General features: G+C 41.9%; 3 protein-coding genes across 4 annotated transcripts; 2 read left to right on the top strand and 1 right to left on the bottom strand.

The window, feature by feature from the left end:
- Nucleotides 1-24,437: 24,437 nt before the first annotated feature.
- Nucleotides 24,438-36,366, bottom strand: ca8 (carbonic anhydrase VIII). Its single transcript, XM_044044398.1, has 8 exons — nucleotides 35,986-36,366; nucleotides 29,300-29,491; nucleotides 28,995-29,119; nucleotides 28,283-28,378; nucleotides 25,769-25,831; nucleotides 25,629-25,677; nucleotides 25,430-25,542; nucleotides 24,438-24,563 (listed from the first exon to the last, which is right to left on the bottom strand). Exons 1-8 carry the CDS (start codon nucleotides 36,056-36,058, stop codon nucleotides 24,438-24,440), a joined length of 837 nt encoding a protein of 278 aa, XP_043900333.1. The 5' UTR covers nucleotides 36,059-36,366.
- Nucleotides 36,367-40,930: 4,564 nt separating this feature from the next.
- rab2a (RAB2A, member RAS oncogene family) lies at nucleotides 40,931-64,048 on the top strand. The gene is made up of 8 exons (XM_044033809.1): nucleotides 40,931-41,146; nucleotides 48,013-48,084; nucleotides 48,719-48,786; nucleotides 51,800-51,882; nucleotides 54,402-54,494; nucleotides 55,125-55,236; nucleotides 59,234-59,302; nucleotides 62,919-64,048. Exons 1-8 carry the CDS (start codon nucleotides 41,101-41,103, stop codon nucleotides 63,012-63,014), a joined length of 639 nt encoding a protein of 212 aa, XP_043889744.1. The 5' UTR covers nucleotides 40,931-41,100; the 3' UTR covers nucleotides 63,015-64,048.
- Nucleotides 64,049-71,187: 7,139 nt separating this feature from the next.
- chd7 (chromodomain helicase DNA binding protein 7) lies at nucleotides 71,188-141,265 on the top strand. 2 transcript variants are annotated; one of them, XM_044044358.1, is made up of 41 exons: nucleotides 71,188-71,541; nucleotides 90,688-92,280; nucleotides 92,999-93,330; nucleotides 99,474-99,943; nucleotides 107,503-107,650; nucleotides 107,858-107,980; nucleotides 109,677-109,742; nucleotides 111,367-111,422; nucleotides 112,166-112,280; nucleotides 112,652-112,735; nucleotides 112,839-112,976; nucleotides 114,255-114,376; nucleotides 114,934-115,177; nucleotides 116,633-116,809; nucleotides 117,030-117,173; nucleotides 117,265-117,363; nucleotides 117,499-117,682; nucleotides 117,767-117,983; nucleotides 118,537-118,732; nucleotides 118,920-119,087; nucleotides 119,176-119,355; nucleotides 119,445-119,555; nucleotides 121,098-121,315; nucleotides 123,411-123,610; nucleotides 124,258-124,417; nucleotides 126,789-126,878; nucleotides 129,290-129,393; nucleotides 132,612-132,741; nucleotides 133,165-133,280; nucleotides 133,419-133,842; nucleotides 133,952-134,160; nucleotides 134,295-135,290; nucleotides 135,556-135,722; nucleotides 136,316-136,570; nucleotides 136,661-136,831; nucleotides 136,923-137,156; nucleotides 137,692-137,907; nucleotides 138,007-138,147; nucleotides 138,697-138,801; nucleotides 138,888-139,068; nucleotides 139,789-141,265. In XM_044044358.1, exons 2-41 carry the CDS (start codon nucleotides 90,807-90,809, stop codon nucleotides 140,793-140,795), a joined length of 9,972 nt encoding a protein of 3,323 aa, XP_043900293.1. In that variant the 5' UTR covers nucleotides 71,188-71,541; nucleotides 90,688-90,806; the 3' UTR covers nucleotides 140,796-141,265. The 2 variants fall into 2 exon arrangements, with proteins under 2 accessions (XP_043900293.1, XP_043900302.1); XM_044044367.1 differs by lacking the exon at nucleotides 71,188-71,541 and adding an exon at nucleotides 71,908-72,172.
- The last annotated feature ends 2,914 nt before the right edge of the window (nucleotides 141,266-144,179 follow it).

The following is a 144,179-nucleotide window of genomic DNA, read 5'->3' as shown; positions in this document are numbered from 1 at the left end:
AGGAGGGTGAGGTACGTGTGTGTGTGTGTGAGAGAGAGATAAAACCTTTTAGAAAATATGACCCTCTGATACAGAATATTCTGCTCAGGTGTGTGATGTGAGGACAAACTGCTTTATAAAATATACATATAAAGTGTAAACACTTGTGTGGCTTAATTGTTTGGATGCACAGGGAGGCCAATCAGTGGTTTGGATCAATAAAACAGTTAATGACACACAGAATGGTGTGTGTGTGTGTGTTAGTGAGAGAGAGAGGGAACGATTCTGGTCTCAGAGGGCTTTGCCACTGCGGCATGTCAGTGTTATGGATAGCCTCTCTCTCTCTGTCTCACTCTCTCTCTCTCTCTCTCTCTCCCTCTCTCTCTCTCTGTAATCTCTTTAGGAACTTTTCTGGCAAAACACTAACCTTGTCAGGGCCCGTAGTTCTCATGGAGACCAAAACCTGGTCCATAATGAGTGTGTATTTGTCCTAGATATAAGGTAATTTACCATCCAGGTAATTCAAGTCTCTCTGCCTCAAAACATAATGCACAAAGGCACACACACACACACACACACACACACACTGTGTGCGGTGGTCCAGTGCTCAGCGCTGTGTGGTTTGTGTTCACTGCAGTTGTTAAAATCATCACACTGCTGCATCACAAATTGTTGCATTACAACGTTAAACCCATTCTTGGGCTTTGTCTCTAACTCCACCTTCTCATCCAAACATGCTCTCCTCCGGTTTCTCAACACCAGGATGGCGATGAACAAATGGCACAACTGGAGGCTTTGATACGACACTTCACAAGGGAGTGAGTGACAGGATTTCATAGGGCACTGATAATGGATTCATGCTCCCGTTGTTTTACTCCTCAGATGAATTCATCTACAGCAAGGATGAGAGGAGTACATCCATCTTTCCTCTCCAACGTTCCCGTGGCAGCGCCCACATTAAATCCAGTGGACGCTCAGCTGCGACTGATCTCTACGAGACAGCACAGAATAGCTTTTCTTCACTGTGGAGAGTAAATGCGGCAAAATCGTCACTTCCAGGGAAGCTCAGCGTCTCTGGGAGCCACCAGCGCAGTGAGCGGGTGCGGACGCTGGGCTGATGCACGATGATTGGAGGCACTGTGTGAAAGGCGGGACCACTTTTTGATTGACAAGACAGCAAAGCCTTTTCTGTCTCAGTCCCAGACTGAGATATATGAGATATAGGCCATTTGTGTTTGTACATACCCTGGAAATAATAAACAACTATTATAGTATTTCCTTGTTGCAGTTGTTGTTTATTCATTAATATCAAAGTCATTGGGAGCATTTTCTACAAAAGGAACTGGGCCTAAAATGAGCTTCCCCTATTTCAAAGACCAGCAACCGCCACTGACGCCAGTGGTGGACCAACAGACAACTGGACATCCTGCGCAGTAAAATTCCAAACCTCCGAGTCTTTATAAATCACTTTGGATCGATTGAGCTGCTGAAAGTATCGTCTTTTCTCACCATTCTCCTCCTTATGTCTTTATTTAATCTGTCAGCTCATGGCTGGTATCAGGTCCATCAGAGTGTCAGGCAGCAAACATCAGAGCCATGAAACATCTTACTCTACTGTGTAAAAGTGTGAATCACTGGATTTTACAGAAATCTTTCTTGTAGGATTATGTTCCTCGCAGCATTAACCTGATTTCAACTCTCTTAACGTACTATTGATCCGATTAGGTGCAGGTCGTGGATATGAAAATGATCCACCGCTGTCAGTGCTGCTCTCAGGCGATGGTCTAAGAGAGATGAAGAGGTGAGAACATCCCTTTTCTCTGAGCTATTGTTTTTCACTTGTTTGCTCCGTTTAAGTGTGTTTTCACATTATCTCCCAAACCCATTTCCTGGCAGAACAAAAAAAAAAAGCACTTTTAAAAGCATACACTGCACTTGTGAAGGTCTGTCTCCATGCTCCACACATCCAAGCAACACAAAGTGCATGTCAGAGGTTTTCAAATCTGGGACGCCAAAGCCATTTCAGCATCTTGTTGTTTCAGGGAATATAAGTTTCCCTGTGTGTGTGTGTGTGTGGGCCTGTGTTGTTGTGCTATTAGTAAAACAAAATCTGCTGCAGCCTGAGATGTTTGATGAACTCTACTGAGGCAAAAATAATAACAGGTGCAAAATAAAACATCCATTATTTTAAATTGTATACAAGGACTTGGAGCTGTGATGTTTCATCATAAAAACAATATCTTCTTTCTTTTGTTGGTGAAAAAGGTTTGAAATATTGCCATGTCTGCAGTGTGAGGCAAGAAAAGCAATATGGAGCCAAACACACAATGTTGAGGTAAACATGTCTTTTAGAAAAGTTGGGAGACCTTGTGAGTTTGGCTGTAAAACTCAAGTGAACTCAAGAGTGCAGCTAAAAACCACAGATAACACGCAATAACAAACTTTTTATATTTTTTCTTATTATCATCTAAGAAAGTGGAGCCCTATTATTTGCCCGTGAAGTGCATGCAAAGAAAGGCATGTATTATAATCCATTTGCTGTTCTTTAAAAAAATCCTTTCACATGTGAAATTTCAGTATGCCACACATTGTTGGGAGGCAAATTACATAGAAATATATTTCTTGGCTATTTTGGTAATCATGGCCATGGAAGACTTAGAAAATTACCCAGAAAAATTGAATAGACAATTATCCAAGTCAAAGTATTAATACCAACCCCCCTGTGGAGCTACACTGAGGCTACATCCATACTATGTTTTAATTTAAAAACACATTAAATATCCGTTTGTGCCTCCCATCCACAACACCCCAGCGCCTTTTAAGCCCCCAAATGAAGAAGTTTAAAGACGCTGCTCTCACCGTTTCCATTTCATCGCAGCTTTATATTATGGACAGGCAAAACGGAGATCTTTGGAAACAATGACGCAACAGTCCCTTTCCGACTGATTCATATCAGCTGCGACTGCACGCTCAACTGTGTACAGAAAGCTCAGTTAACACTTTCAGTTTCACCTTGTACTCATTCTGATTAAAGTATCATTGTTTTTTTTCTGGTTAGTAGAAACTAATCCTTTCTGAAACAAAGCAAATATCTGCAGAGAAGAGAATGTTTTGAATACATTAATGTAAAGACATAGATTTAACATTTAAACGTGTATTGCAGAATATGCAATGTCACCCACGGTACGTCTTTCAGCTCTTCTGCTTCTTCTTTCAACGAGCAGATTGCATTAGTGGAAGATTAACGGGATATTTGCATAAAGCATGATTTTAGCTGGTGTAGCCAAGAAAGGCAATGCAATGGATCCAGAATGCAATTCTGCAACACGTAAAGGGAATACAGAGTTTCAGTTGAAGCCTCTACCTTGTATGTATGTGTAAGTTTATCTCAGATGGATATTGCACCAAAGATTTTCGTCTGTGCCTTTCGTCTGAGTTTATTTCTTGCAACAAGTCATAACCCCAAGTCTGATACGTGCACTGACACAGACTGGCTACCATCTCATTATGTAGGTTTTTCTAATACCACAGTGATCATGTCCAAAAGATTTTAATACAAGAGTCAGCAGAAAGATTCAGCAACTTTTCTGTTAGCCATGCCCCTTTTTCTTTCCTCCTTATTAGGGTGGACTACCACAGCCTGCTCATTTTTGGCAGATAAGATCTGCGATCTGTGTCCTTGTTTGTCCTGAGGTCGAACCTACGGTAATAGTACTCTCATTGGCTCGCTACGCCACTGTACCTTTCATGCAACAAATACATACGACTTATCTTCTTCATCAGACATCATCTAAGAACATCCTGAGCTGTAAATGAGTTCAGCGCAGACATTCAGAATGAAGTATCGGGCCATGGTTAATTATTAAGATTTCACATTTTCCACCAGAGGAAATCTGCACTCGCCAGGTCCGAGTGGGGAATGTGTGCTTTTGGAAAGATAATATAATGGTGAGTCAAACCAAGTTCACAGCATATACAGCAGCCAATGGTTAAACCTTCACTTTACCTTGACTTTACATGTATGTTTCACACTGCTAATGCACCACTGTCATGCTTTTTCCCTTTAAACAATTTCATATGTCAAAACACAAGGATAAAGTGGAAGGAAAAACATCTGAGCTCAGCCAGGAAATGAATGACCTGTTGTGAAAACAACGATAAAGACTCCTAAAGGAGAGAAAGTTGAGTTGATGTATGTTTATGGTGCTGCAGTGCCTCTATGACTGAAGGTCATAGTTTACCCACTTTATATTAACGGCGTCACTTATCAAGACCAATCTCCCAACCTCTCTGAGGCACAGCTGACAAACCGCATCAATCCCATGTGACTCGGTTTCATTGACACCTTCTTTCGCTCGGTTTCACATGTGTGTGATGTTGTGACTGAGCGGAAGCAGGCCTGGAACCTGTATTCTCTTGAATGGCCACTAGGGAGCGACCCCAAGTGGCGACATTCCCATGCTGCACACAGAGTTACGCGTCATATCTGATGGCTGAGCAGGTGAGGTGGAAGAAGCCCATAAGTAAAGCGAGGCAGCTTCATGCAGCTGCACTCTGACTAAAAACACTGAGAAGCCAAAAGTTTCAGAAGTAGATTTTTCTTAAAAAAAATCAAGATTTTTGGCTTCTTGCAAACATGATTGATCTAATTGAAGCGCTCCCTATGTGCCCACAGATTTAATCAGAGCTGCTGCTGTTTCCTTCACTCTGCAGCTCCGATTAAGATTTATGGATGTCTTTTGTCGTTGTTGTCTGTTGTGTTGCGTTCAATGTCGTCGTTCATTGTCGTCAGCACCGGTCGCTGATGTGGCCCAAGTTTGTTCTCAGTCAGAATGTTGAAATGTCCCTAATTCTTACACACTGGACATTTGACGTGACTTAATGTTTTTGCGACATGAGTTTTTCTGTGCGAGTCATGTTATGAAACATGAGATTATTATGGTGGGTGTTGTCACTACTCAAACAGAGGGGACTTGATTAGTGGAGAGGTTCTGTTTGGCTTAGACACACACACATACACAGAGACCAGCATTTTTCTTTTTTGATAAACACTTGAAATCAGGTGAACACAGTTGCAGCTGATATTGTGCATATCCAATTGTTAACTTCAGCATCAGTAGAAATAAAAAAGAGAGACATGTGCCTCTCAGATATTAAATGGGATTAAATGAGTTGTTTTGTGCCACAAAATTACTTTTTGACTTTTTACAGGGAAGTTTCCAACTACACCATTTGTTCCGGGTTATATTTCTGTCCATAATGTGCAACACCAATTTGCACTGCACATTTTAATCAGTTTGCACGTATAATTTAAGTGTAATTTTCTTGTGATTTACCAGGGCAGTGGTTCATTATGTCCTCTGGAGGAACTCTTGAGAGCAAATGAGAGCTTGAGTAATGCAGTTCAGCACAATTACCCACCAAATCTAAATTTAAGCAGAACTTCACTTTGTTATTCACATTTAGAAAAGGTGTCTTTCTTTCAATCTCCTTTTGGCTGCTTTTTCATAATTCCACTCTATGCATTATGTGCATGTGGGTATGTCCACGTAAACACATGTAATATATTTCCCTAAAAATGTAAATGATTGTCTTAAATGGATTTAATTATGTTTTTTCTTTATTATTTTATATTTAATTGGATTTATCCATGGTGGCCTACATAAAAACAAGGTCCTTACCTAATTAAAGTAAATACATTTGTATTAAAGGGTTATTTTGAGGCTACAAAAAACATTTTTATTTTAAAGAGATTATACACTTACACAAACATAATACTGGGTAATTTCTGCCAAAAATGTTTCACCTCTAGACTTTTAGTCAACATGTTTTAGCAAACTAACATGTTAAACTGTGGTGGGTAGCATGGTAAAAGTATATACCAGCATAACATCGACATGAATGATAAACTTACTACATCACAGCTTGATCAGTGCAGAAAAGTGTTATGAAAGAACATAAATGAAAAGCAGCGACTCTCCAGACTGCTTCTCTCAAATTTCATGAAGCTTTCTCAACATGGCTGAATGTGCAATCAACAACATTTATTACCTCCAGTCATTTCCATAATGTTCGCCCTTAAAGTGTAAGTGCCCTGTGTGAGTGTCGTGTACCTGTGCACACACACAAACAGAAAGTGAAAGAAACAAGGTGCAAAACTCTGTCGCTCTTCGTCCTTCAGTCCAACTCAAGCATTTTGTTTTATCTGATTTCCAGATCTGCTCGTCATCTTCATGCAGTTTTGACTATAATAGATTCATGGAAGAGTCAACAAATCAATCCACGCCACATCAGCATTTTCTTTCTGTGTTGTTCTCCATAGAAACACATCGTCAGTGAATGTAAACCTCTGTATTGTATACAGCAGAGATGTCAAACTGATGGTGTTGTGCAGAAAATGAGGACGATGTGAAGGTTCAGCATAGTGAGGCAACAAGCTTTATTTTGGGTTTACAGAGTTACAAAGTTAACAGAATCGATTACATCACAGGCCCACCAACAGTGTAGTTACTTTGGAAGTGTAATCAGATTACTGCACTGATTATTTATTCACAAAAGGAATTACTTACAAGTGTGTATTAAACCATGTAACCAATACAATACTTTTTCTGAAAACTCAAGCGGACTATAATATTGTTGTTGAGACAAACTCAAAATTGTTATTCCCGTGTGTGCGTGGGTTTTCTCCCACAGGCCAAAGACATGCAAATCTGGAGAGTGGATGGTTGTTTGTCTCTATACACTGTGTGGCCCTGTGATGGACTGGTGACCTGTCCAGGCTGTGTATGTTGTCCAAGGGACACATTATACCAGCACACATATCACATTGCTTTAGGAGTCAGTCATGTGACCAACGCCATGTTTATAGTATGACTTCAAAATAGATTTACACAAACTTCCACACTCACAGTATTCATTCTATGATAATCCTCCTTCAATGCCCGGTGAATCAATGATTGAAGCCCAGAGCTCAGCATCACACAGACCTGAACTAAGATGACCTGACTCAGGGCAAAAAAGAATTCCTGTGGCCTCCATCCAACATCCACATCACTGTAAAACACTGTCCACAGAGAACAAACTTGATCTTTTTCCCTCTTGAGCACATTACAGTAATTTATGAACTGGGTTAGGGTAGCAGTTTGAATATCACTCACTTAAGTAAAGCAGATTATTAAATGACTTGAGTTTAGTATTGTATCCTCCGTTGCATTAATTTTACATGACATAAAATACAATACCTTTGAAAAGTCTAAAACTTTAATCTTCAACATGCATCACTAGAAATTATTAAGTGTTTGTGCAGCTCTAAATGTACTGTGATGAAGTTGTAATGGCCTTTAAATAACACTGAGAGCTGCCTACGCTGTGTTGGTAGAACAGTTAAGGAAGGAAATGAAAATTAAAAAAACATGAAGGAAACTCTAAAGCTGTAAACTTAAATAAGGGTTCAAAGCTGAGCAGATAAGAGACAATTATTCATTTGTTCACATTCATCCCAATTAAAGCAGAACCATGCAGCTTTATAATGGCAGAGCTGTAGTTTTGCAGGGGGAAAAAAATACAGTTAAATTAAAGCTGGTTCTTTTTCATGAAGTTGTGTTTACATCAGAATGCGTGCAACACTTTAACAGCAGTCACCCAGTGTGATAGAATTCTGACACTAATACAATAAAACAAGAGGTTTTCAACACTGAAGACATGGCTGCACATTTTTGCCACTTAACGAAAGTCTATGTTCACTCAATGTGTAACTTATGTAAGAGCTTCAGAGTCATTGTGATGGTGAAATGACTTGTTGTGGGGAGATTGTGGGCTGTCTCCACTCCACCTACTGTCTGTTAATGGAAAACCAGCCTTGAAAGATCAGGGCCGGAGTCATCAGGAGTCCTGGAGTCATCACAATCAGGATATCTCGTGAAGTCTCAGGTCTCACGAGGAACACGTACTGCTTTATAGCGCTCCACACACACACACACACACACACACACACACACCCTGGCCAGAAACCGGCAATAAGATAAGGCAGTGTTAGCTTTATTTTAGACAAAAAAGGTGAAACTGTATCTCAATCTCATTTGAAAAGGCCTCTGTAAGCAAGTGGATAGACCTAAAACCAATCAAACCAAAGATCTGGATGACATAGTCACAGCGATAGAAAAGTAAACAAATGTGCTTGATGGAGCAACGGCTATCTAGTAATGTTTGAGCAGTGGAGTTCTGTGTTTAAAATGGAAGCAACAGCAAAATCTAAATACAGCTGCTTTTTGGGATGTATGCAAAAGCTGGTAGTCCTTTCTCTGTCGTCATCACGTTAAGCCTACCTCCAGGCTGCCAGGGTCTGTAGCTGGCTGTCGTTGGCTAAATCGGCATCCTTTCCAGAAGTTTCTGCAAAGCAAAGTCATATCGCTGGCAGAAACAGCTGGGTTCATTCAGATTACTTCCACTGACTCATTTAAGACAGATTTACTTATTCCTCGTGTACCCTTTGAAGAAACTGGGTTTTATCAGGTTGAAAGGATTTTCAAGGACTTTCCAGATCCAATTCCCTTGAATTCAAAGACCGAACATGCTGACACAGCTTAAGATGGGAAGGCAACTTGTAAGAGCCATTTTGTTTGTCCTTGGGATCTTGGGCAAGTCGGTCTTTGTCATTGTCTTTGGTGACACAGAGATCTTCGAGAGACAGTGTACAGTGTCCACAACATGGTTGGTTGTGCGTAGGTCTAGTCTCCATACGTCAGGCAACGCAGGGCAGATGAAACAGCAGGTGGTGTCATGAGGGTACATTGGTGTTAGGAGGAGACTTTTACCTATATATAAAGTTGTTTCTTCCACAAAATTCACCTATACAATCTCGCAGTGGCTGGATCTACAAGATAGTTTTCAGAATTCACTTTATGAAACACTTCTTCACACACGACAGAACACAACACTGGTGATTTGCTGTGGGACTTTTATTTCCGACACCGAACAGGAAAGTTGTGGATTTGCCTAAAATAAACATGTGTTCGACACCTCCACGCGCTTCCTGTTTGGCCACAGACCGACCATGACGCTGTTTGTCTGTGAAAGTTTGCTGTACTGTGAATTCTGATGCATCAGACCACGGCTGCTTCTAACATACAGGGGTAGTAAAGATGAGAGAAAGGGTTGTTAATAACATGGGAACAGTTTTATAGCTATGTAGCCTCCACATGCCTCACACACCTCCACTACTCTGTGACAGACTGTGGAGAGGGACGACGTCGTCCACAAATCAAAGTATTTTAGGATCAATCCTAAAGAAGGGGACACAAACTGGACCAGACTCTGACTGCGGCACAGTGCACGTACACTGCTAACGTCACTATTCTGTCATCGGCACATGTTCATATGAGTTTATGCCATTAGGTCAGAGGGTGTGGTTAGTCGCACATAAACATGGACTATTATTCTCGAGCCTTGAACCACATCGTCTCTCTTTCTCTCTCTTATGCACACACACACACACACACACACAGCAGCAGATTATGGGACAGAGAAGCAGTAATATAGTAGATGGTCATAGCTGTCGATTGGCTGTAGATCTCTTCAGCTGTCAGGGTCACAATCAAGGGCAAGTGTGAGGAGCACATACACATACACAAAACAATAAGGGGATGAGGAAGAGGCAGAATCTTATCCATGATTGGACCTTGAACAAGGGGGAGTCAGATCTGTAAGCAAATCTGAACAGAATCTCATCTGTTCACATTATAATTCATATTGCACGTGTGACCATATTGATATTGTCTAGTCTAGTCTTCAACATGGATTACTATAGTTACAGGCTACACCCCAGAAAAAACAAGCAGTCAACTAAAGTTCACAAAATAAACTAAATAGACGACAATTATCTTCAGACTCTCCGGATCTACAGTACGTCATTGTTGTTGTTGTTGTTGTTGTTTGAGTTGCGCTGCCAGGGACGCAGGACCCACATGCGTGTAAATAGGATATAATGAGATTTTATTCTGAAAAAAATAACATTTGACTTCCTGTACTGCTCATGCAGAATTCTGCTGAATTGGAGTGTTGTGTCTCGCATATTCGGAGCAGGTGGAAGCTGACACATAGTGTAGATCACTTCTGATGCTGCGACAGAGATGCTACGTGACGGATACACATCCAGCGGAAGATGTTCAGATTGAAGTCGATCTGTAAAAATCATTAATAACCCAAACTGCACAAATCCACTGTTGTATTCAAATTGGAACGTCTAAATACAGTGTCAGCATCACACTTTTGACAAGCCTCTGTGCGCCCAAACCTGGGGAAGATTCAAGCGAGTCGAACTATTTGTTTAATTTTTGGATTTTGTTTTAAAGTTTTTCATAGTTTGTTTTTTTGAATTTGTCTCATTTTATATAAACTTATTCATTTCTCATCTACCACAGCTTCATCCTCCACATGAGGGTCGCGGGGTCGCTAGTGCCAATCCCAGCTGACATAGTGTAAGACAGTGAGACCACACCCTGTAGACACTAGACGAAACGTCATCACTGTGTATATTCTGCTCTTTGATTGAATTAATCAACTAGGTGCAAACCTCACCAGTGGGGACAGTCCCACCACTCTGAGGTGTAAACATTGTCTTGTTTGAAGTGCGTCTCAGTGCAGGAAGTAGACAAGTCAAGGTGGCTCAATTGTCATGTGAAAAGACCCCATGGTGAGTAAAAGGTCCCCAGAAGGAAATAGCCTTCCTGAGTAAATCACAATGGAGATGTAAATGTAAAGTGTCTGTATTCTGGTGGGATAGCTTGGATATAAGGGACAGAGCTCCCAGTGACCAGGGAGTTGGACTGCTTAACAGAAGCTCCCACACATCAACTGTGTGTCATACAACTTCCTGGCTGTATTTTTCTACCACTGGACATTTCAATAAACTGGTATGTTAACCTTTCATTTCTAAATATTGTCTGGTTGAGATTTTTGTTCTAAATAGTTAAGAATCTGTTATTGGAGATTCATTTAGTCTAGTTATATGGTGAGATTTAACACTCATACCCTCCACCTCTGAGTTGAATAGAAAAGATTGAGTAACATGTCCTGTAAACTGTTGTGTTACATTTCTGACCTCTGAGTACTTCAACCCAGGTGTCTCGGCTATTCTTCCATGTTCAACAAGGGCTATACCCTTCACCTCTGAGTTGAATAGAAAAGATTGAGTATTATGTCCTGTAAACTGTTGTGTTACATTTCTGACCTCTGAATACTTCAACCTAGGCATTAGGGCTAATCTTCTATGTGGAAAAAGGTCACTGAGTGGTTTTTATAATATAAACCATCCCTGAACTAGACCAGTGTCAGATTTCTTGACAATAGGATTGAATTCTTAAAGGGTTTACATTTTAAATGATTGGTTAACTTTAATTCCCACAATATTTAAAAGTAAAGTTAATTATTGTTTAAATGGAGTCAGATTGAATAATTATTTACTATACTTTACTTTACTTTGGAAAACCTCTTGATAACGCCGGAAAGACGGAATACTTCTCGGGGAGGGATTGTTACTTGTTGGTAGATATTTCCTCCCCTACAGTTTGGTGACCCTGACGTGATCTCGCGATTGCAGCAAGCAAAAGGCGAGCGAAGTCAACTCCGACGGATCAAACAATGAGGTGTGATTTCCTCTGTGTCTTCCTACAGCTTCTGTGGTGAGTACAAACTTACAGTTCTCATAAAGATTAAGGGAAAGTTCAAATTCACATAACATATAGACACATAGTATAGAACGGATCGACATATCCACTGATAGATCGGAGACCGTAGAAATCCGATGGGGGGAAAGGTGTCAACACACAACTCACTAGGACAGGGATGTTCCAGTGTAGAAATAGATGAGCAATTAATGGACAAAGTTGGTTTGCAAGTCTATGAGACGTTAGTTCGTCTGCACAAACGTGGCGTAAGTTTGCAATGGAAAAACAGTGAAATTCTTCACTGGTATTCCACAAAAGGTGTCACATTACAATCTAAAAATAAATTTCACGATCTCCCTGTAGCAATTATGTATTTGCTTAGACGCAATGATTTAAACTCGATAGCTGAGGGAGAACGTACTTTGGAGAACATCCAAAGTTTAGAAAGACTGCGATCAGAAGAGTTAAAAAACCTGAGAGCACAAATTGATGCATTCCAGTATGATAAAGTCAATTGGGCAAGACAAACCAAAACAATGGATGCAGAAATTAAGCGATTGAAACAAAAACTAAATTCAGGAAAGCGCTACACTTCCCAACTGGAAGACTACTGTGGTGAGGCTGGCTTTCCAGTAGCAGCTATTAAAGAGGCTGCCATTAGCTTTAAAAGCCTAGACAACCACAATCAGGAGGACAGTGAAGATGAGAACATAACTCTCATTACCAGGTGCCCTGTAACTCAGGATGACACTAACAATGAGATAAGACCTACAACCTCCACACTCATGGAGGCTGAATATAGCCCCCAGTGCGTCTCTCAATTAAAACACCAAAGCCAAAATCGAATGGACACTCGTCTCAAAACAGGCACAATTCCCAGAAAATCTGTGAAAATATCTGTTGTAAAAACAGTAAGAGACGCAAATAATGATGTCACTACCATTACCCGAGCATTATCATGTGATGAAACGTCAAAACACAGGGAAGTAATCGGCATCATGCCTCGCCGCGGCCCGTTTCAAACTTACTGGGACAAACTAATGCTTCAGGCTTCTGTGTACAATCTGGAGCCCCGAGATGTGTGGCAAATAGTCTTGCTTACTATTCCAGAAGAGCTACACTCTAAAATTCCTCAAGAACTCCGATCTGGAACAATTCTTGAGAGACAGCTCGGAGAATCTAATGACGACATTTACAGTCGCATAAAAGAAGTCTTAATTCAGATGAGAGGACCACCACAGGCCGAGTGGCACAGAATCCTCAAAATTAACCAATCAAATACTGAAACCTTTGAGGCGTTTGCAGAGCGTATGTGGGTAACCTTTAGAGAATACAGTGGGGCAGAGGATTGCAACCGTAATCATGAAATCCTCTTACAAATGCTGCGCAATAATGCTGGACCACACATTCAGAATGCGTTAGCTATGGGCGGAGACCCACCTCATAACACATTCAATGCATTCGTTGAATGGGCCACAAAAATAGAGCAGAGATCAAAAACCCTTAAAATGCACACCGTAGCCGCAACTCAATGGGTAGCTGAGGGAGACAATAATGTCATCATTTGTGACTATTGTCATCGTCCGGGCCATAAAAGAGAACGTTGTTTCAAATTACATGGTGCCCCACAGTCAAAATTCAAATTCAGAAAAACAACTGGTAAATCTCTGCAAGACCACTCAAAAACCGATAGTGTGAGAGACAGAGAAACTACTAACATCAGGGACACAGATGTGAGTGGCCTTTACTCAGACATCCTCGCAGCTCTCGAACAAATAAAGAAACAAAAATAGGGACGCGTGGCCTCCATTGGGAGCATTGTTTCCAGCGGTAACCGTGTAAAAGTAAAATCTAATCTTGGAGGCCAATTAGTAGACATTCTCATTGACACCGGTGCCGCTTGCTCCTGCACAAACATCCCACTACCCCTAACAAATGAGACAATTCAAATCAAGGGAATAGGTGACACTTTAATGACAGCAATCCTCACAAAACCAGTCCGACTTGATTTAGGTGTGATAGTGTTAACAGAGCCATTCTGGTATTTACCTGATAACAGCGAGGGTACAGTTTTAGGGATGGACATAATGGAAAAGCATGGCTTTGTCATCCACTGTTTAGAAAAACAGATTGAGGTTATCACAGACAAAACTGCCAAGAAAAAATCTGTCAGAAACTGTGAAAGCATTATGTCCATCACCACCCCTGACCCAGTACAACAGGTCATCAATAAACACAGTGATGCGTGGGCCAATCATGAACATGATTGTGGCCTCATTGGTTTTGAAGTGAGTATTGAGGGAACCCCGCCTCCACCACAGAAACAATACAAAATCAAACCAGAAGCAGAAGCTGCTGTACATGACATTGTTAAAGAGCTTGAAGTTAGAGGGATAGTCAGACAATGTAGTTCAGCTGCCAACTCTCCATGTTTGCCAGTACCGAAGGCATCTGGAAAAAGGAGACTTTGTATTGATTATCAACACTTAAGCAAAGCTCTTCCAAAAGCGACACCTATTGTAGCCAACCCAGCAAGAATACTGACTAAATTACCTGATAATGCAGCTTTGTTTTCTGTCCTTGACATCAACAATGGGTTCTGGTCTATCAAGGTTAATCCAAAAGACCAGCGGAAACTTGCCTTCACTTTTAACCACACCCAGTTCACCTGGCAACGGATGCCACAGGGCCTACACATCAGTCCGGGTGCGTTTCACAAAGCCGTATCAGACATTCTTAGTCCACATGCCAACACAGGGGAAGTAGTAAGCTACGTGGACGACATTCTGATTAAACAACAATTCTGGTGGCCAGCAATGACTGAAGATGTTGACAGCTGGTGTGCCTCTGGCCTTGTGTGTGCTGCCTACAATCAAGGGAAACCTGGCCACACTAAATTGTGCAGACCTAATCCACCCAAAGGTCTGAGGGAAGCACTACAGATGGATTTCATTGGTCCACTTCCCAGTGCCAAGGGGGGTATTGCTATTGTCTCGTCATAATTGACAAAGTCTCAAAGTGGGTTGATGCCATCCCCACTCGCAACAACACGGCAAGAACAGTAGCACAGGTTAGCGAACCAAATCATCCCCCTGTTTGGATCACCTCTTCAAATCACATCTGACCAAGGCAGCCATTTCAAAGGTCAGGTAATGAAAGACATGTGCAACATGTTGAACATCAAACCACAATCTAATGTTTTTACGAGTAAATCGTACAATCAAAGAAAACATTGCAAAACAAAGAACACAGCACAAGAACCAATGGATTGACGCATTACCCACAGTTGGTGGGTAAGTTGGTAACACATGACCCAGTTTAAATTGTTTAAAGGTACACTTAATCAATAATCATATCTGCTTTTCTTTGCTCTTTGGATCTCCATAGATGGGTCATGTCGGAAAAAATGAAAGATATCAATTATTCATAACTGTTGTCTTCCTTAATGATGTATACTGATAATTAATGTATTGGATGTATTGGGTTCGTTGTCACTTTTCCACTTATTCACTCAGAACAGATTTATCCAAATTCCACCACCATACGCTCAATAGGCAGTGTGGTGAAGAATCAGGTGATTAAATGGGACCACATCATGGGGTATATGATATTAAGAAACACTGAGACCTTGTTTACTTCCCACACATGTTGTCATGACATTTCCAGCTATGCACTTGTAACACCCTGAAGCCTTTCTCACAGAATGATTCCAAGCTCATCAGCGTCCAGTCTCTACGTGGATACTCGGACGCCATTCAGGTGCCACACACACAGTGGTGTGTTACCAGTGAAATGAACTCTTTTCCTATGGGGTTTGACCTGTCCAGCAAAGACTTTTCCATGAGCCAAATCAACATTTTTGGGCAGAGTACCAAAAAGTACCCCTGGACTTTCTCTCCCTGGTGGGAGGACACTTTCTGTAAAGGAGGCACCCAAGTACAGGCCAACCTGGCCAAGAAGACAGTGGAAATCCTGTCCAGCTCATCCACGCTCTCTGCCCTGGTACTCAGCCCCCTGCAACTGCCAGATCTGCAAAGGCTGAAATGATGGAATTATGGGTGTGAATATGAACTGTCAATTTTCAGTTTGACCCCTATCGTTTTGTTCCACATGCCTCTCAGGGGCCAAAGGGGGGAAACTGTAAGACAGTGAGACCACACCCTGTAGACACTAGACGAAACGTCATCACTGTGTATATTCTGCTCTTTGATTGAATTAATCAACTAGGTGCAAACCTCACCAGTGGGGACAGTCCCACCACTCTGAGGTGTAAACATTGTCTTGTTTGAAGTGCGTCTCAGTGCAGGAAGTAGACAAGTCAAGGTGGCTCAATTGTCATGTGAAAAGACCCCATGGTGAGTAAAAGGTCCCCAGAAGGAAATAGCCTTCCTGAGTAAATCACAATGGAGATGTAAATGTAAAGTGTCTGTATTCTGGTGGGATAGCTTGGATATAAGGGACAGAGCTCCCAGTGACCAGGGAGTTGGACTGCTTAACAGAAGCTCCCACACATCAACTGTGTGTCATACAACTTCCTGGCTGTATTTTTCTACCACTGGACATTTCAATAAACTGGTATGTTAACCTTTCATTTCTAAATATTGTCTGGTTGAGATTTTTGTTCTAAATAGTTAAGAATCTGTTATTGGAGATTCATTTAGTCTAGTTATATGGTGAGATTTAACACTCATACCCTCCACCTCTGAGTTGAATAGAAAAGATTGAGTAACATGTCCTGTAAACTGTTGTGTTACATTTCTGACCTCTGAGTACTTCAACCCAGGTGTCTCGGCTATTCTTCCATGTTCAACAAGGGCTATACCCTTCACCTCTGAGTTGAATAGAAAAGATTGAGTATTATGTCCTGTAAACTGTTGTGTTACATTTCTGACCTCTGAATACTTCAACCTAGGCATTAGGGCTAATCTTCTATGTGGAAAAAGGTCACTGAGTGGTTTTTATAATATAAACCATCCCTGAACTAGACCAGTGTCAGATTTCTTGACAATAGGATTGAATTCTTAAAGGGTTTACATTTTAAATGATTGGTTAACTTTAATTCCCACAATATTTAAAAGTAAAGTTAATTATTGTTTAAATGGAGTCAGATTGAATAATTATTTACTATACTTTACTTTACTTTGGAAAACCTCTTGATAACGCCGGAAAGACGGAATACTTTTTGGGGAGGGATTGTTACTTGGTAGTAGATATTTCCTCCCTTACAATAGGACAAAAGGCGTGGTACACTTGCACACACACACACACACACACACACACACACACACATAAACACTTGTAGCCAAAATTCACTTTTCCCCTCTTTTTTAATAGAATTTGCTGAAATGTATTCCCTCTTGACACGTCTGCCTCCCTCTCTCCTCCTCCATCTCTTTGTCTGTCTCCCTCAGTAATGAGTTTAGTCTTAGTCTTGGGGTTAACACTTGGAGTAAGTACAGAGTGGAAAATGTGATTATTCTAATTATTTATCCACTCGTTCTGCAACTCTTCAAGCTAATGGGCTGCTGCTATCAGCATGTGCCTGAATTCCCTCTTTTCTGTCTGCTTGGCAAACAACCAAAACGATTAAAGCACAACTCCCATATGTACGACTGCAGCCTTTATTAAGAGCCGAGTACATCTTACAGCACAACCGCCGAACCCCCTGCTCCCTTTGCCTTATAGGAATTCATGTTACCGCGAGTCAAAGGTTAACCAAGATGATTATATGTTGCTTTATGAATTCCTGAGAAAAACAACCCCCCCCTTTATTTTGTTCTGGTCTACAGTAGACTGACAAAAGCATGTTTTTCTGCTGAATCACTGATCGCCTCTCTACAGTGGAGACCTCTTCTTGTTCACACCAAAGCAGTTTTCTATATGAAATGTTTCATTTATGTTTTCCCTCATGAACAGTCTGCAGACACTGTGTTAAAGAAGGGAATGCAATGGCTTTTTTAAACTGATTATGTATGGAATCATCAGGAGTAATGTCATGATATTAAGTCAAGTAAATAGGGAATAAAGGAGCCACAGAGGAAAGCTGTAAGGAGCTTTGACCACAGCAGTGCAGTCACACTGTGTCCAGATGATTAAACATCCTGCACCTCCACAATCCTGTCCTCCTGACCACATCCTCTCATCTCCCTCCTGCTTCTTTACATTTTCTACTTTTAGGCTGTCGAGACGTCTGCAGCATTAATGGAAGCTCGAAAACATCGAGCAAAGGCTTTTGAAGCGGCAGAGAGAAGAAGAGGGTTTTCTTTCTCCAAAGTGCAGCTGCTGAGCTGATAAATGTTGCATGGCGTTCACTAGAAAGATCCTTCTCCTAATCCTTGGGTCAATACAACAACTCTCTATTCAGCTGGTTTTAATGTGCCCCTGCTCTCGTCAGCTCACTATCCACAGCAGAGCTCAGCAGTGAGTGACATCACTCTCGAGGCTCGTGGTACTTTTTATTCCTTTTTTCGTCTGTCCATACATCAGTCTGTCCCATTCTTGTCTCTGTGATACTAGGGAATCCTTTGAAATTTGCCATGAACATTTATGTTTAAAGCTCCCTCAGTTGTAAACTGCTTTTAAAACAATTCTGTTCTCTGGTGTCTTCACTTCGTCACAATCCTTCCTGTCACATAACTTGTAGTTTTACACTGTTTGCTCTCCCAATAACTGTATTGACATTTCCAGCGTGTAACTTCTCCAACCAAAACAGTAAAACAGTGCTAGTGGGGCGGGGTGGCTCATTGGAAGTGTGGGTCGTCTTTCAACCAGAGGTTTGTGGATTTGGTCCATGGCTCTACTACTCTACAGGCCAATGTGTGGGGCGATTTTTTCTGATGTCATTGAATGGTCATTGAATGGTCATCACGACTAGAAAAGCACGTAAACATAGACCATTTAGTGTTAAATGCATTCATTGTTGTATATATTTACAGGGCTATTTATTTATATACATTTATATACATGGCGATTATTACATGTATATATTTATCTTTGGAATGACAGTTTTATGTGAGGATTTGTCGGATTATTATAGGAAAACCATGAGGGAATGCCTTTCCTCAATCTTTCTTCTCCTCATTTTGCATGCTTTAGCAAATCTGGGCATGGGCTTCAGAAGTTTTGCTAAATTTTTAAGGACCTCAAATGTCTGAAGTTTGGGAAGTTCTGACCCAAACCTGAACCCGTGGGAGGAAGCTGGAGTCACTGCAGAAAACCTATGCATACAAATTCAACACAGAGGCCCAGGTCAAACACGGATTCTTATGAAACACCACAGCTAACCTCTGCAGTACTGTGCCACCACATGTTACAACTAAATAATACTAATGATAATTAATAGGACTGTCAATAGATACAAAAAAGAGAATTAATTAATCACATATTTTGAAATGTGATTAAAAGTCGCGATTAAAAGTTTGCTTTTCTTCAAGTGCCAATCAGTTCATCTTAAAATGAAGGCTCAACATGGATGACTGCCATCCTGTATCCAACAAGAACATGGTTATCATCACAACAACAAAAAGATGATCGCTCGGATTGAAATTGCATCCTAATTAACTGAGGACGGGGATAGAAGAAGGTGCCCTTTTCTTTACAATGATTGATAAACCACCTGCAATCAACATAACCATGAGAGTGGGGTCTGGGCAGTGTTGGTATGAATGCACTGATGGTGTAACGGGGGAAAACGTCTTATTTTGTTAGATATTTATTGCCCTTAATCATATGTACACATGCACATGTACACCTGTCATGTATCCCCTTTTAAAAACATGTTAATTAAGTCTAATTTTACATTATATTTTTTATACGGCCAATAGCATGAATTCTGAACTAATTCTTAAAACTGCGTTTGGATTGGAATTTCTGCAAGACGCCTACATTATTTGATAAAAAGTAATTTTGTAGAAACTTGGTGACTAGGCCTATTAAACATCTACATGAGTGCATGGTTGTTGAAATAACTAAATATGGAGGTAAATACTGCCAGTGTAATATTTATATGAATGAATAATTATGAGATCATTTGAGCCTCTGCCCTCTGAATTACTGGTACATCTGGAAATTATAATCTTATTCTAATTTTGCTACTATATTCTATAGATTGGCCAGTGGCCAACCACTGGAACAGTACAGAGACTCTAGGAAAGACATTCTTGGCACATCATTTTTTTATGAAGAAACAAACATGATACCCCAAAATAAATCACAATAATAATAACAATAATAAAACCAAGAGAGAAACACCTCAATTGTAGAAAAAAGTAGACAACCAGGTTGAAAAATAGGTCACTAGCAGGGATTGAATCAGAGTGTTCATCATGTGCACTGGTGTGGAACAACTTTGAATACAAATGCAGGATGGAAGTGTGTGTGTGAGTGTGGGTTGATCAAAATGCTTCACCTGGAGTGTCATGCCAATTAAATTTGACATCCTGATCCCAACAGGTTTTTCCTGTGTCATATTAAAACTGAATTTGTTTTACCAGTGTGGACAAGATTTAGCGGACAGTGGTGTCTTCACGCTTCATGCAGAGTCGTCTCCAATTAAACAGTTTGCTGTGTCACTGTTGGTGGTGGAGACGGAGGTTTATAGAAAGACGGAACAGAACAGGTTACATGATGAGACTAGTCTCCACATTTACACCAGCACACGACTCAACATCAGTGTGATAGTGATTAATATTGACTCCTGTGATGTGACATTAATAAGCAGCGATTGTGGTGAAAGTGCTAACTGTAGCAAAAGGATGTTGAAGCAAGGTTCAGTGCTTTCCTCACACATCTGTGATTTATTTGTTTTTGATGTTGCTCATCAGGGACAGAAGGGATTAGCTTTGGATGCCAAATAGTTTCTGTAGAATACAATTACGTGCATTGTGAATGTGTCTATGCATGAGAGTCATTGGATTATATCAAATCTCCACATTGTGAAAATTCCATTTCTGTCTATTTCCTGCACTTAGAATTATTTATTTATTTTATTTGTATAATTTTCTTTTATTCTTGCTTTACACTTTACAGTACAACACAGTAACAATATGGTAATACCAGTTATCAAATAATAACTTGGTTATAATTGAAAATGTTTGTTGGAAATTAAGGGAGGATGAATTCCTACATTAAATTATGGAAAACATTTTAATGAGAAGGTACTACACTAATGGCAACCTACACTCAACTATTGAAACGACAAGGTATTACTGTAATATTATCCTATACATGGAAGATATGTGCAGATAATGTGAAAAATTACCTGATACATGGAAGATTGAAGAGCAGCAACATTTGAGTGTCCTGACAGTTGAAGAGCTGAAGTAACATTAAGCTTGATGAGGTTAAAGAGTTTCATTTAAATATTGTCAATTGAGTTCACACATTGCTGATTAACACGACTCTCTGTGTCTTTCTGTATAGAGCTGTTAACATTGTACACCACTTAGATTATGGCAGAAAGTGGATGAAAATAAAACACTGGAATGACTTGGTTTGATATGTACAGGTATATACAGTATGCATTTTTGTCTGTTGTTTCACATTCGATGTCATTGTCCATTGTCGTTGCATCGGTACAATGTTGCGTTATCCGACAATCACAGCCCACACCAAATAAAGGTGCTGTTTGCAGTTGAAACGCATGCCTGACTCCGGGCTTTAACCTTTCAAACCGGACCGCGCCGTATCAAACCGAACTGTACCATGATGGAAACACAGCATATGTGCCTGCATGTGCCAATCACAACGGCTGCTGTTCCTGTAACATGCAGCTCCAAGTTTCATTAAAACACAGATTTAAAAAATTAAGTGTTTACACAGCATAAGGGCTAAAGACAGAGGGAGAGAGAGAGAGAAGCAGGCGGTTATATTTAAGATGCTGGCAGTCTTTTGGTTCTTACTCAGAATTCCTCAGAGGGCAATAGAATTTCTACACTGGAGCTTTAAGGTGTAACTGTAAAAAAAGCCATAAGTCCTATTGTTTCACAGAGAAACACCTGCGTTAAAGAGCTAAACTTATGATATGTCCAGGCCTAGGGGGAAAACATAAACAAAAGAGACTCACTTTTCACAACTCCCAAGAAACTGCCAGCATTACACAAAACAAACCATTTTTAAAAAGGCTCATTAAAAACAAACCAGCAATGTGTGCTGGCAGTGTGGCTGTGATTGGTTCAAGGGAAGTTGACTGTATCTGGCCTCTTATACTAGAACTTCCCTGTGCAGGACCAGGACCAGGACCAGGACCAGTCAACTCCCAGGATCCACCTAAACACTTACACACACACACACACAAATAGAGAGAGACAGAAATAATTTCAAGCAAAGTACAGCCCTGGGGTCGTAAAGCTTATGAAATGGACGATAAAACATTTAAATGAAATACAATGTACTTTATTGTCCCCAACAGGGGGCATATGTATATATATATATATATATATATATATATATATATATATATATACATACATATATATACTGTAGGTTAGATAGTCCGTACGTTTACATGCACAGTTTTATCAAGCCAAGGCCATATAGTCTAACTAAGACAGGCATTCAGACAAAAATCGATTTATTGACCGTATACAGTACGTCCGACTCCGCCTCTGTAGGTGGTGCTGTATCCCTCTCTGTTGTCAAAGAAAAACAAACATGGACTGGCAAGATGGACGGTGAGTTAATTTCACAATAAGTTGTGTGTGACTGGTAGAATGTATTTAATTGGGATTGAGTTAGCAAGTAGTAGTAGTATTAGTAATAATAAATGTCTTGAGATTGCACTATATAAATACACAATAAGAGTATACTGTATAATGTAACAAATAATTCATCGATTTTGTTCTTGGCTCTTGATGTAAATAATATTCAGATTATTATGCTATGCATTTGTTAAGGTAGAGAGATAACACACTGTAATGGAGGGCAAAGCAGAGTCCACCTTCAGCACAGGTGGCCTGTTACGGTGTTCTACTAATTATCAATTTGCTTTGTTCACAGGACCTGGAATCACAGAATCTCAAGAGAATAAAAAGATAAATATTGCACCCGCTCTAAAGTGAGCGATGCATCTGCCCTGAAAACATACAAACATGAAGAACGTTTGTGAAGAGGAAAGGAATTGGACAGAGGGTTGCCAGTTCAACCATATAAATATTAAAAAACAAAAACGCTGTGCAAAATGTGTGAGAGTGAAGTAACTGTGCTTTTTGAAAAGCATGACACAGTTCACCTGCGTCTTTGTTGAATCTTTTTCCATTTACTTGCTCTATAATGTCTGCCTGAAGGTATATTCAGCAGACAGACAAGTGTGACGGGTCATTCTTTCTGTTAGTTCTAAGAGTGTAAAATAGTGAGGACAAGTCTAGTGTTGAACGTTTGATCTTTCATATTAAATTTAATGTTTTAATGTTTAAAGTTATCTCCATTGTTTAAAGCCATTGGTTCAGTCAACTTAGTGTGTGGACGTGGCCTGAGGCATGAGGAGACAGGAAGGACCTTTTTTATTTTCCCCTGTTAGCAATTCAAACAGGTCAGGGACATAAATGTCAGAGGATCACATTCATCGCCCTTTACAAAGAGCCAAAGGTGGATTTATAGTTAGAACCTATGATGAAGGTGATGTGACACACTCATTGATTGGCAGTGGGTGTAAACACTTCCTGTTTGCAGTGAATGCCAGGAAGCCACGGGCCAGAGCAGCCGAGTGCGGCGTGATCTAAACTTACTGGTCAATTCATTAGCTGTTAACACAAACAGCTAATCTGCCAATCACACCTCAGAATGAGGAAGAAACGTGGTTTTAACATCTCATCAAAAAAAGAAAGTGTCCACTGACGGGGAGTTCTCAGGGAGAACGCCCTCATGATGCCAATGGTTCAGAAGACCATCTCTTGACCAAGTGGCAACTGGTCTTGATGTCACCCTGGGACCATGTTGGGGGTTTAGCAATCAGAAATGCACAGACATGAGCTGCAACCAGCCTTCTGCTCGACGATACCAGCAGTCAATCCCCATCCTCAATAAAACTGACATTATGCTCTATTGAAGAAAACCTGTAACGAGCGAATGACACTATTAACGCCTCAGGAAAAGGAGTTTACTGAGTCAAACTGAGTTCGTTTAGCAACCAGAAGAGTGGCTATACACTCGCTATTAGTTTCACCCAGAAAACCGAAAGACTAGGGCCACTTTATATACATATACATACATATATATATATATACATATAGCGTACAGCACATCAGTCAGTGCAGTGTGTTACACAATTCTTTTGACAATGGGTAGGGAACCATCATAATCTATCCACACCATCCTAGTTTTCACCCATCTGTTGCGTTACCAAGCACTGTAGTTGAGGGTGGAGCTGGAATTTGATGGCGAGATACACTGTGTTTGGCAGGTATGCTGTCATGCCATGTTAGCTGACTCCGCTATCGCCGTCTGGCCTCTGGCATGTTTATGTTGGGGTTAGCCAGGCTTCCATCGCTCGCCTCCAGCTTGTTCAGAATTCTGCTGCACGACTATTAACAAGAACTGACAGGCTATATTTAAAAAAAAAAGAACTGACAGGCATGAACATGCCATGAAGTTATTATTGGCCCCTTTAACACCTGGCATTAAAATGTATTTTCTGTGATCGGATTGCAATCGGATAACGCCTGACCACCTGAGCACAAGTGTAAATACACCCGAGGACGGATTGTTATCCGACCCGAGAAACCATTTCTGACTACACTGAACATCAGTGTGAGCAGAAATATGTTCGTGGCTCCTAGCACAGCTAATGTGAATGCAGCGTCAAAACTGCGCAGCATCCTCTGCTTTCTTCCCTGCTTCTTCAAGCTGTACACTCCTTGGCAATCCTTTCTCGATGGTCACCATGGCACAGATTCTTGCCGTGTCTTGTTCTGAGGACTGGCAACACTACAAGTATGAACACGACTAATTATCTTTCATGACACTGCATGAGTTTGATGATTATCGGAGAGGTGGGCATTGGTAGTCCCTGGAGGAGATGTCAAAGAGGTAGGAGAACTGTTTCCAAAGCTCAATGGAACATTCTTCAGGGTCACTATTCCACTTGACAGCAGCAGCAGCATCCCTCTTCCTCTTCATTTATGTGCCACTACACGTTCATGACATTCATAATCTGGTCCAACACTGGAAATGTGTCAGTCACGACCAAATCACTTGAAAATTGGCCTGAATTTGTGTAGTCTGCTCCCGGCATTACTTCAGCTGTAAACTCCTTCATGGTCCCCAAGATCTTGGTTGTCCCAGAACCAATGCTGAAGCTCTGTGGGGATCGGGCCTTCACGGCAGAAGCTCCCAAATTGTGGAATGGTTTGCTACTACACATTAGACAGACCTCATCACTTCCTGTTTTTAAGTCTGCCTTAAAAACACATATTTTCTCTTTGGCCTTCGACTCAGACTAAGTTGTTCTGTCTATATCGTGAGTTTTTGTCTCAGGTGTGCTCTGTTTGTGTTTTATGTTTTTTAAATAAAAAATTTTGCTTTAATACTATTTGGATTGGATTGGCCCACACGCCCCAGGGTGGAAACGCAAGCTAGATCTTGGTGCACCATTCCAAACCACACTGTGGTTAGTTAAACTGTACTTAAACTACCACTTAGTAGAAACCAGGCTTTAGGTTCACATAATCCCAGAAGAAGTGGCTGGTGGGTGTATTTTAAATACAGGAAGCAGTTTATCAGATAACTAGAGTAACATGATATACTATATACATGTATATATATATATATATGTATATATATATATGTATTACCTGCAGCTGTGAGATGGTGAGAGGGTAGCGGTAAAGAATCCAGGTCACATGTTCACTGCAGGGCGGAGTTGTCAGAGATCCTTCATACACCCAGTAGTCTCTCAGTAACGGGTCTGGGGAAATTGAAGTTTGGGTAGACGTCAACACAACAAGCACAGTCTTCATGTTCATCATGCATTTAAAACTCATTTCTTCTCACCAGGTAATAGTGTGTTGGGGTTGAAGCATGGGATGATTTTGTTCTTCCCCTGATGGAAACACAGCAACACAACACTTTTCACTGTCATCTTGTGCTTCTTCATGATCTAATCCATCTGCAGTTTTCAGTTTTGGTCTCACCTTGTACTGTAGGTCTTGCAGGACTTCAGTGATGGCCTTCAGACCCAGATGCTCCTTACCAATCTGATGTTTCGAAAAAATTAAAAAACGTATATGTCATATGACCAGTGGATCTGACACAGGTAGAGATGTCAGCGATTGTCTCCAGGAAGTCAGCAGTTTATATCTGCTGCATCATTACAGGAAGTACACAGGAGCACAAATCTAAAGACTGAGGTTTTCAGTGGACCAGCACTCTCTGTCGTAAAAGTGAACAAGGCTGTTTGTCAAAGGGTTTACTTTTTGTTTCGTCTTTTAGACACTTTTGGACATTAAGGTTCCCTTTTGAACCGGTGCTTAAAGACCTGAGATTTGCTGTTATGTGGTGTCTTAAGACCTGTGTATACTCAAAAGATGGAGTATAAACATCATGAGCAATGAAGTATAAGTCAGGGTTTCTGAATCCTGGTCCTGGGCATGTTTTAGATGTTTCCTTACTTCAGCACACCTGATTCAAATGGTCAGCTCGTCATCGTATGTATGTAAGTATGTACTTGCATACTTGGTACACAAGTACAATCTCTTCATTTGGAACAGTGGCATACTTCCTTTTTTACGCTTTCTTTTAGGGATTTTTGTTTTTTATCAAAATTATGCAAGTTGTTAATGTGTTTATTTATTTATGGTTTGTTTTATAGGGACAGATACAATATCATAGACAGAACTGCTAAGAGTTGTTAGCAATGCGCACCATAGTGTTTCTAGCAGATGCTAATTTGCCACATTTGTCCCTAGAAGGACTTGTTATGACAATAACTGTCATACTATACAACGATAAAACATTACATTCTTGTGGAAAGTACATGAAAGCGACCAGAAAATGACTTTGGTAGAAGTTAAAGTCATCTTTTAGAATATTACTTGAGTACAAGTTTTAGTTCCTGACATTTACTGTACAAAAAGTAAAAGTAAAAGAGACAAGCTTCAAATCACAGTATTGTGGCTCTTAAAACCAAAAACCTTGTATTTGAATTAGAGTTGTTTGATTGCCGTGAATGCCGGTATCACAGTCCAGTTCTTTTTTTGCTGTTTTCTCGGCCAATCAGCTGCTCGTCACAGAGGAAACACATTGCGACATGTACGGACAAGTATGGATATTGAGAACGGGTCCATCGGTCTGCAGAATCCTGACAACGGTCCACATATTTCAATCAGGTGTGTTGGAGCAGGGAAAACATGCAGGTCAGTGGGTCACCAAGTCCAGGATGGAGAAACCCTGCTGTGAGTAATCATAATATAATAACTATTATTGTGATAATTAACATTATATACACAGAATTTGGTCAATAAAATGTAATGTATGCATGAAGAGGCAACAAATATTCAAACTAAATCTCAAAATGGTCCGAAATGTAGACTTGTGAAAATATGTGTAGAGAGTTCTGACAGATTCTGAGAGTGTGAGAGTGGAAACTGGGACTCGGCCATTGCCTCACTGCTCTGTATTCCGTGTCGGTTTGTTTGTTTCTTGTTTTCAGTTCCTCCAGTACTGCAGTTTTCCCTCCTTGCGTCACTCTTGATTTCGTGTCTTATTCAGCCTCGTCCCTTGTCTGTGTTTTTGGACTCCTGGCGTACGTTTCGATTCAAAGACTGGCTTTCATGGTTTCATGACTCTGTTATTGGCTGTTTTCAGAGACTCAAGGTTTCCATAGATTTCACTGGTCGTGTCTCCCTTGTGCCTGTGGTCGAGGCTAATCTGTGATGAACCTGGTTACTCGTTTGGAATAACAATTCCTACAATCCCTGGAAGGAAAAACACTTAAAGGCCACACACATGCTGACAAAGTCAATGTTTTTTTTTTACCGCAGGTCATAAAGGGGGACAAGCACACACTCTTTTCTCATCCCTCGACAGTAAAGGTTCTGGGGGGAGTTTATTCCACAGCTTTGTCGCTTTATATGAATTATAAATGACTGTGTTTTTTTTTTTTTAGGTCTGTACAGATATTAAAGCTCCACTGCATGACCTTTGTTCATTTCTGTGCTGTGAGTTTGTCTGAACAGTGTGAGTTTGTGGACAGTAAGTATGCTTTCTGTTCCATATGCCTCTACTGAATTGGGTAAAAGGTTGTTTTTTTTTATCTTTTGTCCGTTCTGCACCTTTTGCATGGAATTTGTTGCAGAAAGACAGTTTCCAGGAGTTCATTTCATTGAACGCTTTCAAATCCAAACAGACTGAGGCTGACTCTACAACATGCACTTGTTTTTCATCATGTAATCTTTGTTTTCTGCTTGTGTTTTAACTGTGTAAATGTGTAACTGTTGGATGTAGGATGATGAGAGAGCAAATGATCTTATTGTCTCCTGTGAAAGGTCCATACAGCAGACTTTGCTCACATTGGTGATAATGGTGTGACTTCAGGAGCTCAGCATTTTCTCACGTGGTTCTTGGTGTAAAATGGTTCGAGAACCACTGTATTTGACAGTGAGATGGTGCAGTTTTAAATATGCTCATCAGGAGGAGGTCATGATCACCTGCACAAAAAGAGCGATGATGAGGACTCCGTTCCTCTTCCCAAGAGCGTCCTCCAGTGTGTTGAACAATGTGCTGTTCCAGTGAATCAGGTGGAGCTACAACACATGGAGAGACAACAGGACACGACTTGAGTTAGAGAGGTCATTGTTGTTGACGGGTGAAAGGGACAGGAGTAAGTGTTTGAGAAAACCACCAGCTGGTGGTGACTGACGGTTTGTCCATATGGGCTCTTATGTCCAGACTGACGATGTGTGCAGGACATGACTTAGTGTAATGTACACACAGTGAAAAAACATATAATCTCAGTGATCTCTGGCCTCATTGTTAATTATTATTATTAATATTATTATTATTAATCATCTAAGATGTCCCTCTGGGTATTAATTAAGCCATGTGCAAGATATGAGTGAATGATAATTCATGAGGCTAAACCTGGTAATTATATTAGTCCTTTAGTCCTCCACATTATTACATTATTGTGGCAGATCAAAAGATTGATATATAACAAAAAAGTGTCTTTATAAAGTCATTTATTGTTTTAACAAACTTGAACAGATGCAGTCATTTACATTTTGCTGTGTTCATTTATCAAAAATACAAAAATAACATACTAAATATGACTGTAATTAATTAATCGCAGAAGAAGAAGAAGAAGAAGAAGAAGAAGAAGAAGAAGAAGAAGAAGAAGAAGAGGATGTGTGTGCTCTTTACCTCCATGGGGAAAGCCTTGAAGTTGACCGTGTGCTCTGATCCTCTCTGGTTCTCTTTGCCCCAGTGGAATCGAACCTCATGAAGCTCAAACTCATGATCACTCGGCAGAGGACCACCTGTAACCACTGTTGACAGCACCGGAGAACCCCAGAGCATTGTGGGACAGCACGGCACAGGAAGTGGAGGACAGATCAAAGCAGTGAAAGTGGACAAAAGGCCATTATTTACAATAACATCAGCACTCTTAGCACTTCTAAAATCAGACAGGTGTGTGTTGACATGTTGCCATAGCTCCTGGGAGTCACCTGACTTGGACTTGAGAACGATGCGGACGGTGTGTCCATCGTTGATGACCTCACAGTCTCGACACACCACGTAGTTTGGAGACAAACCCACATCTAGGAGGGACGAGTCATACTGGGCCTCCCTGGAGTTTAGGTTTATGGGAGACTGATATTCGCCGTTGGCGGCTGGGAAGTGGAGTCCCCACTCGACACCTGCGATTGAAAACACCCAGAACACACATGACACGTGCTGTTTTCTCTAAATGAGGGGGAAACTTGAGTGGAAGTGACTTTTCACGTTAACACTTTGTTTCTTCAGTTGGACAAATATCGTGATGTATCGCTGTGTGATTGTTTGATTATCACAGAATCGCTGCATATCTGCGCTGCTCACGCAGTGAAAACGTGACAGGATTTTAACCACTTAACAAAAATCTCACTGCAGAAAATCAACATGCTGCTGAAAGAGTATGTTCTCTCACCATCAGAAAACCTTTTTCCAACAGGAAACTAGGTTTTCTGACACTTCTTTAAACCACTTCATCTCCTGGAACTCCACAGGGAAAATGAGCCCGTTTCACACGCGGCACACGGGAGGAGTTGTTGATCCACCGCTTGCTTCCGTCACTGAGCTCAAATGTGTTTTGTTGTGACTTCATTGTTTGAAATGCTTTGTTCATGTTTACCTTAGTGGCACAAACTTAACAAACAGAAAGCCACTCCCTGTGTCTCCGTGAGCTAAACATGCTAATTCTCTCTATGGACTTTGAAGCTGAGGAGTGAGTTTGAACAAACTTGAGTTTCCAGTCAGAAAAGCTGACGAATGACAAAAAAAAAAAGCAGCGAATATAATCTTAAAATACTGGAACACCCAGCAGATCGCAGATCGCACTTTTCGTTACTGTAATTACGCACGGTTTGTGCTATCAGAAAAATTCCAACAACAAACAAATGTTATTTTAAATATGGTTTATACTGTTCAAATTTCAAATTTAACACGCAAACAACTACAGTGTTTTTTTCTGAATAAATTGTAAATAACTGCCAGATATCGACAGTTATTCTGGAAAAATAGACAAAAACATTTACTCACAGGACATTTTCTCTGCCTTTTATTCTTAAAATAAGCAAAAAAAAAGACAGACATTGATCACACGGATCACCTGCAGTCTACAGGAAAAGGAAGTGCACACAGTTCAGTCAGCTGTATTTATTTTAAAGTAATATATTATATTATAATATATTATAAGTTATTAATGTGTTTATTTATTTATGGTTTGTTTTATAGGGACAGATACAATATCATAGACAGAACTGCTAAGAGTTGTTCAATGCGCGCACCATAGTGTTTCTAGCAGATGCTAATTTGCCACATTGGTCCCTAGAAGGACTTGTTATGACAATAACTGTCATACTATACAACGATAAAACATTATATTCTTGTAGAAAGTACATGAAAGTGACCAGAAAATGACTTTGGTAGAAGTTAAAGTCATCTCTTAGAATATTACTTGAGTACAAGTTTTAGTTCCTGACATTTACAGTACAAAAAGTAAAAGTAAAAGTATTTAAACAAAGTGAGCAATTACCATTTTGAATCTGACATTTTGTGGCTACATTTAAAGCATAACAGGTACAGGCGAACAACTTCAAACAACATTGAAATTAACCTCTATGATCTCTTGTATTTTTGAAACTTTTTGAATCCTTTGGAGTTTGTGAAGCTTCTAGATTGGAGACGAAATCTGCAGTTGATGAAACGCGGCGCCCGGCGTGTACAACAGAAACCCACATGGTTCAGGGAAATGTACACTTTTTTTTTTTAGGAAATGTAGTGCAGTAAAAGTAAAAGTTGTCAGAAATATAAATAACAAAGTAAAGTACATATATATAAAAAATTCTACTTAAGTAAAGTAACAAAGTATTTGTACTTTGTTACTTTACAACACTGGGCTGAAACACTCAAAGCAGTCTGAGCAAAAGCTGTTTTGCAGAAGTGGATGTATATAAGACAACGACAATGAGGAATCACCTCATACAACCACATTGAAATAAACCTGAACTACCCCTTTAAAAGAGAAGGGGCTTTTTTTACGAGGCACAGTGTGGTGAAAATGACATATAGTACACACGGGTCGAGATTCATTTCAGCTTTTTTGGAGACAATGACTCGCGATGGAAATATCCCAACATTGTAAGATGTGAAAAACCTCGTGGCGTCTTTAAATAAACATATTAAGTGAGGAAAATCACGCCCCACACACACACACACACACACAAAACTACACTGAGTGATTGTTCCCTCCATTCACTGTGTGGCACAGAGACCGATCACATTCCCTCTGTGCTCAGCAACTAAAGCCTTGACAACAATTTACTAAGGCCAGTGAGTGTTTCACTGCAGCTATGTGTGTGTGTGTGTGAGAGAGAGAGAGAGAGAAAGCACTCACTCTCCCATACCAAAGTCCATAGAGAATATCAACATTTTTAGATTACCAGGATCCAGGAGTTTCCAGACGAATGTATTTGAACGTCATTTCTAAATAATACAGTTGAACTTACCGATAGATGCTTTTTTTGCTGTGATGTAAAATTGCTTATTTTCTCTATGGACTTTGGTGTGAGGGCCACACGGTGGGGTGGTGGTTAGCACTCTCGCCTTGCAGCGAGAAGACCCGGGTTGGAGCCCCGGTTGGAACAAGGGCCTTTCTGCATGGAGTTTGCATGTTCTCCCCGTGTGTGCGTGGGTTCTCTCCGGGTTCTCCGGCTTCCTCCCACAGTCCAAAAACAATGTGGGGATTAGGTGAATTGGACACTCTAAATTGACCGTGAGTGTGAGAGTGAATTTTTGTTTGTCTCTAGTTGTGTGTGGCCCTGCGATGGACTGGCGAACTGTCCAGGGTGTACCCCGCTTATCGCCCGATGTAGCTGAGATTGGCACAGCACCCCCCCGTGACCCTCTGGTGGAGGATAAAGCGGTTAGATGATGACTGACTGACTTTGGTGTGAGGCAGGGATCTGCAACCTTCAGTATGAAAAGAGCCATTTTTGTCCCCTCTCCACCCAAGTACAATGAATTTAACAGCCACAAAATCCATTCATTTCACTGCATACAATTATAATAATTATATTAAATATACATTTTTCTATAAAGATATACTTAATATAAAAGAACTAGTTTGTTGCATTTGTGAAATTCAAAAACTACAAAAAGAAAACTGTTGACATTTCATTATGACGACCTGGTCCTTCCATCATTTGTGGAAAATGAATGAAATGAAAAAAACTAACCCTTTGAAATAAATAAAGCAATATTAGGATTTCATGTAGACATAGACATTAGATGCAACACTTTTATTTATCATCTTGATCAGACACAGTGAGACTTCCTGCTTCAGGATGAACTGATTTCATGTCAGCGCCTCGTTCAACCATACGTCAATAAAAAAAAAAAGGTTCTTGAGCCACAATTCTGTGCATAAATACAAACGACGTGATAGCAAAACACAAAAGCGACTTCTGCAATCTAAGTTCCTTATCAGTGTCTAACATCACAAGTGTCTTGCAGAGTCTAATATCTCGTCCTCAAAGTGTTTCCTGTGACAAGAGTGTCTTTTAAATACGATGCTACATGTTTCCACAGAACGCTGGTGTCAGCTGTTACACGTCAGTAAACTTACAGGGAGGGTTTTACGCGTCGGTTACACAACATATCCCTCAGTGCTCCACAAACGCAGCTACCTAAAGCGTCATATTTACACACACACACAAGAACGTAAGAAGCACGGTTCATTTAAGGGTCCATTGTGTAAGAATTAGCGACATCTAATGGCGAGAGTGCAGATTGCACAAACAGCGAAATCCGAATTCACATACCAGAAAGGGTGTAATCACTCTCTCACCACTAGGGCTGCAACAATGAATGGATTATTAATTGATTATTCATTTCTCAGCTTCTTAAATATGAATATTTTCAGGTTTCAAAAAACAAAAAAATCATTAAAACTGAAACTTTTTGGTTTGTGAACAAAACAAGACATTTGAGAACTTCATCAATTACGGGTTTGGGAAGCGGCAATTAACGTTTTGTGGAGCAAACAACTTGTTCATTATTAAAAAATAATCGTTAGTTGCAGCACTGTCCACTCTCGCTTTGTCTCTGTCATTTTCTTCTGCTTCTTTGTTGACGTATGCATCTGCGTTTTGGGATGACCGGTTCTAAAAATGCTAATTTTAAGGCCACAAAAACAAAATGCATTTTATTTTGAAAGGTATTATACACTTATACTTATATATTTGAAATTTCTGTAAAATGTTCTGTAAAATAATGAGCTGACTGACCTGAGAGTGAGTTAAAGGAGCAGTCCACAAACTTTCACAAACAGAGGTCATTCCAGAAGTAAATTTGTTTTCTTGTCACATAACATCACATGACTCACAGTTGAAAGGGCTTTTCTTGGCTTGGATTGAAAAATCACTGCAAAACATTAATAGCTGTGTTGGAAAAATATCTGATTCTGCTTTTATAAGCATAAGACTGTGTTGAGGTGATTGTGTCTCACTGTGAGAAACATCCTCCAATGACTCAACAGCAGCATGAGTAGGAATGAGCGGATATGTTAGGCAGCATCACTTTGTTGATCTGATATGGGTCTAAACCGTCAAATTAGACATTGTAAAAAGAAATCCTCACAGGTACACATTGGTTTGTGAAAGTGATCGCTATCGGAGGTTGCATATGTGGTCGGAAGTAGGAATTTCCGAGTTCTTGGTCAGAGGTTTTAACTAGAACGCCTAGAGGAAGTGCATTTAGTCAGTTTTTGGGAATCACAGTAAACCTTGCAATACAATGATACTGTGATCAACAATCTATTGCAAGACAATCATAAAGCGATAGAGCACGATATCTGTCTCACTGAAGAAAATGAGTGCAGGATTTCTCTATTTATTCCCAACATAGAAAACAAGTGCATAACTATGTATGTATTGAACGTGGATGGAGCATCTCTTAATGTAGCTTTCTCCACCATTATCTTCTTCAGCCAGGTCACTTCCACCCAGGTTTTACCTCATTCATTTGAGCAGCGCCAGCACCAGGAGACATAAAGTAGTGACGCCCAGCGAGTGAAACTGGCAGGGACTGTTTACTTTAGAGCGCCTTCATTTCTTTATTAAAATATCAATATTTGTCCTGGCGTATCGATAACCGTATTGCATGAGGAAGGTAATACGATATTTTGACCCATCCCTAATCCCACCCACTACTAAAAATCTGACGCCCCTACATAGTGCTGTTAAATATTTATCAATGGACATGTTTGTGTTTTCAAAATATCCTCATTGACCAACAATGACCCAAAACACGTCTTCACGTCCATGTTTTCAGATGCAAATGGAACGCACCATCAGCAGAGTAGCATCTGTCATAGTTTGATATGTAGCAACACTAACAACAGTACAGCACAGTACAGCACAGTACAGCACAGTACAGTACAGTACAGGACAGTACAGGACAGTACAGTACTGTACAGTATGGTTTGAAATGGAAACGCAGAGTCAGGCTTGCGCTTGGACAGAGAAGAGTACCTTTACTTGGTAGGCGGGGTCAGGGCTGTGAAGTCAGTAGTGTGACGCCGTACCGGTATCGATGACATCAAACGCAACACGACAGACAACAATGGAGGACTGTTTGTCTCAAGAAGACGTCAAGCGTTGTATGAGAATAGACTGACGATGGGAGTGGCATTTTCCTGTTGTCCAATCAGCTGACTGTCGTGGGTGGAGCCAGCCTAGCTCCGCCTGGACTGTACCATACCATTTTACTCTAGTACCCCCGAGGGACAGGTGCCAAAGAAATGGTAGGTTATTTTGGTACTGTTCCTATACATACTGTACCATTCCATCCATCTTCTACCGCGTTATCCTCCAATCTCAGCAGACATAGGGTGATACACCCTGGACAGGTTGCATGTCCATCACAGGGACACAGAGACAAACAACCATCCACTCTCACACCTATGGTCAATTTAAAGTGTCCAATTTGCCTCATGCCTCAAAATTTGCATGTCTTTGGACTGTGGGAGGAAACCGGAGAACCCAGAGAAAACCCACGCGGGGACAAGATGCAAACTCCATGTAGAAAGGGGGTCACGAACCCAGGTCTTCTTGCTATGAAGGCAAGAGTGCGATCCACTACACCAACCGTGTGGCCCCCGACTCGTCCCACTCGATGGAAACACGGATCATAATCCCACATGTAATCCACAACACAGAGAACAAGGACTAACGTGGAAAGCTGAAAGATTCCACATGTATTACTCTCCATGTAAACCAGCAGCTTGAATTCTCTAACTCATGTGCCTTGCTGCTTAAACACAATGCAATCAGAGACATATGGTCTCAAATGATCCTCCAGATGTCCCTCAACTTCTACTTAAATTTGCTGGATTACTCCTTTAATTCCACCACATGTCAAGTTCCTCTGAGTTTTTGTAAATAAATCATTTATCATGTGTGCTAAGTGTGCCAAAGTGTTTGACACACTCCGTCTGATTGTTCTAAAGGTTATTAAAAACGATTCATCTTCATGACATTTTGTTTTTTCAGTGCAGTAACAGAGACACGTGCAAACCCTGCAAACACACAGTGCATCGACCATGTGTCCCAGCATCTCCTCCCTGTCCCACAGTGATGAAGACCATTCCTACCTTCTTCATAGCCCCAGCTCAGCTCATCCTTCCCCGGGTTGTCGTGTGCCTCGTCGTTCATGCAGTCAGCCATGCTGTGTGTCTGCAGTCTCACTGCTCACTGTGGGGAGAGAGAACCAGTCTGTCCTCCCCAGTAGACTCCCAGTCACACACCTGGACTCAGACCAGAGTGTCCACAGTCAGCTGGACGGACGCCCAGCCTAAAAACTTTTCCTTCACTCTTTGATTTTACGTCTTTCTTTTCCTTTTTACTCCCTCTGTCTCTCTTTTATCTCCCTCTCTGTGTGTCTGCAGGTTTATCTGTGTCCTCTCTTGCTCTGTCCTATATCTGTTCACTGTGTGTAGACTGTCTGTACTTCTCTTTTCTCTCACTGGCTCCTCCCCCCATCTCTCTCTCTCTCTCTCCCTTTTCTCTCTCACAGTTATGTCTGTCTTCCTCTCTTTCTCTGCAGGTGTGCTCACTCGCTCGCTCTCTCCTACTTTAAAAAACAGATTTCTTTTATATTCCCTTCACTCTTCACACTCGGTTCTTAATTTTTCCCTCTGTGTTACATTTATATAGCACCTTTCACAGACATAAACCCAATGTTTTATAAAAAACTGAACACCTGCTTGAATAAAAACACCTTTAGCTGCTTTTTAAAAGAATGAATTTAAACAAGGTAAAGAACAGAGGCGGCAGTGTGTTCCACAGTTTGGGAGCCACTGCCTGAAAAGCTTGATCCCCTCCAAAGTCCTAAAGGTTGTTCTGGGACCTCAGGAAGCGGGCGGGTGTGTGAGGATCAGGTTCTGAGATGTAAGGAGCTTGTCCAAGTAAAAGCTCTAAAAGTAAGGACCAGGATTTTAAAATGTGTGTTCTGAAACTGCCTGGAAACGGTCGATGTCTTTCTTTTAATCCCTTAGAACACAGAGCATTTTGGCTTTTTCCCATGACTGTGTTTCAACAGTATATACAGAGGCTATAAGAATGTGTGTTATAGAGTGTATTATATCCTTTTTTTTTTCAGCACAACCTAGACAAATCTGCTAAACACACGTGAGCAAAAAAACAAAATGTTTAAAATCAGACAGCATTTGTGAAATTTGGAAATAAGCCACTGTTCAAAGTTCACTTGGCTCGTTTTTAGGAAGAAAAATAAATAAAAAAACTGTCTATTTTGTGACTTCTGCAGAATTACTGCTACTTTATATAACTACTAAGAATGTGATATTTAATTGACCATAACTTTGACTAAACAAACATAAGAAGACCAAAAAAACACATTTTGTAAAGCCTGAAATGCCCCATGTCCATATAAGGAGTTGTGTGTTATTCCCACGGCAATTAATCAAGGATTAAAACAAGTAAAAAGGCTACTAGAGTATATTCTAAACGAGAAGAGATAAAAATGTGAATAATCATTTCAAGTTGGGCCTTAGACACCGGAGCTCTACATGATCATTGTTTCTCAGCTCCATCTTGTGCTGTGTCATGTACCGTGTGTGTGTATGTGTGTGTGTGTGTGTGTGTTGGAATGCTGGCAGGAAGGTCATGCTGGTGTGTTTTCTGTTGGAGGCCACAGATCCACCCTTGGGTGAAGGAAACACCAGCAGTTGAGAAAACAGGCTGATAGATGTAGGGTAGAATAAAAGGTCAGGCTGGACTGGAAGACTCTGTCAACTTTCTCAGAGTGTATACAAAACACAATGACGTATACACACTTTTAGCACACGCCGTCGTAAACCGTTCATTCACCACAACCAAGTGGTTTCTAATTTCAAGTGTAAAAATAGAGGCAGTGTTGTGGGGTTTTTATTCCCGTTTCTATTCCTCTCGTGGTTAATCCATATCCTCCAGGCAGCCTGTGTTAATTGCCCCACATTCTTTATCAGGAATGTCCTCTGAGTCGTCGAATTCAGGTGAGCTCCCCTGTTTCCACACTGGGACTGAAGAGTGTGTGTGTGTGTGTGTGTGTGTGTGTGATCCACATCTGATCCAAGTGATATATTGTATATAAACCAGACAGGGCCGGCCCAAGCCTTCATGGGGCCCTCAGCCAAAATTTTAATGGGGGGCCCCTTTATTAACATCAATAATAAAGCAGTAAATGACATGATGACATGGATTCAGGCAGTTGTAGCTGCCTGACATGTTCTTACCCATATATTATTGGCTTTAATCTTAAATGATGGCGAAATATGGAGGAGAATATGGTGTCAGTCACAAAATAAAGTTTAAAGTTTAAAGACTCACCCTGCATCGCCATCATGTACAAAATATGCATTTATAATTTTCTAAAGGTTTTTTAAATTGTGTAAAATCATCTCAGTTTGTCAATCGTCTCTCGGGTTTGGTCGGAATAAAGGCCTTTCTGCATGGAGTTTCCATGTTCTCCCCGTGTGTGTGTGTGTGTGTGTGTGTGTGTGTGTGTGTGGGTTTCCTCCGCCAACAGCCATTGTCTCAGCTGCTGTTGGTGGACGAGGTATCGTACGCCAGATAAACCATTACACGTAGTTCCTTGCTGATAAAGATGTGATTGCAAATATAATCGATGCCAGTTGTGTCCTTTTGTTTGTGTTAACTCCTGGTGAATGCAGGGCTGAGAGCCAGAGTGTGGTGCTGCAGATAAGATATAAGATACCTGGAGTCAGACTGGACCAGGACTGCTCACCAGAGACCGCTCTGTGATATGACGGTGGACACCAATGGGAAAACAAGGTCAGCTCCAAACAAAAATGCTTGAAACAGTGATGGCAAAACTGAAAGATATGTGTCAGTCGTGACTTCACCCCTGAGAATCTGAAATCATACACCTATTGGACGATACCAGCTGTCAATCACATCATATGTGCCGTACGCTATCGTCTATTTTCTTCTAAATAAGAATATAATGTACAAAATTGATGTCCTAAGTTTTGAAGAAGAATTGAAGAAGACCTGATGTAGGCTCATTTTCCCATTGACTTAGATTCGAATAGACCTCTTTTTGCTGCCTGTTGAGTCACCCCCTGTTGGCTATTCAATGTATTGTTACTTCCAGATTGGCCTCTTCTGGCAAACCGGAAGTCTGTGTCCACTTTAAATATATAGATATTTGTTTCACCTTTTATTGCATGAGAAAGGCAGATGACATGAGAGTGGACCATTATCACATTTATTCATCACTTTAAAATATGGCATTTTGGCTCCCCCTGTTGGAAGAAATTAGTCACTACAACTCAACTCCATTCCCACTGTAACAATTTATTTTAATTTTATTTTTTTTAAATCACAATATTGACTACAGAGAAACACATTTTTAGAATCATAAAAGATATTTTAATCCTGAAACTTTGATTTTATTTCCCCCTTTTCCTGTTATTTGTTCCCTTATATTCTGAGTTTAAATTCAGTATTATACATAAAGAAACACTGATGTCACATCTGCACACGATGTCTGCCCTCATCACTTGAGTAATTTAGATGAGGGAATCAATACATGGTTGGATGGTTAGAAAGTGTCCAGTTTGTCTACAGCAGTAACCATGGGAACTGGTCAGAGAAGATGGAGGTCAACCATGGAAACGCCCGAGATAAACAGCGTGTTAATCACCTATTGTTGGCAAACACTTCGGCTCTGGTGCAACGGAGTGGAAACCAGGATGAAATCAGTGTTGGTTTTTGTGTTGTTAGCAATTTCTTTTTCTTTCTTTTTCTTTTTAAAGAGTACATTTTGTCAGTATTACTCTGTAAAGATAGAGAAGATACAATAATGAATCTTGCATTAATCTATGCTGATACAGCTTCAGTATTAGCAAAAATCTAACATTGCTTAACCTCTGTTGTTCAAAGCTGACACTAAACAGTGCCGCATTTAAAAAAAGTCTAAACTTAATTTCACTGTGTGTCACCAACTATCTGTTATCTGAAGAACAACCAAACAAACATATTCTTTGTTTTGGTAAAGAAAATCAGAAATATCAAAGTATTAAAACACATCCCATGAAACAACACCTCACTATTCACATTTTAATGTGTTTATCATTTTTACTTCAGTATTGTGTTACATTCTTGTGGTGGGTGTGGGCCTTGGAGGGTTTGGAACAACTTTTAAGGGCCTTAACCCTCTCATATAGAGAGAATTGTGGCGTTTTCTTTCATTGTTTTGACAAACATCAACATTTAATGTCTATGTTACCTGCCAGTTAGAACAACACAAAATGACATGGTTACATTTACCTCTCGGATCAATGTCAGTGCCTCCCACAGCGTGGCCCGCTGCCCACTTGGAGGTATTACATGTGGGCCTTGGAAAGGAATGTCATTATTTATGACCATTCACTGGTAATTGGGATCCAGTCTCGAGGCTATTAAACTATTATTATTACAACAAAAAATGCCTGTCTGTATAAATAACATTAGAACTGTCCTGTGTAAATCTATAACTTGATATATATCTGCTCCTGGTCTCTCTCTTCTGTCTCTACCTCACTTCCCTCTTTCCCTTCTGTCCCCCCAACCCGTCGAGGCAGATCTCCACTCTCCTTGCTCATTGTGTAAAATGTTGGGTTTCTCTTCTCTCTATAATATTTTCTGCATTACTATGTACAGTATGTTGTGTGTTTAAAACAAATAAAACTGAATTTAATTGAATTTCATTTTGAACACAAAGGGCTTTTCAGGTGTTGCCAAAATGTAATTGTGATTACTTGTGACCATAACTTGGGACAAAATATTTCATTTTCAATGTTACTTCAGTGTTGTGCTACATGCAAAATGGCGCTAAATGTCAGTGTTCGCCTTTGAAGTTTTGCTGAGGTTTTTAGAGTCACAAACCCTTGAAGTTCGGGAGTCAAGATATGATGGGTGTCACCACGACAACTACCCACTACCTATGTTTTTTTTTGGCCGAAGACGGGTACTCGAATGCATCGTCAAAATTCTCCCAGGACACCCTGAACGCACCATACTGTAGCGTGGCGAGGGCGGGCCCTGTGACGTAGAGCGGAGGCTTCGGCTGTTTATTGTTCCTTCGTCAGCATAGGCAACAGAAAAAATACAGGCTAACAGGCTGCACGCTACCTCCTCCACACGGTTCACGGTCGGTTTAACGAGAGTGTAACGGTCGAGACAGCTGAGTGTACCAAGCAGGGGCCATGGCGTACGCGTACCTCTTCAAATACATCATCATCGGAGACACGGGTAGGCTGCAGCAGCGACACAGCCACACACACACACACACACAGGCAGCTAGCGTACGGCTAGTAGCTCTTAGCGGTTAGCTTAGCGGGGCATTTCCGCAGTGTTGGTCGGTCCAATGACGTGGTAAAAGCGGAGACAGTGGGAATGACAGCTCCAATTCTCCCCGCTGTCGAACAAATACAATACTCAAAGTTCCGTGACAGTGGCATTGAATTGTACACACGCATCATGTCACGAGCTTACACGTATTTTTACTTAACCAAAGCACTTGTTGACAGTGATAAACACATTCTGGGCCTTTTGTCTGTACGTGTCCAGGGTGGGGGTGTTAGCCACAGTTAGCATAGCTCAAGCTAAGTCCCAAGCTAGCATTGGCCGTTAACTGAATATTAAATACACAGACAGCCGTCACGACTGTGTTTTAACAGGCCGGTATGTCATCACACAGGAGACGGATAATCGTGACATCGGTATATTTTCACTGTGAGTGTTATTGTGAGGTAACATTAGCTGGACGTCTTGTACAAAAGGGCCAGAACGTGAAGATGCTAAAGCCTCCGGTATTTCTTGAAATGGCGTTGGGTAGTTGTTGTTCCTGTTGCACGACTTGGCCCGTCTTCTGTTTTCATAACTATGTCAGGTTTTTGGTTTTCTCTCGCATGCTGGAAGGAGGATAGGAAAGCAGAAGTCAATGTTGTCATGTGTGTATTTTCAGCCAGTAGCTTTAATGATCGACCTGCTCTCTGTGGTGTATAGCCTGTGTAGCAGGTGCATTTTCACTGCTGCTGTATTACCATAAAGTAGCGCGTGTGTAAGGAGAAAACACACTATCTTTATTGCAGGGTTCTCAGTGACCTGGGGGCCACTGAATGTCCAGTCTGATCAGGAGGGGACCGTAAAAAAAGGCTAACTTTTTTGGGGAAAAAGCTCAAAACTATATGACAACATTTCATCGTGACATCGCAATAATGATAGTAATGACAGTGTTCACAGAATACCAAAATAAAAGTAAAAAATGTAAAATGTAAAACTTACTAAAATAATTATAACTTGATATTGGGATAGATATTAAATATATTTGAGAGGCAGCACGTTTCTAGATCTCTGCTTTAAGCCTGCCCCACACTAGAGGATTTTCAAATCTGACCTATAAACATGGGAGAACACCAACACAAACTTTGTAACCAACATGTACTAGACAATCCAGTGAAAACGCAGGACCATGCACTTGCCATCAAACAGGGAATCTCCAGGGACAAGATTCCAGGGATTTGGGGTCTTACAGAAACTTGTGTGATTTAATGTGACTTCAGAATATAAACAGACATGGAGGTGGACTGTTGGCATTGGTGGTTAATAGCTGTTGTGTGTGTATGTGATGTTTTGTGCTGAGAAACTCAAAAAACTGTGGATTAAGTTGTGGCTAAGAAGACTGAAGCAACTTGGTTTTTACAAGTTAAGGTTCTAATCAAAAGTTTGCAACATCCCTTTTTTATGTGGGGAAAAAAAGAGCCAACTATTTTGGGGGGAAAGCAGTCAAGGTGGATGATATGAGCCGAAAACAACATCATAGTATTCCATCATGATATCGCGATACTGATATTTGTGACAATATTTCAGAGACTGTCAAAATAATAGTGTTTATTTTATATAAGTTCACAATAAAAAAAATATTAATGATGCAAAATGAAAATAAACATACATTACATACAAAAATATGTTGGTATGTGCCGCATGTGGCCTGCGTGCTGTAAGTTTGAAACCTCTGCTTCATAGATATGGAGAGAATTGTGTTGCATGATGCATTTAATACAAGAAGCTAACACCAAACATGCACTTGGGGCTGAACAGCTCTCTCTAATAAAAAAAAAAGTAAAATCAAAAACAATCATCACCATGTTTTTAGTGTTTTTGCACGTTAGGGATTTTTGTTGACACTGAATACTGAAGAAAGATAATCATTATGGCAGAAATGAAAGAATCTAATTCTAATAGGTGTACGTCATGCTCATGTGTGCATCTGTTTTGGATGATTACTGGTGGGCTACATGTTTACTCCAGTGATGTTGCGAAAGGGGTTCAAGTTTTGTCTGCTGAGGTTGTTTTACCTCTGGTAGTGTTGCAGCCAAGATCCAAACCCGATTACATTTGTGCTTACAATAAAAATATTCCAGCAGTGGCCCTGTATCCATGTTTTTTAGTCTATTTTTGACCCAGGCTCCTCTTGGAGATTCTTAGTATCAGCAAGATTCGGTGTATCAATCCCAGTTTTCCTATAAAGCATATCACACAGTTTAATCAAATTTTAAACAAGGAAAAAAATATAAATGTTAGTTTTATCCATACATAGCTGTTTAATAGACTTCATTCACCACAATAAGCAATGTAGCTCTTTTTACATGGATCTGTTTTGTTGCTGCTTCCCAACTATTGATATAATCATATTTATTTATCTCACAAAGTTGTTGTGGCTTTCTCATCAGTCCACACATACCTCCTTTCATCACCTTGTTCCACTTTTTTTTCTGGTGCAGGGAATTGTGTAAGCATTATTTGCTTTTCCCATTGCATGTTTTTTTTAGCATTGTCTTAGGCTTTATTGATACTCCAACTGTTCCACCTCCCTTTAAGCAAATATGCAATATGTCGAAGTGTTTTTTAATTTTCTGGGTTTCTACTCTGGGATTATTTAAGCACAATTTGGAAACACTGCAAACTGGGGTAAGAATGTTACCAAAGCTGGAAAATCCTACAGTTTCACAAGCAACAGTTCCACATGTACAGCTGTTGTTATCACTTTAAATCCTTCTCACAAGCCTTGAGAAAAGTAGAACCTTTTTTACTTGGCTGTAACTGAGGCTTTACAGTTGCATTACTGAGCAGATTGTTAGTTTTTTAAATGAGCAAGAAAAGCTAATCAGATTTAAAAAGAAAATATTCTAATCTTCCTATTGCTTGTTCAACTTCAAGTATTTATATGTCAATAATATAGGCTGTCAGCTTTTTAAAATATCGAGACCCAAAAGCTGCAGGCCTGCAAATATTTGAAGGATGTTTGTTAAAGGATGTTTTGCTAAAACTGGATTATATGACATGTGTCAACAAACGGTTACGCTGGTTGAAATTACACATGGAGATGACATAATGATGACATAATTAAAACAGGAAAGTGGCCTAGAGAGTGGGCATGTGGGTATTATTCTGGTCATCATGAGAAATTCTCTGGTGATAAACTGAGGGCTTGATAAACCTGCACAAGCAGTTAATCCTGTTCTGTGAGCAGTCCAGGTCCAGGACCTACCAACAGAAGTTAAATGGTTAAAATTAGTTTTTTCAGTTTTTTTATTTTCAGTAATAAAACTCAGTTTACTAATAATTATATTTAATATATATGTACAATTATTCCTAATTTGATTTGTTAGTGTCATTTTTATAGGTAAATATAGAAAATGGGAGTGGACCAAGGAAGTTGCCCTGTAGGACCCCACAGAATTACTTTGTCAGGACTTAGGTGTCCAAGTGGTCTATGGATGTAAAATGCTGTCCATATAAAATGTTCAGTTTGTGTCCCACTGGTGAAACATTGTTGTTGTTTTTGTCCAGTGTTGCCCATAGTCACATAGGGATTTTGGTTCAGTCAAAGTATCTTATTAAATACTTATTTATGTGATTAATATTGCAGTAATTTATTTTTAACCCCCCCCTCCCCCCTTTGGCTTTCATTTAGGTCGAAGCTTTTACCTTGTTTCTCCCACTCGACGTCAATTTGAAGCCTTAACTGGTCATTGTGAATTCCCGTGGTCAGGACTGGATAACGTGGATGAGTTTAATTGCAGTGTTTCAAACAGCAGTTAACTGTGGACTCATGATCATACGAGTCCGAGCTTTGCGATGAGTAACGTACTGCTGTATGTCCACTAGAAGTCATATTGCGTTTTTCACACATCTGAGGAGGCCATGTTCATTACTGCCCCATAAACTTGTTCATACACAAAGCATGTGACTGAACTATTTTCCTAAAAGATTTTTAACCTCAACTGACATCTGCTAGTTGATTCAGTTTCTTTTTTTTAGTTACATATATTCAACACATTTGTCAACACATTGCATGGTAGTGGGTTTTGGGTGATGTCCAGTTTTTTCTTCTTTTTTTTTTCTTTTGGAATCCTTGCTCTACAGTTTGCAATAAAATAAAAAGTAGACACAAAATATTACTTAAAAAGTTCAGGAAAGAATTACAGGGTAATTATTGGGCTATATTTTTCTCTTAAGGCAGTGGCCACAAGCCTGTTTGGTAGAAAGATTAACTCAATCTTAAGAATACATTTTTGTCTCTCACTATGCGGTAACCTCCAAAAATAGTCAGCGTATCAACAGAACACTATGAAACTCTGCTTTTATAGTCTACAAAGTTATATTAAGACATGCTCACATAGTAGGGCTGCAAATAACAATAGTTTTTACTCGGTCTGCAGATTATTTTATCCATTAAACTATTCATCAAATCAACATTTGTTCCTGGAAGAACTTTTTTTAGTGCCTTGAATTATCTCCTACCTCAGGTAACATCCTCATGATGTTTGTCTGATTAATTGCTCAAAACCTGAATATATTCAGTAAACAAAGATTTTTAAAAAACAGTTTTTCCAACAAGTAATCAATTATTAAAATATTTCTGGCAATCAACTAATCAAATATGTTTTGGGCTCTGTAACATGAAGCTTTAAATCCAGGTGAAAAGATCTCCGAGTGTGTTTAGTTTCTATTGAACACTTGGCTTGCATTCATTATAGCGCTTGTACATTTCATATGGAGGATGTAGTTATGTGTTTCTTACAGTGTTAATCAGCACTGTGAGTGGGTGATGTGTTTGGTGAGCATTCTTCTACAAAGGAAGTTACGTTATGATGGAACCGTCTGTTTATAGTGGTGTGTCTGATTGTACATATATTTAATACAGCAAATGGAAGCAAAACTCCCTAATGCACTGGTAGTAGAAGAGTACTGTAAGCAGGTGTCTGTTGGTTGCGTACATACGTGTGATAGAGGTGGCAATGATGTGATTGCAACACCTCTGTACAGCTGCACTCCTTGTGATCCCTTTACTTCTCCACCCATCTGTAATGATCCTCATCACCATGCATTTCCTGCCTAGCAACGCCACTGCCTGGCTGTGGTAACCCTTGGAAACTAAGGAGGAGGAGGAGGAGGAGGAGGAGGACGACCACCACCACCACCGTGTCCCTTTCTGTCACCTCAAATTCTGTCATTCAGTTTTTCTGGTCATCTAATTTGCTTTCTTTCCTCTTTGCGCTTCACATCAGCCAGGCACTAAAATGTTAAGTAGTACAGTGCTAAAGTTGTAGACATGAGTACTAGGCCTGTTTCGGGAGTCCAATATACTTTGAATATTAAAAAAATCAGTATGGCCCAGTGGACAGAACATTTAAAAACCACACTAAGTTAAAATGTAATAAAATTTGAATATTTTAAAAATAATATGGAATTCGAATGGGACTACAGAGGAAAATTGACAGCCCTAATGAATACAGGTCACCCACCTTTTTTGACTTGGTGACTGAATTGTTTTTCTTCCTGTTGAAGTCCTGAACACCATGTGATAACAGAAAAACACAAACATTTGTACAGGGAAACAAGACAAATTTTCACTTTAAAGAAGCTGAAACCAGATACTGTTTGCTTAAATTGTGTCCAGTGTGTCACATTAAGGAGGGCTCATTGGCTTAAAACTGAATATATAATAGAATGAACCTATTATATGCAAGGGTCTTGCATTACAGATGCTGCCATCTTGTAAACGAAGGAGTCGTTTGTTTTGTTGCATCATGAAGTCTCACATTAGACGTCAGTACATTATATTACACAATTCATCTGTGAAAACAGTGATTTTCTGCGGTCATTCATTAATAGTGGTTGCCGATTTCTGTTCGTCATTACACATTCAACCTGTTTTCTAAAAAAGAATGTGTATTTCCTCATCACCTGTCCTGGCTTTATTTACCTTGTAGGCTTGAACAATAGGAGCAGTATCCTATCTTTTGTGCATTAAAAATACACATTTCACTTATGGTGATATTTAGGGGTGAAACAATCACTCGATTTATTTTTTTTTAGAAAATATCTTAACAATTATCTTTTTTGATCCAGTGAACCTGTGGACAATGTTGACATGCTGCATTTCCACTTAATTAAGTTTTGAGTCTAAAATTAAGTTTGTACTGCAGACATCATCTGACCCTGTAATCCAATGATTTGCTCCAGTTTTAACTGAGTAAGCAGAACTAATAGAAACCAAATATTTGTAAGGGTGAATCTTGGCACGGCTGTAATCTCAGTCTGTGGCACATAACATTCAGTCATACTTTTAACAGGATTGTTGATGAAGGGCAGATTGAGCAGTAACCCTTTGCAAAAACATTGGCCTCGCACATGCGTCAAAGAAGCCAGCTGCTCAATTAACTCACTAACAGTTACCTCAGGTTAACTAATCTGACTCACACTAGGTTTTGTCAAAGTAGAGTGGAAGCTCCCCTGCCAGGTTTATTTGAAGTGGACAATGACTCCAATATTTCCATGTGAAGCTAAAATCAATCATTTGTCAAGGACTATAATTACTGTCAGGCAATTGCAGCTTCCCACTGGGAAATGTCACTTTGAAACGCACAGCACTGGGTTGGGTATTAACTGGTGGATGGATAAGGTTAGGGATAAAACTTAATTTAGGCTGTCCAAATGAATTAAAGTAAGTGCAGTGTCCTAGAATAGCTATGTAAACGTGTGTGTGTGTGTACATGAAATATTCTGTATTATTCACTCGTCAATGTTTTTTTTTGCTTGTTTTTCAGGTGTTGGGAAGTCATGTCTATTACTACAGTTCACAGACAAGAGGTTTCAGCCAGTTCACGACCTCACCATTGGTAAGAATACTTAAAATTTGCAAATATGTTAAGTCAGTACAAGCTTTTATATTACTGTCAGACTGTATAGATGACTGTTTAGATATTCTGTATAATTTTACCAACATCATTTGTTATTGAAATTTGTGTCAAACGACTGCTACAACAATGTAGTGTCATTTACCTTTGGAGTAATTAAGTTCTACTGTAGAACTTAATTACTTAAGAGATAAGTTGTTTGCCTCCAACAAGGATTAAACACTTTTGTCACCTGTGTTTTTCATACCGGCACTGGAGGTTTTTACATTTCAATCCACTGGGTCCAGAAGACTTGTGTATTTGTATAGAACTTTACCTGCTTATATTACTGTCTTGTAAAAGCTTGACAAAACCATCTTGATCTGTGAAGATGTTGCTGAGATATACACAAAACTTGGTAAATGTAAATTGTGAAATCCGTTAGGTGTAGACTCTTTCAACCACTCAACTTTGTATCAGTAATAGTGGACAGTTGTGAAGTAGACTGCCGGCCTGACAGTCAAACTGTCAAATTTTGAAAATATGAGTGACACCTAAATTACATATAATGCAATGTTTGGTGTTAATGCATCATTAGAGAGATTTCAGGTCGGTTGATGTGTCCCTGTCTCTATAGGTGTGGAGTTTGGAGCGAGGATGATCACTATAGATGGCAAACAGATCAAACTGCAGATCTGGGATACGGTAATAAAGCTCCTGTACATACACTGTATATATTATCTATTTGTCTCAGGGTGGTGTTTTTTGTTTTGTTTCTTTCAATTAATTTAAATGAAATGGTAATAAGAGAGAAGCTGAGATCAACTGCAGCATTGTGAAGATGTGCAAGTAGACATTATCGGGCATTTAAATGACATTGCAAAAAAAACGACAAAACACACACTGAAAGGAGCCGTACTTGCTGCATCAGTGAGCAGGATTCAGTGTCACATGACCACTAGTGGGCCTGCATGATCACATGACCTCTCGCGAGCATCCTCCCTGCCACCTAGGGTATGCTAATAGGGGGAAAACTATGGAGACACCAGCCCCTACAACTAAGTCTTTGAAATTGTTTTATTTGCTCTTGCTTGTTTTCTGCACAATTTACCTTTCACTACAGAACATCTGAATATTTACCCAGAGTTCAGTGTTTCTGCACTGTAGTTCAGTTATAAGTCCCTCAATTTGTACATTGATATAATTATTAGTATTAAAATCTAAATTTTATAGGATATCGAGTAACTATTGTTATCGAAATCCCAAAAATATCGAAATCCCAAAAGTGGCTAAAAAGGGCAAGGATAAAGCGGTGGAAAATGGATGGATGTTTCTGCCATAGAAAGAAATGCTCCTTTATGTGGTGTTGTGTGCATGTAGTAGACCAGTTTACCAGCAGGTGGAGCCACAGCTCCACTTAAAAATGCTGCCTGACAGTGCTGATCAGTGATGTCAGTCCCTACTGTTACAGACCGCAGGTTTTCTATCCTTCCCTTAAAATAATCTCACTCACTGTGGAGCTGCTATTAAATTTGACACAGTAAGATGGTTAAATGACGCCCAGCAGCAGATGACGATGACTGGCCTCACGATACACCACCACTACCAAATGGTTAATAAGACCAGTTGGATGATTGTGTAGGCAGAACTTGCCGTATGAGCAAGTGTGTGTATGTGTGTGTTTCCTTCTACACACAAACATGAAGGCCAGATGGCAGACAGACTCAGCGATCCCTCTCTTTCACCCTTATTTATCATTTATTCACTAATAGCATTACCGGCTGGTTGACTGCCTCCTCCTAACTGACTGACTGAAAGACTGGCTGTTCTGGTGGCCATGTAAGTTGGTGTTTGGTTCACTGGTTGGCCTTTTGACTGGTTCTCTGGCACAATAATGTCAATGGCCTTAACTGACTTAAGACCATGGTTCTCAAACTGTGGTCTGTGTATGTCCAGTGGTACACAAGCTTCCTCTGCTGTTGCACTGTATCTACTGGGGGTATGTGATCGGAGTGAAGCTGAGGAATCTTGACCAAAGTGTGTAGAAAATGAAACAAATAATGATTATGAGAGTCACCTTATCTCTCACTCCATCTTGATCTAATTTCAACATATCAGTGTGTGAAGTATATGTGAGGAAGACGAGGATGGTGAGAGAGCAAATGATCTTACTGGGAATAAATCTGCCTCCAGTGAAAAGTCTGTAGCTGGCTTTGCTCGACCTATTCACACCTCTGTATTCTAACGTTGGTGATAATGGGGTTACTTTAGGAGCTCAGTGTTTTCTCAGGTGGTAATTTGTATAACAGGTTTGAGAACCACAGGATTAAGATGTTGTCTTTGAGGAGTTTGTCATTCAGAATGAGACAAGTCACATTTATCATTCATAAAGCATCCAAAAGCTAAAAACTCCACATATTCCAGAGAAAGACTTGGCATTTTAACTCCATATCAGAAACACGTGATGACATGAGCACATATCACTGTACTACTTATTATTACCAATAGTTGTTTGTTTAGTTGGCGAAAGTACTACAAACAATAAAAAAGTCAAAGGGGTTTATTTTGTCAGTTTAACAACATGTTGAAGCTGTAGCTGAAAGTCTGTGTTAATATAGCTTCTTACACAGCTAGTAGTCAAACTATGACTGATGAGATCCTACTGCGTCATTGTTTTCAAAAGTCTCCGGTTTTGCTGGTTCATACTAAAACACAGACCTTGACTTTTCAAAATAAAATAGAACCAGTAGCTTTTTTTAGACTTGTTTGTTTTGGGAGCTCTAAAACGCAGGTGTAGTGTTGACACCGGGCATAACCGAAGTATAATTTATGCATTTTGTTGTATGGCTGCAGCCTTAGTCACAGACTGGTTGTCTGACTAAGTGACTGACCACTTTACCCAGCAGTTGAGTGGCTTCCTCGGTGACAAACTCGCAGCCTGGTCCACTGACTCGCTGAATGAGTCACCGGCCAACTGCTTCTAAAGTGACTGACTGACTGACTTTTCAGATGAGGTCAGAGCAGTGTAGGCCTGCAGCTGCCAGGATAGAGCGCTGTTTTGTTTTCTGCCCCAGCTTGAACGAAACACAGACAACATTGTTACAGTACGTCAGTTGGAGACAGAGGATGAATGGACATGTGAAGGGGGGTGGTAAGAATTCTAGATGGTGAAAGGGGTGATAGAATGAGGGAAAACCCACGACTTAATGGAAAGAGAATGAAAAGATGAGGAGGTGCTCGAGGTATGATAATGAGGGATGAGGAACTGAATGTTCAAGGTGACCTAAAGAGTGAGATTGACTGTCGTATGTCATTGCAGGTTTAATTTGTGTAAAATGTGGCCTGCCATGTAGTTCATAAATACGGAAGTAGGAGAAGTAGACACAACGCAGAGAGAATGAAGGGATTTGTGACAGAGATGGAGAAAGAGAGAACTCCATTGTATCCAGTTACAGGCTCTTCTCTGTCCTGCCCTCTCTCCAGCTGACTGAAAATCCGGAGCTGGATTCTACCAGATAATAGGACATGTATCTGGCTAGACCACCAGTCCAATGCATGTAGACCACCAGAGAGTGGGACAGTGTTCATGTTTTAGGACAGAAAGATCAGAGCCGTGAATCCTGAGTCTAAAATACCAGCGGTTCCATATTTGTCCATGGTCAATTAAATTATTAAAATTTCAATTTCTGTTAATTAATATATGTATGTGTTTCTGCAGGCTGGTCAGGAGTCGTTCCGGTCCATCACCAGGTCTTACTACAGAGGAGCAGCAGGAGCGCTGCTAGTCTATGACATCACAAGGTATGAGCAAATCAGATGTGCCCCCACATATGAGCCCCCTTCCTTTTAGATGGTGGTAACTAAGTTCAACTTCTGAAGATGTTGTGACCTGGATGTCTGAGAACCTTCACAGACACTTTTTGAGATGTAGCAATCATCGTAACATTTCACCAAAGTAAAATATATAGCTTGATTGAAATTGCAGGTGCAATTTAAATATGAAACCAAAAAAGTAAAAAATAGTCCACAGATTTTCGTCCTGTCTTTTAAGGATAAAAGAAAGTAACACAGAACCAGATGGAATTGTTTATTTTCAAATAAAGGAAGGCTAAATTTAACTAAGAGGAGGGGAACAGGGCAGGTGGATTCTATGTTAAATTCTCTAATGATCATAACAAAAAGAAAACTAACCAGGAGCTTTTACTTTGTTTTCACCAAAATAAATAGACATTTAAAATGAAAATATTGGTGTAACTAAACATAAAACTCCCTCAGTTTGTGGAACTATTGCCCGGTACCGTCCAAGTGCAAAAGAACCTACTATATGCTTAACAAAGCCACAATAGGAATTTGTGCTAGTCCACAAACTAGACTGTATGATGCAGGTTAGTGTGCTGAGGTTCTAAGCAGCCATGAATGATTGGCTGGCTCATATCTTAGGATTCTGGCTTCAGCAGTTCTTGAATGAGTAATAATAACAGTGCTACATGTTGATGTTGGGCGTAGATGCTGGCTTATTGGTGACATGTTAACACTTAATAAAGGACACCAGGGTTTCTGCAACTACAGACCCTAGTACCCACAACATATATTGAAAGCACTATTAAAAATAATGGCAAATTTAATTAAAAAAGTCATTTTGAAGTCTGTAATCATGGGCTTTAGGGCTCATCCTGTGCTTAGTTATGTGGAGTTGGTCTAAAATGGGAGTCAAACTCTGTTGTTGCCTGGCTAGCTTTTTGGCAAATCGTTGACACACACCACCAAGCAGACTTTGTCAGATTCAGCACTGATAAATGTCAAATATGAGCCTCATGGTGCAGCTGAAGGAAGTGGAGCACGTCAAAGGATTAGTAAAGCCTCTGCTCACCCACATTGTTTTTCTCTGATTAGGCCTCTACTACGCGGACAAATAGTATTTATTTGGGATGACTTGTTGACCTGATTCATAGTGTCACCTATTTTCAGCCACACTTATTAATAAAAATGTGAATGTGCAGAGGAGGGGCGGTCATTAGCCTCCATCATCTGGACTGCAAGAGTGTACATCAGTGATTTATGCCTTGAAAAGCAGCATGCAGGCTCAGAAAATGTACTGCCTTTTTAAAAGGACATCCACACTAGCATTTGCTTCGTGCCTCCACCACCATGACGTACAACAAAAAATATTGATCTTTGTAGCTGTGATTGACATGAAATTTGTTATTGATTTGTTATTGATCCCCCCCCACACACACACACACTCACACACACAGCTAAATTCCCAAGGATTTCTGTGACCCCTGCAACTCTTTTGTGCTGCACTGTCAAACATTAGGTCAAAATTAATTTACCATTAGCCTGCTGCTGCTTCTTCTTCTTCTACTCTGCTTAAACGCTAAAAGCTAAAAACCAGATGGTGACACATTTCCTGGCCTGCGTGTATTCATGCTCTGGGGTTCTTGGTTCTGAACTGCTCTGTAAATACAGTCGGCTGATTTACCAGCATTTTCAGTGCTGCACAGAAGGCAGAGGGGAATTTAAAGCCTCCAGGGGCCACCAGGGGGAATCGGACATAATACCTTCAGCTTGACGGAAATGAGAGAAGCACAAGGAGAAAGCCTGTGTGAACTGTCATGAGCTGTAAACTTCACTGTACTACAAAGACATTGTGCTAAATGGGACAGAGTTTCATGACATCATGAGTTTGTTTATTAGGCCTGACACAGGGGTGATGTTATGATGTATTACTGGGCTATTATTAGCATGGCAGCTACAACCCCTTAACCATGAATGTTGTACATTTTTCATAGGTTTAAATACAACTCTCAACTACTGTCAAGAACATTTCCATATCTATACACTGCATTACAGAATTAGTGCAGGATCATGCCATGAAATATCACATTATTTTAGTGTGTAACTATTTTCTTGCATTGTTTTGTATTTGTTTTTCAACCTTTTAGGTGTAATTGTTCTGAATTCATTGTCATTGTAATTGTATTATACAGTATATTGGAATATAAAACATTTCTGCTGTGTGCTGGTGGCCCACATACTGAACACGTATCCATCACAGGTTTAATCCAACATGGAAACATCTCTGCTCTTATTTTATGTCTCTTAAAGAAAAACTGAACTGTTTGTTCGAATGTCTGTGAGAATGGTTTTAAATTATGAAAGAGGAAGTAACATGCACACACATTTCCCTCTTTAGAAGGGGAAGTGGTTTGTATGTATGTTTGTGTGTGTTTATGTTTGAGTGATGGTGACATTATCTGTGTTTTATTCGTGATGATGTCCGTCGAGTCAAACCAGAAATCTGTGCTTGTTTTTAACAGAAGGGACACCTTCAACCACTTGACGACTTGGTTAGAGGACGCTCGCCAACATTCCAACTCAAATATGGTCATCATGCTCATTGGCAACAAGAGGTAAAAATGCCTTTTGTTGCAAAAGAATGTCTTTCCACAATGAGGGCCGCATGACAGAGGATTTAACCAGCAACAATTTAGCCAGTGCTCAAAATAAAGACACGCCACAGTAATTTAAGTGATCAAATCAAAAACAGGAACTCCAATTTTTCAGTAAACCTTTTCTCTGAAACTGAGACTATACATTATAAACCTGTGGTGTGTCAAATGAGGGCTGCTGTTCTCTGCTTCTCCAGGCTCCTTCAGAGAGAATTCACTGTTTGTACACTTCACTGTTGAAAGTGAACCTGTGGTTTTACTTTGTCATTTTGGGCAGTTTAGAATGAAGTTAAATTCATCCTTTTAAAATGAAATCCCACAGAGCACGACCGGTGCAAAAAATGTTTTGTATTTCTCAGGCGATTGTAACTTTGCTTTAGTATGTGTGTCAAAACTAATAGTTTATACATTTATTGATGCAACCACAGAATCACTCATTCCAGCTTTTTGAATATTGATTCAAACTACCAGGTAAAAGGGTTAGGGTTAGACCTTTTTATAGGAATAATGTTTAGAGTGTTGCTTTATAAAATGTATATTACAGGACCTTTTTCTGATCCTGACTCGTCCTGTACAAATGTTTGTTTTTAGTGACCTGGAGTCGAGGAGAGAGGTGAAGAAGGAGGAAGGTGAAGCATTTGCCAGAGAACACGGCCTCATATTCATGGAGACCTCAGCCAAGACTGCCTCTAATGTAGAGGAGGTAATAACACACACACACACACACTCACTGTAGGTTACACACGTTTTATCTTAGTTTTCAGAATCCACATCACATTGTGATAGCAATTGAACGTCCAATCTTTAAGATTCAGGTGAAATTATCTCCATTTGTCTGACATGGAGTGTAAAATATTTATACTGTATAGTGTTTTTTAAGGTGTTTTTAAGCTGAATCTTGCCCCTACATGCTTGAAAGGGAAGGGTGAGGTGGGAGATATTCGTCAGTAATGTGCAACTTCACCAATAAATGAAGCTAAATCCCACGTACTGTACATTGTAATGCATTTAAAGTGTCAGGTGGAGGAAAAGGAAAAACATTCTGGTGTCAACAACCCTTGCAATACTGTTTTTTTTTTATTTCATAACAGCCTCTCTTATTTGTCTGGCAAGTGTATTTTTGAATTTATAGGGCGGCGTTTTGAGGAGTGAGCACCCAGATCATCCTTTTCTTGACTCCTCCTAGATCAGATTTCCAACATATAACTTCATAAAGTTTTTTTAGGAATGAATTATGGGTTATCATAGCTGTAAGACTGCAGTTTACATCTAAACTATAATCTACTCGCTGTAGGCGAACACTAATGCTAGGTCGCCTCTTAATCTTCTTTTATTGGGAGAAGGGCTAAACCAGAATTTCACACACATTAGCTGATGTTTCACAGATATCAGTGCTGACATCTGTATCTGGGGTGAGCCATCTATTTGTTTGGAGCACAATACAAGCATAGAATGAATTCTCCAAAGACTATAATACTTAACACATCTTTGAATATGCAATGATTGATGTTGGGGAGAGTTGATAATCCTCAAACCCTCTGGAGGCTTTGATGCTGTTTTGTCTTCTGTAAATTGATGGATGTTGATGGATAGTTTGTTTGATACAGTTTGTTCCACATCCATTATCTGTTCTGGCTCTATATTAAAGGTCTGCTATGTAGTATTTAGCCTTACAAGATATCGGGGGAAACTAATTTGAACTCTAAATGTAGAGTAGAGAACTGTTGTGTTGAGCAGAGAGTGACCACCAGAGCTGCTCTGTTTGTAAACATGCTGCGTTCAAATGTGGGCGTTACCATGTTCACTGCACAAACCCACTCCAACATTGTCCCGTCTTATTCACAGTCTGTTAACCCTCACGATTTCTGAAAGCTTAGAGTTCTGGATGTCATATTATACAACTTAACCAGGTTGCTATCATGGGCGCCACATGAATATGACACTGTATGGTTTTAATTTAATAGAAGGCCTCTCTCGTGGACTCGTATGTCGATGTATGCTCACATAATTAGAGCTGCGGTTATTAACCAATTTTGATAATGGATTAATCAGTCCATGTCCTCTCAGACTCTGCAGGGCTCAAGGTCTTTGAAGAACTGCAGGCAATAATGTTAGTTTTTGTGAAAGACAAAATACATGCTCCTGGGTTCCTCGGTGTGTGGATTACGCCAGAAATATCAGTCGCTTAATATCATGGTCTTGGTGAGTGAACAAGGAAGCTTCACTCAAGCCTGTTCTCTTGTTCTTCTGTCTAAACTACTGTCGCTTTCAACCTTGTGTCTGTATGACGTCGTCTGGAGCAAACCTCCTGTTGACTCGACTGTTTACCTGTAGCGTCCGTCGCAGTGTGGCTCCACATTTAGCATCATGACCCACGGTTAGCAGAGGGAGCACAGTGCTCCGCCTCTCGCAGAGACACACCCCTGGTGTTGTTGTGGGTAATGAATGCATGCTGTTGTCCTCTGGGACCCCTTTCTCACTTATCCAGTCACATAAATAATCCCATTCTACACAGCACAGCATGCTAGCCAAGGGCGTGCACTCTCTGTCTTCTCTGCTCTCTCTCTCTCTCTCTCTCTCTCTCTCTCTCTCTCTCTCCTCCCTCCCTCCCTCTCTCCCTCTGTGAGTGTGTATGTGTGTGTTTAGACTTTCTTTCTAGCCTCTTGCCTGGCCTATATCATGTGAAATCACACCCCCATACACTGCATCTCTGGGGTTAAGATGGGGGTGAGTGTGTGTGTGTGTGTGTGTGTGTGTGTGTGTGTGTGTGGTATGATTAATTTGTCTCATTAGTGTCCTCTGAATCCTCTTGATACAGCCTCTCTCCTCCCTTCCCCTCATCTCTCGACACTCCATCCCTCCTCATCCCTTGACGTCCATCATTTGCTCTTTAGCTCCCCCTCCTCCCGTTCTCCGTCTCCATCCATTTCCTCCTCCCAGAGCTGAACCAACGTGTCTCCCCCCTGTTCCTCCCCCATGTCTTCCTGCCCACTTCCATTCATTTCTCTCTTCATCTCCCCCTCCTCCACCTCTTGCCCCCTCTTATCCATCATCCCCCCCACACACACACTTCTCCAGTGGTAAATCAACCAGTTATGGTTCATACATATTCATAACCTCCACCCCACATCCAACGACATCTAGCAGCCAATCAGTGGGCTGCTTTTGTCATGAGGCTCTGTGGGTGGACACTCGGGCTGAGGGGATGGTCTTCAGAGAGAGAGAGAGCGAGAGATTCCTTAAAGCAGCGTGTCACCATCTCATCATCTCATGCTTTCTTTCTTCCATATTTCCTCAAGCCTCTGTTCTCATCCTCTGCTTTTTATTTCTCCGTAGTCCTTCTCTTTTCTTGTTTTGTTCATTTCATCCTCCCTCAACTTTTTACTATTCCTCAAGTTAGGTATAATTTCGGTTTTCTGTAACATGTTTCACTATCACCTGTTTTTCTCAATCTCTCTTGTTTCTACCCATCGTTACAAGTAGATTATTATTTAATTAATTAGCCATTTATTACTTATAATTGAAGTTGGCACATTTTTATTCTCTGGAAATTAATAAATGCTGCTAAGTCACTCAAACTATTTTTTTACTTTACACCCCAGCATTTGTTTTTTTGAATTTCTTTATACATGTATAGTTTAACCATTGTTTTTGTTGCACTGCAGTGAAGACACAAAAAGCAGTTTGGAGAGATAGGAATGAATGATGAACGTTTGAATGATCAGGTAGTTGTTGTTTTTTTTAAAGCATCATATATCAGCCATGAGCTTCACTGATTTCAACCATATCAGTTGACCTCGAGTACAAACATCTGAACTTAATATTTAACGAACTTCCTAAACTAAGTGTCTGGGGGCCATGAAGCAGTGGAGGATGCAGTGATGCGAAGGAAGGAAGGAAGGAAGGAAGGAGGGAAGGAAGTAGGACAGAGTGAGGACAAGAGTCTATTTCCGAGAAGTTCAGGTCATGTCTTCGCATCTACTTATAGTTTAAAACGACATAAAGCACTTCTGCAGGATCTGTGTTCCATAATCTGAAATGAGTGTACTGACCTTGTCAGGACCAGTTGTTTTTATGCAGACCAAAACCTGGTCTTCGTGAGACAGAAAGTCTGTCCTGAGGAACTGTTATAGGGTTAGGTTTAGGGTTGGGTTAGGTGTTTTCTTGTGATGGTTGAGGTTAAGATAAGGGCCCCTGCAATGCCGTATGTGTCTGAGGGTCCTCACTGAACGCTGTGTAAACATAACTATGTGTGTGGTGCGCATCATCTAGCCCTCAGCTATTACCATGTAAATCCCAACATCAGCATTTGAAGCAGAAAATACTGTTTTACTAGGAATTTTTAATAATTTCAAGATTGTAAGTATGTATTACGTATGCATGTTTTAAGTTTATAATTATTGTAATACAAAAATGATTTGGCTTTCGTGACCTGTCATACATATTTTAGATCTTCGGCAGCTCAAATGAACAAGCACATTTCTGTTCTTTGAGCAGAGGAGACCTCTGTTTGTTGCAATCTGCACTGTCACCATGAGATGTCACTAATTCTTACACATGGACCTTTAATAACGTCCGCAGGACTGTAGTACAAAGAAATGGCAACAAAGTGTTCTTGAATGTTTAATCTTCAAACCTGTTGATGAAACACTGCATGAGTATGTTTACAAATGTGAATTTTATCATTCCTTCTGTTTCAGGCTTTCATCAACACAGCCAAGGAGATCTATGAGAAGATTCAGGAAGGAGTGTTTGATATCAACAATGAGGTGAGATGCATTGTTCCCTCCCCCTTTTTCCTTCCTCCACTCACCCGTCCATTTTTTGCTCCCTTTTTTGAGGTGATCTTCTCCTCCCTTGCAGCCTTTGTTCCCATCTTTCTCTTCTGTGTTGTTTTTTCAGCAGTGTGTGTGGTTTGCCACGCTCCTTTTCTTCTCAAAAAGAGGGGGGGAAACCCCTCCTTCCTGCTTCTATTGACTCCAGCCATGCAAATCTCCCTCCTCTCACCTGCTTTATTTTCCACACTCCACACAATCTCTCTTCTTTTCTTTTTTTTTTCACTCACTCACTCACTCTCTCTGCTTCTGCCAGCTCATAAATTCCACACATCCCACAAGGTCTCAGTCATTTGGTAAGAAAACAAACAAGTCAGCCAGTCAGTCTGTGAACTGTCTGTCCAACCAGTCAGTAAGTTTGCTATGCAGTTAACCAGATGGTTATCATCTTAGTGAAACAGCCTTGCAGACAGGAACGTCGAGACAACTGTGCGTGTGTGTCGGCACGTCACAGCCGCGGTCACACTGCTGCCACTTTACGTCGACTGAATCCAAAACTGTTGTTGAGGTGTGAAAAATGTCCGTGTTTACTTTTTCTAGTACTTTTCCATAAAGATAACAACCCGTTGATTCTTGTCGGACTAACAGGGTTCCCACGAGTCCTGTCTCATGCCCTGCGTTGCTTGATGTACATAAACTAGGCCTTCGCAGAACAAACATTGAGTCATAATTACCAGCGGTGTTGTGGACACTGTCCACTGTCTCTCTCCGCCGTTGACGGGAGATTCCGTGCAGAACGACGAGCGAGTAACGTTAAGCAAGAGAGAGCAAATGACGACGTGATGCCTGGAAAACTTGTCCAGATGCAGAGCGTGCTGCAGATCAATAAAAGTGGACGCCATCAGAGATGGACACGCTCTTACAAGTTGTCCTCCCAGCACATTTGGCCCTTGAATTTGAGGGAATTGGTCATGGAAAGTTCTTGAATTTGATGTCAATCCAGGTGTTGGGCACTCTGTAACAAACAACTGAGGTCTCTGGTTTCCATTTTCTGCTGAACAAGCTAAATTAATGATTTCATCAGCGCTCATAAATACCACTCGGCGGTCAGTTCCCAACAGAGGAAGTCATAATAATTGATTAGCATCCTGCATCGTTTCCTGTCCGACCGCGCTGAAGACACTACTTGGAGATGATGTTAACACGAGACGTCAGAATGTTCAGGCAAGTCGTGATCGATCGCGTCATAAAAACTTGTGCTGGCACATCTTTAAGATCCTCAGCCCTGTGTCTCAATCCTGTCCTGCATGTTTTAGATGTTTCCCTGCTTTAACACACCTCATTCAAATGGTGAGCTCATCATCATTATCGTCATGTCATCATCAGTCTCTAGTCGAGAGAAAAAAAGTCCCAAATTTACTGATTTCAATCATCAGTTTCTTTGTTCCATATAACAAAGAAGTCATGAAAAGTGAGTCATTTTGGTTTGTGATCATCGTCATTTCCAGGTTTGGTCAACACTGATCAACATTTTTCAACATTTTCGGACATTTTACCGATTTTAAAACAAGTACTCGATTCATCTGTCGAGTACTTGACAAAGCCTGTAACACATGGAGCAGTGTTTTCATTTAGTTTGAGTCAACTAAATGTGATCCATATTTTAATCAACTAAATCTATAGTGATCAGTCTTGGATCACTTCTTATTATTCCTCTCTTCTGATTCTTCGTGCCGCTCTAACATTTCCATTTAGTTTTTATTCCTTGACAAAAGTGTCGGTAAATATCGCCGGCCAAAAGAAGTCATTTTTTCGTCGACGAAATCAACACTGACACGGAGCATAGACACTGGCAAAATGTTAGCACGTGTTCACACACACACACACACACACACACAGAGGTTTTCAGTTTACAAACAGAACTGTGTGTACATGTGTGGTCACATTTACATCGTCATACATCTCGCTGCTGATCCGTCCAGTCACGACGAGGAAAGCTATAGACGGCGAGGTTTTCTGTGTCTGTGTGTGTGTGTGTGCGTGTGTGTGTGTCTGTGTCTGTGTGTGTGTGCGTGTGCGTGTGCGGGCCAGCCAGTGTTTTTGTTCTTCATACATAAACGTACGATGAAGTAAAAGCAGGCCAGCTGGCCAAACCACATCAGCTGACTGGCTGAGAGGAAGGGAAGCCCCGCCAGAAATGTTGGCAAGCACTATGAGAAAACACTCACACACACACACGCTTTCTCAGATACACACACACACACACACACATGGCCTGAGCTCAATAAATGTGATTTAAAGGCATACAGTGTTTCCCAGAGGCGCTACTGCTGCTGAGTGTAGGAAGGGGAGTGAAACAGAGAGAGAGAGAGAAAGATAAATATACACTGAGAGAGAGAGAGAAAGTGTGTGTATGTGTGTGTGTGTGTGTGTGTGGGGGGTGAAGCTGACTGTGCTATAGCCACACACACACACTGAGAGAGAGAGAGTTTAAGGGATGAAAGAACTATGTGTCTCCCACCCACTCGCCTGTCTCTCTCTCTCTCTGTGTGTAAGTGCTTGTCTTTTTTCTCTCGTGTGCTTTTGTGTTTCTTCTTCCTCAGCCTTTGTGCACAGCAGCAGCACCTGTTGCCTCCTCTGTGATGTGATCTAATAAAAGCACCTACAGACACACTGTGCCGTGTTTATCTCACCATGAAAGCAGCAACACACACACACACACACACACACACACACATGCGCGCGTGTGCAAACGCCCCTCATTGTTTTTCTTAATTAAGTCGGTGAAAATGTGACAGTGATTTTCCTGTCAAAATAATTTGAGGTTAGTCTTTCTCAGGTGAGGGCACAGCGTTGGAGGATCTACTGACGACGTGTATTGAATTTCAGATAACGTAAATGTTCCTCTAATTAATAACGATGTTGGTGTCAAATTAGCAGCTAAAATTGATGAACAAAAGGGGAATTTTTCATAAGTAAATGAACTGTTAAGGGAGCGATTAATAGCCCATTCACACTGTTCACACAATCTCAACCTGTTGATTATTTCCTTGATTAATCAAGTACATGTTTGGTCCATAAAATGTCAGAAAATATGACATGATGTTCTGAAACGTCTCGTTTTGTCCACTAACGAAGCTTAAAAATCTGAATAATCGAAAGAAAATCGATTCACTTAATGAGAATATTTGACCTGAATATATCTGATTAGATTTTTTACTGTTTTACAGTTGTTTATTGTGTTTTGTGCGTTGTTGCTGGACCTCTTTATATTTATTTGAATGTGCTTTATCGATACATTCATGTGCAACGTTCCGTGTCGTCGCATCGAGAAAAGTTGAAGCTGAGCTTCAAGTGGTTGTAATTACGGAGGCTGCTACGGGAATACGGAAATCACGTAAGACGATCCGCCGTCCGCGATCGGCGGCTGATTCTGAACAAACTAGTGACGCGGTGTCATCGCGTCCTCGCGCACGTTTAGTAGTGAAATGTAAATACAACACAGAACATATTTGACTTTTTGTCCTCGGAGAAATCACCACTGACTCGTGATGAGTGTGTTGTTTTTAACCTGGATTCTCTTCCTTTGCTTGTGTCTCCTCATCCACAGGCTAATGGTATTAAGATTGGACCCCAGCACCCGACCACCAACTCCACACTGTCTGGTAGTCAGGGAGGCCAACAGGCTGGAGGAGGCTGCTGCTGAACCCCCAAACATACACACACACACACACACACACACACCTCCTCCTCTTCTGTCCTCAACCCTTCCTCCTCCTCCTCTTCCTCGCTCTCTCTCTCCAAACCCTTCCTTGCATTTCTACAGAACTGTCCAGGCTCTTAAACAGTTTGTTAACCTCTCTCTCTCTCTCTCTCTGTCAGCCATGTCCTTCTATAGTCACATGATCATACCTGACGGTGTAGAGGCTGCATTCAAATAAATCATCCCGACGTGTCTACGAGAGTCCGCTTCAATCGCAGATAAAAAACGACCAAGTTCAAAGTTCAGTAGTTCCATCTTTTTTTGTTTTTTTAAAGTTGGATAAACCGGTTTTAATATTTTCTTTTATTTCAAAAAACATCCACACATCTTAATCCATGAGGTTGTTGTTGGGATAATTTAGTACCTCTGAATCATTTAAAAAAAATAAAAACAAGAAAACTATATATTTTCAGTACCAGTGAGTTGCCGTCGTCCAGGTGGAGACAGGATTGTAGAGATTAAAACACACACACACACACACACTCACACACTCACACACACACACACACTTAACCGCTGACGATATGGAATAACTCCGTGTCACGTCTGTACACGTTTGTACACGTTTGAAAAGAAAAGGACACGGCGCGTCGACTGCGGGACGTGTCCCTGCACGTCCACTCCGTTCTCATGCTGTGCCCCGTGTGTGTGTGTGTGTGTGTGTGTGAGAGCAGGGATGATATATGTATTCCAGTAAGTCAGTAAGTGTAACATGAAGGAGGCATTCAAGTCAAGTATATAATGTCCATGGAGAAAAAGAGAGGAAAAAAAGTGCAAATGGTGATATTTTGTGCAAACTTTACCAGTTTTTTTCTTTTGTTATGTTGTTTTTCGCTCTCTGTCTCTGTCTTTGTGTCTTTTGCTGATGATTTGTATTTAATGAACACTACAAACTGTCTGTGGCTTAAAAAAAAAAAGAAAAGGAAGATAAGTGTGTTTTAAATTTGTCTCGGGAGGGAATAAAAGACCAAACCATTGAGCGTGAGAATAGATCCTTTTATCAGAAACGGCACAGAAAGACGAGCAGGACAGTGACACAGACACTGCCGCCATCTTGAAAATAAAGAATAAAAAGAGAACGGATTGGGTTAAAATAACTTTTATGATTATTTGTTTACAGTATTTATCAGGCAGATTCATTTCTGTGTATATATGGCTCTTCAGGTTTAGCTTTTATTTTTGTTTTCCTGTTGAAGGTGAAGCTCGACATGTTGTTGTGCTCCGTGTATTTATTTACCGGGGGCCGAAGCACAAAAATGTGGTGTTAAAACCTCCATTTGTCATTTAAACTCAAAGGCACCGACTTTCTTTAAAGTCCCTGTAAAGTGAAAGCGCGTTCGTAACCACCTTACCGAAAAAGACGTCGCTAAGTTTTTAAAAATTAGCTTTTAAATCATGTCAAATTCTGGTCTACCCGCTCAAGTGGAGACCGTGAATATTAACAGTACAGAATATTTTTCACCATTTTTTTTTTTTAGTGTGTAGTTTACCGCCATATGTTGCACAAAATCATCGCTAGTTCAAGCAGCAGTCCTGCTCTCTGGCTCCCTCTTTCTGTATTAGCAGGTACTGCAGCCCCACAGCGGGAGTCTTCTTCCTCATTTCCTCATCTTTGGGGCATTTTAGAAAAAGTGTCAGAGCTTTTGTGTGTCTTTACATCGCGGTAAGACACATGTGCGGGACAAGTCTCAAACTAGATGTGGGAATCGCCAGAGACACCACGATGCGATATTATCACGGTATTGCAAAAATAATTGTATTTTGCAATTTGCTCGCACAACCGCTCTGAAATTACACTGATTCATTTTTTATATGCATATCCATATACATGAGGTATACATTGCTTTACAGGGGCTTTAAACGTTGGACGTCCCCCTTTTTCTTTTAAAATGACGAGTTTGAGCGATAACACGCTGCTAATGTGACCGCGCCGAGGCTTTGACGGCCCCCTGGTGGAGTCACTGAAAATGTTGCAGCATCTCCCTTTTTTTAGCGAGCTAATATTCTTAACAGGCAGATACATACATATAGATATGTATGTGTATATATATATATATATAACTGTTAATTGACTAGCGCTTGATGGATGACTGTTTTTGCTTTGACGATGTAACGGGCAACATTTTACTGATGTTTTTGCTGCTTTTTTTTTGCTTCTTCTCTCTGTATCAGACTGTGTGGTAGCATTCACCTTGACTTATTATTCCTAACGCCAAATTATAATTTTCCTGTGTTTTGTCCCCTAAAAAAAAAATAAAAAATGAAATAAAATAAAATCCACTTAGCTGTAATAATCTGATCTGAAATCTGCTGTCTGCCTTAACTCCCGACGTTTCAGAGAGAGATTTGGACAGCTGCCAAAATAAATCCCACTGACCTTTCAACTTACCCGTGGGTGATTTACCACTAACTAACTAGTTGCCGGTGCATCACACATTCATAGTGACACACTTAGGAAGAGGTGTGAAGTCGTAGAAACACGGGCCTCCCGTCATTTCTGAGGAATCAAACCCACGTGTGAATAAGGTCCTTCCCACCCGCTCCACACACACACACACACACACCGGGCCTGCGTATAGTACATTTGTCTCTTTATATACATATATGTGTATGTAAATACATATATATATATATATATATATATATATATATATACCCATATATGTTTATATACATAGCTGTTTCCACTCCAGGCTAAAAGGACATAAGTGTAGGGAGTTTTTTGGATTTCACAGCAGCGCGAGTGAGTCTTGTGTTCTATCTTTTTCAGTTTTATTTTTGTATTCCTTAGATATATTCAGACAGTTATTGATCTTATTCTGATAATTATTCTTTGTGTGTGTGTTAGTGCAAATGCTCACATGCGTGCGTGTGTGTGGAATCCGAGGGATTACAGGGGGAGGATCAAGCCAAACCTGACGCCATCTATCTATTTATCTATCTATCTACTTATCTATCTATAGATTGATCTGTCTATCTTATCTATGTGGCCCCTCCTCTCTTGCTCGTCCCTCCTCCTCCTGCCTCCTCCTCCTCCTCCTCAACATTATTTGCTGTGTTTGTTCTTTGGAAAAAATGAAACGTTTAAAAAAAAAAAGGAAAAAAAAAAGAAAATGCTATCACAATAAACTATAATAAAACATTCTAAACTCTAAACATGTCATTTTCATGGTTATGTGGGAATGGAAAAATAGTTTTTAAAGGGGGGAGAAACAAAAACAGAAAGCTGTGTTTGTGTTTCCTGTCTTTAATAATAAAGGCTCCACATCCGTCATGTTTTCTTTTAAAATGAGCAAAGGAGGAGGAGGAGGAGCTTGTGAGCTCTTGGATCTGAGCTGCTCGACCTTAAACAGTCATGGAGACTGTGCCGCCGCCTGATGAAGGTCAGCCGGGCTGAGAGGCTGCTTGATGAATTATATATTCTGTAACTCGTATGTGGCCGGGGAAGGTTTGCGTGTTCACTGTACGTGCGTGACCTTTTTCAACGGCGCTCCACATGACATCCACGCGTGTGGCTCTGTGAACGTCACTGTGTGAGAAGGGCTTAGTTAGCACGCAGGCTAACAAAAGTCAAGCACCAGAGCTAGTGAAGTCTTTCAGATTAATCAAATAAAAATGAATAAATACAAATTAGAATTCAGTTTTTCAATTGACCTTTTTCGTGGAAGCCATTGTGACTTAAACATCAGTGTATGAGAAAGAGTTAGCATGCAGGCTAACATAAGCACCACAGCTAGAAGTGTCACAGTTCAGCTTGAAAAGAAATCAAAAATTACAATTCACAGACGCCATTTTGATTTAGACTCTGTGAACATCAATGTAAGAGAAGGGGCTAGTTAGCACGCAGGCTAACATAAGTAAAGCACCAGAGCTAGTGAAGTGTCACAGTTCAGCTTTAAAAACATACAAGTAAAATAAATAAAAATGAAGTTCTGCAATGTGCCCTTTTGAGAAGAGGTTAGTTAGCATGCAGGCTAACATAACAGAAGCCATTTTAATTTAGCCATGTCTGGCTCTGTGAACATTAGTGTATGAGAAAGGGTTAGCAGGCAGGCAAACATGCTAATCTATTAGCATGAAGCACCAGAGCTAGTGAAGTATTAGAGTTTCAGCTTTAAAGAAAAACTAAACATTACAGTTCAGTTTTCAGGCATACATCCTAGCATATGTTAGCTTGAAGCACCGAAGATAGTAAAGTATCACAGTTTAGCTTTAAAAGGTAAATAGAAGAAGCCTTTTCATGGAAGCCATTTTGATTTAGCCATGTCTGGTTTAGCACACAGTGAAATTAGATTAAGATTTAGCACAAGATAAGGTGACTAATTATAATTATTTAACCTTTTCTGTTGTTTTCTTTTGTTATTTGTTCCATTTTCTAATATTTCTAAATTTCTAATTTTCTGTGGTGGTACGAGTTCATGCTCCAATCTGCTCTTCTTCAACCAGCTCACACAGCTAAGCATCTATTTATTATTAAACATCATTTTATGAATTTAGCAGAAGAGTAACAGCCTCATGAGTTTGTCGTCATGTGTGATGAACGTGTTTCCCTGGACTGAGATCAGATGCTCTTTGCAGCCGCCATGTGCTCCTGCAGCATGAGTTAAGACGGTGGATGACGGATGAGACGCGTCCTAACTCACCACAGTCACAGTGAAGCAGCTCTCTGGACACAAATGTGCCGCATGTATGTTTTACTTCCGGCCCGAGGAGCCATTAAATATGATATACTGTGATCTGAGGTGAGCTTTTTCCTCCGTCAATGGACGGACGTGAGGTGACTTTCATGAGCACTGACTTCAGGTCTGTAGTGACCAATGTTCCTTTCATGATTCTTGGCCCTTTAAAGCGGTTTAAAGTGCTTCTGAATGCATTGTATTGTGGGCCAAATGTGGCCCGCGGCCCTTGAGCTTTACACGTCGTAAACTGCAGTGTCACAAACGTGTTTGATTCTCTGATGTAAGGTGCACGAGAGATTTTGAAACTGAAAGTTTGTAATCGTTCGAGAATAAAATGGTAATGTTAAAAAAAGTCATAATATTACAAGAAAAAAGTCACAATATTGCGAGAATAAAGTTACAATATTACAAGAATAAAGTCGGACCATTAAAAAAGTCATATTAAAAGAAAAAAACTCATAATATTGCAAGAAAAAAACTATAATATTGCAAGAAAATGTTCATAATATTAAGAGGAAAAATTCATAATATAAGTCTTTTATTTTACAAAAAGCAAAACTCCAACCTTAAAAAGCTCGGGTTTTTACAGCTGCAGCCGTCTCATGATGTTGCCACTGTCATATCTTAAAGGTCCATTCCACAGTTTTGACTGAAAATATGCAGCACATTTAAAATGTCCCTGCAAACAGACGATGGAGGACGATGGAGCAGCAGCAGCAGCAGCAGCAGTTGATGCCACTTCCAAAGATCCATTTCCTAAAGCTGATTCTGATCGTTTTTGACTTCCATATCATGAAATACGTCGTAAGTCCGTCACTGCACACAACACCTGCAGTAATCACCCAGAGCACTTTTGCTTCCTGTTTAGACTACAAGCTGTTTTTCCACATTCTTTGTCAGCGCTGCCTCTCAGGGTGGTCGTAGAACATGTTCCAACCCAGGAATCAAACAACAAATCACTGACTTGTTTCTGTTTTCTCACCGGCAACAATGAAGATCTGGCTCTAATGAAGTGGTCTCTTCTCTAAAGAAGCCAGAGAGACACATGGACAGTGAGGACCAGAGTGACTCTGGAGGTCTGTGATGACATGAGCACATGGCAGACAAAACTGCTCACTCCCTGCATCAAAGTCCAGAGAGAAAATCAGCGATTTTAACATCACGGGAAACAGAAGTCGCTGATCCACTGCTGCATCCATCACTATGTACAAATTTGTGATTTTGTGACTTTGGGGTTTGAATTCCTTCATTCAGATTCATGTAGGTGACACAGCTTTAACCAAACATGGTGGCAGGAGAACAGCAACTCCTTTCCTGTTGGAAAAAGTGGGAAATGTGTGGGTTATAAATAATATCTTGTATATTTTAACATTAACTCCCAACATATATATATGTATATATATATATATCTCGATATATAGCATGAGACATCTTCTTTTGTGGCAATACACAGTAAATACTGTACTGTAAGACAATAAAAATATCTACCCTAACAAATACAATAATTTCTGTTTATGGTCTGTACTTAAAATACAGTTGTTTTTTTATATGATATCTGGTGTGTTTATGTTTAATAATGGTGATTTGTTATGAGGAAATCTCCACTGTAACACAAATAATCATTAAATTACATTTGAGTAAAGGTTGTAAACAGTGATTTTGTATGATTCCGTGTAAAATCCATGCAGTTTTGATAATAATACTTCATTTAAATATCATAAATGCAATCTTTGACTACTATATCAACCAAGAAAAGACATCACAGATGCCATATATCCAGAATCTATCATGTCACTGTATTTAACACACGTGGATGTTTCACTTCTTCTTCTGCTCTGTGTTTTCACTGCCGTCGTTTTTTTGACCCAGAAACTGCCAAACTCGTCTCGGGCCTTTTGGACTCTTTTTTTAAGGTCGAGCTCCAGGGGAACTGCTGAGTGAGTGTGGTGAAGATGGAAGGACATGGAGGACACAGGCTTATTTTCAGCAGTCTGCAGAAACATGTATCTGTGTGTGCTTTGTTTCCCTTATGTGAACTTGAAATATCGATATATTACGTAAGAGATAAATCACCGCGATAAGTGAGCTGATTGACTTGTGTTACTTTCTGGAGAAAGAGAGTAGAAGGTTGTTTTTTTTAAGTGCTTTTCTCAGGGGTTCCCTTCATTCCGCCATGAAGGTCCTAAAATTAAAGGGGGATTTCACCACTGGAGAGAGGCCCCATGTTTCAAAACTAGGTCACCTTTGATGTAGGCATGTGCACTTATTTATGACATTCTAATATATCATTTCATGAAGGATTTCTTTTCAAGAAGACATCATACACGTGGCATTATTTGTCATGTGTTTGTCAAATTAGAAGTTATAGGGTTTAGTGGTCAGCAACTGGTGGCCTGTGGGCCAAACACTGGCCCGCCAGCGTTCATTTTACGCGCCCGGTAGATTTTTTATTTATCATAAAACACTGCATTCACGAGGAAGTTTTGTATGTTTCTTTAAGAAGAATCGCACAAATAAACACACACAAAAACTACAACACACACATAATAGATAGTACCAAATCCAGATCCTTTCAAAAACGACAAAATCATGCAGAATTCAGTGTTCTCTTATTCTGCACACAGCAGGAGAGGTCTATGTGTAGACCTTCACAACTTCTGCTCTGTATGATGATTATCATGATAATAAAAATGTTAAAAAAATTTGAGAATATGTTTCTCATTCAGAAAGCGTTTTTAATGTAATCCTACAAATTGATAGATAAATTAGACAGATAGATAGATAGATGGATAGATGTAATGTAATTGATAGATAGATAGATAGATTGGTAGATAGATAGATAGATAGATAGATAGATCTTTTCCAGATTCTGATCACCATTTTTTTGACATTTTCTGGACCAAACAAGTCGATTAGTCGAGAAAAGAATAAATAGATTCATCGATAATGAAAAAACACGTTTTGTTGTCATAACATCTTTCCCACAAAATATCTTTTTGTTGGAAAATGTATAAATTAATTTCACTAAATCATGGACTCAAGTGTTAATTGTCACGTTTACAACATCTGTTTGATTATTTATGTCAGCTATATCAATTGATAGATTAATATATAGTGCTTTTATTGATCCATAAACTGATCAATTACTTTTTTACACCAAGACTCTTGTCATCAAACTTCCTCAGTGGTAGATGAGTGAACTCGTGATTCTGATGATTTAAACACCCAGATAACACATTTATCTTCATTTAAAAAAAGCTGCATAACATATATTCTGGTCTCACAGTGTCAAACCCTAATCTATTCCCTGCTAATCCCTAATCTGGCAGGAGTTTTATCTCTCCAACACTGGCATTGCGGGGTCAGTGACCGCGCACGCCGCGTGTTTATCTGTACGAGAGGTCCTCGGGAGCGCGCCCCCCCTGGCCAAGGAAGGTGAGCGAGTGTCTGGAGGGGAAGGACTCGGGAACGCGACCAAACCGAGGAGGGATCGATCGGATTAAACTCGATTCGAGTGAAATTAACACAAAGGAGAGAGAGAAGAGCGACGCACACTAGTCGGCGTGGTTTGCGGACGCGACACGCGCCGGAGGGAGGAGAAATATTTCATGAAAGAGACGAAAAACTTGAACTTTTTGTGTTATTTTTCTTTTTTTCCCCTCTCACTCCGTCTGTTTATTTATTTTTTTCAAACCGTAAAAAGGGACCACGGTGGATTTTTCTTGCAAGCGGAGACACTAACGCCACCAACACGGAGTTGGATTTGATAGAAAAGCCCTGAAGCTCACCGGGTAAGCCAACAAATGCCTCCCTTATTTTGTGTGTGTGTGAGTGAATGAGTGAATTCTGAGTCCACGTGCTTTCTTGAATTGGGTTTTCTTTCTGACTATCAAGTTTCTTGTACTTTTTTTTTTTACCCCCACCACCACCACCATCATCATCCACACTCGTCCTGAGCCCAATCGGACTCGTTTTAATCCGTTGAGTTGGATGTTCGGGTTGTAAGTGAGTGAAAAAGAGTGCGTTAATTTGATTTTTAATTTAAACACAGGGGGGAGAAGAAGAAGTCATTGAAGGTGCGCGGAGCTCCTCATGCCGACATGCTAACAATAGCAAGTTTAGCTTTGTACCACCCGCTGTATCACACACACACACACATACACACTCTCTCTCACACACACACACACAACAGTCCCAGTAGTCAGTTGAAAAAAGTGGAAAATCTCCAGCACCGCACGCAGGAGCGTCTCTGTCTCACTGGCCGTTTATTTTCTCCTCCTCGCGGCAACTTGTTGATTTTTTACCACTCGGAAATATTCACTTGGCTCCTGTTTTTGTCCTCCTTTTTATTTACTGTTAGCTCTGTTAGCTAATTGTATGTCGGAGAGCTTCTGGGAGACACGAGGTGGCTCGAGCGTAGAGGTGAGTCATTGACCGAGTGAATGAGCGCAGCTCCGCAAAGGGAGATTCCCAGCGGAGAATACTTGGCACAAATGCCCCGAAAAATGGCTCCATTTGTGCCGATTCGGGTAGTTGAAAAGTTTAAAGAGTGATTTTGTTCAACACTGAGTGCATGTGGGTTTATTCGGGGGGAAACGCAGCCAGTGTTAAGTGTGCGTAGTAGTCGCTAGTTTTTATCGGACGGAAAGGACAGAGCAGCCGTGGAGGAGAAGAGGAAGGAGGGGGCAGGCGGTCATTTCCTCACACAAATCGTGTTTTTAACACATATTATGTTTTAAAACATCTCACTAAAGCCACTCGCGCTGCCCTTCAGCCTTATTAGCGGGGGGGAAGTGTTTAATTCTCCGCCGAAAACCGACACGAGAGTGTCGCTGCCCTGGGTCCGGAGCGACGTGCAAAAAAACACCGCTGATAGGCTAATTAGCCGTGCTAGCCACTGGAGCTGGAGGTTAGCCCAGCGCGAGGACACGCACCTAAGTTCAGCTAGCCTCCTGTTAGCCACTTCTCATTGTGTACGAGCTAAAATGACCACTTTATGAGGAGGAAAAGCCCTCACTACTGAGCTGCCCGGCGGGTAAAAGCCGGTGCTTATCAGCCTTTGGGGCGATTAAATAAACTTTTCGGTGCGTCATTTGTGGCACTTTTTTTTTTTTTTTACTCGAGGTGAAACTGGAAAGTGGACTTTCTCTGTGGGTGTTTGTGTCGCGAGAGCTCCGAAGTTTGATAACCACCGCGGCCACTACACTTGTTACTCGGAGTGGACGGAGAGAAAAACACGGTCCACGGCACCTGCTCTGTGCATCTTTTGAGATTCACGCACACACTCGACTTTTAGTTCATTTTTCATTTGAATCCACCCGGAGTCCGCGAGCGTACTTCAGTCTCCATTATGTGTCGGTCAGCGTTCGTGATGGTCACCCCTCCTGTCGCTCTTACACAACTTTGGCTGGTGCCAACAACAAAAAGCCCTAAAGCGCTGATTCCTCGAAGCGCAAACACTCTTCAACACACACACACACAGCCGCCGCTGTTGATTCTCACATGGTGGCTTTAATTCACAGTCTGACACGTTTCTGTAGAGATGTATCAGGGTCGTTATTTTTTCCTCCTCCTGCCTCAGAGCCAGGAGCTGCCTGCCTGCTACCCCCACCACCTTGTGTCTGTGAGCCAAGATGGCAGCTAGTCATGTTTAGCAGGCCACAGAGGGAGAGATAAGAGGCCCCGCACACACACATACACACAGCAGATGTTAGGCACTATTTGGTCTCTCGTTTGTCTCTCTCTCTCTGTCTTGTGGTAAAAGTTGAGGCAGCCTTTCTCCTCCTTTCAGCTTCAAAGCTGCCTCAGCCTGTAAAAAATGGCAACTTGGTTAGAGCTTGAAGTTGAATTGTGTCTAAATGTCAGAAAATGTTGATCAAGCCTGGAAATGATGTTCTAAAAATGTCTGTTGTCCACAAACCAAAAATTACGCAGTTTGTTTTTTTTGAATGGAGCAAATAAACCAGACAATATTTACGTTTAAGAAGCTGTAAAATCAGGAAGTTTCTTTTAATTCTTCAAAAAACACTCAAACCGATGAATTGCTTATCAAAATTAGGGGTGGGAATCACAGGATACCTTACGATACCAATAATAACACGATTCAGTGAAGAAAACAAGTCAGAAGTGCAGGATTTCTCTCTTTATTCACAACATGAAGAACAAAGTGCATAAAGTCTATGTATTGAATGTGGGTGGAGCATCTCTTAACACAGCGTTCTCCACCATTATCCCACCGTAAACTCCCTTTAGCCAGGTAACATCCACCCAAGTTTCCCCTTATTCATTTAAGCAGCTCCACCGCGAGGTGACATGTAGTAGTGAAATACGGCTAGTAAAACTGGCAGGGTCTTAATGTGTTCAAAATATCTATTTGCCCCGGCATATTGATTATGGTATGGCGCGAGGAAGGACAATGATATATCACCAATTTGATATTTACACCCACCCCTAATCAAAACAGTCAACGGTTCATTTAGTTATCAATTAATTGTTGCTGCACCAATGTTTGAAAACAGTGTTTTCAGATGAAGTGTGGACCTGTAACTAACAATCCTTTCCATAATTGGTTACTCTGTCAATTATGTTCTTGATTAATCAAGTACTTGTTTGGTCTGTAAAATGTCATAAAGGGTTATTCAGTGTGTCCCAGACATGATATAATTCTGTTCTTAAATATAGCAAAAAAAAACCAGGACAAGTCTGCATGTAAGAGATTGAAACCGTATTAAATAAACACTGACACCAATTAATTGATTATCAAAGTCGTTGATCAATTTTGTAATTGTTTATTATTCAACTAATCATTGCAGCTCCAGATGTAAGTGTTGTGTAATTGTGTGACCATTCAGGAATATTTCACATGCACAAGTCTGTGAAAACGGGAAGCTGAGTCTCTTCTCTGCGGTTGTGTGTTGACCGACCACAAGCTTAAACCTAAAGTTAATTTTCTTCTCGGTCATAGCTGATGTCAAAGTCGTGACCAATAACAACTAAACAGGAAGTGAATGCAGGTAACATTTCCAAAGATCCTGCACATGCAGATTAAATCTGTCCCAGAGATTTCAAATAAAACACGACCAGCAGCATTTAAAACTGACACAGCAGGTCAATGTGGACGGCAGACGTAGCTGGGGCAATGGAAACCCTTACCCACTTATGAGAAAGTAATAAGAAATGGTTCTGCTAAGAGATTGGCGACGGTGACAGCGGCCGCCTTGGAGTTTTCAAATAGATTTGGAGCAGATTTTATGTGGAGTTTATATATGGATGTAGCTCCAGACGCTAAACTGGCATCTGTGTAATGTGTTGTGACCATGGAGTTGTCTTTACTTAAGTGGTTTTGTCATGGGGTTAAAATAATTCTGATGCATTACTGACACTCAAAGGGAGAGCAAGATATAAATTATAGTTAGTCGTGCTATCATTTTATCTTCACTTAACTTAAAATAATGGCTTGGCTCTGAATTACAGTAAAGCTCATTTATCTGCCTGGAGATAAATCTGTGCTTTTGTTATCTTTGTGTACATTAATTCCATATGTGTGTGTGTGTGTGTTTTAGTTTGTTCTGTGTGCTCCTCCCACACCACGAGGCCCGAGTGATGAAGTGTAGGTGTTTGTCATTCCTGTGCCCACATGCTGCCAGTGTGCCTGACATGTTCTCACATAGCCAGAGACACTAGGGGTCAGTTAGGGGATACACCTCACGCTGTGACTCATATAAGAAGCATACATTAAGATTTCAGAGAATTATGTGTTTCAATTTCCACTGCACTTCTGTTTGCACTCATGTGACCCCACATATGTGTCTCCACTATTTTAACACAGTGGTTCTCAAACTTCTCACACTTCTAACACTTGTCAGGAGTCAGATTTATTCCCAATAAGATAATTTGCTCCTCTTCCTCACATACATTCACACACTGGTATAGCGTAATTAGATAATTATAATGTTTTTGTTTAATTTTCTACACAGTCTGATCAGAATTCCGATCACATACCGTGGTATCTACAGTAGAGCAGTATTTCAGTTTTCTTTTTTACGCAGGCACCACGGTTTGAGAACTCGACGACTCTTATTTTATTGCTAAAATGATTCTGGTACTTTGTTTGGGGACAGGTGTCCCTCATTGTGTGACATTTGTGAGACAGCTGTCCTCTGTTGTTTTAACCAGTGAGTCACTGACCATTAGTTTGAAACGGTGTTACTTTTCTGACCTTTTACAAACTCACTGTTTTCATACTAAACTTCTATAGATGAGACCAATAGAAAAGAGTGCTTTTTTTTTACAGCATTGAAGATGTCGCCATTTTTACTGTATTTATCCATAATGTCTAATGTGTCCTTTAGGTTGGTCTTTGGAGTCATACTGTCAGAATTTGTCTTCTGCAACTTTTGCACAGCCTTTATCTGTTTAGTCTGCACTGCCTGTTTGTGGCACATCTCTGGTGGAAAGAAATGGGTTTATGATTTTTGAGAAACTCAAGTTGCCCTCCCTAATTTGCATGCACTGTGTATTGTATTTACAAGGTTGCTGCATGTCTTACCAACTTCCTTCCTGAGGACTTTTCACTCTGCAGTTGACTTTTCTGGTTTGATATCAGACTTGAAAGTAATCACAGAAGCATTCACTGCCTGTAGTCGCACAGAAACTTTTATTTTGATAGTGGATTACGCCGACCACTGGGCTTCAGGCCAGCATAGAGATGACATTGTTCTTTCAGTCGGGTAAATGGCACCTGGTGCTGCAGTGCTTCTGCTGGACAGCTTAGCATTGAGAGGCTGGTGTTGGGTGTCTGAGTCAGAACAGTGGTGTTTGATAGAGTAGCCATTTTGTCTCCTATCATCATGTCCCTTTGGTGGAGACGAGAAATGGTGCTGTTGTTTGTCCCCATTATTTTTTTGTCCCTTTCATCTCGCCATCCATCTCTTCACCTCCACCCCCCCTCATCCACCCACACACTCTCTCTGCCCTCGCATCAGAGCCCTCCTCTGGTTTCGACTCGTCATTCACACCTTCTCTGTCTCTCTCCGTCTCTGCCTGACCGCCTGTTTACACCCTTCCTCCTCCCTTTAGCCCTCACATCTCAAGCCAAGGGGTTAGCGGGGGTCTGTAGCACCATGGCAAATTTCAAAACTGAGTGTCATGGCTGTCTTTCTCGCGATTCCCTCTCTCTCACCTGTCCTTCTCACTTGTCCTTCTCACTTATCCACCCCATCCCCCTCTCTACAGCAGGGGCCTGTTGTACCAAGTCCCATGTCTTGAAGAGAGGCTGGTGTTAATGTAGCTCCCAAGTGTTTGTGTGTGGGCTGAATGTGTTTTCCCCGTGTGTCAGTGGAGGCAGCCTGTCAAGTACATCTCTGACCCATATATGTGCATTCCTTTTAATCTATCCTTGACTTGTCCCCGTGTTGATGTATGGCATCATCCTGTTTGTCTGCATCATCCTGTTGCTCCCATACTCCGTCAAATCTCACTGCTGCTGGGAGACAAATAAGCAAAGCTTAAAACCAAGGACTCTCCACTGGAAATATTTGGGAGTTATGTGTCAACAGCTGGTGATGAATTCCATTGCGGAAAATGGCCTCAGCGCCATGAAAATCTAATGAGACAGCCGTGGCATCCGTGAATCCCTTTACCTCTCCTCATTTTCCATCACAATTCCTCTCCTTGAGTGATTCACGTTGCTGAAAGGTTAATGGTTGCTGGCTTGCGGAATCAGAGGAAATGGGATATGGATCCTAAGTCGGAGAGGCAAGACAGGCAAAGACGGAATAAAATTAACCACGTCTCAAGAAAAAAAAGTCCCGTCAGTCTCTTTTATATCACATCTCATATATAGATATGTTGTAACGATATGTCTCCTATTGTGTGCATTACATCAACAGAGACGCTGCTTATTGTTTTTCCATTTTAAGGTTAAAAATTATACGTTTGTGGTGTCGCTTTTTATTACAGTTAAACTGTGTTTCACCAAATGTAACACATTGAATGAAAGTGTTGCCAATGTGGCCCCACTTTCTGAATTTACTATAACCTTGAGTCATTGGAAATTCCATTTCGGTTGACTACTACAGCAGAGCTCACTGACTCAGGAAAATGTGCGCATGTGTCTCAGGAGAGACGGTTCCCCAGAGCTTTATAGGAAGGACTCTGGAAGTTAATTGGTTGTTAGCCATCAGGCAGGCGGGGCAGAGAAGGGAAGTGACTAGCATCAGACCTGCCTGTCCCGTTCAGGGCACGTCAGTGGCAGTGATAGATTAGGGAGTTGTGGGGGTAGCATGCTGGTTTACGGTCCGTGTGTGTGGTAGAATAAAGTCATAGTCCTGTGTTGTTGGCTTTGTGGTCATTTTATTGTAAAAAACACTACTTGATTTTCTTGTTCTGGGTTTTTTTTTTTGAATGAGTGCATAAAACTCCTAGTTTCTGATGAATCCTGTTTTTCTTTTGTTTTTTTTTATTCAATTCTGACTAGCTCTTTCAGGGTTTTCCCCAAAGTCTGTAGTAAGTAATTTGCATCAGTGTGCAGCAATTTCCCCCTCACCTTCAGTGGTTTTATTTCTGATTTTCATGTAGGTTTTCATCTTCTCCACTGAAAACTCTGATTTTCGTGTCACTGTTTGTCGTTGTCGTCGATGAGGGAGCGGTGGCCGTGATCCAGTACAGTGGACTTTTTCCCCCCCGTTTTGAATAATGGTGCAGTTTAATTTAGTTTCCCCCACTTTCAGGCTGCACGCTGGCTCACTGTCACACTGCGCTGACTTACAGGAACTAAACAGAGCCACCTTTAATGAGATCACTAACACCTATGCTTTCCCTGCTAATACACTTCCAAATGTCTGCAGGGAAAAGATGGGCAACCAGACCCAAGTTACTGAGCAGGGTTAAGCTTTCATTTTCATCCTGAAGTCTTTGGTATGAAGTATGACCTTAAACACTGACCTGTCCTCGATTAGGTTAGTTAGGTGAATGTCAGGGAACATTCCACTGAGGAGTTTCAATTGCTCGTTTTAGTTCTTCAATAGCACATGATGTCAGTTTTATGAATTGTGTTCCCATTCAGAGAAAAATGGATAATAAAGCTGGTATCGTCCAATTGGTGCCAAGTTGCAGGTGACATCTGAACTTCCTTATTGTACTTCTGGCCAAATCGCCAATCTTGACGCTTGAAAGCAGGGGTTGAGATTCTTGAAGGTGACGTTGCCACCGTCGACTGATTTCACATACATTGCTTGTAATGTGTTACTCTTGAACAATCTCGGAACTTGATGACATTGGAGTCAACAACATTATTTTCCTCCGAGGTTCTGCTTCACGTTGACATCTCTTGTCACATCACAGTCATGCTGCCGAGGACGTCACTGAATGGACATGAAACCACTTTTATTTTGTAACACGGAGCATTCTCATACAGAACGTAGCCGTTAGAAGAAGCTAAACTGTGTTCGTAAAGGGACGAATGTTGTCGGTAACAATTCTCAGATAGACTGACATTCAAACTGTGACTAATTGGTATTTAGGCCCAAAGTGAGTCAAGAAAACATTCCCACACCACCAGCAAGAGCCTGAAGTGTTGACGTGATGGTGTTGATGTCAGATTGTGAGTCCACCATGTGCAGCCTCAGCAGAAATCTAGATTCGTCAGACCAAGCTGCATTTTTCCAGGTTTTCCAGGTTGTGTTGTTTGGTCTGATGCTTCTCTGCTCGTCGCAGCTGTAAAGAAGAGCAGTTATCAGAGTTACCTTTCAGCCCTTCTATCAGCTACTACTTCTAACTCTCTAACGTCAACAGAGCAATTCTCCGTTAACCGTTTAGAATCATTCAAATAAGCTTATCTGATGCCAACAATCATGTAATGGCGATTTGTCCTCATCAAATATCAGCTCTGGTCCTGACGTTTATCTAGTATTCTATTCATTTCTATTCACATGCTTGTTGTCACCAGTTTCCTACAGAAATGTGACCAGAAATTTGGACGATTTCTCACTGAAATGAAGCATTTTGAGAACATTTTGCAGCAACAAATGCTTCTCCTTTACACTCACGGTCAAAAGTATGGCTGCAACTAATGATTATTTTCATCATCGATTAATCTGTTTATATTCTTCATTCTATAAAATGTTGATTAATTTTCCTCGATCCTGGAAATAACGATGTACTCAAATGTCTTGGCTTGTTTGCAAACCAAAATGGTTTAATTATTTCTTTGTTATTTAGACATTTAAGAAGCTGAAAAATCAGAAACCAAGTTAAACTTAAGTTAACACTCGTCCTTGTTCACCGGTCTTTGGTCTGCTGCTCTTTTTTTAATCTTCTTTATTCGCAGCCTTTTTTTCCCTTTTGCACGTCTCCATTTGGCTTTAATTGAAACATCCACTGTCTTCGTGTCAGTGCCGACGACCTTGGACAAAAACTGTGAGTTAATTAGTACTGGTGCACAGTGAGTGTCACATTACTATTTCCTTCATGAATTATAGGCGTTGTGATAATGCAGATACAACAGATGTTATACACCGATCACCATGGTAACATTCAAAGCATTTAGGTCAGGCCTCTGCGATGATCTTTTTGCTGTCCAGCATATGACAGTACTGACAAAGAATTTCTTAAATTTGGAAGATTTATGACAGGGGTTCTGCTTCTGCTCCCTCTGTTTTCTAGAAACAAGCTGCAGAAACTATTGTACATGTTCTTTTTAGCTCATTTTGTCATATTTTGAGGGATATTACATTGATTTGGAGACACAAATCAGCCTTTTTTGCCATTAATAGTGATATTTGGCTTCAGTTGGACTGGTTTTTAGTCCCGTTATGTGACCCATAATAGGGAGACGCATACACACCCACTGCACTTGCAGGTTCCTTGCCCTCACCCCCCCCCCCATCTCTGGCCCTCCGTGTCCTCTGATCAGGCCGAAAGCCGGCCAGTGGTTTTTCCTACCACATGGTAAAAGCAGGGAACAGATTGGATAAACACAGCCCTTTCCTGCTGACCCACCCCCACTGTCCAACCCCTCCCCCTTCCCAAACACACACACACTCCCTTGACACGCACGCTGCGCGCACACACACTGTCCATTAACGAAGCAGCCGTGCGTAAAATAACCAGATTTTCTCTAGCTTCACTGCTTCTCTTTTCTCTCTTGCTCTCTTGATTCCACTCCCCCTCCTCCCCCCTTCTCTCTTCCTTCCTTCCGGGCCTCAAATCCCAGCCCCAAACACACGGCCCTGCATCCCCTCACTTGAGCGTAATTACACACACAGCTAGCCAGCTCCTGCATGCTGTCCTCCATTTGGGGAACAAAGGTATAAATTATAGGGACTTAGATCCTCGTGGTAATGGGAGGTGGGTGGGTGCACACGTGTTCTCCAGAGGAAGAGGGAGCTCACTCCTTTCATGCGTCTGGTTGGGTTGTGTCTGCCGAGCTTCTGGTGTAGTTTGTGTTGTTTATCTGTGCCTGCCTGCCTTCATCTCAGAGGAAACATGGTGTTGTTGACATGGCAGAGATTTCCTGTTTTAAAGCCTGGAGGCTACAGACAATTCAGCTGCCAAAGTTGACAGTGCAGACAGGACTGCATTGACTTGTGCTGTTGGCTAATCGCTCTTCCTCCCTTCTTTTTTTTCTTTGTTTCTTTATTTTTTTCCCCCCTTTACTGCAACCTAACACTGCAAAGCCAGCAAATCTCTTTAATCGATGAAAGAAATGAATCCTAATCTCAGCGCTGACCGCATCGTCCACATTCCTCGGACTGAAAAGATGCACTTAACACAAAGTGTAAACGGCAAGAGATGTGTGATAAATGTCCCCACTCCACAGGTTTCTATGTTTAGATGGTCAAAAACGACACAATCTTTCACCAGGAGGCGCTGCAGCGTATGTTCTCTTCACACAAAAGTGATGCGTGGAACCAGGGTTCATTTAGCTCCGTTTTAGATCTATCCATCAGGCCTGAACTTATACTGAAGCACTCGTCCTGGTCTCTGTTTGATTCCAGTGGAAGTGCTGGAAACAGGATTTGGATCTGTGATGCATCAACATATTTATTGTGTTTAGTCCAAATAAAACCTGACACCATGTTAATCCAGAAGAAATTAAACCAGCATAGAATTGATCACAGTTGGACAAACTACTACAAACAACTCTAGCTTGACTTAGCTGAAAAACTGAAAAAGTTGCACAACTCAAAGTCAAGACCCTTGACCCAAAGCTCTGAGGGAAGAATAAACTAAGTTCAGTATTGGGCCGATACCGTCAAATGTGCTGTATTGGACATCGTAAAAAGTAAAAAAATAAAAACACTTCCTTCCAAGTGTGTTGGAGAAACGGCGTCGCCTTCAGTTCAGCATCAGAACATTTAGTTTTATCTTTAAAAATTTGGCTAAATAAAAATAATTTCACCTACATTTTACACACTGGACGTTTAAGTGAGTCATGTGTGCTGGTTTTGCCTTTGAGAGAATATTTATATATATATATATATAGTTGGAGGATTTAAATGCTAGCTAAGCATATTTGGTAACGATTAAATGAGGTAAAACAACTTGAATCATAAACTAATTGATATCGTACATGAAAAAGTCATGTTGAACCGTCCCTAAAAGTTATCCATCTGTGTTTGCATGTTCTCAAAAATGCATTTTATCGTAGTTGTTTGTTAGATTTAAGGCTGAAGTAATCATTTACTAATTTCATCATCCATTTTCAGTTTCTTAAATGTGAATTATTTGTGGTAAACACTGATCAACATTTTATGGACCAAACATGTACTTGTGCAATAAATAACAGATTCATCGATTATGGAAATAACCATTATTTGCAGCCCAAGTGAGAATAACTGCAGGAGTTGTGCGTTCATGTGTGTGATCACTTGAATTCCTGTTTGGCTCTCTGTGCACTAAAGGCTCATCAGTAATGCTCTTCAGTGAAAGCCGCCATTCATTCGCACTAACTTGGCGTTGATATTCTGTGGTTTTCAGCTTGGCCTGAACCAATGGCCTTGATAATTTGGTTTTTTTTACGGAGCCGCACAGTCGGTGTGAATTCTTGAGCCCTGCTGGTGATCGCGAGTCAATTTATCAAGCCAAAGCTAAAACTATACGTGTTAGAGCCACTTGTCCGTTACATCTGGTTTCAAGAGACGGGGATCTTGTGGAGGTGTTAATTATTTTTCTGGGCTCACCGGCTCATGTGTCTGCCTCCAGCGGTGACACAACCAAACCCATTTGTTTTTTTTCAATGTTTCATCTCACTTTGTTTAATCTGGGTAATAAAGCTGTACCTTCAAGGTCAAAGTCCTGAGTTTTATGTGAGGACATGGTTTGTTTGGAGTTAAAACACACAAGAAGAGCAAGGCTTTCTCTTTCTTTCTCTAATCCTGAGATGATCTCAGCTTCCCACGCCGCCTGAGTTTCATTTCTCATGAATCACTCGTGATTTACTGATAGTAGTATGTAAGTTACCTACTCGGTTACCTGCTGTCAAAGACGCTGCACTGATTGTAACTTTTTATTTCCTCGCAGTATAGCACGACCACATTATTGCTGTAAGACTTGGCTAAATTTTCAAACAAACATGTGTTAAAATGTGTGAAATCACTGCTTTATTTTGTTATACTGACAATTTTTAAATTGATACCTGAGCCTGATTAATTCTCTTTCAGATCAAATGCTCAGTTATAGACCAGGATATTTTGAACACTTCCTCTTTGCCCCGTGATGCAGAACATGTTTTAATGTTCAAACCTTTACCTTTTTGTAGGTAAAAGTTCAGGTTTACTGAAAAAGATGTTTAGTGCTTTGCCTTGTTACGTAGGTTCTGTTTTGCCCCCCTTTTGTCTGTGTAGTCTCTGGCATCATTTTAAGTGCCTATGTTAGAAATCAAAAATTGTCAGTTGGTTTTAGATCTTCTCGGTCTATTCTAGTTTCCTGTGTTTGGTATCGATCCAATATATTATTCGTGTTTGCCTAGATTACAGAGAAACATGGTAATTGTCAGAACAGTAAATAATAATCCTGACAGAAGTCTATAGAGAAAGAACAGGCATCATGCTGCATCTGTGACCACCTCTCTGCAGCTGAACCTGGGCTGTGTTGGTGAAAACATCACTTCCATACATGTGTATTGAACAGGTGGTTTGACACCTGATAGGTTGCGTTCATATTCTGTGTAAAAACTGACAAGATGTGTCCCCACAAGTGTGTGAGTGTGTGTGTGTGTGTAGCAGCGTTCAGGGCAGAAAGGACAGAGTGGATCAACATAAGGCGTCATATTAAAATATATAGAATTACATCAAAGATAATATGAATTAAATACTACAGATGACTGCCGGCATCTGATCAGTTGAACAATCTCTGATGCTTGTGATTAGCATTGTGACATCCCTACGTTATGCTTAATTGGCTTTTAAAAGTTTGATGTGTGACGATACCGATATCACAACCTTGAGTATCAACCGTTACAGATATCGGCTTTTTGACCAAGCAGTTAACATCACACATTTTGCTGATGCATTTACCTCATAGGTATAACCAGCCATAATTACAGTCTGTGGTTAGTATTTAAATGATACTTAGGGTTTATGGATCATTTTGGGTCTCATACTTTACCTTTTGTGATATCCGATCCAGTGATTTTTACAGATACTAATGTATCCATGTATCAGTTTCAGGGTTTTAATATAAAACCAAAATGCCAATTTAGAGGTGGATGCTATTCATTGTGCTACTTAATACTACATGTAGTCTTGCTTAAAATGATAATTTTAGGGTAAGAATATTAAATTGATGCAAGTAAACAATAGTCAAGTTTGCTAGAAAATGTATAATGACTCCGAAAATATTGAAATCATTGGCAAATGCACAGTCAGACAAATTGGACAGCTTTGAATTCACGTAAACCTCGCCGTCCCAGAGTTGCTTGGCCAGGTCGCTAGTTGCTCTGCTCTCTCATCAGAGTTGTCCGAATACTCATGCATGGACATTATATCCATACAACAGTTAATGGCGGCTGTTCAACACTCCTGTTTCATACTTATAGCACTGTGATGTTGACACTGATGTTTGCACTGAGTCAAACTATAAGGGCTTCTGTTGATGTGGGTGTGTTGAAATATGATCCACTCAGTCCAGTGTGAAGACTGGTCACATGGTAAGACGCCACCGCAGCAGTGCAGTGTGAAGGGGATTTTTTTTTTACAAATTTTGATGCTGCCTTAAGCTTGTACCCCGACAGGAACAATGCCCTGTTGGGTAAAATATTAGCCACAATCAACGTTGTTCCAGACTTTTCTGTGTTTGCTCCATGTTAGGATTATATGAGCTTACATCCGCTGGACGTGTCAGCACGTGGCGGTTATGACGTGGGGCGGAGACGTCAGCGTGGTTGGTTACACGCTTCATCCTCTGATGAGATTTGACGCCTAAAGCGGCACACTGACCGATCACCTAATTCCTTCTGCACTAACAGCTGGGCCTCAGCTGTCTCACTCTGTGTGTGTTTACACTGTGTAACCTCTTTTCTGGTATAAATACTGCTCTTTCAGGACATGTAGTTTTCATAGGGACCAAAATCTGGTCCCTGGGCGCGATATCGTCAACTGAAAAAGGAGCAGAAGGGTTGAGGTTCATCTGTTTTTATCACTCTAGTATTTTTTTTAAAGAGAGGCAGAGAGAGAACATGGATCTCTTGCCCTTCAACTTTTAAAGCCTCACACACATGAACACGGTCACACAGTAGCCAGCTAGTGCTTATAGCAGCTACATTTATGCTGTATTGTAAATTTCAGCATTTTATAGCGTGTGTCTGCCAGAGCTGACAGGAAATCGGTTGCCTCTGAAGTAGCTTGCAGCAGAGGATGTGAAAATTTCACTTGATTACTCTCACCTGCTACACACATTCACACGTGCACTCGGATGCTTACATGTGTCTTCCTGTAGTGATTGTAATACACAGGAAGTGATGTAACGGTTGTGTTCAAAGATGCCACCTTTTTTGCTGCGCATCAAAAAACAAAGATAAGCTTTCTGTTTGCCGCTGGTGAGATCTTAACACTGAGAATTTACAAAATGAAGATGAAGTTGCTGCTGATTTCACTTTATAATGTGATTTGCAGAATTTCTGTATTAATTTTAGGGCAACTTCATCGTTAATGTTGGTGCACAATAATCTGCACATGCAAAGAGTATCAAACTTTTTATTGTTTCATAGAATTTAAGTTTAAATGTAGGTTCTCCCTTATAAAATACAGAAGAAAATTATTTATTGTGTAGACTGTTGTTATTGTAGGTGCTCAAACATCACTGTCTAACTCATATAATGTTTTCTTTCAATGATGGAGAATACAATGTGTATTTAAATTAATTCTCTCAGTCTATCGTCCCCGAAAATGCAAATTTGGTACCGGGTTTTTATCTCTCCAGTTAGTCAAAGTCTTGTTTAGATGACGCATGCACTCTGGTATCATAAACTGAATTGGGTCAAATACATAATTGTCACCTTGGACCAAACCTGTGGCAGGTTATTTTCTTTTTACAGTTATGGCACTTCTGTAAAAATCTGTATTATGTGTCACAACACATGCACCAAATTTACTGTATGGGCAACTAGAACGAACCCTTCAGCTTCACAAAATACAGTAGTGATGATGTAAAGAGCTGCCAAAGGTGCGACATCTCTTACTGACAAATGCCACTACTGGAGACATGACATTCATTTTATCAGATCTTAAATTGGAGCTTTCATACCTCATAAAGTGTAACGTGAAGCCAGAGATAAAGTGGAGATTCATCGAGCCATAAGACTTTTATGCAAAGACCAACACTTTGACCAGAGATAACTGCAAGTATAAATATTTTGTGGTAAACAACGCAAGCATCTGTGTACTTAAATCACACATTTGTCTTAAAATATATTTCACTTATACGAATGATTCTATTTTGTCACCTTTTCCCACCATTACCCTTCGATTTCTCTCATGTACACATTACATTTCTACCCTCCCGTGGTTCTGTGTCCTTGGTTGTCATGTTGTAATGAACTTGTCATTTTTACAACTCTTATAAAGACTGTAATACAGCAGATCTAATCCAAATGTGCCATGGTTGTTTGCAGTGGTGACAGAGTGGGGACTATACATTCACATGAACTGTCAGCTTTGTAGTCTGACGTTAAACCCTGGGCTCTGTTGGGAGTTCTAGTGCCAATGTTATTGTTATGAGCATTTAAATCATATTATCATGTAATGGTAGAAATTGCCCCTGAGTCCAAACTAGAATTTTTGGTAGAGTTCAAATGCTTCCATGTACTGTTAAGTTGATGTATAGTTTTAGCTACTACACCATTCTCTTGTTCCCAATATACAAGCACTAGTGGGGAATATGTGTAGTAAATGACACCTCCACTCAGCTAAGGGGCGATACATCCCCTTTCAGAACATACAAAAACTCAAATTCTTTAAGCGGATAGCATATAATGGTCTCCTTGTCCGTCCAAAATGATAAACATACCTGAACTTCACCATGTTTTTCTCACTGTTACCTTATTCTTCTGGGTATTTCTCACGTCCAACTCTGATTTGACATGACGTAGTAGCTCGACTCTCAATTGCATTATCAGGTTAGTGTTCTTACAACTTTGAGAAATTAAGTTTCCAACGTCCAGTTTTGGTGTTTCTAATGTCATGCAAATGTACTAATTGAGGTTATGATTGTAGTCTGGGTCGTGGAGGCTGGAGGCAAAATACTTGGTTGCACTGAATTATGCAGCACTTCTTCTGCTGTGTTCTCACATGGGCTCAGTCAGATTTTGATGTAGGGAGCTGGCATTAGAGAATATCCAGAGGGACTATATGTGAGAATGTAAATGTCAACAAAAGTCTCTGCACTTACTCAGAGAAAACCAGAACGTAAGTGCATGTCTGAAAGCAGCTTAAGTGTGAAAAGGGACAGACGGAGTGAATGAATGCCAAGTGTGAATGGTCAGAAAGTTACTGAGCCAAAACCCTCTTCTGGATGCAAATAGTTTTAGTTTTGGTTAAAACAATAACATAGTATGAGGGCTTTCAATGTAACCCAGACCACTTTCAAATGTTGTAATCAGATCTTGAAGTGGTCTCATTTTTACACATCAACTGTGAGATGTTTACAAGGCCATGGTCTTCTGCGAATGACCGGCTACATCCGTAGTTCGCTTCCTGAATCTCTTCCCTGGTAGTTGTTGGCTAAGTTGAAAGTACAACTCATGCTAAACAACGATGGAAGGTCATAGCAGGGATTTCTTTTATTATACCCATGAGGAGGTGTCACTTCTCATGGGTATACTTTGCATTCTCACGGTTCTGGGAGTGCAGTTCAGACTAACATCCAGCTCCAGAGATTTGAAAAACAAATTGAGCCAGCAGCATTTTCAAACTTCTACATTTTTATTTATTTATTTTTATTTTTTTTATGAAAATGGTCCAAACCAGTGGTTCTCAAACTTGCATATACTTCAGATACTGGTATATTTAAATTAGATTAAGATGAAGCACTCTACCCACTCCAGTCAAAATTATTCAGCTGTACTCCAAAAACATAACCTGGTAAATACAGAAGACAGTATTTTCCTCCAAGTACCACCAGAGGAAGCTTGCGTACCACTGGTGGCACACATACCACAGTTTGAGAACCATTGGATTAGTGTAACTACAGCTTTAGATGTGTATGAAGGAGAGATTGATTGGTCGGCCTTGTTGAAAGCTATTTGCACAACAAAAAAGCTTCCAGTAGAAGGCCCAAAGACCCAAGTGTCTAAAGGAAGGCTGCATTACTTTAGTACTGTGTCATGCTAATGGTGACTGTTGTCTTGCGGCTCACTGAGCATGCACTCTATATTGGGCACTTTGGCGACATCCGCGTTACCACATTTTCATTTAAAAAAATTAATAAATAAATAGCCCAGGATTTTCAAGCAGTTGAGTATTTCAGCTCTGGATTGGAATCTGCATCCACTGTAATGTCCCATCCCTCAGATGACCTCTCAGGTACACTGGGTGTGCTAGAGCTTGTGTGAACGGGCTGCTTGTTTTCTTTACTCTGCAGTTGTTTGTTGAGCTTCCGACTGTACCGTTAATAAGAAAATAGAAAGGTATTTGGTGAAAACAAGGCTTTTTTTCAATAACCCTTGTGTATGACAGTTTTTAGTTTACTGTATTTTGAAATACATCTGTTTTCTTGCCTGAAATACAACAGCATTGACAAAATTGGTGAAATTCTGGTTATTACATATTTTTGGACTGTGTAGGAGATGGTTTTTAAGTTGAAGACTTGAAATGCTAATAATTAGCCACATGCTAAACCCGAGACTGCCCAATACTAACAAGCTGAAAGGGGGTGTTTCGACCCCTACTGGATCGGAGGTGTCCAATCTCCATTTAATACATTTTCCTAGTAGAGCTTGTATGCTGGGACGGGACACTAGTCCAATTGAACCATGCATGATCCAATATTATATCTAATATATTGTATTTACTCACATTCTGGTCACTTGACATTGTCTCATTCGAGCCTGTGCCCAATTAGCCAGTTTCATGGTCTTTAGAGTTTTTTAAACACATCAGAGTTTTTGGTTTTGTTTACCCATCACATGATTTTTATTAGTGTCGGACTGATACCAATATCGTATTGGCTCATCCTTATCAATCTGTCCAGGAGGCAGCCCATCTCTCACCCAGTGCATCCTGGGATATGCCTGATATGCCAGACTGGACAGTCAAGCACAGCTGTTAGCCTGCTGCTAAGAATTCAAGGTGCTCCTCTAATCTAGGTGTCCCTTCCATTTATATTTGCTGAAGTAACGTAACATTATTATGAGTGAAAAGATTAAGTAAAAACACAATTAAACAATTAGTAAAATGAATGATTAATCTATTAATTTTCCACTGTGATTCCTTCTGGTGTGTGCAATAAATGAACATGTTAAGTAAAGGAAAGTAGGAAAGAGGGAAAGTTGTAGAGCTAGAAGTTGTATTAGGTAGGTTTGTTTTTTGTTTTTTCCCAGTGCATTGAAGCAACAAGCAAACCTCCCCCATCTCGTCCTTGTGTCAGTCTCTGATGCAGCCTCCCCCCTTACATTCACGCCGGCTTAGATCCACTTAGAGTATCTTTTACCCACTCAGTCATGCAGACTGGAGTATTGGTATAATTACAGTCACCCACCACCTGGGTGTTCATTTTTCAGATTGTCTAAAGAAAATAGTGACATTATTAATAATAAGGTAGACTTGTTTTGTACATGTTTATTTTCCATTCTCAAAGCCCATCATTTACTTGGACTGAACTTACTAGCTTGTCCACGGTAGGTCTTGGTGACCAAACTGTGACTGGTAGATGGAAAAAGTTGTCTGTTGGTTGGTCGATTGTTGGCTGACTGGATGGCAGCTGCTGCTGTTCAAACAGAGTTGCATCTGCTGGGCCCTTTGTTCTAACACGCACACACACTCACACACACATTCAATGATTTCCAAGTGTGTGTGTGTGTGTGCGTGTGTTAAAAAAGAAAGAAGTTCTTTTGTTTGGTTGTAAAATGGCAGTGGGGGAGGGTTTTGTGGCAGTGCTAATGTGTTTTGTTTTTTTAGGGTGTGTGGGTTTTTTTTTTAAATTTTTTTTTCTGGGTTGGTTACAACTCATTAACTTGCTAAACATTCAAGTTATTCAGCTCCTCCTCTGCTCTAACACTTCTTAATATGGCTACTGAAGAAGGTAGAGTGATTTGGGGAAGTGGTGTGACTTTGCTCAGTTGTGTTATGATTTAAGTTTATCAAGGCCTTTGTTGCTTGTTGACATTTTATTCTGCTACTTTGTGAAAAGACAACTTTGAATTGAGATGCTTGCTACCACAGAACATCTTATCAGCAGGATAATCCAAAAATAACTATTTATTCTCTTCTGTCTCTATTTAGGAACTGTAATGAGGATGATGGAGCAACAAGCTACAAATTAGCATCTGGCTGGTTAGCTTCTCCTTGCACAACACACCTATTCATCTCATCCCCTCCATCTGTGGGCCCCCCACCCACCCATGGCGGACCCAGGGATGTTGAGTCTATTCGGGGACGATGCAGGGCTGTTCTCAGATGGATTAGATGGTTTAGGAGGCTGCTTTCCTCAGCAGCCGGCCCCTGGCCAGTCCAACCCTCTAGCTCAGCAGACTAATCCCTCTCTAAACCACGAGCACCAGGGAAACAGGGGTTACCACCAGGGGATGATCCACAGTGCTGGTAATGGCCCAGCACAACCTAAATTGGGGCAAATGTACGACCACAGCCCGTATGGCTACGATCAGTCTGGTGCCCCGGGAGGTCGAATGATGGCCCAGAATGGTCCCAGCCAAGGGCCGCCAAATGTGAATGCGACCATGAATGGCATCGTTTCCCACTACCATAATAATCCAGCTAATGCTAGCAACCCCCACCATGGGTACCCAGGTGATGCTGGGGGAGGGGGAGGAGCTGGTGCTGGTGGGGGTGCAGTTTGGGCCCAGCAGCAGCAGCAGCAGCAGGGCAGATCAGCATATCAGCAGCCTTCAACGCAGCAAGGGGGCGCCCCCAATCAGATGGGAGGCTACCAGATGTCTCAAGGCAACTACGGTGGTATGCAAGGCCCACAGACACCCAACGCAGCTCGCATGAACCAACACTACCCTCAACAGAGCATGGCACACCCTCCTGCTCAGGACCCTTCTCACTATCTGGGACATGTCGGAATGGGAGGAGCCCAAATGAGACACCCACAGCCCCAGCCTCAACCACAGGGTTATCCCAACATGGGCCACACACCCCGATACCCACACTCCCCCTCTCGGCAGCCAGCACATACCCACCAGCACCAACAGGGCATGGCAGGGTTTGGGGGAGCCCAGTACCCTGGCTATCAGGCTCAGTATGGAGCCATTGGACCCGGAATGGGCCCGAGTGCTAATACTAATGTCGGCACTAACACCAGCCAGGCCTTGGGAGCGGGACAACTTGGCCAAAGGTTTAACCAGGGACCAGGCCCAGCAACGGGTCAGCAGGGGCAACGCTATCCCACCTCAACAGCACACCAAACCCAGCCCCTTCAAACCCATTCTACCCCTATGCAGCAGCAGCCTGGTCAACAGGGCCAGCCTTTGCACCCTTTAAACCACGCCCAGCACCCCCAGAATGTGCCCCAGCCTCAAAATCAGCCCCAGTCTCACCTTGCCCCCCCAGCTCAGGGATCTTACCCCTCTCCCGCATCTTTGTCCCCCATGCGGGTTTTGGGTACCCCAACCCCTCCTCCCCAGCAGGTCAGACCCCCTAGCGCCGGCCTGCCTGTGCCCCCAGAGGTTGCAGGGTACACAGCCCTGCAGTCTCCACCCAATCCAATGCCTCACCCACAGAGAACTCCCCCAAACCCTCAACACCAGCAGCCCCACAACATGCCCCCGAATGCAGGGCAGATGTATCCCAGTATGGGGCCTCAGCGTGGTCCACAAATGGGTCCAAACAGGCCTCAGCTCCAGCAACAGCCAGGTAAACGCCACACAATTGATGCCTTTCCTGTGTTGCATGCGCTGCTCACACTATGGTCACTTTAATGGTTCAAGCTTTTTTATTTACAGATGTAAATGGTGAAATTAAACTACAGCTTAACTGTAATATTGACAGATTAAAAGATAGACATTTGATATGTATATACCCAAATATATAATGTGCAATTTTGTCTTAATAATTCTGCCAAATATTCATAGAAGTGACATCAGATTGATCATGGATTAGCTCATAAATCTCACTGTTGCACCAGAAAATGATGGAAGTAATTCACAAACATCCCTACCGTTACACTTTCAGTGCTTTTGATAAAACAATTTCAATCTTTTTACTTCATTTTTATGCATTTTGTTGAAGCCAGTTAATGTCTATGGGCCTGTTTCATAGCTATTTGACATGGCACATTAGGAAAAGCACAGGTTTAAATAAACAAGTGATTGCTTAGTCTCATTTAGATGCCTCTCTGTCAAATTGGAAGCTGGATCGCTGTTGCATGAACTGAATAGAACGATCTTAAATGTCATCAACACTACCTGTCTTTTTACGTGTCAAAATATCTACTTTGAAAGAGGCCTATTACTGTATTATACGGATGCTTTTAACGAAGAGTACACTCAAACAAAAGAATAGCAGCATTTGGGTAAATTTCACCGTCTAAAGATTTTGCTGATGTCGTGTTCTTCTCACCATCTACTCTCAGGACCCCATGAAGCGCCTGTCAGTCAGGGGGGAGACCAGCGTCTGCTCCAGGCCCAGCAGCAGACCTCTCGAAACGGGCAGCCCCTGCAGCCGGCACTCATGGGTTTCCAGGGACCACCTGTCAGTCAGCACGGAGCCGCTGCGGCCTCAAACCAGGGTTTAGCGCCACCCACCCAGAACGCTCAAACACAGCACACACACCTGCCCCACCACCACCTGCAGAGCACACCCCCTCAACCCAACCAGGGATCCAACCCATGGGTGCCTACGTCTGTCGCCCCCCATCCTCTCTCCTCACCCCCTCTTACTCCACAAAAAGTGCCTCACATACAGGTGAGTGTGCGTAAAAAACAAATGCTTTGATGTGGTAGCAGTGCTCTGTGTGTGTGCGACAGAGATCACTATGTGCATTTGTTTTCATGTGTGGGTGTATTTCATCAGAATGTTTATTTTTCATGTGGGTGGGGGAATGTGAGTGGAGTGTAAGGGAAGTGTGTGTGTTTGTGTATGCATAGATGTGTGTACATGACATTTGAAAACACAGCGGTGCATTGGCCACTGTGTGTGTGTGTGTGTGTGTGTGTGTGTGTGTGTGTGTGTGTGTGTGTGTGTTTATATCAGTTTTTTTTTCTTTTGTGTGTGTACTGTCGGTCTTGTGTGTGGTTGTGTTTCCGTGTGTGCTCGCAGGGGGAATGGATTTTTGCAGCTGTTTGTTTCCTGTGAGCTGCATATCCTGAGACACGTGTGCAATACACATACACACATGCATGTGCACACACAGAGAGAGGCGCCACCAGCATAATCTCTCCTCCCTCTTGCTCCCACATCTCCTCCCCCCCTCCCTCTGTAGAGGAAACCTCCCTTCCTGTCTCTCCCTTCTCCCCGTCTCCTCTGTTTCCGCTCTCAATCTGCCTGTCTGTCTACCTACCTGTCTGTCTGCCTGCCGGTTTCTCTGATCCATTTGAAGAGTGTCATCTCTTTAGTTACTGTTGTGTAGCCGGATGTCCAGAGAGACGGAAGGTTTAGAAAAGATAGAGATATTGAGAGGGGGGTAAAAAAGCTGGAGGGTGATTAAGAGAGTGGGGGGGAGGGGAAAACACTAAGAGGAATGAAGTGGGAAAACAAGCAAAGATCTCAAGAGAGGGAGCCCAGGATCTCTAGTATAGAAGTCGAGGAGGGGGAGAGGGAGCAGCAGCAGGAGGGAGGGGGTGGGGGTGGGAAGAGGTTAGCAGTTCTCAATGGTAACTTCCGTGTGTGTGTGTGTCACTGCTGCCTGCATCACGTGCCCTTGGCTTCCATTAGCTTGTTTTGTTGCTCAAAGCCCCCTTTCTCCACTGACCCATTCACACACAATAGCAGCCCTGTGGCCACGCACACAAACACACACACACAGATATGGTCTCTCTTTCTCTTCCATTCTCATCCACACTGCTCCCTCTGCTCAGTTACTACACCACACACACACACACACACATACACATCACCCCCACCCCATTCCACCACCAATCCTGCGAGGCTGTGTTTTTTTTGACATTTCAGCCATCACACTCAATTTATCTGGCACTTCTGACCTAGATGCCAGGTTGACTGGTGAGTCCTGGGCATGTTGCGTGCGCTGCTCAGACTCGAGCTGTAGGCCCGACAGCCCCCGTCATTACACACGGACGCACACGCTCCAACCGTGTGGCTTGGGATAGTGTGGTCTGGAATGGGATGGCAAAAGTGCCTGGAGAAATAGGATAGCCTATCTAGATGAGGTGTGTGTGTCTGTCTGCGGCACAGGAAGGGAGTTCTCTGTGCCCCACGATGCACTTGTTAGAAAGAGCCACACACATGCACACACACCCCAAGCTGGCCAGTCAGTCATGATGACTGTATGTCTGGTACTCTAAGCTCCATCTGTTCACTAAGCATGGTTATTACACATGCACACACACATGCACACACACACACACACGCACGCACGCATGTGCCTTCGTCAGCAGCTCAAGGTCACAGCTCCGGCAGAGTGCTGTGCTGTGACCTTTATTCCACATCTCACACACACACACACTCTGTTGCGTGCAGCACTCGAGCTGACATATAACATGCCTGTCTCTTCCCCCCCCCCGCCCGCACCGCACTCTTTGAGCTGTCGTAGCATCCATCTCACCCAGGCTGTGCAGCTTCGAGGACATGTTTCTCCTATGTTCCCTCCGTTGCCTTGTTTCTGTGAAAGTCACCAGTCGTCTGCAATTCATCTGAAATCCTTGTTAGGTGTTTTCATATAAGAGTGCTTTCAAGTTTGCATTTTTCATGTTGAGCAGTCGCATCATCAGAAGTGGTGGATAGAAGATGGATGTACATGTGATCTGTCTTCTCAGAATGGAAACCTCTGGAGAACCACAGCAGTTCAGTTTGGCTGCATTGTTGTTGTTAAAGGTGACTCAGAGATGGATATGGCGATAACAAGTGTGCTAACCATGCCAAGCTACTTCTTTGCTGATTTATCGTGGGTTATCGTGGTGATGACACTTGTCGTGTCATCGCATTCTTTTAGCAACATTCTTATTAACTCAACAAGTTACACATATACACAGAGCCTATGATAAAGTTGCGCACTGTGGTATTAAAACGTTTTAATTTATCGCGGTATTAATTCCGTTACCACGAGAGCCCTGTTCTTGCGTACACACACTTAATATCTTCAGAGGTTTAACGGTTACTTTAGAGGAGAGAGGCTCATCCAATAGGCTTTAAGTTCATTTGCCTTAATGTCTTCAACGTAACTCATGAAGATGTCTTCATGACAACCTTCAGACACACTGAATAGTTCTGGTTTTTGTTTGATTCATTACCAGCTTGAGATAGTGTATGTTCAGGGTTCTCATTTTCAAAAACAATGTGCGGTATTCTCCCCTTCACTTCTCGGCTCATTGGCCATCGTATAGAAGGTTGAAGAAAGGTACAGGTTTAATGTTTTGCAATATGACAGACTAAGGCTGGTGTTCGAAGGTTCAGTCGATCTTCGGGACGGGGGAGTGAAAGCTGCAAGATTTAGTCACTGTGCAAAAATGATTTCATGCAAGTGAGGATGTCAGTTTGGTATTAAAAGGCATTCAACGACTGCATGTATTGAATAGCTCTTTCATTGCCCCCCAAGAGTATCATAAAACAATGGGCCAGTGGTTGTGATTCTTTCACTGTTTGAATGAAATTCCTACTAAATTCTAAGAGTCATGCAGAGGTTTTGCAAGTACAAACACAAAAGTAAGTGGTTAATAAAATAGAGGCTAGTGTTGAGGGTGAAAACGGTCAGATCTTGATGAATGAACACGCCAAAATCTAGGTGAGAGATACTGTATTTAGCAGCTGTCAGTTTTTGGAAGGCATGGAAGAACAACAGAATGGATGGACGGTGAAGAGAGACGCTAAATCAAAGAGGACCATATTTCCTTTCACTCCATCCTCTGGGAGTCTTAAGTGTTTTTTTTTTTTTGCCTCAGTCCCTTCCCCCCTCAACTCCACGACTCACCTTCATCCTCACACTCTGTCCTCCATCCTCCCTGCATCCTGATCGAGATGACACTTGACACTCTTCATCTCCTGAGTCTGTTGATCTAGTCACGCAGCCCTCAGTTTTTAATGGATGGTTTTTTTATTGGAGCCCGGATACTTAGTGCTGTGAAGGCCCTCTTGTTTTGCGAATTCTGAGGAAACCCTAAATCCCATGCATGAAAATAAACCAATCTTGGGACATAAGTTTAGTCCCTTGCAAAACTCTATCACCTGCTAAGGAGGAGCCAGTAGTGCTGTTTGTGGTTCCACAATAACCATCTCAGTTTCTAAATGTGGACACTATTGCAGTATTCCCGTCTGGATAGCTTCCGTTTCGACTGAGAACAGTACCTTTACTTAGTCGACGGCGTGTTGAAGAAACACCGGTCACAAGGGAGTGACTTTTTTCTGTCACCTAATCACCTGACTGGTGTGGTTGGAGCTAGTCTAGCTCCTCCCCATTTTGCTGTGGTATCCCAAGGGAAGGGTGCCAAATGGAATGGATGGGGCCCGGTTGTTGTGGTACTATTCCTTTATGGAAATGCAAAAAAATATGCTCTGTACTGTACCGAACCGAAGCGCTCCACTCAACCACTCGATGGAAACACTACTTTTGATTCATAAATGCTGCAGCTTTGCATATTTGACCAAAATGTCACCCCACTTGTCAAAATGATAATGTTCATTTCAATCTGAATTAGCTTCAGTTCTTCCTCCAGAATGATCTACACATAGGATCCAGCTATTTTGAAAATGATAAAATAAACACTTGAAAGCGTTCCTATTTTCCTACGTTTTGTTTAACGGTGATCTACATTTGCTGACGTTTTATGGACCAAGTGAATAATCAAGATAATAATCAGACTAATCTATAAAATGATCATTGGTTACTTTTTGCTAAAGTGGTTCAGTAAGAGTTTGAACCTATTGCCATGGGTGGAAAATTAGCATCTTTTCTCTCATAAGTCTCTAAGCAAGTCAATCCCTGTTCAAACAAATCTCCAGCATCTCTTTGTCGACGTAGAGTTTACGTGTATCCATTTTTCTCAAAGTCATAGTGTGAAGCAGGTAGATCAACAGGTGTGGGACCTGCCCTTCATGTGTGAGGTCGATGCCTCAGGTGGTGCAGAATGCTAATACCAATACCATCATGTAGCATCGTAACGATGGGCTGTGCTGTTTGCCGATTTTTAATTGAATTCAGTTATCGATGAGTTTTGCAACCAGAAGCCGCGGTAGAAAATGATGACACTTTTTATTTCTGCACAACACCAAACCTGATGCAGGACTCCAGTGTGTGTGTGTGTGTGTGTGTGTGTGTGTGTGTGTGTGATTGTGTGTGTGCATGATTGTGTAAACACTTGGTGTGTCTCCGTTGTCATTCATGTGATTGATTATCTGGGAATCTTGGCAGGAGGACAGATTTATCGCTGGGCACCGCATTCCCCTCATCTGTCTCTCTCTCCCTGTCTCTCTCTCTCTCAGCTGCACTACACACACATTTACTCAGGCAAACACACACATGCATATACCCACACATACACATACTCACGCCCTTTTGTGTTATTAAGTGGCTCATTTTACGTGTGTCAGCAGGTGTTTGTGTGCAGAGGTTTGTGTGATGTGTGACCTTGCAGTTGGGATGTGTGTGTGTTTGTGTCCGTGTGTGTGTGTGTGTGGAGCTGCTGCTGTAGCATTTTGCTCTGAACTTGCTGATGCTCACACACGCGCACACACACCTCGCTGACACACTTTTACACACTGAAGTACGCATACACGCGCTCTCAAAGGCCCAGTCTCTCTCTCTCTCTCTCTCTCTCTCTCTCTCACTCTCGTATGATACATGCACACACACTCCCTCGTTGTGCCTTTTTGAAGTATGGAGATAATTTATTCGTGTCATGATGCCTGATTTCCCATCTGCTACTGGGACCCTGAGCAGCTGGAAAGAGAGGAAGCAAGAGGGAGGGAGGGAGGGATAGAAGAGAAGGAACGGGAGGAGAGGCAGCTGGAGAGGCTCCCAACAGCTGGTAACCAGTTTCCTGTCACAGAAAGCTTACTTGGGAGCAATGAGGAGGAGGTGGAGGACGAAGGAGAGAGGGCTTTAGTCTACAGGAGAGCAAGGGAGGAGGAAAAATGAGGTGTCAGCCGGTTTGTTTACTGAGGTTAGCTGCTGGAGGAGGAGGAGGAGGAGGCAGTAGCAGGGAGGAAACCGTAGCAACAGGGAGTCCTGGAGAGAGATGGGGGAGGTGGCTGTCTTGTGCGTGGATGAAAGGATGTATGGATGGATGGATAGATCTACCCCTCTTTGCTCTGTAGTCTGCCACACTGACAAGTCAACCCTCCACCCTACAGTGTATCAGCCCTCACTGACAGCCTGGCACGACAGGGCTAGTGTCAAAGGAAAATATAAGCAAACATGCTTGAAATGTTGAAATAAATCGACAGTGATTTTGATTATTTTTAAGCATAGTAAGAAGGATTTCTGCCTGTTTTTTTCCTTGGGTTTGAATCTTTCATATTGAAAGAAGTGTGCAGCTGTTGTAGTTAATGGGCTTTACCACTGCTGTTCATTCGTTCGTACCCTTTTTATATTATCCTACATTTAGATCCTTTAAAAAAGAAATAGTTTGATCCATAGATGTTTTCTGCCCATTTGAAAACTAAACTTATCTAGTATTTATCTGATCTAATGTATTCATCTAAATGTTCCCATTTTCTTATCTTAATTGACAAAATAGTTCCACTTTTAAGGATTCAGTACTCAATTTTTTGGGCTATTGCAATCTTTTTATTTTGTTATTAATATCTTGTGCAGCTGATGTAGCACTTTTGCCCTGTATATAAATATATTTGGTTTGATAATATCATCAGAGGTTCTTTCTAACTCGGTGACATTTATTTATTTGTCCTTCCTTCTTTTTTCTTTTTTTTTTCAGCATTCCCCCACGGACCCGTCAGGCGATGCCTCAATGATGGTTCCTGAAAGACTGACCGTTGGCGCTGGTTTGCCCAGCCAGCCTATCAGCACAGAGCAGTCCAGCCAACAGGAGACCAAGCCAAAAAAGAAGAAGAAGAAGAATAAAGCAAAAGTAGTGGATGGAGAGCAAGACGAGGAAGCCAAGAAGGTGGCGAAAGGAGGAGCAGAGGAGGACTTTAAGTCGGAGTTTCCCATATTAGGAAGTGATGTGGGTGAACAGGTTACTGGCACAGGAATTGTAGAGGGAAGTTCACCAACAGTGGAGGAGAAAAAGAAGAAGAAAAAGAAACCAAAGGAGAAGGCAGAGGTCAAGGAGCCTAAAGAGCCCAAGACCCCGAAGACGCCCAAAACGCCCAAGACCCCCAAAGAGCCCAAGGAGAAGAAAGCCAAGAGCTCCACGCCCAAGACCAAGACCCCCAAGAAAACCAGGTAAGAACATCAGTACATTCACAACACTGTGTTTGAGTCCCAAGAGTTTTTAAAATCCCCCGAGACACATCGACAAGGACACATTTACATTACATGTATGAAAATGAAGGAGAAAACCAGCTGGCAGTAGTATCATCATCATCATCATCATCACCACCATCTGACATCAGAAACACTGCCAGTCCTTGCAGTAGAGTGGTGACATTTATCATGATAATTATCCTCAGTGATGTGACTTTTTATCCTTATTGTTCAGCCCTATGCTGATAACCCTTGATTGTATACTCTGGTTTGAAAAGTGAAGCCCAGGAAGTAGGGCGGAAGTAGCATTTAGCCACCAGGGGGCGATTTGAATGTAAGTCGATGGTGAAATAAGCTTCTGCTTCTCACTTGATTTAAAACACCAGTAAACATTTTCCTTGAGCATTTAATGGTCTCAATCATTAATTTCAAGTCTTCAACAGAACATGATGTCAATTATGTTCCCATTTGGAGGAAATGGACAATGAAGCACATATGAGTGGACAAACCGTAATAGCGGCGGTCAGGGCTTCACGTAGAAGACAAAGTGAAAGATACACTGATATCAGACTGGGCTAGTTATCAATAGTCTCCAGTCACGTAGTGTGAACGATTCACGTGAAATTTGATCGGCCTGTGCCATTACAGGGCGAAAGCAGTGGAAATCTGAACATCAATACTCAAGCTAGGGGAAGGAAAGAGAGCAACACGGCATCAAAAAACAGGACATGGATCGCTAAAAAACTTCACTCATCACTTCACCACCACTAGTTACTGCAAGAATCCCATTCAGAATAGGGTTACAACTTTAAAGTTGTATAGTGTGCTTTAGTCTCCCCCCCCCTCCGTCCGAGCCTTTGGTCTCTCTCCCTTCTCTCTTCCCCTCAGCCTCTTTTATCTAGAGGAAGAGGGAGGGCCAGAGCAGCAAGCAGGGGTCAGAACTGGGGGAGTGTGTGTGTGTGTGTGTGTGTGTGTGTGTGTGTGTGTGTGTGTGTGTGTGTGTGTGTGTGTGTGTGTGTGTGTGTGTGTGTGTGTGTGTGTGTGTGTGTGTGTGTGTGTGTGCGCGCGCCCACACTCATCGGCCAGTTGAAGAGTCGGGGGTGGGGAATGTGTGAGACTTGTAGTGAGTGTGTGAGGCAGGGAGGGGGCAGGCCTTTTGTGTTTATGTGCATGTGTGTGTTGGAGGAGGAGTTGTTGGTAATCTTTGTGGCAGAAAATGGCGTCTGATGATAATGAAGGCGCTATGCTGCTGACCACTCCACAGCCACAAGTGTGTGCGTGTGCGGAGGAAATTTGGGGGAGGGGATTGAGTTCATCCTTAGTGTGTGTGTGTTGGTAAACTAGCTGGTGTCAGGCTTTCCTCCATCTTGAGTGGCGGCCTGGAGCTCTCAGGTTAATTTAGCATAATAATGGCTGCTGGCCATTCACTGCCACTCTAAAATGGTGGACAATCACCCAACTATCTTCTCTTTTCTTTCTTGTTCTTTCCTGTCCCTCCAGTGACACCTCCTCCTGATGGAGGTCCTTTCATCTTTTACTCTCACTCACCCCATCTCCTCTCCGCCTTTCCGTCCTTCCTTCTGATTCAAGCCAAGGACTGAGATTTTTATTGATTTTTTTTTGACGTTGTCTTTTAACATTAAATGTGCATATTTTTGAACGAGGTTTGGTATGGCCCTCATAAAGTTTAGCTTTTCATTAGTCACGATCATGACTGATGGGAAAGCCATGCAGTTTGTCTTAAGGTCTTGTTAAAGTTCTTAGTTTGTAAAGTTAAACTTTGAGTTATTCTTTCCATTTGTTTTATTAATAAAAGCACTGATCTTAAAATCCTCAAAGCCTTCAAATTAACATTCTGAAACCTCACTCTTGCTGTAGAGAAAACACTCTTGTGAGGGCCACAGTCACATATGTTCCATTGCATTTCTGGGAGGATTTATATAAGATTTCCTACTGTGGGTGGAGAAATAAACCCCCAAAGTTAGAGCGTTTCATGTGGCCTATACCATGCTACAGGGTTTTTCTTTATGCACTGTGTGCATTACAGTTTGCACTAATAATCTACCACAGACTGAAACCTTCCTTATAATTGCTGGAACAAGGATGTGAGGCTGTACTGTTGTTAACCCTTTGAAATTGGGCAGCTGTTTAATTTTCGCTTCCTTTTTTCCAGCTGGTTGCATTATCACCACAAAATAATGTGAATTATGCATTATCAGACTAACTTATCAGACCTTCAGCAAGACATTGGATTAACTAAAAGGTTTCTAAGCAAATTAGAATCATGTTCTATTATATTTTGAATACTAATATTAGACGTATTGTTAGTGTGGAAAGCTAACTTGCAGTACACTGAGTCCAGGTCTTTGAGGTCATTACGTGTTTTGTTTTTTAACTTGTTTTAAGTTAAGAAGGCTCATGGATGTATGTTCTTGATTGACACAAGGATGAACAGGTTTCACAGATTGCTATAGAATCTATAGTGTTTCCCAAACTTTCTATATGGGGACACACTTTTCAAAGACGGCAAACTGTTTACCCAAATCACAACATTAGACCATGACAAATTTGTTTGAGGCCCTTAAAAAAAGTCTCCCTGGACCCATTTGTGGCTCCTAACCCAGGCTCTGGGAATTACTGCTATACATGGTTTGTCTTGTGGGTGAAAGGGTTAAATGGAGTTGTAGAGGCTGACTTGATAAATGGAAACCTGAGTTGTATTAAACACTGTTGGTGTGAGCTGCTGAGAGGGAGGGAATCAGGTGGTTTACTTGTCCGTTTAGCTCACTCCTCTCCTTTGACCTTGCTTTCTCTCTCCATCCTTCTTTTGCGTAGCGCTCACTCTCTGCTCTGCCCGTCTATCTCTCACAGTGGAAGTACATCTATAAATAACCCAGCGCTCAGCTGCCACACCCTGCCTATGTGAGTGCATATGTGTGGGGGTTTGGTCAGGTGGGGTATTTGTGTTTGCTGGGCACTTGTCAGACAATGCATGGAGACAAATACAGCACTTTTTTGATCACACATAACAGATATTTAAGTGTTGCCTTCTGGCTTCTTTTATTGGTGTTTATGTTTTTGTGACTCATCACAGCAGCAGGTGTCCCTTACACCCTTACACCCGACCCCATTTCTGGCTTCCTCCTCAATTTGTCTCTTTCCCTCCCCATATTTTACTCCATGGCTCTGCTTCCTGTCGCTCCTTTATCCTCCCTCCGCTCATCTGAAAGGAGCATCTCACTCACTCACTGAGACACAAGCCCAGTGCACCACAGCTGTCCACAGCGTGTGTCAATGCAGTGAGTGGATGAGAGCTGGTGGTGGGTGGAGCTTAGTGACACCTGGACAGAAGCGGCTGTATGTGTAGACCTCAGATGTTGTGAGTTGTGGATTTAAAGCCCTTACCTGTTGGCAGTAAGTTTTTATCAGGGTTTTTTATTTTGGTTACTTCACTTCCTCATGCATGTACTGTTTTCCTTCAGTTATATGCTAAATTACAGTTGAAGCAGTGTTTATTGATAAGCCAGTTATTTTAATTAGGTGATGACTGAGCAGCAGTTGCTTCAGTGTGGCAAGGAAATTGCCCGAAATAGACAAGGGTCATTGAAAGTGCTTGAAATTTGTGCAAGGAAGCAGCCAAGTTGATATTTAAGTAAACGTCTCCCTTGTTTGTTACGACACCATCTACTGTTTCATGCGCCAATGCGTTGCTTGATGTGCATAGACTAGGCTACTGCAGGACAAATGGCGAGTCATAATTACTAGCAGTGTCTCTCCACCACTGACATGCGATTCCATGCAGAACACCGAGCGACTAACGTTAATCAAGAGAGAGCAAATGACGCGACGCTCTGACAAGTCACCCACCCATCTTAAGCCGTGTCAACACATTCAGTCCTTGAATTTGTGGGAATTGCTCCTGGAAAGTACTATTAGTACTATTAACACAAGGTGTATTAAGAATTCAATTGTAAATGGTACATAATCCCATTAATCAGCATGCTTGATACAGAGTGATACATAATTTACTATTTAAAAAAAACAAGAAAACATTTATGATTTAAAATATCAAAAACACACGTTTAAGTGGCGGACCATATGAAATAAATTGCTGCGCGGCATACGAGTGAGTTTAAAAGCAAATTTACTTCAGTGTGTGTTGTGTCTTGGGTGTGGGCGGGGTACGTTCAATCACGATGATAAGATTCACATTGACAGAAAATCAATCGTTTAATAATGAAAATTAAACAGAATGAGGCGGACATTTGCTCAGTCACAGATTATTATCAGCTAATCTTCACTTGATTGGCAAATTGGCATTTGTGCTTTGAAGTCCGATCAGCTCAACCTGTTTATTTATGGCCATAAATTTCCCGAAGGTCAACTACCTGCACATGCAGCTGCTCCTCCTTCACTGGCTGGACCAGGAGCATGAAGAGCATGAAGATCAGTTCAAGAACAGGGCGCAGTATGTCGTCAGTGTGGAGGCTATTATGTGTGCCGGGGAAGCACAAAATCTAGACTATGGTTAGAGTGGAGGTAAAAAAAAAATACCAGACGGAAACCACTTCAGCCAGCAGCCGCTCGTATGACCCTGAAAGTCGGAAAGTGCAGGCAATAAGGACAGGACTCATGGAATTGATAAGATAAAATGATTGTTAGTGGGTTGGGTCGCTGATATCACATCACTGCCACCAGCAGTGATTACTGCAGCTCCCGTCAAATCAGAAGCTGAGATGTCGATGCTGTGATTATTAATTTTGTACCCATGTAGGTGGCAGGAAAACAAACTCTGTGTAGTTTGTACTACAATAATAATGATTATACTTTCTCCACAATTATCTGGGCACCCTCACCCCCAAAATACCCTGGTTGCGGAACAGTTACGCTGCGTCCATTCTAGTCAATGTGTCAGAGTCCACTGGTTTGCGAACGTCCGCACGTCGGAGAGGAAGTAGAAAAATAAATGATCCAGTTTACTTTTCAGTATAAAACGTCCTGTGCTGACACCACATCGTATTTCACTTAAATACATCACAGAAAGAAACCTTGCAAGCCCGGCGCGCTCCTCTTTCTTCGGTCGGTAGAAATACTGCTCTGTTTGTTGTGTTTACGACATATACGCTTTATATCTTGCGACTCCAGCTGTCCAGCGGCGCGGAAGCGGGCAGACGTGTGTAAATTGGCGGAGCTGTGCGGATCAGAGCGCGGCACATCCATTCTGCAGTGTGTTGTGGGGGTCAGATCTTGGACTGGTATCGAGTATCGTATCGGCTCATCCCTAGTAAAAAGGTTTCTGAATGGAGTGATAGCAGAGCACAAAATAAATGTATTTACGCCTCAGAGGTTTTCACACGTGTTGAATTGTTCGACCCAGTGAAGATATCGGGCAAGTGGACAGAAACATGTAGAGAAGGAGTTGAGGCAGCAGAGGTAAAGAGTGAGGAGATGGAGTGAGCACAAAGAGTCGGAGTGATGGAGAAGTGAGGCCACGAAGAAGCCAGGAAGAAGAGAGGGCAGAAGGCAGCCAAGTGGAGAAGTGTGTGTGTGTTTGTGTGCATGCATGTGTGTGTGTGGCCAGATGGCTTCAGCGTGTGGCGACCAGCCAGAGGAACAGGTGCAGGTCACATGACCAGCCGTTACCACGGAGATCGTGATTGCTCTTGGCGTGAGGATGAAAGGAGAAGGGCCCCAGGGATACAGAGGGGGCGAGAGAGGAGGAGAGAGAGAGGCACAGAGCAGGAGCGAGGGCGAGCGACATAGGCACAGAGTGGGAGAGCGAGAAATGCAGGCATACAGTACTACAGAGGGCAAGATCAGAGTGAAGCCAACACACACTCACAGTAGAAAACACATTTTATTTTGAGTCCATGTTAAGTGAGTGATTTATGTGAAGTGAGCAGCACAGTTGAGTTTTGTTTGCTGGAAACATTTCTCCTGGATTTTATCTGATGTTACAAATTAACGTTAACTCCTGCTGTTAATCTGAAAATCTTACTGTTATCTGTTCAATGCACTTCAGCTTTTTTTTTACACTGGGCAAAGATCATTTATGAAGAGAAACAATCACATGCTAATGCAACTCGCTGCTGCTGGAAAAAGGTACAAAGATAAAGGGTTTGTACAGTATATTCTACAACTGCAGAAAACCAACTCCAGTATTTGTATGCTTTCAAAAGTCAACCGTGTACAGACAGGCACATGGGAATTTTTGTGCGGAACATCCAGAGTCAGTCATTTGAAAGGCAGAAAAAAGAGAATTACAAAAATAAAGTAGACGTGCCAACAAAACAAGGCAAGGCAACAGTGATCCGGCTGTTTATCATCTTAAATACTTTCATATTGTACCGCAGGAAACGGTCAAAACTAAGATGAGCAGATAAGTTGAAGGCTTAGCTTGTTTAATCAGGATTGCTTAATGTTAATATCAAATCCTTTATTTAGTATGATGAGGTCTCTCTCCACAGAGTTGACTGTGGTTGACATTTTCTCCCCTGCTACCAGTTGATTGGTTGAAAAGAGTCTGTAGACTTTGCAGTGGGTGACTCCAGTTCTCCCAGATTGAGCCGGCTCCGCTTGCTTTCCATGCCAGAGATTAGAGGAGGCCTGGGGGCCTCTTAACCCTTCCCCCCTCCTCCCTCTGGGGCCTCTCTCTCTCTCCCTGTCTGTCTGTCTGCCTGTCTCTCTCACATTCTCTCTCATTCCGTGTGTCTCTGTCTCTCTCCCTCACCCTTCCTCTCTGTATCTCTCTATCTTGCTACCTTGCTCCCTCCGCCTCCTTGCAGTCTTTCATCATATTAACCCCCTGTGTGCCAGAGCCTGAGGCACACTAATGATTTCTAAATGGGTAAATCAAACATGGCGACCACCCCTGGGAGACACACACACACACACACACACACACACAGGTTTGTGTAGCTATTCTCCTTCAGACACTGCATTGACTTCCATTCATTTTCACAGCCTAAACAGAGTCTTATCCCTGACCCTGACTAGGTAACGGGGAGTTGTACCCTTTTACTTTTCTTGTGTGTCCTCTTAACAAAATGCCACCTTTCATTCAACCTTTCTTAACCTTCAGTAAACAGTATTTGCGTTGGCTAGAAAATGCACAATGACTTGGTACATAGACGGTCCGATGGCTTGCACAGTTTTTAAGTTTTACGTAACCTCCGGTGTTTGTCTGTGTGCCACTGTGCTATTGCAAAATGTAATTGCACAATACATATTCTTGCTGGATGTCATATCCTGATATACAGGGTCATGTGACATAGAATGAAGCCTGTAAACTCACCGTCCCTTGCCATCAGTGATTCCCTCATACTCTCATTCCCTTTGTCCTGCTTAACCATAACTATTTAATGCCTAACCTTAACCTTACCGCTATTCAAATCTGCTTCATTAGGACCGGGTTACTGATCCGAAAGTGTCCTAAAGAGGTGACACGCAGAGAGAAATGCCCTGTGGCGTGTAAAAATGTGACCAATCTGTGGATTGTTTTTCATCGTAAATTCATTTTTTTCCCTCTTTCATTGCAGCAGTAAGAAGGTGGTCGAGACGGAGGTTGGGGCTGGCAATGCTAAGAAGGATTCCAAGAGGAAGAGGGAGTCGTCAGTCAGCGATGATGTGGAGGTGAAGACTCCACCTCCGTCGCCTCAAGAAGAGGAAGATGATGACGGTGTACAGGTACGCGACCCATGAATGATTCTATACACCGATCTCTGACTTTCTGATCGCGTTAAACTTCAGGACATGTCCAGAATCGTGGTTAATCAGCCTGTGTAGATAGACAGAAGTGTCGTTGTGGCTAAGCACACAGGGCCTCTCTGCCAAATTCACATGATGCATCAGCGGCGACACTGACACCGCTGTGTCTCTTCCTTTCACCTGCAGAAGCGCCGTTCCAGCCGGCAGGTAAAGAGGAAGCGTTACACCGAGGATCTGGAGTTTAGAATTTCAGACGACAGTGGAGACGACTCATCAGCACCTAAATCCCCGACTTCATCTCAGCAACAGGTACAGCTTGTGTTTCCTTTACTGGCTTATTACACGTTGGTGTGCAGCCAAAAAGTGATAGAGTGAGAAAATACATTTTTGTTTAAAAACACAAACTCTGCTCTTTTTGTTTGAAAACTCTGGGGCTGCAGTTTAGTGTGGACAGGCAGAAACACGAGCGCTTTGGAAATGATGTGCAGTTCCCCACATTCACTTCCTGATTGTTCTTATCAGTCGCGACTGGATTATCAGCTGTGAATGTAAAGCTCGGTTTAAACTTCCTCTCAGTTTGTGGTTGCATAACAGAAATCCTTCCTCTTACTCTTCACCAGTGTTTTTTAGTCTGAGTGGTAGATATTTTCTGAAACTAAAGCACATAAGTGAACATTTAAGCAACGGCTTCCTGTTTGCACTGAAATACTCGTCGAGGTGCAGATTGTTTTCATTTAAAAATGTATGGATGTAGCCACTCTGACAAAGTTATTCTCTTGTGGCCAATAACAAACACTCATCAGCAGAAATGCTTTTTTTATTATTATTATTATTTTGGATTAATATCTCATACCAACAGACATTTCCAACAACTGGTTTATGTCATAAACAGTCACACAATCCTGTGTTCATGAAGGTTGTTCTTACCTTTTTTCTTTATTTAGATTAAAGCTTTTCAACACATTTTAATAGTTCTTCTCAGTCTGCCAAAATGTCGACGTAGTGCTGATATGAATGTGCCCGGGAGGTCTGCTGTCTCAGGGTTTATTTATTTATTCATTCTGAGCTTATTAAAATAGCCTAACTATTTTAACCACAGGATCAACATATTGAGCTTGCAGTTGGCAAAACAAGTGTAATATATGCTGAATGGAGAGCTTGCCCTAATTTTAAATGGAATAACTTTGTGACTTACATGTGCTAATTAATTAATCTGCACGTGCAGCAGTGGCAGTACTGCTGTGGATATCTGTGGTTTCAGTCTTTGGTTCAGAACACGGACCATATGCGTCTTCAAGTTTGAGGCTGTTCCGGTAGTAACGCTATATTAAATGTTTATCACATTTAAATGGAAGTCTGTGAGACTGACCTTCACTTGATTGACAACCTCAGTAAATATTTTCTGGACGACTTCATGGTCTCAATTGCTAGATTTGGATCTTCTATAGTAAAACGTGATGTCAATTTAGTAAATTATGTTTCCATTGAAAGGAAAGTGGATGATTTTTGCAAAATGTTAATATGGCACGATCGATTCATCTGATTAATTGAGTACTGTTCCATAAAGTGTCAAGTGGTTCAGAATCATTAAAAAAAGGTGATGAATTAAAGGCAAAACTGTAGTAAAGTTTGAGCAGGTACTGGAAAAGGCACAGGTGTTAACTTTATGTCCAGTAATCTAACTAAACTTATAAGTAAAATAAGGATGTACAATATTATCGGCACAATATCGGTATCTGCAGTTATTGGCTGTAAAATATATTATCGGATATATCGACAAACACGCCCATGATCTGCCGGTATGACTAATGATTACAACAGTAGACTTTAAAAAAAAGCGCCCACCTCCTTGACTCTTATGCCGGTGTCCTCTACAACTATTTCTGTTTATTTTATGAAAGTAATCGGTGCGGTCCATGTTTTGCCTCTGCATCTGGGTAAATATGGATTCAAGCTGGTGGTATAGTCATGTGACGGGCTGTTTTTCTTTAATGTGTGATTTCAGGATGTGGCTGAAGCTGAGGGTCCCATTGTGGAGAAGATCATGGGTCTGCGCACCTCCAAAAAACAGGTGAGACACACACACACACACACACACACACACACACACCAGTACAATAGACAAGCCCTCATAGTCACTCTAGCTTGAGTCATGGTTTACGTCATCTGATTAGCCGCTCCACAGCTGGCCTAAGCAGATTACACACACACACACACACAGTTTCAGACAGTATTCATTTGGTAAGCGGAGACAAGACTTCTTATATTTCGGTGCGTGGAGCTTCTGGTGTGTAAGAGAAGGGTGTGTGTGTGTGTGATTGACTGTGTGTGTGTGTGTGTGTGTGAAGACTCTGCTTTGTTTTAGATGGCTCGTCTAAAGAAAGCTCATCCCTGAGCCAACACATGCGTGCACATGAAGTTGCCAGCCAACTTTCCTTTGCTAGCCAGCTGACACACACACACACACACACACTTAAACACACCCTCGTGCGAGAGTGCACGTGCACGTGCGCACACATTCTCAGAGCACCATTCAGAGTTGACCCTGCGCTTGGCTCGCAGCCAAAACCACAACACTAGCTACACCAGACACCAAGCTAGCATTTCCTCAGGCAGGGAGTGTGTGTGTGTGTGTGTGTGATTGATGATTCATGGCATTACAGTAGTAGTGGCATGGTTGGAAGTGTGTGTGTGTGTGTGTGTTACAGTAGTGATGGGGAATGGCTGTGCTTTAAAGAGCTAATTATATGGTATTCATTTCCTCTTTGTCACAGACGCTGTCGTATAGGGAACAAACGTATATTGACCACACAGGGAGCTGAGCACCTACAGGTGTTTGAGTCCCTCCCCCCCCATTCAGTTCAAATAAAAATATAAAAAAGATATTTCACACATTATTTAAAGCTAATTAAAATAATGTGCGTTTTAAAAAGAGATTTAAAGGCCTCATCCGCTCTGAGCTCTACTTGAGTGTCTGTTGTCACTAATTGCAAAATCTAATTTTCTTAATTTTTTTCTTTTTTTTCTTTTCTATTTATCCCCCTAAGTTTTTTATTGTATTTGCTTTTTTATCCATATGGAACTTGCATTTTTGAGCATTAGACCATTGAAACATCCCAGATTAGTAGTTTGCTGTCGTTTTGGGGTGGGGTTCTGTGGAATGTTTGCAGAAAACATTTTAAAAACAACAAAGAAAAATATATTAAAGGTATATATCTGCGTCCATGGGGATGAGACCTAACTTCCTCCGACCTAATGTCCTCATCTTTGAAGCATGATTCATATTTGGCCAACTTTGCCTCGTACGCAACTGCACACTGTGATACTGACGGAAGATGGATTAAACAATATTTTCGCTCAGCAAGAGAATATCAAGCAGCGTGCAGCCTCTTTCAAACGTGAAAATGTCGTGCCTTTTAATCCACTCTGCTGTTGAAATGTAAAAATCAGGCACTGTGGGTAAAATAATGGCCCGTTTGGTTCCGTGTAAACAAACGTAAAGGGACGTAACGCACACGGTCTCTGTCGAAAAGGAGGCTTTAGCCTCAGTGACCGACCTGCAGGTGTGACACTAATAGGCAGCACCACTTCACCAATTCAACCATGTTGTATAACAATAATGAGCCACTTCTGCTCTTTCACCAATGCCGTTGCTATATTCACACTTATTATTAACCATTTTTTTCCCTTTCCAGCTGGAGGAGGGGGAGGAAGTGGAGGTGGAGGAGTTCTATGTCAAGTTCAAGGGCTTGTGAGTAACACACCATTTTTTTTTTTCTTTCACAGCAGGCCTTCCTTTTTTCTTTTTTTCCACACACTCCAGCGTCTCCAAAGGCTTTCAAGTGTGAAAAGCTCAGTATATTCAGCCTGAAAGCCTCTGTGACTGTATTCCTCCCCCCGTGTTTATTTTGTTACAGATTCACTCTCATCAATAACACAAAAGTGGTCGTTTCCCATGATGCCACTAAATCCATGCTGTTTTTATCCGGCTTTTCTTCTGGGGATTTTGGGGGGAATTCCACAAGGAAATGTGATGTTATTTTGCTCTTCACATCATTTAGGTTCACTATCTTCAGAATGTTTATGGAGAAAAACAGTGATTTTTTGGTTTTTTTTTTTTTCAACGCTCACTCACACAATTAAAGAAAAGGTGGGAAAATATGCTTATTGAAAGCATCCTAAAAGAAAGAATTGAGCATTGATAAAGTTCTACCAATCTGTATTTAAGTTATAATTAACTATTCCTGATGGGAGCCAAAGCTGATAAAGGTGCATTGCAGGGTACTTTTATTCGAGAGTGAATGCCAAATAAACACAGGATCAAAAGGGTTTTTTGACCAGTGGGAGTGAGATGTAATGAAAAGAAGATTCATGGACTGTCCAAGCAGCAGTCCCAATCTACCAGTCTTTAGTTGTTCATCCTGCATTCACCTTTAACCTTTCGTTGCAACACTACTGTGTTCCCTGACTCTGACTCTGTCTCTCGTGTCTCAGTTCGTACCTCCACTGCCGCTGGGCAGAACTACAGGAGCTGGAGAAGGACAAGAGAGTGCACCAGAAGATCAAGAGGTTTAGGGCCAAGCAGCAACTCAACAGCTTTATAACTGAGGTAAGACGTGAGCTCCACATTATCTGCCCATGAACTTATTGCACGTCACCATATTGTGAATTTGATTATTCCATTTTTGTTTTTAAATCTCATTAATTTAAGACTACGTACACAAAACATTTGAATCTCCAGACAAAGTGTTAAAAGACATTTGACAATCTGTATATATTATGTGCTGCTCGGGCTGTTTTTAATAATATATTAATGCTACGTAGGAAGAAAATGAACTTGGGATGAGTGAACTTAAGATGAATTTAAATGGTTTCCTTATTCATATGATGCAAACATGAAATTATCTGACCAACAAATGGACTTGTAATGAAACGGTCTCCCTTCCTCGGAACAATAAAAGTCAACTTGCTTCTCTGCAGATGGACGATGAGCCTTTTAACCCGGACTATGTGGAGGTGGACCGTGTCCTGGACATTTCAGAGAGCACAGATGAAAACGGAGAGGTGCTTTGATCTTTTCTTGTCATCTTTTTGTGGCTCTGAGCCTCGGGCTTTCCTCTCAAACTCGGCACACTCACCGAATCTCCCCCGCCTGTTTGTGTGTCAGATGGTGACCTTATATTTGGTGAAATGGTGCAGTCTGGCCTACGAAGACTCCACGTGGGAGCTGAAGGCCGACATCGACCAGTCGAAGATTGACGAATACGAGCGCATCGTGGCTCGCACACCCAACACTAAGAGAGTGGTAAGTAGCCACGTGTGTGTGTGTGTGTGTGTGTGAGAGAGCGTTTGATGGATGCTCTTTGGGTGCTATCAGTCTCCTCCCAGTAGGCGTGTGCATGTGCGTGTTTGTGTGTGTTGGCCTGCCGCCTGCTCCTTCCTCCTGCAGATTTACAGCTCCCTTAATGCTCTCCACAGGGCCACGTTCTTGCGGTCTTACACATTCACACACACACACGCCCTGCTCTTGTGGCCAGACCAAACCACTAACTGTGTGTTTAATGCTGAACAGAAGCAGCTGACTGGCTGTGGTCTTTCTCTCCATCACTCCTTTCTTTTCCTGTGTCCATCTCTTTAACTACTGCCTACTGTTTCTCTTTGAAAGACCATGTTAGAAAGGCTCCAGGGCAGCACATGGAGGCACTTATATTTTTAGCTACACTAGTGCTGTGGCTCAGGGGATGGTTATTTTGACTAACAGAAAAAATGTGTGCGAATGTTGGACCACTTCTGACCGGGATTGAGCCGTCTCAAAAAACGGAATCTAATCAATCTGCTGCTCACAAATTCAACATGTATATAGTTTGGTGCATGATTACACTTCCGTAGAACTAGGGTTGCATGAATTCACATGGAAAGTTTCCACTTTGGAATATTTGGGAAATTTCTGGAACTAAAGTTCCCAATCCCATGGAAATTTACCAGGAATGTTCTGCCCCTTTGCAACACGATGCAGAACTAAACCACAATCCCATTTGTGTTCCAATTTTATAAAGATGTTGAAAGAATCAGAAAAAGAACTCTAAACTAAACAAAATTATCATGACTTCCTGTCAATTCCTGCTCCTGTAAAAACATTGGCTCTTTAAAGGTTTAGTGTGTAAAAAAATGTAAGCTTACCCCTCACTTTCCATGTGGCCGCGAAAGTACAGTGGCCTTCATATACCAGAAAGGATGTAATTCTTCATTTGCAAAGTAGCTCTGGCTGATTTGATCCTTTTGGCCTGCTGCGGAAACATGGCGGTGCAAGATGACGGCCTCTGTAGAGCAAGGCCCTTTCCTAAAGTATACATCAACTTGTTATTCTAAAAACCAAACAAATTTTAAACCCTCTTAAATGTTTCACACTGGTCCTTTAAATGTCAATCAACTTGCTGGGTTATATCTGAATTTGCTATAAAACCTAGTTTAGACTCAGCGTTACTTCTTCTAAAATGACCTGTTCTCCACTGCTGCTTTGACGGGGATTAATAAACCTCAGAATATTTATTCTTTAACTTGAAATAATTCCTCCTGTGTCCAGGATCGGCCTCCTGCAGCTGACTGGAAGAAGCTGGAGGGCTCCAGAGATTACAAGAATGCCAACACACTCAGGGAATACCAGCTGGAAGGCCTCAACTGGCTGACTTTCAACTGGTACAACTCGTAAGTCGCAGTAATCATTGTTTTGTTTTATTATTGGAATTAGTGTTACCATGTGACTGCATGTCACGATCTCCACTGGACCGTGAAGTGGACGTTAATCTTGAGTCTGACAAACATTTGTACTTTTTTCGTCTGTGTTATGAAGGCGTAGCAATTCTAAATGATCTGGAATATCATGGATATGAGATTAAACTCCAGGACTGGAAAAAATGAAGAAATTCACTCTAATCTTTCCGTCCAGATGACAACTCATTAAACACAGCAGTGAATATTTTCCAAATCGTTTCACGTTTTGTTTTTATATTTCATTGCTGGTGTGGAAAACAGACTTTGCTTTGGAAAAGCAGTGCTAATAAACGGGCGGGGGAATGTTTTTAGATCATGGAAACCACGTTGACATCATCAAACTAAATTATATAATCTTACAGATGGTGGAGTCTTTCATAACTGGAAAGAAGGCATTACAGCATTCACCTGTAGAGTGATATTGAAATAAGAATAATGTGAAATACAGCCTCACTCATGTCCACATCTTTCTTTTTTTCTCCTTTCTATAGACGTAACTGTATCTTGGCTGATGAGATGGGTCTGGGAAAAACCATCCAGTCCATCACGTTCCTTTATGAGATGTACTTGAAGGAAATCCAGGGGCCATTCCTGGTCATCGCCCCGCTCTCCACAATCCCCAACTGGGAGCGGGAGTTCAGGACCTGGACTGAGCTCAACGCGGTGGTCTACCACGGGAGCCAGGCCAGCCGCAAGACCATCCAGGCCTATGAGATGTACTATAGAGACGCACAGGTGAGTGTCTGGTTTGAGTTAGCCTAATCAATGATGGCAGTAATAGCAATGGTCTGTTATGGCCTTACAAGAAACCACTGTTTCAAAATACAGACCAGTAAGCCAGAGTAGTAAATAAATAACAAATAATATCAAAGAGATGCATTTCCTGGCAGTTTTAATTCATCATAATCAGGACAAAATATATTTAAAATCTGTCAACGTCTTAGCTAAGCAACTCAAGACCTCCAACTACTTAATACGTTTGCTTTAACATAACATCCACCACAGCTATTACGTTAGATTTGTGTATATGGTCTTAATTTTGGTTTTAACAAAATGTCTTTTTGCCATTTTGCTTCAAATTCTAACTGTGTTAAAATGTCTTTTTATTATGAAAAGTCAGCTGTAAAAACACCACAGTGTCTTCTACAGATGGTACAGTAGATGGAAGATATGATGTTCTTGTGCGCGTGTGCTTATGAGGGTCAGCAGATCTAAAACCAGCTTGGTCAGGAAGGGGGAATGGACAGTGTCAAATCTTTACAGTCCTCAATCTTTAAACTGTATACTGTCAGCTCTGACTAAAGAATGATACGAACATCTCGTCGAGTGACCTTTGCCACAGTGAGCCTGAGAAGAAAATAAGATGTTGGCTTGTTCCTAATCCAGGCTGAGACGATCCTCAAGGTCACTGAGCAGGGACGCCGTGTTCTCCTGTCCTGTCCTGTCTGCTTTAATACATAAAGCAGGGACATGCAACACAGACATGAGCCCATTTGGTTCTACATGGCCTGTTATTAGATTTATATAATGTAAATGGATGGTGTGTTGTGTTATTTGACCTGGTTTGAATGCAGGAGACAAACCCAAGTGGACAAACCTGTTTTTGTATCAACGGAAAAGCTTTTTGCAGTTGATAAAAACAAGGGCTGCGAAATGTTTGTTTTCATAAAAGATTCATCCGATGATTATGTTCATGATTAGTCATTAGGTCTATAAAGTACCTCCCATACCTCAAAATAGCTATGTCCTCAAATGTTTTATTTTCACAAACCAAAGATACTGAGTTTACTGTTAAATGAAACCAGAGATTCACATTTCAGAAGCTAAAATCAAAATAGTTGAAGATTAAGTCATTGATTTATCATTGAATAATGGATTAATCAGTCATCGTGATTATATATAACAGATTTGAAGGATAACAGTTACACTCTTAAATTCTACACACACATAAACTAAATTTAATTATTTAATTAATAAACTAATACACAGTAGAAGAAGTAAAGAGGAACTGTTTTCTATCCCTTTATAAAATTACAGTTTCTGGACATAAGACTTAGTCAGTGACGCACAGCCGTATTATTCTTACATAAATGGGGTCAGCTGGTAAAGGATGTGGAAACAAAGACATTAAAGATAAGTCTTAATTAACCTTTCCTCCTCATTTGTCTCTCTTGACCTTCTTCCCTCCAGGGTAAAATAATAAAGGGAGTGTATCGGTTTCATGCGGTGATAACAACCTTTGAGATGATTCTGGCCGACTGTCCGGAGCTTCGCAGCATCCCGTGGCGCTGCGTGGTGATAGACGAAGCCCACCGCCTCAAAAACCGAAACTGTAAACTACTGGAAGGGCTTAAAATGATGGATATGGTGAGTGGCAGTTATTGGGAGATGGGTGTTTAGACACAGAGCTTAAAATAAGATGTTTTGTCTAGTGGAATTCTTTTTTTATTTGAAGACACGTTGATAAATTGGCTTAGGACCAGTGTCATGATAAAATAATTCCTGTGTTTAATCTGTCCTGTCGACATCCTGCATTCTTTTTTAGAAACTCTAAATATGTCTTTCCTGTCTCTTGTTTCTCCTGCAGGAGCACAAAGTTCTGTTGACAGGAACTCCCCTCCAGAACACTGTGGAGGAGCTGTTCAGCTTACTCAACTTCCTGGAGCCAGAGAGATTCCCGTCTGAACAGACATTCATGACTGAATTTGGAGACCTTAAGACTGAAGAGCAGGTAAAAGAACATCTCACTTTCCAAACGTTCATTCTCGGTTTAGTAAATTCCCTCTCCAGTTGAGTTAAGATTGTTTGTGTACATGTTTTAGGTTCAAAAACTGCAAGGCATTCTAAAGCCCATGATGTTGAGAAGACTGAAGGAAGACGTGGAGAAGAACCTGGCACCAAAGGAGGAGACCATCATTGAGGTAGGATGTCTTTGCATATTCAAGTTATGTTCTCCTTTAGCAACACGAGCAGAACAACAAAACAAAACTTTGTTAAGAGGTGGACTTTCTTAAGAAATTAGTAACATATTCATTAACTGTTGTTGTCATCATCAGGTGGAGCTGACCAACATCCAGAAGAAATACTATCGGGCCATTCTGGAGAAGAACTTCACCTTCCTGTCTAAAGGAGGTACAGGGGGAGGAGGAGGAGGTGGCGGCGGAGGATCCAGTGTCCCCAACCTTCTCAACACCATGATGGAGCTGAGGAAATGCTGCAACCACCCCTACCTCATTAATGGTAAATACACGCACACACACACGCACACACTGCCATGGTGTTTCACACTCATGATTTATCATCGTTTGTTGTGATCTTGTTTAGGTGCAGAGGAAAAGATTATCGAGGAGTTCAGGGACTCCCACATCCATGCAACTGAGATGCCGGACATGGCCCTCCAGGCTATGATCCAGGCTGCTGGCAAGCTGGTGCTCATTGACAAGCTGCTGCCCAAACTGAAGGCAGGAGGACACAGAGTCCTGGTGTTTAGTCAGATGGTCCGCTGTCTGGACATCCTTGAGGACTACCTCATCCAGAGACGGTGAGTGGAAACGGTGCAGAGTTTAATCTGATGGCAGTGATCAATGGAAAATAGAAATGTTCTATTCCATAGTTTTTGATTTGAGGCCTTTAATCCTTTGTGGATATATGCTGATTCTCAGTAGCTGCTTTCAGACCTGCAATTAAGTCTAAATATTCTCCAGAGACTGAGTGTATGTAAGAGTGCAAACGTCTGCAGATGTAGCTCCAGACTCTGGACAATGTCTGATTTTCATTTCATGTCTAAAAACAGCTCGAGTGATATGATTCTTACCAAGCTTCCCAGTCTGCATACAAAAATTACATTTTGTACCAAAAATTGTTAAAATAAGTGAATACATGGCAGCAGAATGTATCCACAAAGTAACAGGTGGGGGAAACTTGATCTGGCACACTCACTGCAGTGATTTAATAGGACTGAAAGTGGAACTGTCATTTCTGAATTTAAAGTGACAGAACACTTTAACCATATAACATGTTAAATTTTAGACTGTCTCATTACAAGCTGGATTTGCACCGATAATTCACACCTATGCTTCAAACCCTGTGTTCAGATACCCCTACGAACGTATCGATGGCAGAGTTCGTGGTAACCTGCGGCAAGCAGCCATTGACCGTTTCTCCAGGCCGGACTCGGACCGATTTGTCTTCCTTCTGTGCACGAGAGCTGGAGGACTGGGCATTAACCTGACTGCTGCAGACACCTGCATCATCTTTGACTCGGACTGGAACCCTCAGAATGACCTGCAGGTACGAACCACGCGATGGTCGTGATCTACTCTTTTGTGATGACTGTTGTTGGTCGTACTGTAGTTGTCATACAGCGTCAGGCTTTTGCTGGATGTAGTTTACTTCACAATGTCCTCTTGTGGATTAAAGAGTAATATTCTCTACAGAACAATGTTTCTAAATGTCCATTTGTGCCCTGATCCACCAGGCCCAGGCCAGGTGTCACCGTATCGGCCAGTCAAAGGCCGTCAAGATCTACCGCCTGATCACCAGGAACAGCTACGAGAGAGAGATGTTCGACAAGGCCAGTCTGAAGCTGGGGCTCGACAAGGCCGTGCTGCAGAGCATGAGTGGACGGGAAAACGCCAACAGCGGGGTACATACGTCAATAACCTTTTGGTTAATTTATTTCCCGGAAGGCTTGTCCACATTCCGTCTAATCACTGACATACTCTGCGTTGCAGGTCCAGCAGTTGTCCAAAAAGGAGATTGAGGACCTGCTGAGGAAGGGAGCTTACGGGGCTCTAATGGACGAGGAAGACGAAGGCTCAAAATTCTGTGAGGAAGACATCGACCAGATCCTCCAGAGACGAACGCACACCATCACCATAGAGTCTGAGGGGAAAGGCTCCACGTTTGCAAAGGTTTGATCTTTTCCTCAGTCTAAAGAGTTAAAAGCACTGTGAGTGAAAATAACCTGGAGTCGACCAACACGTCTCGTCTCTGTCTGCAGGCCAGTTTTGTTGCGACAGGCAACCGAACAGACATTTCTCTTCAGGATCCAGACTTCTGGCAGAAGTGGGCCAAGAAGGCTGAGCTGGACCTCGACGCCATGAATGGACGGGTAAATACTCACATACGTACATCACAATCACATGGAACATACATGTACCTGGTATATAAAACACTGTAGAGGACACAGACCTGGTGTAGATACTGTATATAATAATTGAATGCATCCCCTTCAGGGTTCTGAACAGGTCCTTGAAATCCTTGTTTACCAGGTCTGAAAGGTGCTTGAATTTTGCTATTAAGTGCTTGTAATTGGTCTGCACAACAAATGGCTTTCTGCACTGAAGGTTGCCCATTGAAAACACTTTGGTTAGTAGTTATTTTTCTTGAACCTCACATTAGGTTAATTAGAGGTCTCTCTTTAGATTAGAGTCTAGGGCACTCTCTTTTAAACTATTAAATACCTTTAATGTGGGAGCATGGTCATCTTAAATCTTACAGAAAACGTGTATATACCAACACGTGTCAGCCTCAAGCCTTCATCAGGGTGTGAAGAACCTTTTTGCAAAATTAAAACAAAAAGAAAAAGGGTTTTCTTTGACATTGTTTGAAAAGTTAGCTTATTAGATGGAGGGAAAATGAAGACTGCTTCACCTGGCCGTTATAAAACACAAGTGTGCTTGTTTATGGCACGATATTATCTCTTTAAATGTGATTTAAAAAAATGTGAAAAGAATCACGCAATTGACCTTGAAAGAGCTTGGTAGTCGCCTTTGGAAAAGGTGTATGAACTCTCTACCTTGTTGGTCGTGTCCTTTTATTGACCAGTGTAAGGGAAAGGCAAGTGAGCTGGCAAGAAATGGAACAAGACCGAAGCAGAGAGAGATTAATATTGACAGTTGAGAATCTCCCCTCTTCCATAATTACCCATGTTTCCCTGCTCTCGCGTGTGTGTATGAGTGCATAAGCTGCTTAGCTCCACTTAACAGAGCACAGATGCTTAGAGGGTACAGAGATATCACTTAGGCAAGAGCTTAAACACACACATACCCAAGCTCAGTCACACTGTTACACAAGCATTGACGGGCATCTTTATATTCTTCCTTTCCTCCCGTCTCTGTATTTGCTCACTTGTTTTCTTTGAGTGTCCGTCCCTCTTTATTTCTTCACCTCTCCGCTGCTGCTGCTGCATCTGCGTCTCTCGTGGAGTAACCTCCACCGACACAATTACTCTTACTCCAGCTCTAGGAGCGTGAATATGGGCTGCTCCCCTGGGATTTCTTACTGTGTGATGTTCGAATGAAAATAACTGCTCTGTGATAATTGAAGAACTAACAACTGCCATGTTTGCACATAATAATGCGACTGTAAGGGGAGACGGTGTAATTAATTGAACAAAAATTCATTAGACAACATAATTAATGTCAGGGAATGTTTGAGCTGGGCAGCAATTTTCTCAGTGTCATAAAATACCCAATTAATCTGTTTCTGTGTGATCACATTGTGGATACATTACGGGAACAAAGCACAAGCTATTTTGCATATTGTTATTGTTGCATTTCCAGCCATCTGTAACTGCATCCAGGTTGCATAAGGTATTGTAAAGCCTTCAAGGCATGTAAATGAAATGTTATCGTTTATATTTTTCCTCCAGAACACACTGGTGATTGACACGCCCAGGGTGAGGAAGCAGACGCGGCACTTCAGCAGCGTCAAAGAGGACGAGATGATGGAGTTCTCCGAGCTGGAGAGTGACGACGACGACGAGCCGAGCAGCAAACCGTCGTCTAAACCCAGGCGACCCCAAGAAAAAGCCCAGGGCTACCCCCGGTCTGAGTGCTTCAGAGTGGAGAAGAACCTGCTCATCTATGGGTCAGTCATATATTCACATTTTATATAAACATCAGTTATTCAGGGTTCCCACGGGTCCTTGAAATCTTTGCGAGTTTGTGAATTTAAAAAAAATAAACAAAGAAAATAACACATTTCTGTATAGGTAAGGAAAGTAAAATTTAATAGCTGCCCCCCATCTTAAGCTCTTCAGTACTTTTGGTCCGTGAAAGTTCTTGAAATATCCTTGAATTTGATGTCAACCAACCTGTATGGGAGCCCTTTTTATTTGAAGTGATAAGTAGTGTTGTCTTATAGTGAGATAGTAGATTGTAACAAACCAAAGACTCCATCTCTTTCCAATCGTTTTCAAAAACACTTCAGAGAACTACATCGGTGTTTGCAAACCTGAAACCATGTCGGTTCTTCTTAGTTTGTAACGTAACGTTGTTTAGTAACGTTGTTTAGTAACGTTGTTTTGAAAGTGCGACTACACACATTTCAGCTAGTTTTGTCTGTTCAGGCTGGTGCAAATAGAAGTCCTGCATAAAGCAAGACCGACACCTAAAATACAACCTTTCCCGGGGTTCTTTTACTTTTACAATAACCTTTTATCATTTTTTCCCAACATGGCTGTCTTGCACACTTTACTTAATCCCACCCTCATAGCCCATTTATTTGGTGGGCAAGACATTGCAGGAAGATTTTTCTTTTTCTTTAATTGAACCATTTGGTTGCAATGGAAAAGACGCTGGAAGATTATGGGCCCAAATGTTATGACAGTATAAGATTTTTCAAACTAATCAATATTGACGATTATTACGAATAATGAAATTAAAATATAGATTTTTGCTCTGATCCGTCATATTGTCATTGCAATATTTAATATTATTGCAGGTTTTCCTCATAGTCACTGAAATTCACTTTTCTTTTTGACGTCTTGTCATTGAAAAAGCTTCCAGTTGTCCTTCAGGAAATGTCTCAGCTTGACATGTTGTAAAATCTACTTAACATTAATTTCACCATCACGACAATTATCGGATACAATGCAAGTTTCTGTTCCTCTGCAGCGACACTCACAATTCACAATAACTGGCCTGAAAGTGGGATACAGGACTACAGTATACTGCACACACAGAGGCAATTGACACACTTACCATAGATTGTGATGAGTCTGGCGGAGCCATCCATTTTCATGGCTGATTTGGCGTGACTGTGTGTATGTGTGTGTGGAAGAGGGAAACAGTGGCGCTACTGAGATGTCAGCGTTGTTATTGTTACAGTCTAGTCTTTTGGCTCGAGGCTGTAGGACACAAAAACACACACTGACTGGGCCTGTCCTCGCTGCTCAGCGCTCTGTTGTCTTTTCCCATCAGCCACCTCTCTTCTCCCTCACCCTCACCCACCATTTTACACTTTCTGAAATAGTTCAGAGTAATTCTGGATCACATGGTTCACTGGAGATTAGGAAGAACCCGGTGGGGGGGGGAGAATTTAGCTGAGAACAAGATTGCCACACCAGCCTGTAGGGTGGCTTGATGTTGTGGGCGGGGTTTAACTGCAACACGCACACACACACTTTCTTGTACAGCGTTCTTAACTAACCTCAACTATAAAATTTAACCCTTAAAGTTGTGAGGCCAAACTTTGTCCTCACAGTCAAACGTTGTATACACACACACGGGTTTGCGCAGCTATGCTTTTTAGGACACTGAATTGACTTTATCATATGGACGGTCTAAATATTGCGTTATCCCCAATTTTAACCATAACCGTTAATACCTAACCCTAACTCATATCCTCAGAAATGAGGTTCTGCACACAATTCTGATAAAGTTGAAACTGTTGCACGAAAAAAATGTATTTTATTGGAATCTAGTTTTTCCTAAACGGTGAGACAAACTACTTTTAATATACATTATAATAGTATGTTATTACACTACAGTAATACAGAGTGTATTCATTATGGCATTGTACGTAAAAGCACCTTTTAAATCAAAACATATGTGATTTGCCGTCACATATGTCTTGGTTTGATTCATGTGTTGCACATAGACTTGTTATAAGTCAGGAGTCGGGTTGTGTCCATGCGCTCACCAGCTCCTCCTCATCTCTTCGTCTCCATCTCGTGATGTAGTTGGGGGAGGTGGAGTGACATCCTGGCCCACGGTCGCTTCAAGCGCCCGCTGAAGGAGGCCGACGTGGAAACCATCTGCAGGGCACTGCTGGCATACTGCCTGCTGCATTACCGTGGTGACGAGAACATCAAAAGCTTCATCTGGGACCTGATCACACCAAGTGCAGACGGGACCACCAAGACCCTGACCAACCACTCTGGTAACACACACACACACACACACACCTGATTAATTCTCTAGTTGATATCTGAAATGATATCTCACACAACACGACTCAGTAAAGTAAAGATTCAGTAAAGAGCTGAGACGGTATTTCAGCACAAATCAGTTAAATATGTGAAGAAGATGTTTGCATGATGATGATATTTATTTATTTATTTTGGGTTACTTATAATTTTTATTTATATAAATCAATAAAAGCAATGCATAAAGGCAAAATAGCTGAAGCCAAAGCTGGTTTACTCCCACAAACAGGGTTATGGCATGAAAACAAATGATATATGTTAGCACTTGTTTTTACATGTTTCCACTTCAGTGTTTAATTGGTTACTGCAAACTTCAAATATTCTTGTAAATCTTGTGCAGCCTGTGCTGCATGTTTTAACATTTTGAGAACAGTTTGATGTCTTAAGGTTTTAAATCGAAAGCTTAATTTGAAAAGGCTGCAATTCTTTTTTTGCCATGACTGTTATAAAAAATGTAACATTTGCATGGCTTTAAGTTTACTTCCTCATATCACAGCACACATGCAATGAGATGTTTTCCCTGAATTGTTCAGCCCTACTATTGGAACTGCTTGAACAAGGTGCTCAGGTTGTGACTGTCCGTGTCCCCCTCCACCCGCAGGTCTGTCCACACCAGTCCCTCGAGGAAGGAAAGGCAAGAAGGGAAAGACCCCGGCTCCGCCTCAACAGACTCCACGAGCTGATTGGCTGGCCAGCTGTAATCCGGACCATTTACTGCAAGAGGATAGCTACAAGCGACACTTGAAACATCACTGTAACAAGTAGGTTGTTTTTTTTCCTCCAGCACCTGAAACACCATCACAGCCAGTCACTGTCTCTTGACTTGTTAACCTTTAGAGGCCACATACAGTTTCCGGGTTGGTTTATGTTCCCTCAGTAGAAATTTCCAATGTGAATGGAACTGGGACATTAAAACCAGGTCAGAGACGCGTGAGTCTGAGTCAACTGCAAACAGACACGGAGCACATTTTAAATAGGGGGCAGCAGTCAGCAGTCTCTCTGTTTTCTTAAGCCCAGATAGTTGGCCAGATTTCAATTTGAGGCTGGTCTGAGCAGATTATCAAACCAAATTATCCTGTAGTATGAGGGATTAACAGATGTGATATCAAATCAACAGCAGTTGGGGCATGAGCAGAACCCCGCAGTACGAAAGTACGATGTTGTGTACTTTTGTTAAGAACCGTAACTTGTACACACCAAGTTGATTCATCTTCTCAGCCACAACTTCATGCAGTTTCTCAGCACTCGACTATTAACTGACGCCGCCAGAAGCCCGCCTCCATATTCTGAAGTCACGTTAAATTACGTGAGATCCCTGAAATCATTTGATTAAAGTGTGTGGTCCTGCGCTTTCTCAGGATTAAAACATTGAAAGTCTGTTGTGTCTGTGGTCTCCCACGTTTTTTCAAAATCAACTCGGATTGAAAATCCTCCAGTGTGGGGCAGGCTTGTACACTTGTACAAGATTCTTAGTGAGGACACACACAGACTAAATCCATTCTATCGCCCCTTCTGTCTCCAAAACCAGCTCGTTTCCTTTTGGTTTCCAGTTTATTTTTGGTCCTTATGGAGATATACATACAAGTAGACGCTCTTGCTTGATGGTCAGCTCTCTCCTGTTGTCAGGGAGATTTGTTTCTTTGCCCTCCAGATTCAATTCCAAATTATATTCCCCCCCCCCACCCTCCCCTTATGGGAGGAAGTTTGTTTATTTGTGTGTGTGTGTTTGAGTGTGTGCATGGCTGTGTGCCAGGCCAGGTGCTAGGCAGGCAGCAGACCTGTTGGAAGTGTGTGAAAGACGCACGCACACACACACACACACATACATGCACACACGCACGCACACACACTTGGGGGTGATTATGTGGTGCCATCTGCTAGGCTGAAGCACAGCGTTGTGTGGCTAATCAGGCCTGGCACATTGATGGATGAGCACACACAGCCTGCCAACAACACACACACACACACACACAGCAACTTGTCCAACTTGCAACTTAATGCACAGACGTACACACACACTGCAGAATGAGTTGCAAATGACTGTCTTTAACCCCCTCACACTGAACTTTCTCTTCCCTCCCTTCCACCACATCTCTCTCATGGTTCATTTTATCCTCTGCCTCAGTGTCTCCTGTTCCAAACGCCATGATTGGCATTAAATCTTGGTGACAGATCTGGTGACAAATGTTTACATTGAACTATATCTCACACACACACACACACACACACACACACAGTCAAGCAGTGTTTTCCAAAGCCAGGAGGTCAAATCTGACTCTCATTCTCCAGCCTTGACTGAGGTGATGGATTTGACTGAGGAAGATTCTGGAGCAATTATTCTAACTGGCAACATCTGTATGAAATGCAAACGCAAACAAGTTTTAGTTGTTTTTTTCAAAGTGTCAGAAAGGGGAAAAAAACAAAATCCTCCAGGATGTTTTCCATCTGAATAATTTAAGATCAAACAGTGGTTCTGTTTGATTGCACCTCTGATACTTCACACAGCTTTGTGACAAGTGTTATCCATGTAATGAAACACCTGATGTCACACGTGAAATCATATTTAAGACAGGAAAAATCTAAATTCCATACACTGATGAATCTTTATAAACAAGCAAATTCATGCAAATAATCATATTAATAACCTTTAATGCCTTGTAGGGCTGCAACTAACGATTAATCTGTTGATTATTTTCTAGATTAATGTTTGTGTTCTTCAAACCTGGAAATGGTATCGGATGTCTCGTTTTGTTTTCTTTAACATGAAGCAAAGAAACCAGAAAATATTCACAATTAAGATTCTGAAAAATCAGAAAGTTGTTTTTAATTCTTTTAGAAGCACTCAAACCTATTAATCAAGTATCCAAATAGTTTATCAAGTAATCATTTCAGCCCTAATGCTGTGTAGGTGCCAAAGAGTCCCATTGACAATTGATCAGCAAATACATTCAGAGCTGTAATTCTGACTTTAAGCAATTCATGCAAAGATGCAAAATATTCAGTGCATGTTGCAGGTTTTGTCCTTTTCTTTGATATAAGTCATGAACTAGATTGATTGATAGATTAGATTTTGGGATTCTTCTGTCTTTGTTGAGCTTCACTAACATTTTTACCGTCTTTACTGTTTCCCAGGGTGCTGCTCCGGGTGAGGATGCTCTATTATCTACGACAAGAAGTTATAGGTGACCAGGCCGAGCGCATCCTGGAAGGAGCCGACACCAGGTTTGTATATTTATATCTACTTTACACATAAAGTCCCGGACTTTCTGTCGTCATTGTAGTGTCCCGTTTACCACGTCGTCCCACAGGAACACAGGAGACACTCTTATTTTCACATTTCTCTTCAGCTCATGTTTGTTTTGTGCAGCTTGTGAACATTTGAATGCTCCAGCTAACTGCTGCTCATTTACTGTTTAAAACAAGCCTTCACATCCCACTGCTTGATGTTTTTCTTGACCCTTGTCTGTTGGCAGTTGAACGTCAACAGAGATGGTGTCGAGCTAACGTTTCCTCTCGTGGTACTTGAAGGAAAATCAGAAACACTGTTTTACGGGTTTATACCGGGGTATGTGATCAGAGTGGAGCTGAGGAATTGTGACTCCACTTTACCAGTGTGTGAAGTATATGTGAGGAAGAGGAGGATGATGACAGAGCAAATTATCTTCAAGAGCTCAATATTTTCTCTGGTGGTACCTCGTCTAAGAAGTGTGAGAAACACAAATGGTGATAGTTTGACGTCAAACATGCCTCAGTCCAACTCAACATAAGGTGAAGCATATTGTTATTAATAGTGTTGCCCCTGAAAATATAAAATGATAACCATGATTAGATCGATTGATGTTCATAATGAGCATGAGTGTGCAATGAATTATTACTAGCGTCTATTTCTGTCTGTTCTCGTGGCCTCGTTGGCAGGTTTGCGTCTCTTTGTGACAGATGCAACAAGCGTTAGGGAAAATAAAACCAATAAATGGGTCACAAACTAATAAAAGGCCTGTTGAACATATTTTGAAAGCCGTTGCCCACTGTCATTAAGTAGACAGCATCTCAGCAGTCACAATGGTGCTGATGTGAAGGTCAGATTTGCCGATCACCTCGACCGTTGATCTCCATCTTAAATCTCCTCCACTGCTTCTTCCCTTTATTCCTGTCACTCTACACTTTTCCTGGCATCTGTCCACGTCTCCCTCACTCTGCAGTGCACTTTAGTCTGTGATCATGTCCCATCCCCCGCTCATCACCCTTTCACCCAGATGTGAATGCATTTATAATTTGGAGCACATGCACTTCATGCTGATCTCTCCCACTCCCTCTCCTCCTCTCTTTCCCTCCCCCAACTCAGTGGCTACTGTGACACACCCATGTGTGTGAGTGAGTGTGTGTGTGTGCACACCAGACGTGAGCATACGGGTTGCTACCGTGCCAACATATGCCAGGGGGATTTAGTGTGCCAGTCTTGGCTCGTATGCTTATTTGTGTGTTGCCAAGGCCGCGCATGCTGCTGTTTGCAGAGATAAGAGACTGTTTCCCGGTTCCTTCTCTCCTCCTGAAGCCCTTACACTCTCCGTCTATTGTGTGTTGTAACCGTTCTCTCTATAACTACCAGGAAGCGCTTACTTTTCTCCACCATCATGTTTCCATAATTGTGCTTTGTTTGGTGTCACAACACAAAATTAATCCTGCAACAGCTGTGCATGGCGAAACAGTGTTTTTTATTATTTTTATGTGCGTGAATAATCCTGTTCTTGACCAGATGTTTTTTGTTTAGGCACATGTAAATAAAAAGAGCATAGTGTGGATTTAGTCGGCTCTCTGCTTTAAGATGCACTAGGCAAAATATTTGTATTTATGTAGCCTTTATTTAAGCAGGTTAGTCCTGTTGAGATGGAGGATCTCTTTTACAAAGAACACACACGTACATTAAAATGTGATCTGTCAATCACAGAGACAGAATGAACCATGTGAGCAAAGAGGAAAGAAAATAGGTTATCATAAAGAGAAAAGACTAAATACAGCGTTTTAGTGCTCCCAAGATGCCAGTTCAGTGCGGATAAAAAGTCTATAAGATAAACTTACGACACTTCCGCACCTATAGTACACCATGCTCTTGTTTGAAGCTTTTTGACCAATCACAGGCCGCTTTAGAAAGATAGAGAGGAGCTCTTATTGGCTGTTCTACTTACAACCCCCTCTGTATAAATGTCCCCTCAATGGGGGGATCACAATTCCAGGCCTGTTAACACCTGACCAATGTTTTCAACCAAAAAAATAAAGGGAGAGACTTAAAGAAAGCAGTAAAAGACATGTTGGTACCTGCTCGGAGAGATTGCTTCAGGTCATGAGTCATGTATGAAACAAGTGTGTGCTCATTTGACGAGAGAGCTATAAACCCAAAACAGAATTTTATGTATTCATGTATTTTTAATGTGTGAATAAAACACTCAACACTCAAGTAGGACTGCTATTATTAATGGATTATTGGTCTTTTTTTGTGCTTATTAATACAATTTCTGCTTCTTAATGTGAATTGGTTTTTGGTTTTTTGCTCCAAATAACATTCTTGTTTTGTCCACTACCCAAAATGAGTCTGTGTGCTGACGGTCAGTCATGTGATCTGTTTATCTCTGCCACAGTGAGCTGGATATCTGGATTCCCCAGCCGTTCCACGCCGAGGTCCCGGCTGACTGGTGGGACAGCGAAGCCGATAAATCCCTGCTCATCGGCGTCTTCAAACACGGTAAGAGGCGCACGCCAGCGCGTGTCACATGCTATCTGTACATGCAGACCTAAATCTTCCAACATGGCAGCCATTTTACACACACGCACACACACACACACACACACGTCAGCGCCCTCAGACACTCACTGAGACACTCCAGTGACTTCCAACCCAGTAAGCATCAAGCATGACACACACACACACATATCCCTGTCAAACTGGGTGAATGCACACACACACAAACACACCCCACCCACTACTGTTGCCACCAGTTGATTGGTGTTGCTATGGTGATAGCAGAACGCAGCTGGCAGGGTCAGCATGCTATCGGGAGTGTGATTGATTGCTGGTTTCACCACCGTGTGTGTGTGTGTGTGTGTGTGTGCGCGCTGTACAGTGTGTTACAAGTGTTAATGTTGTTAAAGCAGATGTCAAAGTTAGAATGACCAAGTCCTTCCTCTGTGTAAACTGTTAAACTGGTTATATTGGATCATCCTCTGGTAAATGTTCCAGTCGTGTTAATGTGCCAGCGACGCACATGTGCGCGCTGACTGCCGAGTGTGACGCCCAGTGACAGGCGCCGTCTAATTGTTGTGTGTGGAGACCCTCATTCATATTAATTTGGCATAATTGTCATAATTTTTCCATCATTGCCACTCTCTATGATTCTATTAGGAGAGACACACACACACACACACACACTCAACCATAGTTAATCATAATCCTCATTCACTAGGGAGGCCCTTTAGGGGGCGGACTAACACACACACACACACACACACACACAGTGAGCTTTGTATGCCGACACACACGCAGAAAAAAACAGAGCACCTCTCACACACACACACATAGACAGAAGAGTGATGGCCTATAAAGGCCCTGATGATTAACATTTGGCTGTGGGTGCAGAGTTCTGTCTTTGTGTGTGTGTGTGTGCGAGGATGACTTTCATTTAGCCATTCTCACTGTTTGAAAGTACAAATCAATTAGGTTAGGTTTAAGGATAGTTGTTGAGGTTTACATTTAGATGCAGGACCTCGGACGTCAGCGATGGCACTTTTCCACGACACAACAACTTTTTGCTGTTCCATTAACGACAGTACCTGGTACAAAACTACCTTTTCTGGTGAGGTTCCAAGCAAGCTGAGCCGATACTAAATGTGACGTCAACAGACTGCCGTCATGAGCACGATGTAACCAAACAATGCCGAACTGTAGGTCAGTTAAAGAGACTCAAAATTCCTGAAGACGCATTCATCGCCAACATTTAGCTGACTTTGCTCAGTCTATTTACATTGTATTTGTAAATAGTATTTGTAAGTTGTATTTTAACGACTTTACTTCAAGAGCTCAATGTTTTGTCAGGTGGTGCTTTGTATGAAAAGTGTGAGGACCACTGGTGTCGAAACACGAAGAGTGATAGTATGACGTCGATCATGCCTCAATCGGCCACAACGCATTTGATTTTGGTGTAGAAAAACTGCCTCAGACTGCACTATATAGAATTTCCAAATAATTATAAGAATTTCCATGTAAAAACATGAAGGTTTTAAAAAAAAAAAAGCCCATTCTGGTTAATGAATGATTGTACACTAATTATTTTATCTTTAATCATTTCTGCTGTGTTTAATTTAACTTTAATTTTACGCACTGTACGTTTAAAAATAAGTCCACAGAACTGACATGAGCCACTTACTCTATGTTCTGGTCACATGACGGTAAATGTGCTTCAGTGAAGCGTTTAAATATTCAGAGATTTATGGATCATATCGGATTTTGCTCATCTTTCCTTTTACGATACCTGATCCAGTGTCCATCAGGATGGATGGATGAGAGGTTGAAGGCGAGGCGCTGTGGTCGTCATGGTGGCCCCTCCCCTCTTCTCATCTTTACTCCCCAGTCACCTGACCTCTCCTCTCCTGTCTGCCTCCCCTGTTTTTCAGTTTCTTTTCCTTCACTCGTCTCCCCCCCTGCACCCACACCCCAGTGTGTCACAGTGGGACCTGCACATTCTAATCTGTTCTGCCTGAATGCTTCTAACGGACACACACACACACACACACACACACACACACACACACACACACACACACGCGTGCTACTTTTCTCACACCCACCAGCTCATTTTCACAGACATCATGACGCACACTTTTCCTCTTCAACCTCTCTCTCTCTCTCTCTCTCTCTCTCTCTCTCTCTCTCTCTCTCTCTCTCTCCCCTCTCTCTCTCTCTCTGACACAAATGAGCACCTGCAGGCTCACTTGGATAAGCGCGCACACACACACACGTGCTGGACAGTTTCACATGTACGCACACACACACACACACACCCAGGCTGTCTGTCTTGTCAGCAGCTGGCTCCTGGGGTCTGCCCTTCTGCTGCAGTTTTTGGCTATTCCCTTATTTAATATGGATGCACAGTGTGTGTGTGTGTGTGTGTGTGTGTGTGTTATCGTGTCTGTCGTAGCTTGATCTAGAAAGCACAACTTCTTTTACCCGTCTTTGGAGGAGTTTGTTGTGACCTTGGGCCTGTGTTGACAAGGCATGGAAATATCTAGACAAATAATTGTGACTGGGGCTATTTTTGCAATAATAATAAAAGATAAAAAAAAAGTAAACCAGCATAGTCTTTTGTCTGTACTGTAGCTTGATTATGGGTTTTTTTCTGTATTTGTGCACAAATGAATCTTTGTTCAGCTACGATGCTGCAGAAAAAAGACTAAACTGGAAAAATCAATTTCTAAAATACGATCCGTAAATCCTAAAACATACGATCTGTAAACCCTGACATTCCCATCAAATGTCGTACGAGTGGTTTAAAAGGGAAAACTGATATGATCAGTATTGGTAGTAAGTCAAAGTTGTGATATCGACAATGTATGGAACAAATCAAGATATCACTGTTCATGTTGCTGTCATGTTATGTGAGAGAGATGCATTTTAAAGTGAAAATCAAGGAAACATGATCGTTGTAAATCACAAGTTCCTGGAGAGACGCAGTTTCCCCCTTGTGGCACTTCAAAATAAATCACTAGGACTGATGTGGTACTTTCAAGTCTGTTGTGTGAAATATTCAGGATTTTCTGAGATCATCTCTTTGTGACAAGATTACCGTTGGCAATATTATTGGACAGTGAACAATCTACAATATTATTGCGATTCTCACCAATATTGTGGTGTAATTGATTAGTTATTGATGGAGTACTGACTGAAATCTGTTCCTTTTTATTTTTTAGGCTATGAGAAGTATAACTCGATGCGAGCCGACCCCGCCCTGTGTTTCTTGGAGAGGGTAGGCATGCCGGACGCCAAGGCTATCGCCGCTGAGCAGAGGGGCACCGACATGATGGCAGATGGCGTTGATGGGTAAGAGCTCAGGCTTCACCGACCACAGGGCTGTTGTACTTTATTCTGCTCCAGGTCTTCACCTGGCTCAGTCATGCACTTTCCTTCTCTTGCTTCATGGTCATTTATTGCTGTTGCGATATATTTTTGTTGCATAAATAAAACATTTGTAATGACACACATTAACCCGTATGTTTATTACGCTGCATAATAATTAAAATATTAAAGGTCAAATGTGTAAAATTGAGGTAAAATTCATTCCATTTGGAAGCAATTGAAGATAAGTGTGCTCAAGTGTACAGTTACTTGATTATCTTTTATATTTATATAGATTAGAAGCTGCAGGTTTTGTACAACATTCCACAATGGACAAATAAAACAACTTTTGAGTCATTTATGTTGTTAAAATCACAAACTTAATGTATCTGTCGCCATCTTCTACAGTGAGGATGACGATCCAGAGTACAAACCATTACGAATCCCTTTTAAAGACGACATGGATGACTTCACCAACTCTCCACTGGATGACAAAGACGACGCTGTAGAGGGAGAGACTGAAGGTAAACTTTAAATCCACTTGGAACCAGAGGATAAACCGTGTCAGTGTCAGCAGTTGATTAATTAGCTCTCGTCATTCTCCTGAAGCTGGTTCAAACTTTACATTTGTACATTTGTACCTCTCTGTCTTACACCCTCAGGTGCCACATCAGGTCAAAACGGTCAAGGTGCACCTACTGTAGGCGGAGCCTCAGGCGCCAACGAGCGGCTTTATTGGCCGGCAGCGTCGGCTCTCACGGCCCGCCTGCGTCGCCTCATCACGGCGTACCAGCGCTCCAATCGGAGAGAACAACTCCGCCAGGAGGCCCTCAACCGGCCTGATGGTCGCCGCCGCCGCCGCAGGGAGTTCCTGCCTACCATCTCCATGGTTACCGAGACAGGAGGAGGGGCCACTTACATCCAAGATGGCTCTGCGGTGTTCATGACAGAAGGAAGCCCGTATCTGACTAAAGGAAGTGCTTACTTTGCCAAAGGTGGACAGTTGATAGCAGAGGCTTCACCAGTGATGACCACCAGCTCCCTGATGTCTGATGGAGCCATGTACTACAAAGAGAGAAGGCAAAGGTACACTTACATTCTATGCCATCCATCCATCTTCTACCGTTTATTCTCCACCCATTTGTCAAAAATGTCATAACAAATCAAACGGCCATTTACTCACACCTCTCCTCAGATGGACTCGCCGTGAAGAGGCTGATTTCTACCGCGTCGTCTCCACCTTTGGAGTCGTCTTTGACACCCAGCATCAGAAATTTGACTGGACACAGTTCAGAGCCTTTGCTCGACTGGACAAGAAAACAGACGAGAGTCTGGAGAAATATTACTACTCGTTTATTGCCATGTGCAAACGGGTCTGCAGAATGCAGGTCAAGACTGAAACAGGTAAGAGGAAACATGCAGGGCCTCAGGAGGCCACGGTTTACGAGGGGGGGTTTGTTTAATCAACTATGGGGAAAAAATAGTTTCAAGTGAGTATAATTTATTATTGAAGAGTTAAAAACATCCATCTCTTCCAGAACTCCCAGACCCGACCCTGATCATCGACCCCATCACTGAGGAACGTGCCTCTCGTACCTTGTACCGCATCGAGCTGCTCCGCCGCATCCGAGAGCAGGTCCTTCCCCACCCCTTGCTCTCTGAGCGCCTCAAGCTCTGCCAGCCCTCCCCAGACCTTCCCGAGTGGTGGGAGTGTGGCCGCCATGACCGCGACCTCCTCCTGGGGGCCTCTAAGCACGGCGTGAGCCGAACAGATTATCACATCTTAAACGACCCTACGTTGGCCTTCCTGGAGGCCCACCAGCGCTTTACCAGCCAGCGAGGGACTGGTGTCAGCATGGGGATGATGGGAGAGATGACCAAAGCTGGAATGGGAGCAGCGGAAAGCGCCGCTGCGCCGCTCCTCTCCGCCGCAGAGCTGGCGAGCGCCGCAGCCGCTGCCAAAATTGCTGTCGATGCAGCTAAAGAGGTGAAAACTGAGGAAGGGAAATCGGAAATGGAGGTGAAAATGGAAACCGAGGAAGGAGATGTCAGCGACATTCCACTTGCCAAGACTGAAACTCCTGATGAACAGAAGACAAACGAGGGAGAGGTCGGAAAAGGGAAAGAAGAGACTGCTGCTTCACCAAGAAAGGAGGTCAAGGAGGAGGAAGAGGAGACTCAGCCTAAAGTAGAAAAAGAAGAGAAAGCAGAGGTGAAAGAAGAGCCAAAGGGTGAAGAGGAGAAGACTTCCAAGCCGTCAGATGAGGAAGATCAAGACTTGGCAGAGGAGAAGAGACTTGTTGACTCTCAAAGGGACCAGGAGGAAACGACCACTGAGCTGTCGGGTCATCTTGACACTTCTCCTAAAGCACAACCAGACAACAAGGCTGTGGAGGAGGAAGAGGGAGAGGAGAGGGAGAACCCCGAGTCTCCCAAATCTCTGAAGTCAGCTGATACAGAGAAGAGCCCAGAGGAGGAAGAGGAGGAGAGGATGGATGAAGATGACAAATCTGAGAAATCCTCTCAGGCTGAAGGTATTTCATTGACTGTTTTTATGTCTTGTGTGTGTGTGTGTCTGTGTGTGTGTGTGTGTTCACCTTCCTGTTGACCAGTTTTTGTCCCGCCTCCATCGTTGCTGACACGGGCCTATTTCTGGTGTTTCCCCTCATGACTTGGCAGAGTTTTAATGAGTCTAATTTCCAGGGGCTGAAGAATAAAATGAGTTTAGATCCCTCGATAGCGCTTTGAAAGGCCTTTTTAATTAAGAGATGTGGAATGACTGTCCCTCTCTCTGCACAGCGAGCGCCGCATCAGAGCAGAAGAACTTCGACGAGGAGAGCATCGCGTCTCTGAGCACGTCGGCCCGTGACGAAACCAGAGATGGATTCTGCCCCGACGACCTGCCAGAAACGTCTGTGCTGCAGGCCTTACAGGAGCGAGCATACGGCTTCTCATTCTGGCCTAAGGTGAGTCTTTTTAACAGAAAACTGAAGTTCCAGTCGCTTAGAAATGTTCTGTATTTATCATTTATCATCACCTTAAGACTTTATCCTGTTCTTTTTCAGTTTTTGTGAAATGATCGTCAGGTTTTTTTTTACATAAACGTTGAGTTGAAATGATCAGTAATCACTGATCTTCAAAACGCTAAATGTTTGCTGCTTCCTTCTGTGCGTTTGAGCTGCTACTTTGGGAAAAGTAAGACCTCAAACTTGAGTTTCAAATGTTTTGGCTACCGTTGCTACGCTACTCACAACGACATTTTAATGCAGAAATGTTGCATATTGTATCTTTAATTCCTGTCCAGTGAAGAGAAGTCTACTTCCATTTGAGCAGCTGAGGTTTTTAATTTAAAATGTCTGCACAGTAATTGACGGCCATTGAAGCGAATGTTTGGATATTTGTGACTCACAAAGTGATGAATAGTAAAATACAATCAAATATTCCTATTAAAAGTCTGCTGTGACTGAATTTCAGAATTTAAAGTAAACAGAAATAAAGTCTGTGTGTGTGTGTGTGTGTGTGTGTGTGTAAGCGCTCATGTTCTCTCTCTGCCTCTTAGGATCGAGTGATGATTAACAGGATGGATAACATCTGCGACGCCGTCCTGAAGGGAAAATGGCCCGTCAACAGACGCCACATCTTCGACTTGGTTGGCAACATGTTGCCGGGACATAGTTCCTCAGTAACCACAGCAGCATTAGCCACGGCAACGGACAGCCCGCTGCAGAGGCGGAGCCTAGCCGAGCTGACGATGGCGGGCATCCACACACCGTACAGCGCGAGTGAAGACAAAACACTATCGACACAGGTTCATGTGAGTGTCTGTGTCTTTCTGACGCACGTTGCAGTTACTGTAGGTGTCGTCACGTGATGAAGGGTGTAAATGGTTGACCTGGTGTTGCAGGAGGGCGCTCTGAGCCTGACGTTACCCCGCCAGAGGAGGAGGAGAAGAAGAAAGATTGAGATAGAGGCGGAGCGGGCGGCCAAGAGACGCAACCTGATGGAGATGGTGGCTCAGCTGAGAGAGAGTCACTCTGCTGCTGAGACCCAGAGTCAGGCCATAGACCTCACTAAGGTCAGTGTCGTCCCGCCTGCGCCGCTGATTGAAACATTTTGCTGTGAAATAATTGCGTTGTTATTGACTGACTGTGATGTTTGCCGTGCAGGGTATGCACCATCACCACAAGGCCTCGCCCTCATTGGCCGGTTTTCCAAGTGCCCTGGTCGCAAGCCCCTCCCTCAAGGCCCAGATGGAGTTGCTGCAACAAGCCCAGCCCTCTGGACAAAGAGCCAATGGCTCACTGGAGGCGGAGCCGCCAATCATGAGGAGGAGGAGAGGCCGCAGGAAAAATGTGGAAGGCCTGGAGCTGCTCTTCATGGGCAACAAGAGAGCAGGAGGGGTACGCAGTTCATGGGAATGCTGACTCGGCAGTTCAAACTTTTTGTTCCCATTGTCATGTCATTATCCACGGTCACTTATTCCTTATACATTTTTTTGGGGCCAGTTTCAACAACAACTCATTCACTGGGTGTCTTTGAATCCTGAAAAAGTCCTAAATTGTCCAAAATGAAGGCCTTAGTCTAAGCTTAAGAGAACAATTATCCCTTAAAACCTTGAAAGTTTTTAAAATGCCATCAACACAGTAAACTAGATCTTGTTTGGAGGTCTTTGCCAACAGTTGGTCAAACCTGTGGTTTGCATTTCCACATAATGACCATTTTCATCTGCTCTCACTGTGACAATAAACATGTCACAGATTAAGATCACCTTGTGTATCAATGGTCTGCAAAAAAACTAAAGCCTATTTTGTACATTTAAGGTCTTAAATCTCATCACATTTACATTTGTTTTCCTTAAGCCTGCAGATACCAATAAATTAAAAAACGGAATTGTACATAGGAATTCACGTTTTTTCCCTCTGTGCCACCGTGTAGGGCGTTCAGGATGATGCTGACGTGGCGGTTGTGGAGGCGGTTCAGGAAACCTCCCGTGCCCACAGGTCCATCACCGTCCCTGATCAGAGCCCCAGCGCCAGGTCTCTGGCTTCTGGAAGTCTGGAAGACGAAGACGCGGCAGTGTCGAACAAAGACCTGGGAGAGTGGCTGAGGCAGCACCCGACGTACACCATGGACATGACTGGATACACACCAGTACGTACCTCCACTCTTGATAACTGATGAAGCTCAGGCTGTAGCTCCTCTGCTTAAACTCTTTCTTTCTTTCCTTCTTTCCTTCTCTTGTTGTTACAGAAGAGTGAGGAGTTGCTTCTGTCTCAGTTCTCAAAGCCCAAGCAGAAGCGCCATCGCTGTCGAAACCCCAACAAGATCGACATCAACACGCTGACCGGAGAGGAGAGAGTCCCTGTGGTCAACAGACGCAACGGACGCAAGGTCAGCTGATATAAACCATGAGATCAGATTCAGAGGGGTTCCATTTTCAAAATATGATCTACCATTTGTCAAAGCCTGAAAGTCGACATTTGTAGAAATACAGATTCATTCAAAACAAAACAAACAAGGCTACAAATGTTTTTATTTCATTATTGGATTTCTGTCAGGATTACGGTGTCATTAAGTATTTTAATTGTCCCATACCTCATTTGCATGGCTTTATTTAAGATGTACTGATTCATCATTTGTTATTGATTAAAGCACGGTTTGTTTTTGCAAATTTCAAGTTTCAGAAGTATATATATTATAGCTTTTATATAAAATCCAGGCAGGTCAGGTACAAGCAGAATTGAATGAAGCGTTTTTTAAAGTCTCACATTTCAACCAAGAATGATTGTACATCATTTTTCAACTCTTTATAAACCTCTGCAATAAACGTATGTAGTGAAGGAGTTTTTGGACATCTCATCATTTAAAATGGAAGGAATTAATCATGTTTCATTTCATCTCTTAACTCATCTCTCTTCCTGTTTGTTTTTGGTCTATTAGATGGGCGGGGCCATGGCTCCACCAATGAAGGAGCTTCCCAGATGGCTGTTGGAGAACCCCGAGTTTTCCATCGCTCCTGACTGGACAGACATCGTCAAACAGTCGGTTAGTGAACAAGATCAAATCCACAGACGCACTCACAAACATCAAAAATGAAAGCTGCTTGCTAACCAGTGTAATCCTCCTCACAGGGTTTCCTCCCCGAAGCCATGTTTGACCGCCTTCTGACCGGCCCTGTGGTCAGGGAGGAGGGCGTCCGCCGCCGGGGACGACGACCCAAATCCGAAATCGCCAAAGCAGCAGCTGTCGCACAGGCAGCGGCCGCCGCTCAGGCTGCTCAGGCGTCACTGGCAACCGCCGCTTCATCTGCAGGTACAAACTAGGCGGAGTCTGTTCAGTAAACAACCGTAAATTAAAATGCAAAACAACATTCACTTCTATTGCAGGTCACCTGTACTTCAATTCATACCTGTTTAACTCTGAGGCTGCTGTCTAATGTTTCCCAAATGTCATTTTATTAAAATGAACAAAGGTCTAGTGTGTCGTTTGAGCTGCTGTTGAAATAAGAACCAGAACGTGTGTAAAATCAGTCAGTGGTCAGGTGTGTTGTCTGGGAGAGTGAGGTTAGAACCTTGAGCTCTCTAAAGCCATGGAACTTAAAACTGGAGGAAGAATATTGAACTGAAATGGAACTGGAACCAAAACAACCGTTCTTACTTCATCAATACAACATTATTTAAATTTCCTGTTGTTACTTTACACATTGTTCTCCCATTTGAATCTATACTATTATAAGTCAGTCATTTATTCACCTAATTGATCAAGGGGTGTGCGATATTCTCATCAATATGAAGAGACAATAGTGCAGTTTCATAATAAGCCATGTTATTTCCCTGACACGTAGTTCCACATTTCCACTGGATGACGTTAGATAGGTGGCGCTGTGGCGTCACCGTGGCCCGGTTTGCTCCCAAAATGCCGCTTTCGTGTGAATGAAAGGACAAAACGACGGTTCTCTAAAAATCCTGCAAATGTTGTTGTGACAGAGGCTTAAAGCTCCTGTGTTCACCCCGTGTGTGTCTGTGTCTTCAGGAGGCATCAACCCACTGCTGTTGAACAGTCTGTTTGGAGGGATGGACTTGTCGTCTCTCCAGAGCCTCCAGTCTCTTCAGTTGGCCGCTGGTCTCATGGCCTTCCCTCCCGCCACCGACCCAAAGCAGGCTGCTGCCAGCGCCGCCGCCGCCTCCATGCTGCCGCTCATGCTGCCCGGAATGGGAGGCCTGCCCAACATGGCCGCCGCCCTCCCCAACATGTTCAGCTTAGGTGGGCTGTTCGGCGGCAACCTGATGACGGCCGCCGCTGCCGCCGCTTCCTCCAACTCCGGCGCCGCCATCGCCGTGTCGGCGAACACAAACGGAACAACGGAGGGAGACGGCGGCGCGGCGTCAAAGAGGAAGAGGGAGGCGGAGGAGGGAGACGGGGGCGACGAGGATGACGAGGACGAGGATGACGACGAGGGACACGAAGGAGCAGGGAAGGACAAAAAGAGGACGGAGAAAGAAGGCGGGAAATCGGGTAATGATGTCACTGCGGCTGCTGAGATGCCAGCTGTTGACTCGGCCGAGGCATCCATCAACGGCGACGCCGCCGCCCTGCTGGCAGCTGCCGGCATGTCCGCCAATTCTCTGGCGTTCAACCCTTTCCTCCTCTCCACCATGGCTCCCGGCCTCCTCTACCCCTCCATGTTCCTCCCCCCGGGCCTCGGCGGCCTCAGTCTGCCCGGCTTCCCCGCCGCCTCCACCCTCGCAGAGCTGCAGAGCGCCATGGCCGGAGTCCTGGGCGGAAACGCTGTGTCCTCCACTCCCCCGAGAGGCGCCGGGGCGGAGAAGAAGGGTCTAAAAGCTACAGTCGCAGCAGAGGAGGACGACGAGGACGAGGAGGACGATGATGACGGGAAGGAGGAGGGAGGAGAGAGTGACTTAGTTGAGGAGGTGGAGGAAGGAGCAGAGGAGGAGATGAGAGACGAGGCTGACGAGGACGGAGGGATGGGAGAAGGAGAGGAAGACGGAGATGGAGTCTCCGCCGAAGGACAAGAGTGACTGAACAGCCCTGGGACATTTCCTCACCTCTGACCTTCCACTTCCTGTCTCCTCCCGCCTCGTCACGTTTACACGCCTCCACCAGAAATATCCAAACTATTATGAAACCAGTTTCTTTACGTTGTTGTTGATTATTTCTTTCTCTCTTTTTTCTTTTTGGGCGGGTATATTTACTCTGCATCTGAGAGGATGAAGTGTGTGTGTGTGTGCGCGCGCTCGCTTGTGTGTGTGCATGTGTGTTGTAGTCAGGGAAAAGTCCTCGCAGCCGCTCGCTCAGAGTCCGGCTCCTCCTCTTTAAAGACTGTTGTTTTTATTTTTATTTCTATCTGTTTCTGACAAACTTTTTCTTCCTCAATCCCTCAAACTAGGACTTTCACGAGGTTCCAATAGTGCTATTATTATTATTATTATTATTGTTTTTGTTATTATTATTGCTGCTTTCAGCTCTGTCGTTTCGATTGTTTTGTTTTTTTTGCCTCTTTCTTTCGTCTGAACTGTTTTGTTGCTGTTAATCGTCGACAGCAGAAACAAAAACAAACAAACAAAAAGAAAGAAAACAGCATTACAGCTGACCCGGCTGTCTGTCTGACAAAGCTGCTGCAAAAAAAGGAATTGTGGGTAATGGAGTTGAGCTGCTCTGTTTCAGAGCAGACTGTAGTTCTCACACATATCAGAGCAGGTCGACACTGAGGAGGAAACAGAAACTAGACAAAAAAGAAATAAAGAAAACTCAGTCTCACACACTGACTACACACACACACACACACGTAAGTCACATACTTGAACACACGCACACACATTCTCACCACTAAACACACACTAAACCCCTCTGTCATGTGACTGTGTGAGAGGACGTCCTTCCAGCTGTGTGTGTGTGTGTGTGTGCTGAACCGATTAAACTCAGTCCCACACTGTTTAAAAAAAAACAAAAAAAAACAATCTTAAAGTCTTTCCACTGCTACGTCTGAATCCTCTCCTCCTCCTCCTCCTCCTTCTTCTTCCTCCTTCTTCTTCCTCGTCTACTCTGGATGGAGGCGGCTGGTTTTGGCTCAGGAGTGGCACACGGGCTTTTCTGATTGGTCCGTTTCAGCCGCTGAAAAACCAGCCGCTCCTCGTCGTGAACGTTTCAGTGAGTGGGCGGAGTCTGCTGGTCCACGCACACGTGGATGATGTGAGGTTTCAGGTTTTTCGTTCGTTGTAAAAGGGGGCACATGTTTTTGTTTTTTTGTGGGTTTTTTTCCCTGGTCGCTGCCACGTTTGTTTTGTTGTTGTTTTTTTAAATAATAAAAGACGTTATTCTCTCTTTTCCTTCACATCCCATTAGTTTCCAGACCAAGTGCTGCTCCCTCATGACCTTCTCTTTAAATGACTGTTGCTCTAGTCACACACACTGACACCAGACCTGGCCAGAACAGGACAGGGACTGAGACGCTCGTTCAACAAGAGTTTGGACACGTTTTTATTTTATTGTTATTGGGTTTTTTTGTTTTTTTTTCCTCGTTTCAAGAAGTTGATTTAAATACTTGAAAAGCGCGGCAGGTGTTTGATTTGTTTCCATTCCTGAGGCCAGTTCAAGTGTCTGAGATGAATTGAACGCTGCGGTGATTCAAATATTTGAAAGTACACACACACACACACACACACACACATAACAAATGTGGCCAGGTCGTATGATTAACATTTGCTAACACAGCCCAGCAGATGAAGAGAGGCAGAAAGTGGCAGCGAGACAAAGACGCCCGCGTCTCCTCTCTAATGCTGAGACAGCAGCAATAACCAAGGCAGCTTTTGAATGTTCCAACATTTCTCTCCCCACACACACACACACACACACACACACACACACACACAAACACACACACACACACACACACTATATGAATAACCACAAGTGTCATATGAATAGAAAAACAAAACTAAAACTGTAAATGATGACAAATACGTACTGCAATCAATTTTGTCTCACTCTGTTCCTGTTGATGCACTGGTGTTAAAGAGTTAAAATAATCAGGTACCTTTATATTACTTAGCTACTTTTCTTGGAAAAAATAATGGACTTTTTGTTACTTTTAGCCAGCAAGCTGAAGAGCATTACCTCAAAATTCTTATCTAGCCTTGAAGTTTACAGACATACCATGTAAATGTTTTTTGTTTTTTTTTCCTCTCTTATTTTGGTGTGTGTCTTTTTGTTTTTTGTTTTTTTTTGGAGACATCATGTATGATGAATTGTAGCTATGATGCTTTTAATAAAAGTGAATCATGATATTCGCCTAGGAAACCAAATCCACCGTCTGTTTCTCTTTTTTACTTCAGATTAAATATTTACAAATCTTTTAATTTAACAGCTCAACGTGACACTGATAAAACTAGTCTGGATCTATGTCCAGATCTTAAAGGACTTTTGAAACGCTGTGTTTTTTAGACATCGACAAGTCTGGAATTTTGTGTGAAAGTCTTGAAAAAGTCTGTGGAAAAAAGTTAAGCACATGCTAGATAGTTTAGTCTGTATTATTATTATTATTATTATTATGACTCTGCCGTGTCATAATAATGCCACAGGTGGACTCTTTCATATCCGTCTGCCCAGCGCTGTCAAGCATCCAGATCTTTAACGTTTCATGTATAAGATGCTGGGCAGGACACAAGAACCACACCAGACAATGCTGAACCGTAGATTAGTTAAAAAAAATCCTGAAAACGTGTGTTAATCTCCAACATTCAGCAGCGACGATGTGCGGCGCCGTGGTGGATTTAGTGACAGCACAGCTGAAAGCCGGCGATCGTGAGCCCGCTCACAACCATTTTGTGCTTCATGAACGTCTGAAGTTTAAAAACTGGATGTCAATGCATTCATTCATTCATTCATTCATGCTTTTATTAAAGTTTACTTTTCACAACAGGTGCATCCTCAACAAGAACGTAACTACAAAAAGTCACAAAAAAATGTATTTGGGGAAAACAGGAACAAAATTTTTATTTTTTACTCTCTGATTGTTTCTCTTTCATGAAGAAGAGACTTCAAACTGTCTTCATCATCATCACGGTTTGGACATGTCTCCATGCAATGGCGGGGACATGAAGGACACGGTGGACACTCAGTGAGAGGACGCCGGTATAAATAAATCAAACTGTTTGATTAAATATGGATGTTGTGGTCATATATCAGCACGTGAGGTCACACAGAGGTGAACCAAAGAAAACAGGAAATTACAAGTTGCCTCGCCCCTCTCTCTCTCTCTCTCTCTCTCACACTCCCCCTCTCTCTCTCTCTGTATGTGTGTGTGTCTCCAGCCAACTGTCAAAAATGGCCTTTCTCCCACTGGTCCTGCTGACAAGACACAAACTGACAGCCAGACCCCACTTTGTGTGTGTGCGCGTGTGTGT

This window comes from Solea senegalensis, linkage group LG1, assembly GCF_019176455.1.
Source record: "Solea senegalensis isolate Sse05_10M linkage group LG1, IFAPA_SoseM_1, whole genome shotgun sequence".
Classification (NCBI taxonomy): Eukaryota; Metazoa; Chordata; class Actinopteri; order Pleuronectiformes; family Soleidae; genus Solea; species Solea senegalensis.
Note: the sequence above shows the minus strand (reverse complement) of the source record. Positions and strands in the feature narration are given on the sequence as shown.

What these genes read in the sequence shown, in the direction of transcription:
- ca8 (XM_044044398.1), bottom strand. Translation starts at nt 36,058, where the DNA reads ATGGCTGACTGCATGAACGACGAGGCACACGACAACCCGGGGAAGGAT. An exon ending in GAGCTGGGGCTATGAAGAAG is followed by an intron (nt 29,492 to 35,985) that starts GTAGGAATGGTC and finishes TTTCAATCGCAG; the next exon opens with GTGTCGAGTGGGGACTCCAC. An exon ending in TCAAGGCTTTCCCCATGGAG is followed by an intron (nt 28,379 to 28,994) that starts GTAAAGAGCACA and finishes CATGTGTTGTAG; the next exon opens with CTCCACCTGATTCACTGGAA.
- rab2a (XM_044033809.1), top strand. Translation starts at nt 41,101, where the DNA reads ATGGCGTACGCGTACCTCTTCAAATACATCATCATCGGAGACACGG. An exon ending in CTAGTCTATGACATCACAAG is followed by an intron (nt 51,883 to 54,401) that starts GTATGAGCAAAT and finishes TGTTTTTAACAG; the next exon opens with AAGGGACACCTTCAACCACT. An exon ending in TGTTTGATATCAACAATGAG is followed by an intron (nt 59,303 to 62,918) that starts GTGAGATGCATT and finishes CCTCATCCACAG; the next exon opens with GCTAATGGTATTAAGATTGG.
- chd7 (XM_044044358.1), top strand. Translation starts at nt 90,807, where the DNA reads ATGGCGGACCCAGGGATGTTGAGTCTATTCGGGGACGATGCAGGGCTG. An exon ending in GACCCTGACCAACCACTCTG is followed by an intron (nt 123,611 to 124,257) that starts GTAACACACACA and finishes CTCCACCCGCAG; the next exon opens with GTCTGTCCACACCAGTCCCT. An exon ending in TTGAAACATCACTGTAACAA is followed by an intron (nt 124,418 to 126,788) that starts GTAGGTTGTTTT and finishes ACTGTTTCCCAG; the next exon opens with GGTGCTGCTCCGGGTGAGGA.